Genomic DNA, 136728 nt, shown 5'->3' with positions numbered 1-136728 from the left:
GGGTCATTGACGCAAGGACTGTAGAAATCCATGGAAGGATAAGAGAGAGAGAATGTTCGCCCGAGCCCAAGCCCAGACCGTTGCCCCAGCACCAGTCCAGAACCCAACTGTAGCCCCTGCCCCAACAACAGGAGGTGGTGCGGTTGTGGATCCCGCTACAATTGAGTCAATCTTGGAGACTATGCGGTCTCTGATGACCTCGCAGGGGAAGGTAGCGGTCGCCAACAGCCCTATCGCTCCCGAGACCCCAACCGAAGCACCTAAATGACTGACGCCTGCGCAGCCCGTCTACTTGTGTCCGCTCCGCTATGACGCCTGGAGAAGACCTGTGGTGGAAATGGAGGTGGAAAGGGAAAAGGGTAGTTACCTGTTGGATACGGGAGCTTCGTGTACCGTGATCCACACAGCTAGACCTTTTGCCTCACCTCTGTCCACCCAGGCTCCATTCTTAGTAGCGGGTTTCACAGGCAGAGAACAGGCTGGCGCGTACTCCATCCCGCTCTCCATTCATTTGGGAGCACTCCACACCACATGGACGTGTATCCTATTGAAGTGGAGTGAGGGGGGTGGAAAAGGCATCCTCGGGGCTGATTTCTTGGTGGAACACGGGATCCTCGTGGACCTGAGAAATCACTGTCTCTGGGGAGCCGAGAGCGGTTTAGGTAAGGTAGTCGTAATCCCAGGGAGGGAAGAAAAGGGGGCCCTGTGCACCATGAAGCCGTCAGGAGGTTACGATCTCGAGCTCATGGTAGCGAACGTCCCAACGGACTTGCAGGCGTGTGTGTCGGAAAATCTGACCGCGTTTGCCACCCACAAGCACGACTGTGGGAGAGTCACTGGGTTTGAAGTCGGCGTAGACGGGGACCCCATGATCCGACCCCAAAAGCAGTATAATTTCCCCAAGGAGGCAGAACCCGACATGGAGACCGCAATATCTTCATTGGTGCAGCAGGGCGTATTGAGACCAATAGCCACTCGCGTGAACTCCCCCTTATGGCCGGTAAAGAAGCCGGACAATTCGTGGAGAGCCACGGTGGACTACAGAGTCCTCAATAGTAACATCCCAGCCTGCGCGCCCACGGTAGCAGCAGTTGCAGACCTAATAGGGAGTATTCCAGCATCGGCGACCACGTTCACGGTGCTGGACATCTCGAACGGTTTCTGGTCCATTCCGCTGCGGCGGGAGGATCAGTACAAGTTTGCCTTTACTTTCAAAGGGCAACAGTACACTTGGAACTGCTTGCCACAGGGTTTTCACAACAGCCCCAGCATTTTCCATCAATGCATGGCGGGGAGTTTAAAAGAGTTTAGCCAGCCCAACCAGATAGTACAGTATGTGGACGACCTACTCCTGTTCACGGACACAAGGGAGGAGCACGGCCCACTATTAGCCGAATTATTGGAACTGTTAGAAAGGAAGGGTTTCAAAGTAAACCCAAAGAAAGCACAGATTGGCCAGCAGGAAGTCAAATTCCTGGGTCTGGCCATCCGCGCTGGAGAAAGAGCCATAGATAAGGCCAGAAGGGAATCAGTACAAGATCTGCCGATCCCCAACACAGTAACGGGTGTAAGGTCCTTTTTGGGATTGACCGGGTACTGCAGAGATTTCATTGAGGACTATGCTGCCACAGCAGCCCCGCTACTCCGACTCTTACACAAGGGAATCGAGTGGTCTTGGGATGAGGGGTGCCAGGCAGCATTCGAGAAGTTGAAAAGAGATCTGCAGACCGCGCCAGCCCTAGGGGCCATAGATGGGGGAGAGGAGTTCTTCCTGGAGGTAGCCGCTAGTGGGGACAGCCTGAGCGCCGTGTTGCTCCAGGAGCGGCACGGCAAGCTGAGACTGGTAGTTTATTCCTCCAGGGTGCTCACGGATGTAGAGAGGAGTTTCTCCAATTGCGAACGGCATCTCCTGGCCACGCATTGGGCTGTGAACAGATCAGTGATCTTCACAGGAACCTCTCCCATCACGCTCCTCACCCATCACACCCCCACAAAGATGCTTCTGGATGGAAGGATTAAGGATGGGACCGTAAGCAGCACTCGGATTGCGCGCTGGACCCTCCTCCTTTCCCAGATGGATCTCAAAGTTAAAGGCCTCTGCGAGCCAAAGCTCGCAGCCAACATGGTATATCCCGGAACAGCCCATCGGTGTTCCGTAGAAGGGGTATGGGAGGTCAACATAGGTTTACGGGCTGGGATACACCCCACAGGCCGCGAAATCTACGTAGACGGTTCTAGCACTGTATCTGCGAACGACTCTCAGGGTGTGGAGTTTATGACCCTGCGGCAAACATTGCCCTGGCAATTAAGCTCCCCAGCACTATGAGCGCACAGCAGGCTGAACTGTCCGCGGTGGCGTACGTGGTTACCCACCCCGAGATTTTCCCAACCCCATACACGATTTGCTCAGACAGCATGTTCACATGCAAGTCGTGTACGGAGTACCTCGCCATCTGGTCCCGCCGCGGATATACCTCTGCGGACGGGCGGCCTTTAACAGTTAAGCCCTTGCTGGAAAAGATCCTGGCAGCTGTGGGAGAGGAAGGGGAGGTGTTCATCCATAAGGTGAAGGCTCATTCCACCACAGAACCCCGCAGTCAGGGCAACCAGCAGGCGGATGCGCTAGCCAGGGAGGGTGCCCGCAACGGCATTCTCTGGGACCCCTATGGACCCGGACCCGTGGCGGCGATCCAAGGCAGGGAGGGAATTCCAGGGAACACAGGGGTGACACCGCCCCCAGACCTAAAGACCGTCCATACCCTGGATCCCGCCCTAAAAACAGTCCTAAAAGCCATCACAGAAGGCAAACAGGTAGAGGGTCCGTACAGTACGGCAGTCCTCTCAGTCAAAGAAGGCATGCTGTTCCGAGAGGAGCAGTGGGTTGTGCCGCAGCAGCACCGGAGGGAATTCCTGCAACTGGCCCACGAGGGTCCAGGGGCGGGACACCCCGGGCCTGAGGTTACCTGGCAGTGGGTAGAGCAGGCGGGATGGTGGCCGGGACTTCGGGACGATGTCCGCGAATTCTGCACAAGCTGTCTTGTGTGCGCTGCAAACAACCCAGACCCCCACAAAAGGAAGGTGCCCATGGGGCACATCAGGAGGGTAGAGGGACCATGGCAGTCGATTCAGGTCGACTACATCGGGCCCCTGCCCGCCGCCCAGGGAGGATATAAGTACTGCCTTGTCCTGGTAGATGTGTTCACCAAATGGGTAGAAGCTTTCCCGTGCAGAACAGCTACGGCACTGGGCACTGCTAAGATCTTGATTCGGGAAGTGTTCTCACGGTGGGGACTCCCCCGTTTTGTAGAGTCCGACCAAGGGAGTCAGTTCACCGGTCAAGTAATGCAGAACGCCCTCATGCTCTTGGGCATTGAGGGGAAGTGGCACGTAGCATACAATCCCCAGTCATCCGGGATTGTTGAACGCATGAATCGGACCCTCAAAGAAAAGCTGAGGAAAGAGACAATGGGCTCGCCCCAGAAATGCGCCATCAATTACTCAAAAGACTGAAGTTGAGCGAGTAACAATCAGGCTTTTATTAACTAAAGAATGAAGGTCTTGTCTCGAGTGGTCGACCCGTCCAGAATACTAAGGGACTGGGAGGTAGTCACTTATATACCTGGAATAGTGGGAGGAGTCAGCCGAGGCATGTCCAGACCTGTACCTAGTGGAATACACATACAGACACAGACAGGTATGACAGTGGTTTACCACATTCACCCCTTGTTTAAAAATGAGTCCGGCGGGGTGAAGTGTATTTAAAAGTTCGTGTATTGGAGTCTCTCCGGAGGTCTTGTCTGCCGCTGTGATCGACGTGGCGACGGCAGGGGTGGTGGAGCTTCCGGCGTCGCGTCCCGTGTAGGCTGGGGCCCTGGAGTGTAGTCCTCATGGGTGACGGTCCAAGGCGAGCCGGCTGCTGGGGTTGGATATCGGGTCGTGGGGGGGGGTGGTAATGGGTAGTGGGTTACAGCGGTCCCCGAGGGTGCGAGGTCTCGTATGGAGACTGTGTCCTCCCGCCCGTCCGGGTACGCAATGTAAGCGTACTGGGGGTTGGCGTGGAGGAGGTCGACCCTCTCGACCAGGGGGTCCGTTTTATTGGCCCTCACGTGTCTTCTCAGTAGTACCGGCCCTGGGGACGTCAGCCATGGCGGTAACGATGTCCCCGATGTGGACTTCCTTGGGAAGACAAACATTTTCTCGTGAGGGGTGGCATTGGTGGCAGTGCAGAGAAGTGACCGAATCGAGTGGAGCGCATCGGGGAGCACCTCCTGCCAGCGGGAGGTCGGAAGGCCCCTAGACTTTAAGGCTAGTAGGGCAGCCTTCCAAACAGTTGCATTCTCTCTTTCCACCTGTCCGTTCCCCCGGGGGTTGTAACTGGTGGTCCTGCTTGTGGCAATACCCCTAGCGAGCAGGTACTGGCGGAGTTCGTCGCTCATAAACGATGAGCCCCGGTCGCTATGGATATAGCTGGGGAAACCGAACAGGGTGAAGAGGCTGTTCAGACATTTAATGACCGTGGCACTGGTCATGTCCGGGCAGGGGAAAGCGAACGGGAACCGGGAGTACTCGTCAATGATGTTGAGGAAGTACACATTGCGGTCGGAGGAGGGGAGAGGCCCTTTAAAATCGACGCTCAGGCGTTCGAAAGGGCGAGTGGCTTTTATCAGGTGGGCTCTGTCTGGTCTATAAAAGTGCGGTTTGCACTCAGCGCAGACTTGGCAGTTCTTGGTCATGGTCCTGACCTCCTCAATGGAGTAAGGCAGGTTGCGGGCCTTGATGAAGTGGAAGAACCTGGTGACCCCCGGGTGGCAGAGGTCATTGTGGAGGGCCCTCAGCCTATCGATCTGCGCGCTGGCGCAGGTGCCACGCGATAGGGCATCTGGGGGTTCATTGAGCTTCCCAGGCCGGTACAAGATCTCGTAATTGTAGGTGGAAAGTTCGATTCTCCACCTCAAGATCTTGTCATTTTTGATTTTGCCCCTCTGCTTGTTGTTGAACATAAAAGCAACTGAACGCTGGTCAGTGAGCAGGGTAAATCGTTTTCCGGCCAGGTAGTGCCTCCAATGACGCACAGCCTCCACGATAGCCTGGGCCTCCTTCTCGACCGCGGAGTGTCTGGTCTCCGGGCCCTGGAGGGTTCGTGAGAAGAATGCCACAGGTCTCCCCGCCTGATTAAGGGTGGCGGCCAGAGCGAAGTCGGACGCATCGCTTTCCACCTGGAAGGGGATGGATTCGTCCACTGCGTGCATGGTGGCTTTGGCAATGTCTTCCTTGATACGGTGGAAGGCTAAGCGGGCCTCTGCCGTCACGGGAAAAGAGGTGGACTTGATCAGCGGACGGGCTTTGTCTGCATAGTAGGGGACCCACTGAGCGTAGTAGGAAAAAAACCCTAGGCACCTCTTCAGAGCTTTTAGGCAGTGGGGCAGTGGGAGTTCCATAAGGGGACGCATCCGGTCCGGGTCGGGACCGATGACCCCGTGTTCTACAACACAGCCAAGGATGGCGAGGCGGTCTGTGCGGAATATGCACTTCTCCTTGTTATATGTCAGGTTCAGGAGTTGGGCGGTGCGGAGGAATTTCTCGAGGTTTGCGTCATGGTCCTGCAAGTCATGGCCGCAGATGGTCACATTATCTAGGTAAGGGAAAGTGGCCTGCAGCTCGTTTTGATCGACCATCCGGTCCATCTCCCTTTGGAAGACGGAGACCCCGTTGGTAACGCCGAAGGGAACCCTAAGGAAGTGATAGAGGCGGCCGTTTGCCTCAAAAGCAGTATACTGGCGGTCTTCAGGGCTGATGGGGAGCTGGTGGTACGCTGATTTCAGGTCAATGGTCGAAAAGACGCGGTACTGCGCGATCTGGTTGACCATGTCAGCTATGCGGGGGAGTGGGTAGGCGTCCAGCAGGGTGTAGCGGTTTATTGTTTGGCTGTAGTCGATGACCAGGCGTTGTTTCTCGCCGGTCTTAACGACTACAACCTGGGCTCGCCAGGGGCTGGAGCTGCCCTCAATAATCCCCTCCTTCAGGAGCCGTTCCACTTCGGTTTTGATGAAAACCCTGTCCCCGGCACTGTATCGCCTGCTCTTTGTGGCGATGGGCTTACAGTCAGGGGTGAGGTTAGCAAACAGTGGGGGGGGTGGGACTCTGAGTGTGGAGAGGTTGCATCTAGTGCGCGGCGGGCAATTTGGAGGCTGCTGGCTGCGGACTGTGAGTGGGGGGAGGGGGCCACCGTACGCCATCGTAACGCTTTTGAGGTGGCACTGGAAATCCAACCCCAGTAGAACGGCAGCGCAGAGGTCGGGCAGGACCAGGAGTTTAAAATTATTGAACACAGTCCCGTCTACTACTAGTGTCACCACGCAGTAGCCGCCAATGTCCGCTGACTGGGACTCGGAGGCCATAGAAATCCGCTGGTGCGCAGGCAGGACTGGGAGAGAGCAACGCCGCACCGTGTCGGGGTGGATGAAGCTCTCTGTGCTCCCGGAGTCAAAAAGGCAGTTTATTGCATGGCCGTTTACCTTAACGTCCATTTTGGACCGAGCTAACTGGTGCGGTCTCGTTTGGTCCAGCGTCACAGAGGCCAGCGTAGGGGTCGGTGTGTCGCTGCGAGTATCAGATGGGTGGGGGTTGGCGGTCTGCTGCGTCCCGGCTGGTGTCCAAGATGGCGGCGCCCATGATTCCCATGTGGCTGGAGTCGTCCAAGATGGCTGCTGCTGCGGTGGTTCGCACATGGCTGGGGAGGCCCAAGATGGCGGCTCGCACGGCCCACACGCGGCGCTGCTGGCGTTCGGGGTGGCTTTGGCCTTGCAGACGCTGGCGTAGTGTCCCTTTTTCCCGCAGCCCGAGCAGGTTGCATTCTTCGCCGGGCAGCGCGCTCTGGGGTGTTTGGCCTGGCCACAGAAGTAGCATTTCTGGCCTTGGGATACTGCTGTCTGGCTTTGGGACACTGCTGCGGTAGTTGGGCCGTTGTTGGGCTGTGGCTGGGGTGGCACGGTGCTATGGGGCTGTCCTACCGTGTCCCAGGTTGTCGTTCCCCGCGGCGTCCACGGTGCAGAGGAGTAGGCATCCATGCCCCGGAAGGCTGCGTCCAGCGTTAGTGCGATGTCGGAGGCTTTGTCGAGGGTGAGGTCACTCTGCTCCAGCAGTCGCTGTCGGGTGTAGTTGGACCTGTGGCCCGCTACGAAGGCATCCCGGATCAGTTCCTCCGTGTACTTAGCGGGCGTTACCGCCTTACACCCACAGGCCCGGCCAAGCACGGACAGTGCTTGGAGGTATTCCTCAGTCGATTCCCCAGGTTGTTGCTTGCGACTCCCCAGAAGGTGCCGAGCGTATACTTCGTTCACAGGGCGCGTGTACTGGGTCTTGAGGAGCTGGAGGGCGGCTGTGTACGAGGTCGCATCCCGGATGACTGAGTACACTCGGTGGTTCACCTTGGAGATCAGGACAGACAGTTTGTCCGCATCCGTTTCGACCGCAGTGGAGGCAGTCAGGAATGTCTCGAAGCACGTAAGCCAGTGAGCAAACTTGGTGGAAGCGTCCGCTTCCCGACTGTCCAGGTCCAGGCATGCTGGTGTGAGGATCTTCTCCATTATAAAAAATTTAGTTAATAAAATTGATGCGCCATCAATTACTCAAAAGACTGAAGTTGAGCGAGTAACAATCAGGCTTTTATTAACTAAAGAATGAAGGTCTTGTCTCGAGTGGTCGACCCGTCCAGAATACTAAGGGACTGGGAGGTAGTCACTTATATACCTGGAATAGTGGGAGGAGTCAGCCGAGGCATGTCCAGACCTGTACCTAGTGGAATACACATACAGACACAGACAGGTATGACAGTGGTTTACCACAACTACATCGGGCCCCTGCCCGCCGCCCAGGGAGGATATAAGTACTGCCTTGTCCTGGTAGATGTGTTCACCAAATGGGTAGAAGCTTTCCCGTGCAGAACAGCTACGGCACTGGGCACTGCTAAGATCTTGATTCGGGAAGTGTTCTCACGGTGGGGACTCCCCCGTTTTGTAGAGTCCGACCAAGGGAGTCAGTTCACCGGTCAAGTAATGCAGAACGCCCTCATGCTCTTGGGCATTGAGGGGAAGTGGCACGTAGCATACAATCCCCAGTCATCCGGGATTGTTGAACGCATGAATCGGACCCTCAAAGAAAAGCTGAGGAAAGAGACAATGGGCTCGCCCCAGAAATGGGCGGAGGTCCTGCCTTTAGTCCTCATGGGGATCCGAGCCAGCCAGTCCAAAAGTACGGGGTATTCCCCGCACGAATTAATGACTGGAAGGATCATGCGAACACCCACCCATGTACTAGCCCCGGTGCTCACTGAGGGCCAGCTCCGAGAGGTGAAGCGAAACAAATTCGTCCAAACCCTTTTGGAGCGCCTGAAACAGATTTATGGGCAGGCGGCTGGGAACATGGGAAGACAGCACCAGGGAAATCGACTGTTACTGGAACCTCGTAAGCAACAAGAGTGGGTAGTCGGAGACCAGGTCATGGTCCGAAACTACGCCAGGGTAGGGAGTTTTGAACCATTGTACATGGGGCCTTACAGCATTGTAGACAAGGCCAGCCCCATGGTTTATGCAGTGAAGGTGCCCCGACGTACCAAATGGTTTCACATTAACCAGTGTAAACTGTTTAAATCGGGTGCACAAGGGCCAACAAAAGGGACCAGGTCTGAGAACAAAAATCCTCAGCCTGTAACAGAGTCACAGACCACACAGGCTGGAACAGTAGCCTGCGTGAAGGGAGGGGCCACCCCATCGGAGTGGGAGGTCTCCCCTCTAATTTGGGATTCGGACGAGGAAGAGCCCGAACAGCTCGACCTCGCCTTAGACCCAATCACGGAGGAGGAAGAGTCAGAGGACGACGATCCCGCCCTCGACTCAAGCTTGGGGGAGGTAGGGAATGGGGGCGGAGACTCGCTACCTGTAGGGACAGGTGAGGTGGAGTCGGAAGCCACAAATCCCGGCCCCGGGGGGGCGGAGCCTGAGGGAGGGGAGCTGGAGCCGGCAGCTGTGGTGGAACCACAGGCGGTGACGGTCCCAACCCCCGGTCCATCAGCCCCGGGAGCCTCACCCAAAGCAGCCCCTCGTAGGTCAACTCGAGCGCCCCAGCCCAGAAAGTTTTGGCCAGATTCTCCCCATTTTTCCCAACCTCGGTTTAGAGCAGCCCCAGAAAGGCATGGTTCCCGTTCAACAGCGACAGGCTGTGGGGGATCAAAGCCGAAGGCCAGTGCAGCCCCACCGCAGGGTGTGGCACGCTGCAGCCCTCACAGGAATTCAGTAGGCCGCCCGGCGGAGGGCGGCGCTGTACATAAGTTAAGTTAGGTAATTATGATAGTTTAAGGAATATAAAGTTTACGGTGTTAAGAAATGTTAAGAGTACAATTTTGAAGTCTGCCCGGTATGTGTGCTTGTTTGGGAGCGGGGTCCAGGAACCCGCGCGTCCATTTAATTAGGCCAGCACCTATTGGGAGCCTGGCTACATCATTTTATTGGTTACAGAAACCTGGGATATGATGAAAAAAATTCTCATCGTGTTCGTGGCGATCGGGTGCGGGTGGGCCTACCGAGGCCGCACCAAGGACGTCATCATCTTCGGGTGTTCCGTGGACACGGCCCCCATCGCAACGGATGGGACAGGGGAGCGAGAGGCTGAGGAAACCGCCACCTACTTCCACCAGGGGAGATGGCCAGGTTGGCTGGGGACGAATTCTACGGAATACTCCAGCAATTTCGGTTTTGCCTACCAAGAGACTTCGTTAACGTGCCCTCGGGTGAGGATCCTTGCACCCAGAGTCAGCGTTACCGTGGGAAAGAGGATCTGTCTGGTGTGTAATGGGAACGTACCACTAAGGCGATGGTGGTGGCTGCGAAAGCTGGGAAAGGACATGAAGAACTCTACGGTCGAGTGGGAGCGACTGGGTAATAATACCCATCGGACTATTGCGGGGACTCACGGACAATTACGTGTGTGTTGGGACAAATGGTGGGAACCAGATGAAGGAATATATGTCTGTATGTGGGGTTCAAAACGCGTTTGCCCCAAGGGCGTATCCATCTTCTTCCAGAGGCAGTGGCAGGATGAAGGAAAGGGGATGAGATGGGATGTCAGCACTCGAGCGTGCGGAGCCCCATACTCCCCTATTCCGGTAAACGCCACTGAACTCATCACCCGCCCATGCAAGCCCCTGCCCACGCTTCCGGTAGCAAAAGCCCAGAAAGAAGGGTGCCCAACCACCACCAAGGGACCCGGGAACGGTTTAGTATTGGTACCCACCGGTCAGGTGCTGTACCAAGGGGTACACTACGCGGTGGCCTCAGTGATTTTAAACCTCACTGAGGTACGATTGCCGGAGTGGTGTCCCAAAGAAACGGAACAATTATACCAGGTCCTGTTAACCCGAATGTTTAGACAGTTTTACGAGTTTGACTTTGCCGACATCGACAAAGACAAATTATACACCACACCACCAGAAGTTTTGGATCGAGTCGGGAGGCAAAGAAGGGGTACAGTAAATTACATATTCACTGCTTTTAATACCGGGACATCTGTCGTCAACGCTCTAGATAACGTGGAGCTGCAGACACAGATCAACAGTTTAAAAGCCCAGTTAAGGAACATACTGACAGACGAAAATAAGGTAGTGGGTTCTGAGTTACATGAGGACCAGGCCATGACACTGCACTTTAAGGAAATAATAGCTGAGCTGGAGAAACACGCGAGAACGGTAAATGCACTCATTAAGGAGGATCGGAATGCGTCTGATCAAGCTGCGCAAAACGAGGCCTGTGTGCTATACGGGGCGTGGTTACTGGGCGAGGGCCGCAGTAATCTTGAGGATTTAAAACAGGGTTTGGTCCCGTCCTGGATCAGCAACAAGCACTTGCAAGCGCTCCACCCTTTTGAGAATGCATTAAGCCCGTGCCAGCTCAGACTAGCTGCAGAAGCGTACCCAGTCCCAGTGGACTGCGGATGTTCGAATCATACTATCATGGGAATAGTGGTAAGAATGCCGGTGTTGGGCCCCGCAGCAAAGCCCGCCCCGGTATACAGGGTGGAGAACATTGGAGTCATTCAGGGGGGCGCCCACATTCGTTACGCAGTGGTCCCGCCTTATGTCATCAGATGGGAGCGTACGATGACAGGCACCGACCTCTCGGGGTGTCGGAGCCGGGGAGCACACATCCTGTGCCCCCAGCACTTGAATGCCTTTTTGAAACCACAGTGCGGGTTCAGAACCGCTAGCGCGAAGCCGATAAATTGCACCATGGAGGCAATGGCAGAGGACCATGTGCCCCCGCAGGTAGCATATATCGGGGGTGGGACATACTGCGTCACCACTGCAGTGCCTCACTACCGCTACGGACAACGCGAGTGGTGTTCGATCAGTGATAGCAGTTTCTGTTTCAAACCCAGGGCCGAGGTTCAAGTGGCACAACAATGAATTGTCCCCATTCCTGCACCCTCCACCGTTCACCTCACTGTCAAAGAGAATTTCATGGACTTGCAATGATTCGTCGCGCATTTTGGTTATGTCATTCCCCCTCTTCCCGAACACCTCACCAAGATTTTAAAAGCCGTTATAGTTTCACAGAAACATTTTTACACACTGGAGCAGAAGACTTTAGAGATAGGAAAAGACATATTGGACATAGTCATCCCACCATGGTGGGACTTGTTCACTAACATAGAGGTCCTGGCCTGGATTAGAATAGCATCCCACATCCTAGTAGTGTGTCAGGTTTTAATCGTGATATTTTTGCTATTCGTGCATTGCAAAAGAGGCAAACGCCTCCAGAGGCACGAGAACACAGGAGAATGGAGAGAACGCTATGTGCGAATGGGGGAAGAAGACACCCCACTTTAAGTTGCTAGTATTGAAGGTTAAGCGTCCCTCCATTTTTAGATTTTGGCCATTTGCGTGTTTTTGTTTTAAGCATATGAATATTGTTATGTTATTAGTCGTTCTTAAGTTTTTGGATTAATAAAAGGTGTATGCAGGTGGTGCAAGAGGGTATCAACCCCTGCACATAGAGTCATAGAGTCATAGAGTAATACAGCACAGATAGAGGCCCATCGTGTCCATGCCGGCCATCAAGCCCTGTCTAATCTAATCCCATATTCCAGCATTTGGCCCGTAGCCTTGTATGCTATGGCATTTCAAATGCTCATCCAAATGCTTCTTAAATGTTGTGAGGGTTTCTGCCTCCACAACCCTTTCAGGCAGTGAGTTCCAGACTCCAACCACCCTCTGGGTGAAAAAGTTCTTTCTCAAATCCCCTCTAAACCTCCCTCCCTTTACCTTGAATCTATGCCCCCTAGTTATTGACCCCTCTACTAAGGGGAAAAGCTCCTCAGCATCCATCCTATCTATGCCCCTCACAATTTTGTACACCTCAATCATGTCCCCCCTCAGCCTCCTCTGCTCCAAGGAAAACAAACCCAATCTGCCCAGTCTCTCTTCATAGCTGAAGCGCTCCAGCCCTGGTAACATCCTGGTGAACCTCCTCTGCACCCTCTCTAACGCGATCACATCTTTCCTGTAGTGTGGCGACCAGAACTGCACACAGTATTCCAGCTGTGGCCTAACCAGTGTTTTATACAGCTCCATCATAACCTCCTTGCTCTTATATTCTATGCCTCGGCTAATGAAGGCAAGTATCCCATATGCCTTTTTTACCACCTTATCCACCTGTTCCGCCGCCTTCAGGGATCTGTGTACCTGCACACCCAGATCCCTCTGACCCTCCGTCTTGCCTAGGGTCTTACCATTCATTGTGTATTCCCTTGCCTTGTTAGACCCCCCAAAGTGCATCACCTCGCACTTTTCCGGGTTAAATTCCATTTGCCACTGTTCCGCCCATCTGACCAACCCATCTATATCGTTCTGCAGACTGAGGCTACCCTCCTCGCTATTTACCACCCTACCAATTTTAGTATCATCCGCGAATTTACTGATCATACCCTTTACATTCATATCCAAGTCATTAATGTAGACCACAAACAGCAAGGGACCCAGCACCGATCCCTGTGGTACCCCACTGGCCACAGGTTTCCAGTCACAAAAACAACCTTCGACCATCACCCTCTGCCTTCTGCCACTAAGCCAGTTTTGTATCCAATGTGCCAAGGCACCCTGGATTCCATGGGCTCTTACCTTCTTGACCAGTCTCCTGTGCGGGACTTTATCGAAGGCCTTACTGAAATCCATGTATACCACATCCACTGCGTTACCCTCATCCACACACCTAGTCACCCCCTCAAAAAATTCAATCAAATTAGTCAGACATGATCTTCCCTTGACAAAGCCATGTTGACTATCCCTGATTAATCCTTGCCTCTCCAAGTGGAGACAAATTTTGTCCCTCAGGATTTTTTCCAGTAATTTTCCTACCACTGATGTTAGGCTCACTGGCCTGTAGTTCCCCGGTTTTTCCCTACTACCCTTCTTGAATAATGGTACTACATTAGCGGTTCTCCAGTCCTCTGGCACATCCCCTGTGGCCAGAGAGGTCCTGAATATATGTGTTAGAGCCCCCGCAATCTCCTCCTTTGCCTCACACAGCAGCCTAGGGTACATTTCATCGGGGCCTGGGGATTTATCCATTTTTAGGCCAGCTAAAACCGCCAATACCTCCTCCCTCTCGATGTTAATATGTTCGAGCATATCACAGTCCCCCCGCCCTATTTCTATGTCTACATCGTCCTTCTCCATAGTGAAAACAGATGCAAAAAATTCATTTAGAACCCCTCCTACATCTTCCGGCTCCACACACATTGCCACTTTTGTCCCTAATGGGCCCTATTTTTTCCCTAGTTATCCTTTTACCCTTAATATACTTATAAAACATCTTCGGATTTTCCTTTATTTTGCTCGCCAGTGTTATTTCATGGCCCCTCCTTGATCTCCTAATTTCTTTTTTAAGTATCCCCCTGCACTTTTTGTACTCCTCTAGGGCTTCCTCCGTCTTTAGCCTTTTGTATCTACCAAAAGCCCTCCTTTTTTTCCTAATCCATTCCCGTATATCCCCTGACATCCACGGTTCCCTGTGGTTTTTGGAACCACTCTTGACCTTTATGGGAACATGTTGCCCTTGTATGATCTCAATCTCCCTTCTGAAAGCCTCCCATTGCTCCGATGCGGATTTTCCTACAAGTAGCTGATCCCAGTCCATTTTGGCCAGATCCTGCCTTATCCTATTAAAATCGGCCTTCCCCCAATTTAGAACCTTTATTTCCGGCCCATCCCTGTCCTTTTCCATGACCACCTTAAATCTTACCATATTATGGTCACTATCACCAAAGTGCTCACCTACTAGCACTTTTTCCACTTGGCCGGCCACATTCCCTAGAATTAGGTCCAGTACCGCCCCCTCTCTTGTAGGACTTTCTACATGCTGGCTCAAAAAGCTCTCCTGGATGCACTCTGACAGATGAATGTGTTATAGTTTAAGAAGTGCTACCTATGATTGTCCAAATGTGCACAAAGTAATTTTCGTTTTTTTTCGGAAATGGGAACTGCATGTGTCGTGAGGGTCATATAGTTAAGTGCCAGGAATGTTTGGATGTGGGGAATCAGGGAAAATTTGCTCACCAAGGATCATTGATACCTCTAGCAAGCTATCAGTATCACAGGGGGGCCTGTAAGATTCGAAATTTTCAGCAATAATCACGCAAGAAAACAGGATAAAATAAGACAGTTTATTGACCAAAGTAAGCTTGCACAGAAAAACCTTTGCTAAAAGGGCATACAAAATGGCCGCCGGGCCTCGTGATCAGTTTCTGGACCATTTGATTTCTGTTACTGCAAGCCAGACAGGCTTGTGGATTGAAAACAGTAAGCCCGCGAAAGCCAGTATCGGGAAACCGAAACTCAGGGAAACAGCATACATATTCAATGGATTCTAAGTACAGGACGGTTTCAGGCAAACAGGATGGGGCCCATCAAGATATGGGCGGACAATGCATGAACACTTATACCCATTTAATGTACAAAGGAGAAACCATTTAACAGCCATCAAGGGAAATCTCCAGACCGATCAATATGCAAACCGAGTCACGGTGACAATGTAAAAGACATTAAAAGACATTATCGGCCAGGAAGGCCAGTTAAGTTATCACCGGCTTCCATTACAAGACAAAGCGCCCCTGCAGAGATTTCTGCCCGCCAAAATTAATACAAAGACAGGACTATGATTTGGCGGGAGATAAGACTGTCCCAAAAGGGTATAAATATGGATTTTGAAAAGTCCATCAGCGCCACTTCTACCTCGGCAGCTTCGGAATTCGATCAGGAAGTTTCGGACGGACATTTCGGAAGGGACAACGTGGTCGGTGTTCAGCCAGACAAGGCTCGGCCGCGACAAGAAGACGACGAGGGTGGCCCGGGTACCGTTGTCGGGAGATCATCGACGACCCAGGCCGAAGAAGAAGACACCCTCAGGAAAACCGACGATCCAGGCCGGAGAGAAAGGACATTCCGGGCCTGACACTTCCGTGCCTCAACATCCCATTGAGGTGTTATTCTGTTCCATGAACCCAAATCCACAACAGATCTAGTGGATCTCAACCTTGACGAGCGCTCATCGAGGCTGTGTCTACCCCGCCGCCTCGAGAGAGAGAGAATATCAACTGCGCCAGAAGTTTCCAGATCCACGTGACGACGGAAAGCTGTGCTAAAAGATTGCGAACCCCTTTTTGCGATTCTGATAGTGGTGAGCATGATCCCGAGTTCCTCAAATCGAAACTTAGTTTAGGTATTTAGGGGAGGGAGTAAGGTTAAATCGTAATGTGTTTCCCCTTTTATGACGTGCCGTGTGTTCCCCATTTCCATAGAGTCAAGTTCATAAATTTGTGCATGATTGTAGTTACTTTAATCTGTGCCTATGACATGTATTTTGTAATGCTTCAAACTGTTTAAAAATAAAAGCATCCATTTCGTGCTATTCAACCTGGTCTATTGAGTCCTTTCTCTGCACTACAGTTCTCTGCATCTAAGTCCAAGGTCTAGAACCGTAGGGGAGAGTGGGTCGAACCACTCAAGGGTAATTATTGCACAAAGCCTGGCAGGAGACCAGAACGAGCAAGAGAAACCCCCTACAGAGGATACTTCTCCTCCACTTTGTGCGGTCTTGGGCCAAGGATTCCCAGGTGTCGGTGGAGATGTTATACTTTTTCTAGGAGGCTTTGCGGGTGTCCTTGAAGCATTTCCTCTGCCCACCTGGGGCTCTCTTGCCGTGCCGGAGCTCCGAGTAGAGCGCTAGTTTTGGGAGTCTCGTATCGGGCATGCGGACAATGTCACCCGTCCATCGGAGCTGTTCGAGTGTGGTCAAAGCTTCGATGCTGGGGATGTTGGCCTGAGCAAGAACACTGACGTTGGTGCGCCTATCCTGCCAATGGATTTGCAGGATCTTGCAGAGGCAGCGTTGGTGGTACCTCTCCAGTGCTTTAGGTGCCTGCTGTACATGGTCCATGTCTCTGAGGCATACAGCAGGGCGGGAATCACTGCTACTCTGTAGACCATGAGCTTAGTGCCGGGTTCGAGGTCCTGGTCTTCAAACACTCTCTTCCTCAGGCAACTGAAGGCTGCACTGGCACACTGAAGGTGGTGTTGGACTTCAGCGTCGACGTCTGCCCTTGTTGACAGTAGGCTCCCGAGGTATGGAAAGTGGTCCGCGTTGTCCAAGGCCTTGTCATGGATTTTGATAATCGGGGGGCAGTACTGTGTGGCGGGGGCAGGTTGGTAGTGCCTTACGGATGTTTAGTGTAAGGCCTATGCTCTCGTATGCTTCGGTGAAGGTGTTGACGGTGGTTTGGAGTTCGACCTCTGAGTGAGCGCAGATGTAAGCATCGTCTGCATACTGTAATTCGACGACAGAGGAAGGGACGACCTTGGATCTGGACTGGAGGCGATGGAGGTTAAACAGTTTCCCTTTTGTTCTGTAAATTAGCTCCACTCCAGCGGGGAGCTTACTGAGGGTGAGATGGAGCATTGCAGCAAGGGAGATTGAGAAGAGCATTGGTGCGATGAACCAGCCTTGCTTGACCCCGGTTCATAAGTGAATTGGGTCTGTGGTGGAACTGTTGGTCAGGATCACGGCTTGCATGTTGTCGTGAAGCAGGCGGAGGATGTTGACAAACTTTTGAGGGCAGCCGAATTTGAGGAGGGCGCTCCATAATCCCTCATGGTTGACAGTGTCGAAGGCCTTTGTGAGATCAAAGAAGACCATGTACCATGTTGGTGCTGTTCCCTGCATTTCTCTTGTAATTGACGTGCGGTGAAGATCATGTTCATTGTGCCCCTTAGTGGGCGGAATCCGCATTGCGACTCTGGAAGGAGCTCTTTGGCCACTGGGAGAAGGCGATTGAGGAGGATTCTTTCGATGACTTTCCCTGTGGCAGACAGCAGGGAAACTCCTCTGTAATTATCGCAATCGGACTTGTCACCTTTCTTGAAGATGGTCACAATTACGGCATCTCTGAGATCCCCTGGCATGCTCTCCTCCTTCCAGATAAGAGAAATGAGTTTATGAATTTTCGCCAGTAGTGCTTCTCTGCTATGCTTTAGTGCCTCGGCGGGGATTGCATCTGCTTCTGAGGCCTTGTTCTTCAGTTGTTGGATGGCCTTTTCAACCTCATGCCAGGCTGGGGTTGTGCTGAGATGTTGGCGGGTAGCATGCTGCGGAATGGAGTTGAGGACACTCGTGTCGAAGACAGAGTCGCGGTTAAGGAGATCTTTGAAGTGCTCCTTCCAGCGGGCACTGACTGCCTCTCTGTCCTTGATGAGTGCCTCTCTGTTCTTGGCCCGCAGTGGGGTAGGGCCTTGGGTGCTTGGGCCGTAGATGGTCTTGACTGCGCTAAAGAATTCACGCACGTCGTGGTTGTTGGCTAGCTGCTGGATCTCCTGCGCTTTCTCCACCCACCATCTGTTCTTTAGGTCGCGAGTTTTTTGTTGGACCTCGGCCTTCAGGTGTCTGTAGAGCTGCTTTCTTACTCTCGAGTTCTGTTGCTGTTTCCAGACCAGGAATGTCTTGTGCTTGCGGATTATTAGCTCCTGGATCTCCTGGTTGTTCTCGTCGAACTAGTCTTGGTGTTTCCTGGTCGAGTGACCGAGCTTCTCTTCACAGGTGCTGATTATGGAGGCCTTGAGTGCAGACCAGGTGTTGTGGGCACTCTGTGTGTCTCTGCATCACTGGGAGTCGTCAGGTTGTTTGTGAGGCACAGACTGAATAGGGCTTTCTTAGCGGGGTCTTTGAGTGCTCCAGTGTTAATTTTCCTGCGGCATTTTTTCTGTTGCTGCCACTGTTTTGGGGCTACATTGATGGAGATGACAGAGAGAATTAGGCGGTGCTCTGTCCAGCAGTCGTCCGCTCCTGTCATGGCGCGGGTGATGCGGACGATGACGTAGTCCAGCAGATGCCAGTGCTTGGAGTGAGGGTGCTGCCATGAAGCCTTGTACTTGTCTCTCTGACGGAACAAGGTGTTGGTTATGACGACCATGTTCTAAGCATTTCGACAGGAGGAGGGTACCATTGGAGCTGGCTTTCCCTACCCCCTCTTTGCCGATCACACCTCCCCAGAGGTCCGTGTTCTTTCCAACTCTGGCGTTAAAGTCTCAAAGGAGGATCAGCTTGTCACCCGTTGGGACTCGGGACAGTGATTGTTCGAGGCTGGAATAGAATTCCTCTTTGGTCTCATCTGTGGCTTCCAGTGTTGGGGCGTACACACTGATGACCGTAGCGCACTGGTTCCGGGCTAGGGTGAGCCAAAGAGTCATGAGGCGCTCGTTTATACCGCTAGGGGAGTCTCTGAGACACCCAACTAGTTCATTTTTTATGGCGAAGCCTACCCCATGGAGGCAGCGTTCTTTTTCAGGTTTGCCTTTCCAGAAGAAGGTGTAGCCACTGCCTTGCTCCTTAAGCAGGCCTTCCCCTGCCTGCCGGGTCTCACTTAGGGCGGTGATGTCGAAATGTCTGAGCTCCCTGGCAACGATAGCAGTATGGCATTCCGGTCTGTCACTGTTGGGGTTGTCCATGAGGGTCCTGATGTTCCAAGTCCCAAACTTCATTTTTAAAGGTGGAAGATGCCTGTGCGTGAATTCTTTTAATGCGGGGTGGCCGTTGTACACCAGCTACCACACGGGCTTGACTGAGCAAGGTCTTGGTCCAGTGGCAAGGGGATCCAAGACGATTGTAGACCAGGCTCTGCTACAACGGCCTAGCACACACACACACAAACATAATGCTACTGTCCTCCTCCCTCCTTCCCGCAGGTCCTCTCTGCCTGGGTTTCGTAGGATGCATTGTGGTCCTCCCGATCTCGCTGTTGGCCCATGCCGCACCTTCCCTGGACCCCAACCCCGCTGCTGGTCCACGCTGGGCCACTCCTGGGCTTTGACCTCGCTGCTGGGCTCATCCTCACTCCTGGGTCCCGGCCTCGGACATGAATGATGTTGTCTCTCACAGGATCAAATTAGCACTGATATTCTCGCGATCCCTGGCCCCGAACTCCACTCGCGATCCACTAGTCACTAGATCACTAGTCTAGTGGAGAAGCGTAGTCCCTAACTGCAAGTTCAAGCTGCAAGTTTAAAGTTACCTGAGCCCACTGCCCATCCCCCAACTATGCCTGTTCTTTGTTCTCCGTGAGCACTGGCTCTTCACTTAAACTTAGCTCCCAAATTCCCAGACCTCTCTGCCATCAAGACTACCACCAATTACACTATAATAAAATGATATGCTCAAGGGCCCTTGTTTACTAGCACTCCCCGCTACACAACAGAGACCTTACAAACTATAACCACAAAAATTAAGACCTTCTAAACTTTATAAACTATTAACCTTAACTGTCAAACTATAGAGTAGTATAAATACTCACCTGGCCGTACTCACCCAATCAGCTGCTTCCTCTTGCCCGCATCACTTTTTGAATCATGACGTGGCTCTAGAATGCCGCCGCCAGTCTGAGAGATTGGTAAGCCTCTGAAAAAAGCTCGCAAAATTGAGTTAAACATAGAAACATAGAAGATAGGAGCAGGAGAAGGCCATTCGGCCCCTCGAGCCTGCTCCGCCATTTAATGAGATCATGGCTGATCATCCAAATTCAGTACCCTGTCCCTGCTTTCTCCCCATATCCCTTGATCCCTTTAGCCTTAAGAAATATATCTAACTCCTTCTTGAATATATTTAATGAATTGGCCTCAACTGCCTTTTGTGGTAGAGAATTCCACAGGTTCACCACTCTCTGGGTGAAGAAATTCCTCCTCATCTCTGTCTTAAATGGCTTACCCCTTATCCTTAGACTGTGTCCCCTGGTTCTGGACTCCCCTGCCATCGGGAACATCCTTCCTGCATCTAGTCTGTCTAGTCCTGTTAGAATTTTCTAAGTTTCAATGAGATCCCCTCTCATTCTTCTAAACTCCAGCGAATATAAGCCCAATTGACCCAATGTCTTCTCATACGTCATCCCTGCTATCCCAGGTATCAGTCTGGTGAATCTTTGCTTCACTTCCTCCATGGCAAGAACATCCTTCCTCAGATAAGGCGACTAAAACTACACACAATACTCAAGGTGTGGTCTCACCAAGGCCCTGTACAACTGCAGCAAGACATCCTTGCTCCTGTACTCGAATCCTCTTGCTATGAAGGCCAACATACCATTTGCCTTCTTAACCGCCTGCTGCACCTGCATGCTCACATCAGCGACTGGTGCACAAGGACGCCCAGGTCTCATTGCACTTCCCCTTCACCCAATCTATTGCCGTTCAGATAATAATCTGCCTTCCTGTTTTTGCCACCAAAGTGGATAACCTTGCATTTATCCACATATGGCAGATGCAGTATAATCACCCAACCTGTCCAAATCATACTGGAGTTTCTCGGCATCCTCCTCACAGTGCACACGCCCACCCAGCTTTGTGTCATCTGCAAACTTGGAGATATTACATCTAGTTCCCTCGTCTAGATCATTAATATATATTGTGAATAGCTGGGGTCCTAGCACCGATCCCTGCGGTACCCCACTAGTCACTGTCTGCCACTCGGAAAAAGACCCATTTATTCCAACTCTTTGCTTCCTGTCTGCCAACCAGTTCTCTATCCAAGGTCAGTACCTTACCCCCAATCCCATGTGCTTTAACTTTGCATGCTAATCTCTTATGCGGGACCTTCTCGAAAGCCGGCTTCTCCCGACACTGGGCCTCTGTAAAAAAAAGCCCACAAAGGAACAGGGAGTGGCAATATACACTTAATGGTGCAGTTTTAAAGAGTGTGCAGGGACAGAGGGACCTGGGAGTTAATGTGCATAGGTCCTTGAAGGTGGCAGGGCATATTGAGTGGTTAACAAAGCATATGGGATCTTGAGCTTCATAAATAGAGGTAATGGGCCAGTAATTCCGGTCCCAACGCGTGAGTACGGACGGTGTACTCGCACGTGGGCCCGATGGAAGTGCCAGTTTTCAGGATGCACAGCGCATGCGCTGAAAACCGGCATTTCCTGTCCTCTGAACCAAGGGGTTAAGAGGCGGAACGCGTACGACGTATCAGGCAGCGCGTGCGCGCTGAATTTCATTTTTTTGTAGAGTTGCCCGTGCGTAAAAGCCTCTGGTTTTTACGCTTGAAAATACCAGACGTAAGTACTTAGTTTTACAGGTAAGTGGTCTATTAATACAATTTAGAATTTTTTTTCCACAGGTTTATTATTTTTAAAGAATTTACAGTAAGGTAAGTGTATTTTTAGACCCTATTTGTTAAAAAATTATTTTTTTTTAAAATTTGATTAATTGTTTAAAATAGTTTTTTAGTTATTCATTGTTCATTTATTTAGTGGGATGTTTTTTTAACTTTTATTTGTAGTTTAAGTGCTGTTTTGGGTGCCCTGAGTTTTGCAACCTCCCATTGGTTGCCCAGTGCCCACGTGATCCCAGCCGGCTCATCAAAATAACTACGCTTTAATTCTGTTTAAAACTACTTTACATTCTTCAAAATAATTTAAAAGTATTTAAAACTTTATAAAAGTTACCTAAAGATTAATAAAAATACAAAAAATTTCTTTAAAATGCTGCTCTGCATGTAAAATTGCTTTGCAGCTTGTGTTAAAAATTGGGGACGTGGCCTATGTTAAGGAGACCTCAAGGGGCGTGTCTAACTTAGACTCCACGCTCGAGGCTTCGCGCTGGCTGCACGCCTGGGCGGCGTGACATCAGACGCTGCCCGGGAGTAATCAACTGGAAACAGGAATTGCAAGCATCCCGGGAGCCGAACGGCAGGCGCGCCGGGTAAGGACAGGTTGGAGAAACTGGATTTTTTTTCAGTAGAGCAAAGGAGGTTGAGGGGTTATTTGATAGAGGTGTACAAGTTTATGGTGGGTTTGGATAGGCTGGACGGGGAAAGGCTGTTCCCACTAGTTGATGGTACAAGGACTAGGGGACACAGATTTAAGGTTTTGGGCAAGAGATACAGGGGGGAAAGTGAGGAAAAACTTTTTTATGCAGCGAGTGGTGATGACCTGGAATTCGCTGCCGACAGAAGTGGTGGAAGTTGACACACTCAGTGTTTTCAAGGGGAGACTGGATAGGCACTTGAGGGAAATAAACTTGCAGGGTTACGGGGATAGAGCAGGGGAATGGAACTGACTGGATTGCTCTGTAGAGAGCTGGCACAGACTCGATGGGCCGAATGGCCTCTTTCTGTGCCATTATGACTCTCGGAGGCCACTGCCTGTACTCCATTGATTTAACAATTTCAGTTTTAACACCTCCACTACACCAGCACAGAAAGGAATTGTTACATGTTGCAGTATTGCAGGAAGTCTATGGATTAACTGCCCATTCATCTTACTGCTGTTTGTGGGACCTTGCTGTGCAAATTGAGTGCTGCATTTGCCCACTTAGGTTGGACCAATAAGATTGTCACCAGGACGGAAGTCCGCAGTGCTGTTACGCTTACTTACGCAACAATAGTGGCAACTCTTCAAAAGTAATTCATTGGCTGAGCTGAGCCCCGCCCCCCGTGCGCCACCTGCTGGCCGAGGCCCCGCCCCTGTGCGTGCAGCCGCGCAGGCGCAGTGGCAGTGCTGATGTGGTCTGCGGTGACAGCGCTGGGTGGGTGAGCCGGGGCTAGCGGGATGGCGCTGTGCCTGTGAGCCCGATCGCACTCCCGCCAGAGCGCAGGCCGATGTCTGTCCATTCGGTGTCCTGATGCGGTGGGCGGGCTTCGGTCCCTCGCTCCCGATGTCTGGTGTTGAGCCTCAGTGAAGGCGGCCGCCCGGCTCTTGGTTTCGCTGTTTACGGCCGGCTCCCCCCCACCCCCGCCTCCACTCACCATGTCCGGCAAACATTTCAAAGGACCCGAAGTTAGCTGTTGCGTTAAATATGTTTTGTTCGGCTTCAACATCGTGTTTTGGGTAAGTGCTGGTGGCGGCGCGGTGTGTTTGTGCCGAGTGATCGGCCACTCGGGACGGCAGTCTTTTGTCTGACTCCGGCCCTTGCTCGCTGCTTGTCCTTGTCTGCAGGACCGTGTCCGGCCGGAGAGAACAAAAACTTCTCCTTCAAATCGCTTAAAACTCATTTGTGCTGTAACTCCGGCCTTCGCAGCTGCTGTTGGGTATTTTACAATCGGTGCCAGCAGGGTCCAGGCGGCGTCTTCCGATAGCTTTAGTGCAGAAACATGACAAAAGCCGAACGTGATTCCCAGTTTAAGAGGTACCGTTATTACCAATGTGGTCGTCTGAGTTTGTTTCCCTGTTTTATCAGTTGCTCGAAGCTGCCTGCCCATTGATTGCTCACTGCTGCTTCTCCTTTGGTTTGATTTAACATAGAAGGGCAACCGGTCAGAAGGAGCATAATTTGTGTGTTTTTACTCCATAACTACTGTGTATAGATTTCAACAGCCACCATTTCTAAAATAGCAGTTTTTACATTAAGATCATCTGGTCGGTGATTGAAATAGTAAGGACAGCGAAGTGTCTCCTCTTCACTTTGGAAATAACTGCTTTTAGTCACTTAAAGGTGTGGCACTGCCCGATTTTGAGCTATTGGGTACAAGTTAATGGTTTTAAAATAACATAAAAAATCAAGCTTTATAATAGTTTTTTAAAAGGTTAAAAATATAAGTATGGACAGACTAATAAAAAAGGATGTTTTTAACAATAGGCTGAATTGTTGTGTATTCTAAGCTTTCTTTGGTTGTGACTAGGATACATGTTTGTGTCCTGTCTATTTTAATTAAAATGAATTGCCAAGAAGTGGTGCTGTTTGATCATTTACATAAGGTACTTAATGGATCTGAATTTATATGATCTAAACTATTTTTTAAAAATACAAATGATTAAAAATAGTTATGGTGCAAGTAACAAACAAGCTTTTGTATTGAGGTTGTTATAGCAGTGCCTTAGCACTACTTGCCTTGTGTTGCAATGATTTGTAAAACTATATGCACCTTTTTGGTCTTTGTTTAACTATATAATACAAAAGGGTAAGGAGGACAGCCATATCTCCAGTATTACTTTAATCTATAACCTTTGATCAATTTGCTAATTTTATATAGTTGGAAATTTGCGAGAGTGTAACTTCACTGCCAAGTGCTGACAGGAAGTAATTTATGTGTTATCTTGATAAGTGTATAGGTGCAAATACATATATTTAGATGGCAAGCAGCAGATAAGGAAAAGAAGGAAGTCATCTGGTTGGTGATTAATTGTAGGGACAGCAAAGTGATAGTCCATTTTCTTTCATTTTGGAAATAACAGTATGCTTTTAGTTACCTAAAGATGTTGTACTGCCCAATCTTGAGCTCTTGGGTACAAGCTAATGTTTTAGATAGTATATATAAAAAATGTTTTAAAAAGTTTTTTTTCAAAAAAAAGTATAAGGTTTAAAAATAAGTATGAACGGACTAATAAAAAGGACAGCACACAGAATTTGACTCAGATCCTTGTTGAATTAATTGTGGGGTCTCTGATCCATGGTGTCACAGTGAGCATGGATCAATATTTGGATCTGACTAGTTTGTGGTGTCATGTGGTTTGTGGTCTTTTGCAGTTATCATGAACCAACAGATGCTGTGAACTTTACAATCTGCAAAAAGTACAGTGTAACAATCACACATTAAATTATTAATAGAGATATAGATTCTCCACTCTTGCAGCTAGTTGTTCTTGATGCTGTTTAAAATTGTGCAATTGTGAATTGTACTTATTGGAATATGGACAAATAACTTCAGAAACTTCCAGGATACCTGAGCCTGTGGTGAAGTAATAAAGGTACATAGTCATTTCCAACAGGAAGACCTGGTGACAGTGGGCCACTGAGCCTGATCAGCTTTGAAAGAATACAGAGGGAATGGAGATAGTAATCCTGAATCTGGAGTAAGAGGGGGGGTCAGTGAGGTACTTGTTCAGAATTGAAAGACTTCATGTTCTAATGTCCTTTTTGGGTTTAGACTGGGAAGACAATAGTAATGGCTGTCTCTGTATTTGATGAGAAGTGGTTTGACAATTCTTTACTTATTTCAATTTCTTTATACTTTCTGCTGGATAATTCAATACAGTGTCACTGAGGCGTTCATATTTATGTTGTGTAGAATTTAAAAAGTACACTATTCCATTTGAATTTATAATACATTTTATGCCACATCAGACTGATTATGGTATTCCTTACAAAAGTCTCGACAGTTATTAATGTCATCAGCTACTGCTGTGCTGCTTGTTTCTGAAAAAATAATCAATACAGATAGGTGTAAAAAAAAAATGGGCAACATACGTAAACCATAAAATGGTGTCAAAATAGCTAAGGGTGTAGTTGAAAAAGATCAACCACATTAGTATACACTGCTTTACATGCTAAGACACTATGGAGCAGCAATCAATAAAGCAAATAATATGTTGAACTATATAGGGAATACGGTACAAATCCGAGGACATATGTGTTTAACATAATGCTAAAACTGTACAGTATTTCGGTCAGACTGCATGTTGAGTACTGTTCATTTTTGGCCATTGAGGAACAAGGGAGACATTCAGGCCCTGGAGGAGAGCCATGAAGCTGATCCCTAACGTCAAAGGACTGATTGTTGTTTTGTATCTGCACATTCTTCCCTTGGAGAATAGTGTTAAGTAGTAGAAGGATTCACAGGCTGACTACCTACCAGTCTAACAGGTCTCGATGTGAATGCTCCTTCCATGGCTGTAACCATCTTTATACCAACTGATAGGATGGTTAGTCCTATAGGGGCTCCCTCAACACACTGCAATGACTTGTATTTATATAGTGCCTTTAACATAGCAAAATGTGCCACGGCGTGCTTTACAGGAGCATTATCAAATAAAAATTGACACCAAGCCACATAAGAAATTAGGGCAGATGACAAAAAGCTTGGTCAGAGGTAGGTTTTAAGGAGTGCCTTAAAGGAGGAAAGCCAGGTAGAGAGGCGGAGAGGATTAGGGAGGGAATTCCAGAGCTTAGAGCCTCAGCAGCTGAAGGCGCGGCCACCAGTGGTGGAACGATTAAAATCGGGATTTGCAAGAGGCCAGAATTGGAGGAGTGCATATATCTTGGAGGGTTGTGGGGCTGGAGGAGGTTACAGAGATGGGGAGGGGCAACGCCATGGAGGGATTTGAAAACGAGGATGATAATTTTGAAATCAAACCGTTGCTTAACTGGGAGCCAATGTAGATCAGCAAGCACAGGGGTGATGGGTGAATGTAACTTGTGCGAGTTAGGACACGGGCAGCAGAGTTTCGGATGACCTTAAGTTTATGGAGCGTGGAAGATGGGAGGCCAGCCAGGAGTGCGTTGGAATAGTCAAGTCTAGAGGTAACAAACTCTCAGGGGCAGGGGTGCATCCACACCCATCGGACGCAAGTGTCCCGCTGGATGTCAATCCAGAATTCAGAGCCGGAGCTTAGGTTTCTGCTCACCAGGACAAAGGACTAATTTATGAGGAAATCCTTGAAAAACTTGGCCTTTAGAGTCTTGAAAGGAGGTCATTGGGAGGGGACTTGATGGAAGAATGCAGGGTCGTTTTCCTTCAGAGTAACTTTCTTTTATCTCGGATGGATCCGAGATAGTAAAAGGATTTTCTAGGTGGTTGAACCAGGATGCTGTCCTATCCTGTATCCAACTTGTTAACTGGTTTGTCAAGAAATACTCTGTTTAGATGAAGGTGTGACTCTAGTGATAGATATGACAGATGGTTTCCATTGCTTTCAATAGAAATCCTGTCATTTATACTGGCTGTGGTTGCAATACTGTCGACTGGCAATATATGCTACAATGAAATGTACCCAAATTATTTATACCACTTCTGGAAAAGGTGATGCTGTGATTGTGATGCAGGTGGATCTGTGGATTCAGATATGCCACTGCAAGAATTCTAAATGAGTATTAACAGAGCAGTTTTAAAGCAGAAGGACAATGCCTAAATTGTTTATTTTCATTAGAAATAATGAACAGTGAATTTCTAAGGGGTGTAGTGCTTTGGGGAAAAAAAATCCAAACTTCAAAAATATTACTACAATTACATTAGGAAAACATTTTATTTCACACTGAAGTCATTAGTATTAGCACTGAAATATTAAAATGATAGTTTGAGCATGTTAGGAAAACAGTATTGCATTTTTCATTCTGAAATATTCAATGTTTTATCGAACAGCATGTAATATAAACCATGCATGCAGGCTTAACTCATGGTGACTGAAATAAGATGTATGATAGAAACAGAAACCTAGAAGATAGGAGCAGGAGTAGGCCATTCGGCCCCTCAAGCCTGCTCCGCCATTCAATGAGATCATGGCTGATCATCCAATCTCTGGATTTTTACTGGTGTTTTGGCGATTGAATTCCAGGATTCTGTCCATTTTTCTGTGAAAACCATGTATTTGGTCTTGATCATCATAAGTAATTTATTTCAAATACTTTACAGGAAACTTTGGTTTATCCGGAGGCTAACTGTCCGGAATGCTCGAGCCAGCGGCAAAAATCAGGAGCCGTTTCGTTAGGTTTTTTTTCACCAGTCAGGCTCTGCACGGTCTCTCTGAAGCTGTTGCTAAGCTACAGAGACGCTTGCAAGGTATGGCCGACTGTTTAGAAGCTGGGGTTTGTTGCCAGATATGGAGCTCAAAATCTCTATGTTTCAACATTAGCGCTGGTTTGTCCGGCAGTTTTGATGGGACGGCAACAGCTCGGTCCCGTCGGTGCCGGATAGCACAAAGTTTCCTGTACTTTGCAAAATTATTTATAGCTCATCCTATTGGAGCAAGAGCAAATGGAAAGTTGACAATGGAAAATGGTCATTCTTGTGTCTTAAACCTGTTGCATCTGTCTGAGGTTGAACCAGACTGTTCGCAACCTTGGTGTCATATTTGACCCTGAACTGAGCTTCCAACTACATATCCGTGGCATAACTAAGATCGCCTATTTCCACCTCCGTAACATTACCCGTCTCTGCCCCTGCCTCAGCTCATCTGCTGCTGAAACCCTCATCCATGCCTTTGTTACCTCTAGACTTGATTATATCAACACGCTCCTGGCTGGCCTCCCACATTCTATGTAAACTTGCGGTCATCCAAAACTTGGCTGCCCGTGTCCTAAATCGCACCAAGTCCCGTTCACCCATCACCCCTGTGCTCGCTGACCTACATTGGCTCCTGGTTAAGCAATGCCTTGATTTCAAAATTCTCATCCTTGTTTTCAAATCCCTCCATGGCCTCTCCTCTCCCTACCTCTGTAATCTCCTCCAGCCCCACAACCCTCCAAGATATCTATGGTCCTCAAATTCTGCCCTCGTGAGCATCCCTGATTATAATCAATCGCTCAGCCATCAGTGGCCATGCCTTCAACTGCCTAGGTTTTAAGCTCTGGAACTCCCTCCCTAAACCTCTCCACCTCACTACCTTGCTTTCCTCCTTAAGTCGCTCCTTAAAACCTACCTCTTTGACCAAGCTTTTGGTCATCTGCCCTAATTTTTTGTGGCTCGGTATTCCATTTTTGTCTTATAACACTCCTATGAAGTGTCTTGGGACATTTTAGTACATTAAAGGTGCTATATTAATACAAGTTGTTGTTGTTGCCTCTGAGGGTTACACTCTAATTTTGAACAGTAAAAATTTATAGAATCATAGAAATTTACAGCACAGAAGGAGGCCATTTGGCCCATCATGTCTGTGCCGGCTGAAATAGAGCTATCCAAACTAATCCCACTTTCTAGCTCTTGGTCCATAGCCCTGTAGGTTATGGCACTTCAGGTACATACCCAAATACTTTTTAAGCGTGATGAGAGTTTCTGCCTCTACCACCCATTCAGGCAGTGAGTTCCAGACCCCCACCACTCTCTGGGTGAAACTAGTTCTTCTCAACTCCCCTCTAATCTTTCTACCAATTACTTTAAATCTATGCCTCCTGGTTATTGACCTCTCTCTAAGGGAAATAGGTCCTTCCTATCCACTCTATCTAGGTCCCTCATAATTTTATACACCTCAATTAAGTCTCCCCTCAGCCTCCTCTGTTCCAAAGAAAATAACCCCAGCCTATCCAATCTTTCCTCATAACTAAAATTCTCCAGTCCTGGCAACATCCTCCTAAATTTGAAATAAAAACAAAATGCTGGAGAAACTCAGCAGGTCAGGCAGCATCTGTGAAGAGAGAAACAGAGTTAACGTTTCAGGTCGATGACCCTTCGTCAGAACTGGAAAAAAGCAGGAAATGGAACAGATCCTCATAAATCTCCTCTGTACCCTCTCCAGTGTAATCACATCCTTCCTGTAATGTGGTGACAAGAACTGTACGCAGTACTCTAGCTGTGGCCTAACTAGTGATTTATACAGTTCAAGCATAACCTCCCTGCTCTTATATTCTATGCCTCGACTAATAAAGGGAAGTATCCCGTATGCCTTCTTAACCACCTTATCTACTTGCGCTGCTACCTTCAGGTATCTGTGGACATGAACTCCAAGGTCCCTCTGTTCCACTGCACTTCAGCGTCCTACCATTTATAGTGTATTCCCTTGCCTTGTTAGTCCTCCTCAAATACATTAGCTCACACTTCTCCAGATTGAATTCCATTTGCCACTCTTCGGCCCACCTGACCAGTCCATTGATATCTTCCTGCAGTTGACAGCTTTCTTCTTCACTGTCAACCACACAGCCAATTTTTGTATCATCTGCAAACTTCTTAATCATGCCCTCTACATTGCAGTTTAAATCATTGATATATACCACAAAAAGCAAGGGACCTAGTACTGAGCCCTGCGGAACCCTATTGGAAACCAGCCTGCCAGTTACAAAATCACCCGTCAACCATTACCCTTTGCTTCCTGCCACGAAAACAATTTTGGTTTCCCTTGGGCTTTTATTTTTCTGACCAACCTGCATGTGGGACCTTGTCAAAAATCTATGTAGACAACATCAAACATGCTACCCTCATTGACCCTCCTTGTTACCTCCTCAAAATTCAATCAAGTTGGTCAGACACAACAGAAAATGCTGGAAAAACTCAGCAGGCCAGGCAACATCTGTGGAGAGAGAAATAGTCAACGTTTCAGGTCGAAACCCTTCGTCAAGACTGAAAAAGCACAGGAAATGAAACGGATTAAAAGGCCAGTTTGGGAGCTGGGAAATGGGGATGACAGAACAAAAGAGAAGTGAAGAGACATTAAGAGGTATTCAAAACGAGACGAGATGGTGATAGGACTAGTGGAGAGACAAAAGACGGCTCTAGATTAGGTGTGAAATGCGCTGGCAGAATGAGACAGCTGCCATCTGGGGGAGGAAAAAAAGGGGAAAGGGCCAAAACAAAGGTGTGGATAAAAAGTATATGTAAAAATGTAATAGGGGCCGAGGTTATGATCTGAAATTGTTGAACTCGATATTGAGTCCGGAAGGCTGTAAAGTGCCTAATCGGAAGATGAGGTGCTGTTCCTCGAGCTTACGCTGGGTTTCCGTGGAACAATGCAAGAGCCCGAGTACGGTGAGGTCTGAGTGGGAATGGGGCGGTGAATTAAAATGACAGGCGGCCGGAAGCTCGGGGTCACCCTTACGGACTGAACGGAGGTGTTCCGCAAAGTGGTCACCCAATCTGCGTTTGGCCTCCCCAATGTAGAGGAGACCACATCGTGATCAGCAAATACAGTATACTACATTGCAAGAAGTACAAGTATATCGCTGTTTCACCTGGAAGGGGTGTTTGGGGCCCTGGACAGTGGGAAGGGGGGAGGTATAAGGGCAGGTGTTGCATCTCCTGTGCTTGCACGGGAAGGTGCCAGGGGAAGATAGAGGAGTGGACTAGGGTGTCTCAGAGGGAGCGGTCCCTACGGAATGCTGAAAGGGGAGGGGAAGATGTGTTTAGTGGTGGGATCACGTTGGAGCTGGCAGAAATGGCGGAGGATGATCCGTTGAATGTGGAGGCTGGTGGGGTGAAAGGTGAGGACAAGGGGAACCCTATTGTGGTTCCGGGAGGGAGGGGCAGGGGTGAGGGCAGAAGTGCGGGAGATAGAACGGACATGGTCGAGGGCCGTGTCAACCACGGAAGAGGAATCTTCGGTTGAGGAAAAAGGAAGACATGTCGGAAGCACTGGTGTGGAAAGTGGTATCGTCGAAGCAGATGTGACGGAGAAACTGGGAGAATGGAATAGAGTCCTTACAGAAGGCGGGGTGGGAGGAAGTGTAGCCCAGGTAGCTGTGGGAGTCAGTGGGCTTGTAGTGTTGGTCAATAACCTATCCCCAGAGATGGAGACGGAAAAGTTGAGGAAGGGAAGGGAAAAGTGGGAAATGGACCATGTGAAGGTGAGGGAAGGGTGGAAATTGGAGGCAAAGTGAATGAAATTGTCTAGTTCAGGGCGAGAGCAGGAAACGGCACCGATACAGTCATCAATGTACCGGAAAAAGAGGTGAGGGAGGGGACCCGAGTAGGACTGGAACAAAGAGTGTTCCACATATCACACGAAAAGGCAGGCATAGCTAGGACCCATGCGGGTACCCATAGCAACACCTTTGATTTGGAGGAAATGAGTGGAGTCAAAGGAGAAATTATTCAATGTGAGAACAAGTTCAGCCAGGTGGAGGAGGGTGGTGGTGGATGGGGACTGGTCGGGCCTCTGTTCAAGGAAGAAGCGGAGTGCCCTCAGGCCATCCTGGTGGAGGATGGAGGTGTAGAGGGATTGTACGTCCATGGTGAAAAGGAGGCGGTTTGGGGCCTGGAAACTTAAAGTGGCGGAGGTCATCAGAAGAGTCGCGGATGTAGGTGGGAAGAGACTGGACAAGGGGAGAAAAGATAGAGTCGAGATAGGAAGAGATAAGTTCCGTGGGGCAAGAACAGGCTGAAACGATGGGTCTACCAGGGCAGTCCTGTTTGTGGATCTTTGGCAGGAGGTAGAAGCGGGCTGCGCAGGGTTGGGGAACTGAGTTTGGTGGTCATGGCGGGAAGATCTCCAGGGGAGATGAGGTCAGTGACAGTCTTGGAAACGATGGTTTGATGTTAGGTAGTGGGGTCATGGTCCAGGTGGAGGTGGGAGGAGGTGTCGGAGAGTTGGTGTTCAGCTTCTGCTAGGTAGAGGTCGGTTCGCCAAACAACAACAGCACCACCCTTGTCAGCAGGTTTAATGACAATGTCGGGATTGGATCTGAGAGAATGGAGTGCTGCAAGTTCAGAGGGAGGTAGGTTGGAGTGAGTGAGTGGAGCAGAGAACGACCTTCCATTAACAAATCCATGTTGACTGCCGTTGATTAATCTGTGTCTTTCTACATGACGATTAATACTGTCCCTCAGAATTTTTCCCAGTAATTTGCCCACCACCGAGGTTAGGCTGACTGGCCTGTAATTACTCAGTCTCTCTTTCTCCCTTTTTAAATAATGTTACAACGTTAGCAGTCCTCCAGTCGTCTGGCACCACGCCTGGAGCCAGAGAGGATTGGAAAATGATAGTCCGAGCCTCCGTTAATTCCTCCCTTGCACGGGGGCTGGCGATTTATCTACTTTCAAAGATGCTAAATCCCTTAATATTTCCTCTTTCACTGTTTATCTCATCTAATATTTCACACTCCTCTTCCTTAACTACAATGTCTGCAGCGACCCTATCTTTTGTGAAGACAGATGCAAAGTATTCATTAAGAACCATACCCATGTCTTCTGCCTCAACACACAGGTTACCTTTTTGGTCTCTAATAGGCCACACTCTTTAGTTATATTCTTGCTCTTTATGTATTTGTAATACATCTTTGGGTTTTCCTTGATTTTATTTGCCAATATTGTTTCATGCCCTCTCTGTGCATTCCTAATTTCCTTTTTAATTTCACCCCAATTGAATTTTGATATTTCAGAAAGAAGCCTGCCTGAATTGCTACAAGTAGTCCATTATTTCTGCCTTTTCTGAATGTCTGCAAGCTATTGAGATAAAAACCCTGCTAAAGTTTTGTTTCATATCTGCAACAGCATCTGGAATATGCTTTCCCTGCAACTGTTAGTCAAGGATTTTCTATTTCAAGGCCAATTAGGGATGGGCAATAAATGTTGGTTTTGCCAGCGACACCCAGATTCCATGAACGAATATTTAAAAAAAAGTCATCAGCGTCCATTGTTGATTCTGCTTGTGCCTCATTCCATACAACATACAATGACAATTGTAAGTTTCCATGTGCTTCATGTTGACCAAGCTCAATTTGGCTGCCATGCCATGTGCAATTAACTGATGAAATTGCCATCCAGTTAGCAAGACAGAAACATTTTCTAAACAGCAGTTTGGTGTAGTAGTTGATCTTTGACCGAATATGCTATAATGTGATATTTACTTTTAAATAATGTTTTAAAAAGCAATGTATTTGCCAGCACTTGCTGTCTAGGTTTATACATGAATTATTGCTACTTGTGTAAGGTACTATAGGACCCCTGTCACATGGAACTGTATGTCCTTGTCAGTCACTGCCTCCAGGAAGATGTATTTATCTAACGCTGGAACTATACTTATACTAGTGACTACTGCTTTTATGTTATGTAGTTCTGTTGATTACATACCTATGTATCTATATATTAACTGCACAGTAGCAGGTATTTATGTAGTGTTCATAGCAATAATAATGAATGAATGTAGTAAAACATGGTAGCACCCGAATGAGTTGGCAAACTGGTTTAGAACGTTTACTGGGATTAAAGGTCCCAGGCTTGATCCTTGTTCTGTGTTGTTAGCCAATCTCCAATTTGGAGGTTAGGTTGCGACAATTGGTCTCACTACTGTGGAGTTAGTGTAGGTGAAGTTGGACATCGTTCTAACTCCTGAGCAATCTGTGGGGAAAATTGGGTCGTATTCAGACTTTAGAAAAATAAATAGCAGGATTTTGGACAGTTTTCCTGCTTGCTTTAAAAATGACCACATTTAAGATTTACTGAAGAATTTTAGTCTTTTTTTCTCTTTCTACCTTCAAAGACATGCCGCAGTATGTTTCAGGATACAACACTGAGAATATATGATTACCTTTATGGTTTTGCTTTCATCTGCCCTGAGTTTTATAGTTCTAATAAAAACAGAAAATGCTGGAAATACTCAGCAAGTCAGGCAACATCTGTGGCGAGAGAAACAGAGTTAACGTTTCAGGTCGCTAACCTTTCATCAGAACTGGAAAAAGTTAGAGATGTAACAGCTTTTAAGCAAGTACGGAGGCAGGGAATGAAAGAACAAATGGGAAAGTCTGCGATAGGGTGGAATGCAGGAGAGATTAAATGACAAAAGGGATGATGGTGCAAGGCAAAAGGGGGTGGTAATGGGATAAGTAAAGACACAAAAGATGAGTAGAGGTTTAAATGGCATTAGCAGAATCATTACCAACAGCTGCTGTCTGGAAAAAATGGGAGCCGTGGTAATGATCGGAAATTGTTGAACTCCATGGCCCGGATTTTGCGGTCAGCAGCGAAGTGATGGCGCTCGCCGCTGACCTCGAAGAAAACTGCCCACAAAGATATAGCGATCTCTGGCGTTGATTTCACCTCTCCTGAAGTTAATTTGATTCTGGCACCAAGTTCAGGGGATCTCCAGTAACAGTGATGTCATCAAGCTGGCTTAAAAAAGAAAGACTTGCATTTATATAGCATCTTACATGACCTCGGGACATCCCAAAGCACTTTACAGCCAATGCAGTAGTTTAAGTGTAGCAACTGTTGTAATGTAGGAAACGCGGCAGCCAATTTGCACATGGCAAGCTCCCACAAACAGCAATGGGATAATGACCAGATGATCTGTTTTTAGTGATGTTGATTGAGGGATAAATATTGGTCAGGATACTGGGAATAACTTCCCCTGCTCTTCAAAATAGTGCCATGGAATCTTTTACATCCACCTGAGAGAGCAGATGGGGCCTCGGTTCAACGTCTCATCCGAAAGATGGTACCTCTGACCATGCAGCATCCCTCAGTATTGCACTGGTATCAGCCTAGATTTTTGTGCTCAAGTCTCTGGAGTGGGACTGAACCCACACCCTTCTGACTCAGAGGTGAGGGTGCTACCCCTTGAGCCACAGCTGACACTCGGCCAATCACATTGAAAAATTTGCTTAGATAACAAACCAGGAAGTAAAATGCACTGATTTTCCTTCACTTTTTAATAATTTTACAGAGAGCGAAATAAAGATTGGGATATACACATGGGATTAAGGTAGAGGCTGAAATATCATAAACAAACTTTAAAAAAAATTGTTAAAATCCATGGAATTTTTATCATAATGGAAAAATTCAACATTCCACAAATATAAAATTAATTTTTCAGGGCCAGAACGGTTGTTCAGCAGTAGTTATGACTCAGTACGTCGTTAAAAAACCCAGTTACATCTCATTGAACAAAGCTTAACTTTTTTGAACAGCGATATTAGAGTAAAAGGGGAAGTTCTCGTCAATTCAGTGACTTCAATTGATTACTCCTCTGCGAAGTTTAACAGCGCTGTGGAGGAGCAGGGAATGACTGACTAACTTCTGGATTTCTGTGTTTAACTACATGTGTGGATGCCAGAAGTTGCTGTCAGTTTCACAGTTGTAATGATGTCGAACGCTGACATTTTTGCCACCATTACAACTGCAAATTCTGGTCCACAGTTGAGTCTGGAAGGCTGTAAAGTGCCTAATCAAACAATGAGGTGCTGATCCTTGAGCTTCACAGAATCCCCACAGTGCAGATAGAGGCCATTTCGGCCCATCGAGCCTGCACCGACACATATCCCACCCTATCCCCGTAACCCCACGTATTTAATCCCCTAACACTAAGAGTCAATTTATCATAGCCAAATCAACCTAACCCGCACATCTTTGGACTGTGGGAGGAAACCGGAGCACCCGGAGGAAACCCACACAGACACAGGGAGAATGTACAAACTCCACACAGACAGTTGCCCGAGGCCAGATTTGAACCCGGGTCCCTGGCGCTGTGAGGCAACAGTGCTAACCACTATGCCACCGTGCCCCCAGCTTCCGTTGAGTTTTATTAGAACAGTGTAGGAGACCAAGGACAGAGTGGGAGTGGGGTGGAGAATTAAAATGACAATCGACTGGAAGCTTAAGGTCACGCTTGCGGATTGAGCAGAGGTGTTCCACAAAGTGAACACCCAAACTGCGTTTGGTCTCCCCAGTGTAAAGGAGACCGCATAATGAGTAGCAAATATACTGCACTAAATTGAAAGAAGTATAAGTAAATGGCTTTGTCACCTGGAAGGAGTGTTTGGGGCCCTGTTGGCTTTCTTATTCAGTTGCCTTTTGGATAACAGAATGAGGACAAAAACATGCAATTAAATAAAGGCATCCCAAAGGAAAGAATCTTCCATATAGAAGTGTGTTTGATTGGTTCTCAGGGAATTACTATTATTTGTTCTTGGGATGTGACGACACTGCCAAAGGTGCATTTATTGCCTGTCTCTCGTTGCTTTGTGAAGGTGGTGGCCTGTGGCCTTGAACCATTGTGAGGATGGTGCTCCCATGCTGGTGTTAGGTAGGCAATTCTAGGATTAACTTCGCATTGCTGAAGCAACAGCAGTATGCATTCCAAGTCGGTGTGTTGAGTTGAATTTACCTTAGAGCTGGTGTTCTGAAGACATTGTTGTTTACCTTTGCGGTGGTAGAGCTCATGGATCTGGGAGGTGTTGTCTGTGGGTTGCTGCAGTGCATTCTGTAGAGAATCCATGTCAGTGGCAGAAGCACAAAGCAAATAAACTCTCTCCTGGTTTATCTTCAGCTGCTCGAGTGTCGGTGAAAGCTGCACCCATCCAGGTGAGTGGTGCGTATTCCACCATGCTTCCAACTTGAGTCTTGTAGAGAGTTTTCTCCTCCCATTAGTTTACAAATTGAGGGGTCAGGAGCCAAGCCATTCTTCAGAATATGTAGCCTCTGCGCTGCTCTTGTAGCTGTGATGTTGATATAACTGGACCAATTAAGCTTCTGATCAAAGGTAATCCTCAAGACGTTGATGGATGACTCAGCAATGGTGGTGGCTTTGAAAATCAGGGAGAGGTGATCATTGTCTAGCACTTAAGTGGTGTGAATACCACTTGTCAGCCTAAACCTGGACGTTGTCCAAATCCTGTTTTAGGCTGGCAACAGCTGCTTCATTATTGGAAGGGAGCTAAACATTATGCAGTTGGCAGCAAATAGCCCCTCGCTTGACGTTATAACGGAGGGAAGATCATTGATGCAGCTGAAAATGTTTGAGCCAATTATGCTGTCCTGAGGAACACCTGCAGCAGTGTCCTGTGGCTGCAATGATTGGCCTCCATCCAACACAATCCTGCTGTGCGTCAGGTACAACTTCCAGCCGTGGAAGGGTTTTCCCATTGACTCCTATTGACCTCACGTAGAGCTTATTTGTGCAATACTTGGTCAATGCTACCTTCATGTTGATGGCAGATACTCTCCTCTCTCCCAGCATTCAGCTCTTTCATCATGTCTTTGATCAGGTCAGGATCCAAGTGGTTCTGGTGGAATCTGAACTAAGCATCAGTGAGGTAGGCACTGCTTGATGGCACTATTGATAACTACATCCACCACTTGATTATTGGGAGCAGGCAGAGTGGTAATTGTTAGGGTTCATTTTTTCCTGTTTTTTGTGAATAGTGTATATCAGGACAAATTTTAACATTGGCAGGTACATGATTGACAAGGCTGCACAGAACAATTTTTTTTCAAAAATTGTTCTCTGAATGTGGCAGTGCTGGCAAGGTCACATTTATTGCCCATCCCTAGTTGCTCTGAAAAGGTGGTGGTGGGCTGCCTTCTTGAACCGCTGCAATCCTTGTGGTAATCATGCTCTCACAATAATGTTAGGATATTTACCCAGTGGCAATGAGGGAACGGTAATATATGTCCAAGTCAAGATGATATGTCACAGAGGGGAATTTGGGGCTGATAGTTTTCCCTTCTTGGTAGAGGTTGCAGAGGAGGGAGGTGCTGTCTGAGTAACCTTGGTGAGTTGCTTCAAGTGTATCCAATAGATAGTACATACTGTTGCCATATTGCGCCAGTGGTGGAAAGTGTGGATTCCATTGGCAATGTTGATCAAGCAAACTGCTCTGTCCTGGATGATGATGATGAGTTTCTTGAGTGTTGTTGCGACCACACCTGTCCAGATGAGTGGTGAGTATTCCATCACACTTCTGACTTGAGTCTTCTAGATGGTGGAGAGGCTTTGAGAGGCCAGCAGCTGAGCCAGACGACATGGAGTATCCAACCTGTGCCTTGCTCTTGTAGCTGTGGTGTTGATCTGGCTGGTCCAGTTCAGCTTCTGGTCAGTTGTGACTCCCAAAGATGTTAATTGTCGGGGTTATAACGATGGTGGTGTCATTAAAGATGAAGGTGAGATGGCTGGGATTTCTCTTGTTGGAGATGGTCATTACCTGGCATCAATGTGGCTCAAGTGTTGCCTGCCATTTGTCAGCCCAAGGCTAGATGCTCTGTAGACTGACGTGCTTAAGAACGTAAGAAATAGGAGCAGGAGTAAGCCATACGGCTCCCCTGGCTGAAGTTCTACATCAACGTTCCCGCCCTATTCCCATATCCCTTGACTCCCTTAGTGCCCAAGAATCTATCGATCTCGGTCTTGAATATATGTACCCACAGCCCTCTGGTGTAGAAAATTCCAAAGATTCACAACCCTCTGAATGAAGAAATTTCTCCTCATCTCAGTCCTAAATGTTCAACCCCTTATTCTGAGACTGTGACCCCTAGTTTTAGACTCTTCTGCCAGGGGAAACAACCTCTCCGCATCTACCGTGTCAAGCCCTCTCAGAATGTTATATGTTTCAATGAGATCACCTCTCATTCTTCTAAACTCCAGAGAATATAGGCCCATTCTACTCAATCTTTCCGCATAGGACAACTCTCTCATCCCAAGAATCAATCTAGTGAACCTTTATTGCACCCCCTCGAAGGCAAGTATATCCTTCCTTAGGTAAGGAGACCAAAACTGTGTACACAACTCCAGGTGTGGTCTCATCAAAGCCCTATATAATTGCAGCAAGACTTCCTTACTCTTATACTGCAACCCCCTTGCAATAAAGGCTAACATACCATTTGCCTTCCTAATTGCTTGCTGTACCTGCATGTCAACTGCCTGTGATTCGTGTACAAGGACACCCAGGTCCCTCTGAATATCAACGTTTCCCAGTCTCCTTTTAAAAAATATTCTGCTTTTCCATTCTTCCTACCAAAGTTGATGATTTTACATTCCTTACATTATACTCCATCTGCCACCATCTTACCCAGTCACTTAACCGGTCTATATCCCATTGCAACCTCTTTACATCCTCCTCACAGCTTACATTCCCACCTAGCTTTGTATTGTCAACAAACTTGGATAGATTACACGTGGTCCCCTCATCTAAGTCATTGATATAGATTGTAAATAGCTGAGGCCCAAACACTGATCTTTGCGGTACCCCACTAGTTACACCCTGCCATCCCGAAAATTACCCATTTATTCCTGCACTCTGTTTTCTGTCCGTTATCCAATCCTCAATCCTTGCTAATATATTACCTCCAATTCCATGAGCGCCAATCTTGTGTAACAACCTCTTGTGTGGCACCTTATCGAATGCCTTCTGAAAATCCAAATATACTACTGTGGTAAACCACTGTTAACCCTGTACATGTCTGTGGTAAACCACTGTTAACTCTGTACAAGTCCGGGCATGTCTCCACCCCTAAGCCCGGGTATAAAGGTGACTCACCACCCTTCCCCCGGGAGCTCTTAGGATGGATCCACTAGCAGAGGCAGGCTCCAGTTCTTAGTCAATAAAAGCCTACTTCGTATAAGTTCAACTCGTAGTCTTTGGTGTTGTTCATAGTGCATCAATTTTATTGACTAATTTTCGACATGGAGCAAATCTTGAAGCCGGAACGTTTAGACCTGGATCCTCAAGCAGCAGATGCAGCCAATAACTTTGAACACTGGCTGAGCTGTTTCGAAGCCTTCCTGGAGGCCTCCAGCACTACCGTCACTACAGATGACACGAAACGGCTTGTCTTGAACTCACGGGTGAGCCACCGAGTCTACTCGATCATCCGAGATGCCACAACTTATGCGGCCGCCATCGCGACGCTAAAGGAACAATACGTGAGGCCTGTTAACGAGGTCTACGCCAGACACCACCTGGCTACTCGAAAACAGCGCCCCGGGGAATCGGGCGCCGAATATTTACTGGCACTGAGAGTCCTCGGCCGGGACTGTAATTGCAAAGCGGTGACGGCCAAGGAATGCACGGAAGACCTGATCCGAGACGCCTACGTAGCCGGCATCAGGTCCAACTATACTCGGCAGAGGCTGCTGGAACAGAGGAGGCTCGACCTGCAGAAGACGGTGGCCCTCGCTAACTCGTTAGACGTGGCCCTCCAGAACATGGACACCTACCCCCCTGACCGGATGGCCACGTGGATGCCACAGGAGCAGCCATCTTGGGACCCGGTAAGGCCACAAGCCGCCAGCAGCCCAACTACAGCTGCAATGACCAGAGGCCAGAAATGCTACTTCTGCGGCCAGGCCAAGCACCCCAGACAGCAATGCCCAGCAAAGGACGCGACCTGCTCCAAATGCGGCAAGAAAGGCCACTACGCGAGAGTGTGCAGGGTGAAATCGACCCCCAATTCCAGCAGCGCCGCGTGTGAACCGTCCAGGCCGCCATTTTGGACCCCACCAACCACGTGTGAGCCATGCGGGCCGCCATTTTGGGCACCACCAGCCGAGGGGGAGCCGCCATCTTGGACACCATTTCGGGACCAGGCCCCCGGTGCGGGCGAATACTACAGCGACCCACCGACCTCGATGATGGCCTCCATCACCCTGGACCAATCTAGGCCCCATCAACTAGCCAGGTCCATGATGAACGTAAAGGTAAATGGCCATGCCACAAATTGCCTTTTCGACTGCGGAAGCATGGAGAACTTCATCCACCCCGACACGGTGCGACGCTACTCCCTATCGGTTATGCACACACGCCACCAGGTCTTTATGGCCTCAAAGTCCCATACGGCGGATGTCGGCGGCTACTGTGTAGCGACTCTGACAGTGAACGGCGTGGAGTACAGAGATTTTAAATTCCTCGTCCTGCCAGAGCTCTGCGCTCCCGTACTGCTAGGATTAGACTTCCAGTGCCATCTGGAGAGCGTCACGATGGCATATGGCGGGCCCCTGCCCCCACTTACAGTCTGCAGCTGGCAGAATTTAAACACGGCGCCGCGCAAAGTATGCAGCCTGTCCACCCTGAAGGTCAAACCCCCCCCCCCCCCCCCTGTTGTTCGCTAACCTCGCCAAAGACTGCAAGCCAATTGCTACTAAAAGCAGGCGGTACAGTGCCGGGGATAGGAGCTTTATTAAATCAGAAGTAGAAAGACTCCTGAGGGAAGATATTATCGAGGGCAGCACCAGCCCATGGCGAGCCCAAGTGGTGGTAGTAAAGACCGGCGAAAAACAGCGCCTGGTTATTGATTACAGCCAGACGATCAATCGATACACGCAATTAGACGCATACCCACTTCCCCGCATATCTGACATGGTCAACCAGATAGCACAATACCGGGTATTCTCGACAATTGATCTGAAGTCGGCATACCACCAGCTCCCCATCAGGCCTGAGGACCGGCAGTACACGGCCTTCGAGGCTGCCGGTCGCCTCTACCACTTCCTCCGAGTCACCAACGGGGTCTCGGTCTTCCAAAGGGAGATGGACTGGATGGTTGACCAGAACGCGCTGCAGGCCACCTTCCCCTATCTAGACAACGTCACCATCTGCGGCCATGACCGGCAGGACCATGACGCCAACCTAGAAAAATTCCTCCGTATGGCCCAACGGCTGAATCTGACATACAACAGAGAAAAATGTATGTTCCGCACCGCGCGCCTCGCTATTCTTGGCTGCGTGGTGGAAAACGGAGTCATCGGCCCCGGCCCCGACCGAATGCGCCCCCTCCTGGAACTACTCCTCTTCCCCCCCCCCCCCCCCCCCCACTGCCTAAAAGCCCTGAAGAGATGCCTAGGGTTCTTCTCTTACTACGCCCAGTGGGTGCCCAACTATGCGGACAAAGCCCGGCCCCTCATCAAGTCAACCTCCTTCCCCCTGACGGCAGAGGCCCGTGCGGCCTTCACCCTCATAAAAGAGGACATTGCGAAGGCCACAATGCACGCAGTAGATGAGTCCATCCCTTTCCAAGTGGAGAGCGATGCATCCGACTTCGCCCTAGCCGCAACCCTTAACCAGGCGGGGAGACCCGTGGCCGCCTTTTCACGGACCCTCCAGGGCCCCGAAATTCGACACTCCTCAGTCGAGAAGGAGGCCCAGGCGATAGTGGAGGCTGTACGGCACTGGAGGCATTACCTGGCCGGTAAACGTTTCACCCTGCTCACTGACCAATGGTCAGTAGCATTTATGTTTAACAACAGACCAAGGGGGAAAATCAAAAATGATAAGATATTGCGGTGGAGGATCGAGTTATCCACCTACAACTACGATATCTTATACCGGCCCGGGAAACTTAATGAGCCCCCAGACGCCCTATCCCATGGGACATGTGCCAATGCACAAGTCGATAGGCTACGGACCCTCCACAATGATCTCTGCCACCCGGGTGTCACCAGGTTCTTCCACTTTATTAAAGCTCGCAACCTGCCTTACTCCATCGAGGAGGTCAGGACCATGACCAGGAACTGCCAGGTCTGCGCCGAATGCAAACCGCATTTTTATAGGCCAGACAGGGCACACCTGATTAAAGCCACCCGCCCCTTCAAACGTCTCAGCGTCGATTTCAAGGGGCCCCTTCCCTCCTCTGACCGCAACACGTACTTCCTCAATATTATTGACGAGTACTCCCGTTTCCCCTTCGCCATCCCCTGCCTGGACATGACCAGCGCCACAGTCATCAGGTGCCTCAACGACCTGTTCGCCATATTTGGCTTCCCCAATTACATCCACAGCGACAGGGGCTCGTCGTTCATGAGCGACGAGCTGCGCCAGTACCTGCTCAAGGGGCATAGTCACGAGCAGGACTACCAGCTACAACCCCCGGGGTAACGGACAGGTAGAGAGGGAGAACGCAACGGTGTGGAAGACCGCCATGCTCGGCCTAAAATCCAAGGGCCTCCCAATCTCCCGCTGGCAAGATGTCCTCCCCGATGCGCTCCACTCCATACGATCTCTGTACTGCCACAAACGCCACCCCCCACGAGAAGATGTTCGTCTTCCCCAGGAAATCCACCTCGGGGACATCACTACCGCCATGGCTGACGTCTCCGGGACCCGTCCTGCTCAGGAAACACGTGAGGAGCCATAAGACGGACCCCCTGGTCGAAAAGGTTCACCTCCTCCACGCCAACCCACAGTACGCCTACGTGGCATATCCTGACGGGCGGGAGGACACAGTCTCAATTCGAGACCTCGCACCCTCAGGTACCACCCGAAACACCATCGATCACCATCCACCACCTCCACCCACCACCACTACCCACGACGCACCACCGGGGTGTCTACCACGAACTGACGACATGCCGGTGCCATCCCTACCCCGAGAGGATGACACGCCAGTGCTCCGTCCCACGCAAGAAGCGGCCGCGGGCAAAGAACCGCCGCAACCGGCACCACAAAGATCATTACGGCAGACAAGACCCCTGGAGAGACTTTCGTATACGAACTTTTGAAACACTTCACCCCGCCGGACTCTTTTTTAAACGAGGGGTGAATGTGGTAAACCACTGTTAACCCTGTACATGTCTGTGTGGTAAACCACTGTTAACTCTGTACAAGTCCGGGCATGTCTCCACCCCTGGCTCCACCCCTAAGCCCGGGTATAAAGGTGACTCACCACCCTTCCCCCGGGAGCTCTTAGGATGGATCCACTAGCAGAGGCAGGCTCCAGTTCTTAGTCAATAAAAGCCTACTTAGTATAAGTTCAACTTGTAGTCTTTGGTGTTGTTGATAGTGCATCAACTACATCCACTGGTTCCCCTTTATCTACCCTGCTAGTTACACCTTCAAAAAAACTCTGATTTGTAAAACGGTTCTCTTTCATAAAACCGCGTTGACTCTGGCTAATCATATTGTGATTTTCCAAGTGCCCTGTTACTACGTCCTCAATAATAGATTCTAGCATTTTCGCTACAACTGTCAGGCTAACTGGCCTATAGTTCCCTGTTTTCTCTCTCCCACCTTTCTGAACAGCAGGGTTATATTTGCTAACTTCCAACCCACAGAGACCATTCTAAAATCTAGGGAATTCTGGAAGATCAAAACCAATGCATCCACTATCTGTGCAGCCACCTATTTTAAAACCCTAGGATGTAGGCCATTGAGTCCAGGGGATTTGTTGGCTTTTAGTCCCATTAATTTCTCTAGTACTTTTTCTTTACTATTGTTAATTACTTTAAGTTCCTCACTCTCATTGGACCCTTGGTTCCCCACAATTTTCAATATGATGTTTGTGTCTTCTACTTTGAAGACAGACAACATATTTATTTAATGTCCCTGCCATTTCATTATTCCCCATTATAATTTCTCCTGTCTCTGCCTCTGGCTCTAAGGGACCCACATTTCCTTTTGCTAATCTCTTCCTTTTTGCATACTTGTAAAAGCTCTTACAATCTGTTTTTATATATTTTTTTCATTCATGGGATGTGCGCATCGCTGGCAAGGCCAGCATTTATTGCCCATCCTTAATTGCCCTTTAGAAGGTGGTGGTGAGCTGCCTTCTTGAACCGCTGCAGTCGTGTGGTGAAGGCACTACCACAGTGCTGTTCGGTAGGGAGTTCCAAGATTGTGACCCAGCGACGATGAAGGAACAGCGATATATTTCCAAGTCAGGATGGTGGGGAACTTGGAGGTGACGGTGTTTTTGTGCGCCTACTGCCCTTGTCCTTCGAGGTGTTAGAGGTCGCGGGTTTGGTAGGTGCTGTCGAAGAAGCCTTGGTGAGTTGCTGCAGTGCATCTTGTAGAGTACTGAGGAACGCTGAGCACGTTATTGATGAGTAAATGCCACTTAATAGCACTGTCAATGACACCTTCCATCACTTGGCTGATAATTGAGAGTAGGTTGGTGGGGCGGTAATTGGCCAGATTGGATTTGTCCTGCTTTTTGTGGACAGGACATACTTTTTTACTTTGTCAGGTAGATGCCTGTGTTGTAGCTGTACTAGAACAGCTTTGCTAGAGGAGCAACTAGTTCTGGAGCGCAAGTCTTCAGCATTACAGTTGGGATGTTGTCAGGGTCCATAGCCTTTGCTGCATCCCGTGCCCTCAGCCATTTCTTGATATTACGTGGAGTGAATCGTATTGGCTGAAGACTGGCATATGTGATGGTGGGGACCTCGGGAGGAGGCCGAGATGGATCATCCACTCGGCACTTCTGGCTGAAGATACAGGAAACTCTCTTTTAACCAGCACCTAAATATCTGGAAATCTCTCTTAACCGACAAAATTCAGGAGTAGGTTCAAGTAAATTTTACTATATATTAATGGCCGTGTAATGAGGGTTCCTGGATCTGTGGCCGTGTAACCAGGGTTCCTGCACCTGTGGCCGTGCAACAGGGACTCCTGGATCTGTGGCTGTGTAATTGGGACTCCTGCACAAGTGCCGTGTAACCGGGGCTCCTGCACCTGTGGCCGTGTACGGGGCTCTTGTATCTTGGTAAGTATACCTCTCTGTAATCTGGACTTTTTGTTCAAATGGCACCACGCCGGTCCCGTCGGTGCCAGATAAAAAAGAGTTTCCTGTTGTTGCAAATGTTTGCTAGTTTACACTCGTATTCTATTTTCTCCCTCTTTATCAATTTCTTGGTCATCCTTTGCTGATTTTTAAAACCCTCCCAATCCTCAGGCTTAGTATTTTTGGCAGTATTGTAAGCCTCTTTTAATCTAATACTATCCTTAACTTCTCTAGTTAGCCATGGTTGTACCACATTTCCAGTGGAGTTTTTATTCCTCAAGGGAATGTATATTCATTGAGAGATATGAATTATTTCTTTAAATATTTGGCATTGCCGATCTACCGTCATATCTTTAAAAATAATTTCCCAAACTACCTCAGCCCTCCGTAATTGGCTTTTGTTTAAATTTAAAACCCTAGTTTCAGACTTAACCACTTTTAAACTTAATATGATCATATGATCACTCTTCCCCAGAGGGTCCTTTACTATTAGATTACTAATTAACCCTGTCTCATTACACAATACTAGATCTAAAATAGCCTGTTTCCCAGTTGGTTCCTTGACATATTGTTCCAGAAAACTGTCTTGAATACATTTCATGAACTCGTCCTCCAAAATACTTTTGCCACTTTGGCTTGCCCAGTCTATATAAAGTCCCCCAGAATTATTGCATTACCCTTGTTACGTGCTCCTCTAATTTCCTGATTTTATACTCTGTCCAATGCTCTGATTACTGTTAGGGGCCTGTAAACTGCTCCCACCAGTGTTTTCTGCCATTTGTTATTTCCTACCTCCACCCATGCATCTTGATTGTTTGAGCTAAGACCCTTTCTCACTACTGCCTTTGTTTCATCCTTTATTATCAGGGTTACCCCACCTCCTTTTCCATTTTGCCTATTTTTTCTAAAAGTAAAGAGGATCTCACTAGGAGTTCAGGTAGGATTGTCCCCTTGGCACTTTGGCTGAAGATGCTTTCAAATACTTGAGCCTTGTATCTTGCAGTCAGGTGATAGGCTCTGCCGTGGTTGGGAATGGGCATGTTCGCAGAGTCTTCTCCAGTTAGTCTGCTGATTGTCCACCACCGTTCTCTACTGGATGTGGTAGGGCTGCAGAGCTTTGCTCTGATTCATTGCTGGGACTGCTTAGATCTGTCTGTAGCATGCTACTATTGGTGTTTAACACGCAGGTAGCTTATGTAAATGTTGAGGACTACATGATGCAGATAGGTGGTGCTGCATGTGGTCTTCTACTATGTTGTATGAAAGACCAGGACTGCTGTTTCATTTTCTCTGGCTTCCACTATCAAATTTGACCCCAGAATGCTTCTGCTCTCGCCCCCTTTTCTCACTCAACTCCTCAACTTCCTGGTTCATGTCTCGCAGACTACCAATGACTTGCTACAGAAGATCTAGTTTGTAAAATATTTTTTTATGACTCAAAGCATACAAGTGAAAGACAGAAATAATTTGCATTCATATAGTGCTTTTTGCCAGCTCAGGACGTCCCAAAATGCTAAACAGCCAATTAAATGCTTTTGAAGTGTAGTCACTGTTGTAATGTAGCGAAACATGGCAGCCAAAATTGTGCACAGCAAAGTCCTATGAGTAATGGGGTAAATGACCAATTAAACTGTTCTGGTGGTGTGTGTTGGTTGAGGGATAAATGTCAGCCAGGAAGAACTCTGCTCTTTTTCGAATACTGTCCTGGGATCTTTTATATCCTCCTTAGAGGGCAGTTGGGACCAACATCTTATCCAAAAGTCGGCGCTTATGACCGTAGTGTCAGCCTAGATTATGCGCTTAAGTCTCTGGAGTAGGGGTGGAACCTACAACCTTCTGCCTGGGAGATTAGTATGTTACCAGTGAGCCAAGGCTGATGTTACAGTGACTGCACTTCAGAAGTAATCTATTGGTTGTAAAATGCTTTGGGACATGTGTACAAGCTTTTTTTATACAAAAATTTGGAACAGGTATTTTCAGTACCTTGGCATCCATTACACAATATTGTGATGCTTTAGCTAAGAGTGTTGTTTTGTGTATGAAACATTTAGGACAGGTATTACTTAGTTGGGGCAAGTTGTTTTTTTCTATTGGCATATATCCCAGGGAAGAACCATTACTTTCTAAAACTCATGCCAAAATATTGCACAATACATGTATTTACTGTAAAAGTGAAACAAAAATGTTCAATATAAATGCAATTTTGTTGTAATTCAAGGAGAATGCAATTATGTAAAGTAATACCAGCTAACTTCATCTCCCAAACACATGTTTTGAAGTATATTAAAAGTGCTGCCTATACTTGTCATAAATTTTCTGTTTGAAATGGGAATGGAAAATTTAATATTGGGAAGACCGAAGCCATTGTTTTCGGTCCCCGCCACAAACTCCATTCCCTAGCCATTGACTCCAACCCTCTCCCTAACATCTGTGAGGCTGAACCACACTGTTTGCAACCTTGGTGTCATATTTCACCCTGAAATGAGCTTCCAACCGCATATCCATAGCATAACTAAGACCGCCTATTTCCACCTCCATAACATTGCCTGTCTCCGACTTTGCCTCAGCTCACCTGCTGCTGAAACCCTGATCCATGCCTTTGTTACCTCAAGACTTGACTATTCCAGTGCACTCTTGGTCATCCAACGCTGCTGCCCTAATGTCTCCTTATGAACATAAGAACATAAGAACATAAGAAATAGGAGCAGGAGTAGGCCAATCGGCCCCTCGAGCCTGCTCCGCCATTCAATAAGATCATGGCTGATCTGATCCTAACCGCCAATCTACTATCACAGAACCATCTCCTGAATCTAACAGAATTAGACACACGAAATAGGAGCAGGATCATGCTACACGGCCCCTGGGCCTGCTCCGCTACCCACAGGGCCATGTCCGATCCGAACCTAAACTTATGTCCAAATTCCTGCCTGCTCCCCGTAACCCTTAATTCCCTTTACTTCTAGGAAACTGTCTATTTCTGTTTAAAATTTATGTAATGATGTAGCTTCTACAGCTTTTTGGGGCAGCATATTCCATGGACCTACCACCCTCTGAGTGAAGTAGTTCCTCCTCATCTCAGTTTTGAAAGAGCAGCCCCTTATTCTAAGACTATGCCCCCTAGTTCTAGTTTCACCCATCATCGGGAACATCCTCCCCGCATCCGCCCGATCCAACCCCTTCACAATTTTATGTTTCAATAAGATCGCCTCTCATTCTTCTGAACTCCAATGAGTAGAGTCCCAATCTACTCAACCTCTCCTCATATGTCCATTCCCTCATCCCCGGGGTTAACCGAGTGAACCTTCTTTGTACTGACTCGAGAGCAAGTATGTCTTTTCTTAAGTATGGACACCAAAACTGTATGCAGTATTCCAGGTGCGGTCTCACCAATACCTTGTACAACTGAAGCAATACCTCCCTATTTTTATATTCTATCCCCCTGGCAATGAAAGCCAACATTCCATTGGCCTTCTTAATCACTTGCTGCACCTGCATACTAACCTTTTGAGTTTCGTGCACCAGGACCCCCAGATCCCTTTGTACTTCAGTACTTTCCAGTTTCTTGCCATTAAGATAATAACTTGCTCTACGATTTTTCCTGCCAACGTGCATAACCTCACACTTTCCAGTATTGTATTCCATCTGCCAAATCTCTGCCCACTTACTTAGCCTGTCTATGTCCCCTTGCAGGTTTTTTATGTCCTCCTCACTCACTACTTTCCCTCCCATCTTAGTATCATCTGCAAACTTTGATATGTTACACTCGGTCCCCTCCTCCAAATCGTTAATATAGATTGTAAAGAGTTGGGGACCCAGCACTGACCCCTGCGGAACACCACTAGTTACTGATTGCCAGTCTGAGAATGAACCATTTATCCCAACTCTCTGCCTTCTGTTAGATAGCCAATCCTCTATCCATGCCAGAATATTACCCCCAATCCCGTGATTTTCTATCTTAAGCAATAATCTTGTGTGGCACCTTGTCAAATGCCTTTTGGAAGTCTAAATACACTACGTCCACTGGTTCCCCTTTATCCACCCTATATGTTACTTCCTCAAAGAGCGCCAGCAAATTTGTCAAATATGACTTCCCCTTCATAAAACCATGCTGACTTTGTCCTATTAAATTATGATTATCCAAATGTCCTGTTACTGTCTCCTTAATAATGGACTCCAAAGTTTTACCTACCACAGATGTTAGGCTAACCGGTCTATAGTTTCCAGCCTTCTGTCTACTGCCCTTTTTAAATAAGGGTGTTACATTAGCAGTTTTCCAGTCTGCCGGGACCTTTGCTGAGTCCAGGGTGTTTTGGAAAATTACCAATGCATCCACAATCCCTACCGCCACTTCCCTCAAGACCCTAGGATGTAAGCCATCAGGTCCAGGTGATTTATCCGCCTTGAGTCCCATTATTTTACCGAGTACCACTTCCTTAGTGATTTTGATCGTGTTTAGCTCCTCCCCCCCCCCCTATAGCCCCCTGTTTGTCCAGTGTTGGGATATTCTTAGTGTCCTCTACTGTAAAGACTGATACAAAATATTCATTGTGTTTTTGCCATCTCCATATTTCCCACCATTAATTTCCCGGTCTCATCCTCTAAGGGACCAACATTTACTTTAGCCACCCTTTTTCTTTTTATATAACTATAAAAACTCTTACTATCTGTTTTTATATTTTTTGCTAATTTACTTTCATAATCTATCTTCCCTTTCTTAATCAATCTTTTTGTTATTTTTTGCTGCCTTTTAAAGTTTCCCCAATCCTCTATCCTCCCACTAGATTTGGCTACCTTATATTCCCTTGTTTTTAGTCGAATACAATCCTTAATTTCTTTACTTAGCCACGGATGGCTGTCTTTTCTTTTACATCCTTTTCTTCTCAGTGGAAAATATTTTTTTTGGAAGTTGTAAAATAACTCCTTAAATGTACACCACTGATCATGTATCGTCTTACCCTTTAATCTATTTTCCCAATCCACTCTACTCAACTCCGCTCTCATACCTTCATAGTCTCCTTTATTCAAGCTTAGCATGCTTGTTTGAGATCCAACCTTCTCACCCTCTAATTGAATATGGAATTCAACCATGTTATGGTCACTCATTCCAAGGGGATCCTTTACTAGGACATTTTTAATTAATCCTGTCTCGTTACACAGGACCAGATCTAAGGTTGCTTGCCCCCTGGTCGGTTCAGTTACATACTGCTCAAGAAACCCATCCCTAATACACTCAATGAACTCATCCTCAAGGCAGCCCTGCCCAATTTGATTTGTCCAATTAATATGATAGTTAAAATCCCCCATAATTATAGATGTTCCCTTATTACAAGCCTCAACTATTTCCTGATTGATACTCCGTCCAACAGAGTTGCAACTGTTCGGAGGCCTATAGACTACGCCCACTCGTGTTTTTTTCCCCTTATTATTCCTTACCTCCACCCAAACTGTTTCATTATCCTGATCTTTTGACCCAATATCATTTCTCTGTATTACAGTGATTCCTTCCTTTATTGACATAGCCACCCCACCTCCCCTTCCCTCCTGCCTGCCCTTCCTGATCGTTAAATAACCTGGTATGTTTAATTCCCAGGCATTGTCACCCTGCAGCCATGTTTCTGTAATGGCCACAAGATCATAGTCACTGGCAAGGCTTGGAAGCTAAGCAGAGCCAGGCCTGGTTAGTACCTGGAGGGGTGACCATCAGGGAAGGCCAGGTGCAGGAGGTCACGGAAGGAGCCCCGAGGAGGGGCGGTTGGTGAGAAGGTCATGGAAGGAGGAGCGGCTGGTGAGCAGGCCCGGGTGTTGGGCTGAAGATTGTCGGACAGGAGGAATGGTGGAAATGGAATGACGGCGCGCACCGACGCAGCGGCTTTGCTTCTCCCAGTCATGGGAGCTTGCAAGATCACATTTCGTTGTTCATGTACTTGTGCAATGACAATAAAGTTGAATTATTATTATTATACCCATATGTAGTTATTTGTGCCATTAACTCGTCTATTTTGTTACGAATGCTACGTGCATTCAGATAGAGAACTTTCAAAGATGTTTTGTGACACTTAGTTCCTGCTTTTGCCCTTTTTATTACTTTACCTTTTACTCCATACCTTCTGCCCCTTCCTGACACGCTCTGGTTTTTAATTTCCCCACTGCTACCTAAGTCTATGACCTTCTCTGTTGTCATTTTTATTATTTGCTCTCTAGGAACCTCCCCCCCCACTAGTTAGTTTAAAGCCCTCTCTACAGCCCTAGTTATATGATCCGCCAGGACTCTAGTCCCAGCACTGGCCAAGTGAAGCCCGTCCCAACGGAACAGCTCCCTCCTGCCCCAGTACTGGTGCAAGTGTCCCAGGAAGCAAAACCCATTTCTCCCACACCAGTCTTTGAGCCACGCATTTAACTCTCTAATTTTATTTGTCCTAGCCAAATTCACTCGTGGCTCAGGTAATCAGAGATTATTACCCTTGAGGTTCTGTTTTTTAATTTGACCCCTAGCTGCTCATACTCCTTTAACAGAACCGGCTTCCTAGTCCTATCTACTTCATTTGTACCAACATGGACCACGACAACTGGATCCACCCCCTCCCACTGCAAGTTTCTTTCCAGCCCAGGGGAGATGTCCTTAACCCTGGCACCAGGTAGGCAACACAGCCTTCGGGACTGTCGCTCTCGACTGCAGAGAACTCTATCTATCCCCCTAATAATTCTATTCCCTACCACTACAACATTTCTATTTACTCCCCCCTCTTGAATGGCCCCCCGTTCCACGTTGCTGTGGCCAGGTTGCTCATCCTCCCTGCAGTCCCTGCTCCTGTCCCCACAGGGAGTAAGAACCTCGAACCTGTTGGACAAGAACAAGGGCTGCGGCTCCTCCAGCTCTACCTCCTGGATCCCCGTACCTGCCTCACTCGTAGTCACACCGTCCTGTCCCTGACCATGGGCTACATCTGAATTAATTAACTTCACAGGTGTGACCACCTCCTGATACACAGAGTCCAGGTACTTCTCCCCCTCCCTGATGTGTCGCAGTGTCTGAAGCTCAGACTCCAGCTCATCAACACGGAGCTGGAGTTCCTGTAGCAGCAGACACTTGTCACAGACGTAATCACCGTGAGCCTCAATGGGGTTCACCGGCTCCCACATCTCGCAACAATAACACATCACCTGCTCCATTCTATGTAATTAATTAAATTTTTTATTATTAGTTATGGACACCCTCTGCTCGATTTTAGATGCTAGTAACCCCTTTAATTAATTGAATTTAAATTAAATCAATCCCTCTAGTTACACCAGTTAAATGGTTTACCAACAGTCACTCTGCACCAGAAAGGCCTTATTAACTACAACCCACAGAGTTAAAGTTTGAAAAGAGCACCTAACACCCCACTTACCCTAACTCACACTTACCCAAACTCAGAGCACTCTTTGATGACTCGCACTCGGTGCTTGCTCGCACTAGGACTGGTCATTTTATACTGTTTGTTTGTTTACAGCCAAATGAGTCACCCCTGCTGATTGGTTAGAAAACTGGTGGCTTGGTGTAAAATTTTTTGTCTTCTAATACTCCTGTGAAGCGCCTTGGGACGTTTTACTACGTTAAAGGCGTTATATAAATACAAATTATTGTTACAATACTCACTTTAAACTTGGATAAATGCTGTGTACTGATAACACTAGTACAATTGCTGCTGTTAACTCTTCACCTAATAGAAAGCAAATGGTTTTATTCTGGAGATCCTTACTACCTTCTTGTCAAAATATTGAGACTGTAAGACAAAAACCAGGCATGCTTGGGCCCTGCATGCTTAGTAAATGGTCTTTGTTTTGGCAACTTACTGTTGATATTTTTTTGTAACGTTTTATATTTAAGATAAAAGCATTTTATATAGATATGATATTTCCAAGTACAAGTAAAATAAATTGCAATCTCACATTTGATTAAATCACATGATATAATACATATCTGATCAAATTGTATTGACAAGCTGAGCTGATAATCTGCTGCTGTCCGCATGACAATCAAGTAGCAATTTTTTTTTTAAAGATATGTTGTTCAGTGAATGATGAATGTAACATTCACAGGGAGGGCAAACTATATCCAAGACTTTTGATGTGTTAGTTTTGGCGCTGCTTACAGTGAGTCAACAGAGTGTCTCTCTTGCCTGTTCCTGTCATATTCACTCTATCTCCTCTTCCTTTTGTATCTGTCATTTTTATTTTTATCTATCCTTTTTCTGTCATTTTAGGCGAGACATAGTGTGCCATTGGTATTGGGTGGGGGGGGGGGGTGGGTTGTAGGTAAAGTATTTGCAATGTATTTTGTCATTCACTCACTACTTGTCCCAGACTGGTTCATATTCTTTAGTTTTTTTTTTGTTACCCATACTTCAAGGTTCCATCCTCAAGGGATAGAAAGAAAGAACTTGCATTTACATAGTGCCGTTTGTGTCCTCAGGATGTCCCAAAGCCTGTCACAGCCAGTGAAGTTCTTCTGAAATGAAGTCGCTGTTTTAATGTAGGCAAATGTAGCAGCCAAAGATCCACTCCAATTCTCAATGGATTCTGAAAATTCAATTTCGAACCCTTGCATGTTTGGGCAGCCTGATTTCCTTTGCAAACAATTGACTGGGAAAACCAATGATGCACTTCATTGACTGATGGAAAAATATAGCAGAGCACGAGGTTGACTGAAGAGAAAGGGCAGGTTTTTACCAGAAGCTGGGAAGTGGCATTTCCAGTTCATGAATGCTGGCTTTTATCTGACAATGATAATGCATTGGCCCGGATTTTGTGGTCCACGGTGAAGGGACGGCCCTCGCCGCTGACCTCGAATAAAGCTACCTACAAAGACTTAGCAGGCTCTAGAGCATCGATTTCCCCTATTGTGATGTGACTTTCAATCTTGCGCCATCTATAGGGGATCTATCATGGAATGGAGGGAATGACACTCCACAAAATTACAATTAGTTTTTCAGGGCCAGAGAGGTTGTTCAGTATTTATGACTTAGTATGTCATTTAAAAACTCAGTTACATCTCATTCAGCTAGACTTAACATTTTCAATGGTTTTTACAGCAAGAATAGTGCATAAAAAGTTGAATTTCGCATCAAATCACATTCTCTGTTGATTGCATCTGCGAAGACAAGTAATCAAAAAGGCAAATGGTATGTTGGAGTATAAAAGCTGGGAAGTCCTGCTACAACGGTACAGGGTATTGGTGAGACCACACCTTGAGTACTGCGTACAATTTTGGTCTCCTTATTTAAGGAAGGATATACTTGCATTAGAGACAGTTCAGAGATGATTCACTAGGTTAATTCCAGAGATGAGGAGGTTGACTTATGAGGAAAGGTTGAGCAGGCTGGGCCTATACTCATTGGAATTTAGAAGAATGAGAGGTGATCTTATTGAAACATATAAGATACTGAGGGGGCTCGACAAGGTAGATGCAGAGAGGATGTTTCTCCTCGTGGGGAAATCTAGAACTCGGGGGCATAGTTTTAGAATAAAAGGTCGCCCTTTTAGAACTGAGATGAGGAATTTCTTCTCTGAGGATCGTAAATCTGTGGAATTCTCTGCCCCAGAGAGCTGTGGAGGCTGGGTCATTAAATACGTTTAAGGTGGATATAGACGGATTTTTGCAAGATAAGGGAGTGAAGGGTTATGGGGAGTGGGCGGGGGAAGTGGCTTTGAGCCCAAGATCAGCCATGATCTTACTGAATGGCGGAGCAGGCTCAAGGGGCCAAGTGGCCTATTCCTGCTCCTATTTCTTATGTAGCAGCGCACCCTGTGGAGGAGCAGGGTTTCACTGACGGCGACTTCCGGATTTCCGTGTTTAACTGCGCATGTGTGGACGCCAGAAGTTGCTGTCAGTTTTACACGGTGATGATAGCGAGCGCAAATTCCAGGCTAATATTTAAAGGAAACGTGGAACGGGGGGGGGAGGGGGGTGGGGAGGTGGTCTACACAATGTTCCCGCAATTTATTTTTGGGTGCGCGGTCCCTTTAAAGGGCTATGCGGCCAATTCAAAATACCACGCATTTGCAGTTTTTCCCCTTGAAAAGCTGACAAGCCGGCTGTGCGGGAGGTGCAGTGCGTAGCCGCGCAGCTTAAAGGGAACATTGGGTGTGAGGGTAGTTTTTTTTTTAGCTACATTGCTAAAAATTGAAAGTGTAGAGATCTTAAGTACAAAGAATAACATGCTCTATAATTGGAGTATTGTGAAATCCTGTAACTCACTGGTTTTGCTATATGTACCCAGCGACTGCTCCAAAGGCTGGGCACCGTTGCTCAGAACTGATAACACTCAGATTGTTTGTTATTATTCGTATATACAGCAGATGTTCATATACATACCTAATGTGTTGTTGTATCCTGTTTTGTTTTGCAGTTGCTGGGAGCGGCTTTTCTAGGAATAGGCCTCTGGGCATGGGCTGAGAAGGTATTTTGAATAAGCATGGCCTTTGTACATGACTCACTTGACGCTGATGTATATAACGTGTGTGTGTATTCTCTAGAAAACAAAGTGCATGATCTGTTGTAAGAGTTAGTCAAAGATGAAGGTGAAAACATCATTTGTTGAAGTCCATATACTGTCATTTGGATTCAGTTCCTGTTACTTAAGCATTTTCACTTGAGTACTGTAAAAAGCAAGAATTAATCAGGATATAGAATCTATGCTGCACAGAATCATTTATTAAAACATTGTGTCCCCTATGAGGTCATTTTTGAAAGAAAGCAAAGAATAGTATAGTGTAGTGTATGTGCCTTTAAGTCAGAACTACTTTTTACAGCTTCTGTATACTGTAGTGCCGGCAGTGACCACACCGGTATATAAGCTGTGCGCATGCCTCTGTACCCCAGTCTAGAGATTACCCTCCTCCAGTAAAGACCTGTTATTTGTTAATGTACAGCATCCATGTGATTATTTATCCCCTGAACCACGGATCTAACAGTGGCGACGAGTGTCGATTTGAATCTACCTGCAACATTAAAAAAAAAATAGTCGAGGCCAGGGACACGGGCGTCGACCACGAGCAACCGCCCAGCAGTCAGGCAGAGATCCAACTTCGCTGGGGAGGCTGTGGAGAGCCGGGCTTGGTTCCCCAGCCACAACGAGCAGTAAGAGACCGACGACAGGTCCAGAGCAGACCCTTCCCGAGCAGCGGCGGCTGGAGCCGACCGACGGCAGAGAGAGAGCCGAGCAGGGTTGACGGGGTAAGAAAGAGGGTGAAGAGCGCAGGGCGCAGCCGGGCGTTGAACACCGAGCGGCGTCGAGGAAAAATACTGCAAACCGGAGAGAGAGGGTAAGAAACAGCCGGGTTCTAGACTGAGCAGCGTCGACAAATATCAAGAGAAGAACGCGCGGAGCACAGCCAGGGATCACGGGCTGATCAGGGTCCGCGGGGCGAAGAAAGGGGAGGCGCCATTGAGCCACGGAGAAGAAGGAAGAGCGCGGGAGACGCCATTTTGAGAAGCCGCAGCAGAGAAGAAGGGCGAGCGCGGGAAGGAAGGAAAGCGCAGGAGATGCCATTTTGTGCCAGCGGAGAAGAAGGAGAAGCGCGGGAGGTGCCATTGGTGATAGTTAACGCACAACCAAGGATGCCGAAGAGTGGCAGTATCTCTACGTTCGACAATGAAGTCGACGATTGGGCGACATATGTGGAACGTATTGAGGTGTACTGCAGGGCGAATGAAGTGCCAGATGCTAATAAAGCACTGGTTCTGTTAAATTCCATGGGTGCAAAAACTTATGGGTTAATGCGAAATCTAATAACCCCAGAGAAGCCGGTAAACAAGAATTTTGAAAGCATAGTAGAAATCCTACAGGACCACTTAAACCCCACACCGCTGCTGATAGCAGAAAGATTTAAGTTCCATAAAAGGAACCAATACAAAGACGAAAGCAATGCTGAGTACCTAACGGAACTGCGCAAGCTATCGAAATACTGCCAGTTTGGAGCGGGACTAGCAGACACGTTAAGGGACAAGTTTCTGTGTGGGCTACAAAGTGAAAGAAGCCATTTCTGGGTTCCATCAGAAAAGGACCTTACGCTGGACAAAGCTTTCAGTATGGCAGTATCACACGAAGCAGCCGCAAGGGGCGCTGCAGAGATACAACGGAGACCGCAAGAATATGGCACCAATGAAATGACCTATGGAACAGGGAAGTGCTATCGCTGTGGCAGAACAACACATGACCAGAAAGATTGTTGGTTCAAGGACCAAGTGTGCAGACACTGTGGGAAAGCAGGACACATAGCAAGAGTCTGCAGGTCTGGGAAGAAAATCAACAGTAAGAAATCTCCACAGGAGAAGTACAAAAAGGTACACCAGGTGATGGACAGTGGTTCAGACGAACAGAAAAGTGACAGACTCCGGAAGCAAGGAGCTGGGTTGTCTGAAACTACATAATGTAACCGAAATGGAGGATCACCAGACGATCTGGGTTACACTCAAGATAGACGGAGTCCAAGTGGAAATGGAATTGGACACAGGGTCAGCTCTAACAGTCATAAATCAAAGAGACTACAAGCGGCTATTTTCACACATACCCTTGAAAGCTACAGAAATTGTCTTGAAGACGTATACGGGGCAAAAAGTCTACCCCAAAGGAAAAATAAGGGTGAAAGTGACATATAAAGGCCAGGAAACACCTAAAATGGAGATATATGTATTGCCAAATGGAGGACCACCACTGCTAGGACGTGAATGGATCCGGAAGATACAATTAGATTGGCATTCCATACAGGCACTGAAGGTTGAGGCCAAAAAGGATGATGACGTCACACCTGGACGACTGTCAAAAATGCTAACTGACGCAAAAGAAATGTTCCAGGAGGGACTAGGAACACTAAAAGGAATAACAGCAACGATTAAAATAGAGGATAATGCAAGCCCAAAGTTTCTGAAGGCCAGACCAGTGCCTTATGCGATCAGACCAGCTGTTGAAGCAGAGCTGGAAGGGTTGGAACGTTCAGGAGTACTGTCCAAAGTGGACTGGAGCGAGTGGGCTACACCCATCGTTCCTGTAATGAAGAGGTCGTTGAGTAATACGCCTGGGGAACCAAAGAAGGTCCGCATCTGTGGGGATTTTAAGGTGACAGTGAACCCAGTCCTTCACACGGTACAATATCCGCTTCCACGAATTGAGGATATTTTCGCCTCGTTATCTGGAGGTAAACGCTTCACCAAAATTGATCTAGCCCAGGCGTACTTGCAGATGGAGGTAGAAGAAGCTTCGAAATATGACCTTACGATCAACACCCATAAAGGTCTCTATCAATACAACCGGCTGGTGTTTGGAGTAGCCTCAGCTCCGGCTATCTGGCAAAGGGCGATGGATCAGGTCCTGCAAGGGATTCCAGGGACCCAGTGTTATTTGGACGACATCTTGATCACGGGCGAAAATGACGGTGATCACCTCGCCAACTTGGAGAAGGTGCTCACCAGATTAAAGGAGCATGGGATACGAGGTAATCGCCACAAGTGCGAGTTTTTCCAGAATCAGATCTTGTATTGTGGCCACGTTATCGATGCAGAGGGGTTACATAAGTCCCCTGACAAGATTGAGGCAGTAGTCAAGGCTCCAGCACCGGAAAATGTGTCACAACTGAGGTCGTTCCTCAGGCTGGTAAACTATTACCACAAGTTCTTGCCAAATTTGTCTACGGTATTACACCCGCTGAACACCCTACTGCAAACAGGGGTACCATGGAAGTGGGATGACGAACGTAGACGAGCTTTCCAGAAGTGTAAAGAATTGATCACATCAAAAGAGGTGTTGGCCCATTTCAACCCAGCACTACCAATTCGTTTGGCATGTGATGCATCACCCTACGGTATTGGAGCGGTGCTGTCGCACAAATTCCCAGACTGGTTGGAGAGGCCAGTAGCCTTTGCGTCTCGGTCACTAACCTCAGCCGAGCGCAACAAGGCCAGATCGACAAGGAGGCCCTCAGCCTAGTATGGGGAGTAAAAAAATTCAACCACTATCTGCATGGGCAGAAGTTCACCTTGCTGACTGACCACCAACCACTTGTCTCCATCTTTAATCCTAAGAAGGGCGTGCCAGTAATGACTGCACAGCGGTTGCAAAGATGGTCCCTGTTTCTAGGGGCGAATCAAAATGAAATAGAATATAAAGGCACGAAACAGCATGGGAACGCTGATGGGCTATCGTGCCTGCCACTGCCTACTGTGGAGGAAGCACCAGCAGTGGACCCTATCGAGATATTTTATTCGTCGATAATTGAACGATTGCCAGTAACAATCGCGGATATAGAGAAGGAGACCCGCAATGATCCGACGCTGTCACGGGTATATGAATTGACGGTGAGGGGATGGCCAACACATGGCGACTCACTGTTGCCAGCATTCTCATCCAGAAGAGAACAGCTGTCAGTATGCCAGGGGACAGTGATGTGTGGATCCAGAGTGGCGATTCCACCCAAGTTAAGGGAGAGAGTGCTAAATGAGCTACATGAAGGTAATCTGGGGGGGAGTGAAAATGAAAAGCCTTGCTAGGGCTTATGTGTGGTGGCAGGGAATCGATCAACAAATCGAAGACCTAACTAAGAGCTGCTTAGGATGCCAGAAGGTCCAAAATGCACCACCACATGCCGCTCTACACCCATGGGAGTGGCCCCCCTCTCCATGGCAACGGGTGCACATTGATTTTGCTGGTCCATTCATGGACTCAATGTTCTTAATAGCAGTGGATGCTCATTCAAAGTGGCCTGAGGTGATAAAAATGTCTTCAACCACTACAGAGAAAACGATTGCAGTCCTACGGACCATATTTTCCAGAAACGGGTTGCCAGAGCAGATTTGCTCTGATAATGGACCACAGTTTGTGTCCGACTAGTTCCAAAAATTCATGAAAAGGAATGGGGTAAGGCATTACACATCCGCCCCGTATCATCCAGCCACGTTTGGATTGGCTGGGAGGTTCGTACAAACCTTTAAGAAGGCGATGAAGGCCATGTGCGACGATGAAATTCCACTACAGCATAAGATGGACAATTTCTTATTAGCCTACCGAAACGCGACACATGCAGTTACCAACCAGACCCCGGCCATGATGTTCTTTAACCGAAGGTAGAGATCTCGTCTGGACTTGCTCAGACCAAATGTGCGAAGAAATGTTGAGGACAAACAATTCCAGCACATCAACGAGAAGCCGACAAGGAGCTTCAATGTAGGGCAACCAGTCTTGGCCCGTGACTATCGAACAGAGAAGTGGCACCCCGGAACGATATGTACAAGGCAGGGGCCATTAATGTATACAGTGGATGTCGGGGAGAACATTGTGAGACGCCACGTCGATCAGATCTTAGCGTCACAGGAACGCGTCAACCCCATGTCTCGAGTACCTGGGGATGAACCCAACATACCGGCAGCATCTACTTCAGACCCAGTAGCAGTGTAACCCGATGAACTACCCGATGAAAAGCGGGTTAGAATCGCCTCTGCACCAAGAACAAGAACCTCTGGAAAGGCGCTATCCCGAAAGGGTCAGGAAGCCGCCCCAAAGACTGAATCTATAAATGGACTTTTGTTATTTAATGTACATGTAAAAATGTTAATTGTTATTTGAATATTCGGGGGTATTAATCTAAAAGGGGAGGAATTGTAGTGTATGTGCCTTTAAGTCAGAACTACTTTTACAGCTCCTGTATACTGTAGTACCGGCCGTGACCACACCGGTATATTAGCTTTGCGCATGCCTCTGTACCCCCAGTCTAGAGATTACCCTCCTCCAGTAAAGACCTGTTATTTGTTAATGTACAGCATCCGTGTGATTATTTATACATTGAACCACGGATCCAACATATAGTATCATGTTTTACAGTACCTTGACGAGTACTAAAAATGTCATAATATTGAAAATGTTAATTTGTAAGCATAGGTCAGAATTTTAAAGCAAACAGCTATCCCTTTAATAATGTAAGAAGTCACACAACACCAGGTTATAGTCTAACAGCTTTATTTGAAATCACAAGCTTTCGGAGCGCTGCTCCTTCGTCAGGTGAAGTGGAGAAATGCATAAAGACACAGCTTATATAGTCAGAGAATAATGTCAGATGGTTACAGGTAATCTTTCCAACTGCCATTTATCACACCTCGGCAGAGAGATAATCACAGCAATCAAAGGTGTGAATGGTGTCCAAACAGGTCAGTCAGGAAAACATTACATCAAAGAACAATGAGGTGGGGTCACAAGGGGTCAAATATTGCAGATGCTGGGGTCTGTATGAAAAACAAAAAAACAGGCAAAAAACTTTTTTTTTGCTGGAAATCACAGCAGGTCCGGCCGCATCTGTGTAAGGAGAACGAGCCAATGTCGACTCGAGTCAGGATGACCCTGCGTCAGGTGGGGTTGCATGTAGCGTGACATGAACCCAAGATCTCGGTTGAGGCCGTCCTCATTCCGCAACCATGAGGACGGCCTCAACCGAAATCTTGGGTTCATGTCACGCTACATGTAACACCACCTGACGCAGGGTCATCCAGACTCGAGTCGACATTGGCTCATTCTCCCTACACAGATGCGGCCGGACCTGCTGTGATTTCCAGCAAAAAAAATGTTTTTTGTCTTTTTTTGTTTTTCATACAGACCCCAGACCCCTTGTGACCCTACCTCATTGTTCTTTGATGTAATGTTTTCCTGACTGACCTGTTTGGACACCATTCACACCTTTGATTGCTGTGATTATCTCTCTGCCGCGGTGTGATAAATGGCAGTTGGAAAGATTACCTGTAACCATCTGACATTATTCTGACTATATAAGCTGTGTCTTTATGCATTTCTCCACTTCACCTGACGAAGGAGCAGCGCTCCGAAAGCTTGTGATTTCAAATAAAGCTGTTGGTCTATAACCTGGTGTTGTGTGACTTCTTACATTTGTCCACCCCAGTCCAACTCTGGCATCTCCACACCATGGCCTTTAATAATGAGTTAATAACTTGGACTTTTTTGAACCATGTGCCAATCCAGACTTTGCTTCAGTTGACACGAAGCAATTGGAATGTCACAATTTTGATTGTTTATCTCCAATATGTCTCATTTCCACATTTCAACACAAACATGTCTTTTAGATTTGTACAGATTTTTGCATCCCCCCAAACTAAATGTGTGCTAAATTCATGATCCTCTGCCCCCCTCCCCACCTGCTCCCTCCTGTGTCTGAACCGTTAAAGACTCATGCAGTACAATATTTAAGTCTCTTTCCTGCTTAACAGACTTTAGTTTGGTGCCCTCCATGATGTTTACATGACGGGCATTTATCAACATTATATGTCATCTGCCAGACACAGGCACATTTCCCCATCGCATCTAGAATTGATCGCAGTCTTTTTTACTCATCCAAGCTTCTAACACTAGCATATAAATCTTTGTTGTCTGTGAACTTGCAAACAGTTCCCCTAATGCCTTCATCCAGATTATTAATATAGATTGTGTGGAGTAACGGTCCTAACATCAATCCCTGCGGGACTCTATTAGTAGCAGGTTTTCATGCAGAACCACTACCATTAATAACAATTTTTTGTCTTGAGAATGCAACCAATTCTTTATCCAGCCCAGGATATTTCCAGCAATCCCTCAGGTCCCTATGTAATAAAGCAGCCAATTGTGTTTGGCATGTTGTCAAAAGGTTTTTGAAAATCCAAGCATACAATGCCAACAGGGCTCGCTTCATCCACCAACCTGGCAACTTCCTTAAATGCTCAGCCAGGTTGGTGAGACATGACCTTTTTCAAAAGCCATGCTGAGAGTCTCTAATAATCCCTTCTCTGTCCAGGTGGTCATACAGATTATCTCTTGATCCCTTCTAGCAATTTTCCTATAACTGAAGTCAAGCTAATGGGCCTATAGCTTCCTGGTTCTGACTTCTAGGCCATTCAGCCCCTCAAGCCTGTTCTGCCATTCAGTGAGATCATGGCTGATCTGCGACCTAACTCCATATACCCGCCTTTGGCCCATATCCCTTAATAACTTTGGTTAACAAAAAGCTATCAATCTCCGATTTAAAATTAACAATTGATCTAGCATCAATTGCCGTTTGTAGAAGAGAGTTCCAAACTTCTACCACCCTTTGTGTGTAGAAGTGTTTCCTAATTTCACTCCTGAAAGGTCTGGCTCTAATTTTTAGACCATGCCCCCCTACTCTTAGAATACCCAACCAGCGGAAATAGTTTCTCACTATCTACCTTAATATTTTGAAACCTTCGATCAAATCACTCCTTAACCTTCTAAATTCTAGGGAATACAGCCCTAATTTGTGTAATCTTGCCTCGTAAATTAACCCTTGGAGTCCGGGTATCATTCTGGTAAACCTACGCTGCATTCCCTCCAAGGACAATATATCCTTCCTAAGGTGTGGTGCTCTAACCACAGTGCTGCTCACAATACTCCAGGTGTGCTCTAACCAGGGTTTTGTGGAGCTGCAACATAACTTCTACCCCCTTGTATTCTAGTCCTTTAGATATAAAGGCCAGCATTCCATTAGCTTTTTGATTTTTTTTTTGTACCTGTTCATGACATTTTAATGATCTATGTACCTGGACCCCCAAATCTCTTTGGACCTCCACTGTTTTTAGCTTTTCACCATTTAGAAAGTACCCTGTTCTATCCTTTTAGGTCCACAGATGACCTCACATTTGCTTACATTGAAATCCATTTGCCACAGTTTTGCTCATTCACTTAATCTGTTGATATCCCTTTGTAATTTTATGCTTTCATCTACACTGCCTACAATGCCGCCTATCTTTGTGTCATTGGTAGATTTGGATGTATGCCTTTCGATGCCATCATCTAAGTCGTTAGTAAATATTGTGAATAGTTGAGGCCGCAACACAGATCCCTGCGGAATACCACTAGTCACATCTTGCCAATTTGAGTACCTACCCATTATCCCTACTCTCTGTCTCCTGCCTCTCAGCCAATTTTCTAACCAAGTCAATAATTTGCCCTCAATTCCGTGGGCTTCTACCTTAGTTAATAGTCTCTTATGTGAGACTTTATCAAATGCCTTCTGGAAGTCCATATAAATAACATCCATAGACATTCCCCTGATTACTGCTTTAGTCATCTCTTCAAAAAATTCAATCAGGTTTGTCAGGCATGACCTATCTTTCACAAATACATACAGGTGCTCTCTGATCAACTGAAAATTTTCGAGGTGTTCAGTCACCTATCCTTAATTATAGACTCTAGCAATTTCCTGCCAACAGATGTTAGGCTAACTGGTCTATAATTCCCTGGTTTCCCTCTCGCCATTCTTAAATAGCGGAGTGACATATGCAATTTTCCAATCTAAGGGAACAGATCCTGAATCGAGAGAACTTTGGAAGATTATAGTTCGGGCATCTGCAATGTGCGCCTTTAAAACCCTGGGATGGAAGCCATCTGGTCCTGGGGATTTGTCACTCTTTTTAGTGCCATTATCTTTTTAAATTACTGTTATTTTACTTACGTTAATTTTATTGAGTCCCTGTCCCTGATTCAATATTGGTTTCCTTGGGATTTCTGGCTTGTTATCCTCTTCTACTGTAAATACTGACGCAAAGTAATTATTCAACATGTCCACCATTTCCTTATTATCATTGACAATATCATTTCTTTCAGTTTTTAAGGGGCCAACTTGCTCCTGACGACCCTCGGTTTTTCCTAATGTAATTGTAAAAATTCTTTTTATTGATTTTTGATATTCCTTGCAAGTTTCTTTTCATACTCCCTTTTTGTAGCTCTTACTATCCGTTTTGTGACCCTTTGCTGTTCTTTGAAACAACATTAGCCTCCTTCCAGTCCATGGGAACAATTCCTGACTCTAGCAAGTGGTTAAATATATAATCAAGGATCCCATTTCTTTGAGCATCCTTGGTTGAATGCTGTCAGAACTAGCAGCCCAATCTGCTTTGAGACACCTTGCTCTCTCAACGAAGTGCAACAAAGGTTCACCAGACTGATTCCTGGGATGGGGGGGGGGGGGATTCCTGGGATGGGGGGGGGATTGTCCTATGAGGAGGCCTATATTCTCTGGAATTTAGAAGAATGAGAGGTGTGATCTCTGTAAGATCTTAATGATCTCTGAGTTCTTGGACAAGACACCAGTAGGCAGCAGCCAGTATGTTTGAGCAATAGATCAAGATTTATTAAGCATACAGCGTAATATACTTAATATTAGGCGATAGTTTTAACGAGTAGCTCGCAGCCCTTGGTCTCTGGAACCTCTCGGACACAGATGCCATTGTCTTAAGTCTGTTCCTTTGTCCTCACAGTACGTCTGTGTGAAGTAGTTCTTTGAGTTTAGAGGTTTTAACCCTTTTCTTATCAACAGTTCATTTGGCCAGTGTCCATATATGGTCTTTAACAAAATCACCTTTTATAATTGGTTCTAATGGTCAAAATACCATTGTCACTCAGACTAAGGTAGCATCCTGCCTTTCCAGTATTTTTCCACCAACTTTGCCATGCTCAGTGTTATCTTGTTTATAGTTTTTCACCCCATTGGAATTTACTTTATCTCTTTTATTTCTAGCTTCCCTGGTACAAGGCCTTTATACCAAGGGCCCATATCAGCGCTGTTTCACTAGTCTTGAGGTATCCAGACTATCTCACTTTAATAGACCAGATAAATACTTTATCTCCATGATTTCTTTCATTTTATGTCCTTATACTAATTATTTTTTAAATATCATTGTAATTAGTTTTGTTGAATTCTAAGTTCTATACAGCATTATAATATGATATTTAATGATTTAACCTTCACTTGCAGTCTGTGGCTGTTTGTTATCAAAATTTAGTCAAAACTGCTTTTGACTGCAGCTACATTTTGAACAAGTCTTAGCTTTTTTAGTTACCCAGGAGTAATTATGGGTAATATTATTTGGTCAATGGCTACACTTGAAGTTATACATATGATTCTCATCTACTAAATATCTTTAAATATCAGCCTTTCGTACATCTCATTGAAACATGCAAAATTCTTGCAGGGCTTGACAGGGTAGATGCAGGGAGGATGTTTCCCCTGGCTCAGGAGTTTAGAACCAGGGGTCACAGTCTCAGAATAAGGGGTCGGCCATTCAGGATGGAGATGAGGAGAAATTTCTTCACTCAGAGGGTAGTGAATCTTTGGAATTCTCTACCCCAGTGTGCTGCGGAGGCTCAGTCGTTGAGTATTTTCAAGACAGAGATCGATAGATTTTTATATATTAAGGGAATCAAGGGATATGGGGATAGTTCAGGAAAGTGGAGGAGGTAGAAGATCAGCCATGATCTTATCGAATGGCAGAGCAGGCTTGAAGGGCCAAATGGCCCACTCCTCCTATTCCTTATGTTCTTTCCAGAATTACTTTGCCATCCACTTTGACATTTACAACTTCTGTGTCAACTGTACATTTCTTTAATGGTAACTAATCATAGTCTGGTGTGAAGACTGATACAAATTAGCCAGTTAAGATCTTTTGTCATGCCTTGGGAGTTCACCTAAATTTGCCTTGAGGAATCCTTCAATGGCGGTTGTTTATTGTCATCTGACTGCTAACATAACTAAAAAGGATTTTACTATTGCTACTACCGTTATCCGCTACCACCTTCTCCAGTGACCTTTTGACACTCTGATTTCAGCTTAGGGGCAAGGTTCTTGGGCACATGTTTCATCAAAAACTTCCACAAGTGCTGAATTTAATATATAGTAAATAGATATACAGGTACAACACCGGTAATCCGGCACCCGACGGTCTGGCACCTTCAGTGGTCCGGCACGAGGAAGGTCCTGCTGTCACATTCCTTCCCTGGGATGGGTCCCGGGACCGCCGCCGGGTCAGGACCGCGCAGCATCACCGATGGCTCGGCAGAGCCCGAGCAGCCCGTGGGCGGCAGGGTCGGCGGCAGCACAGGGAGGGCAGCAGCAGGTGTTTGTGGTGACTTTCGACACCTTCAGTGGTTCGGAATTTTCAGTGGTCCAGCACCGGCCTGGTCCCGAGGGTGCCGGATTACCGGTGTTGTACCTGTATTTAAAATGTATTTTTGTGCCGTATCTGTGAACTTGTAATGGTGGCTTAATTTCCACTAGTTGTACTTTCAGATAATTGAAGAGTTGTGGCGGATGCAAATACACTGTAATATTAACAATAAAGAAATATCATTGGACTTGCATTTAAAAAATGTTCTCGTCACTTTTATCTCCTACCCTCTCTGGCTATCATGTAGCCTGTTGACTCCGTGGCCACTAGTTGCCCACTGGTATCTAACCCGAGTGACCAATATTCATATGTGAGCCTTAATTGTTAATACAGGTTGAGCGTCCTGAATCCGGCAACCTCGGGACCGAGGCCGAGACGGTTTTCATGTTTCTCCGGACTTCGGAATGTGTTTGACTTCGGAACGTGTTTCTGATGTTCGAAGTCCGGAAATATCGCAACCTGGGCTTGGGCGTTTCCGGAATTTGGACATCAGAAACACTTTCAGAGTCCGGAAATGCCTGGGCCCAGGTTGCGGTTTGACAGGGTGTCCGGATTCCGGAACATTTTACGGATTCCGGACGACCCTGCCACCAATCATCCCAGAGTCCAGATTCCGGAACTCTGGATTTTGGACACTCAACCTGTATCAGCTCTTTTGTGGATAATTGAGTTTATTGATTTTTGAAATGAGAAATTCAGGGTAAATAGTGGCATAATACAAAGCTAGTTAAGATGATTAGAGTAACGATAATGGTATTTAATGCTCTTTTTCAGGGTGTACTTTCCAACATCTCTTCTATCACAGACCTGGGAGGGTTTGACCCAGTCTGGTTGTTCATTGTGGTGGGTGGAGTGATGTTCATTCTCGGATTTGCTGGCTGTATTGGTGCACTTCGTGAGAACACATTCCTGCTGAAGTTTGTAAGTATGTTTACATTACTGTTAATGTATTAGAAAATTACAAAATAGGTGGTTTCTTAAGTTTTTATAAAGTTATAAGTAAGTTCTTCAATAGTTCTTGAAAGAACAATTGTGTTTTAAGCAGTTTCTCAATTTTAAACAAATTTGATGTTTTTAATTTAATTTTTTTCTATAAATTTAGTAAGTTAGAAAACCAACCAAATACTGCATGTTTGAGTTCCTCCAAATGTTTATTAAATGATTTATAAACTTTGACCCACCCACCTTTGAACATATTTGAAACATTGTTTGGAATTGTGTGCAGTAGGATTATGAACAACATTTGGTTTAAAAGCGAACTGCTTTGAACAAGACATGCGTACATTGATTGACTCTTCTGGTTGTGAATGTTAAAATCGAATGCAGCAAGGAGCAGTCCAGCAGTGCTCGCTTTGGCTCCCTGTGCTGTAGAAATCACCCTGTTTACTATTTCCAGTTAAACTGCTTTTGACAAAAATGAGGTATTTTTTAAATACAGTTTTGATTTTAATAGCTGTTCGTTTAAATCTATTCAGAGCACATAAACAATTAAAAACTAACTGCAGTTCAAATTCCTGTATCAAGCTTATATTTTGATAGTGTGGCAAGTTTTATCAGAGGTGAATAATTCAAACATCAACAATGCTGTATAATTGGTTAATTGCGTATATGACTAATAGTTCCTTTTTTAAATTTGAGTGGTGGGGAAATTCAAAATCCAGGAAATTATAGCAACACTTAGAAAAGACTGATTTTGTCTGAGTTGGAGTCTGGTGCAATTTAAAATCCATGAAGGAACTGGTCAATTTGGTAAGAAATTCAAGGAAAGGCAGAACAATTATTTCAAAGTTATTTACAAATGGTTAGCTTAATTTTTAGAGTTGAAGTCGTTTTGTAATTTTGGCCACTTGAGTTAGGTGGAAGAATGTCTACTGCAAATATGTAACTACATGACTGTTGTTTATTTGCTCGTTCTGCTGTGATGCTCTACTGCTTTTAAATACTGGAGATTTTATAGAGGCATAGGATAAGTCCAGCAGCTAAAAGCTACATGGTTACGAGACATGATTTGCTGTTTGTTTCCTGGCCGTGTTACTGAAAGCTCTCAAGACGAGCATAGACACTCTTGGAGATATGGGAAATACACGAGTAGCCCATGATAAAATCTAGAATAGGAAGGTTAGAAAAGGCTTTACCAGCTTTCACGGGTGTTAGCACTTCAACCACCCAGGTAGTGCAGTCAAAAGGCATGACAACCTTCGGTTCCAACAGAAGACATTATGTTGCTATAGGAAATGCAGGCCAATATCTCTTGTACTGTGCACTGTGTGATTTACTTAGTGTGGTTTACTGCTGATTTCAGGCTGCTGTCTGCAATAAACTAGCAAAGTAGATGAGATATAAAGAAACTTTGGCCCTAACTTTGCTTTAAAGGAAGGGTGCCAGTTTATTGTTAAGACAAAGGGTTATACCTGAAACATTAGCTTTTTTTATTCTCCACAGATGCTGCCTGCCTGAGTGTTTGCAGTACTGTCTATTTTTGTTGATTTCCAGCATTTGCAGTATTTTATTTTTTGCCAGTTTATGGTGTATGTTTGTGGGAAAAATAATGTAAAAAAAATCATTGATCTCTTATTTTATGCACTTTCCATTTTTTTTTTCTGTTTTTGGTTTTATTTTCTACCAGCAGCAGGTGTTTGATGATGCTGGTGGTTATGTTCCACATCCTTGACTTGTGATGATTGCAATGTTATTCTTGCAAATTTCATGAGAAATAATCTTTGAATATGTTATTTCTAGGAAACACAGTTTGCAGTATGTTACAAAGCAGCAGTGCATTAAAGAGGTTAAGATGACATTATGAACCAAGTGTGAGAAGCTAAAACAGTTTATCAATGCCATATTACTGCTTTGGAACACAAAGCCTGTTGTACCTCAGTGTATCAATGCGCTGTTCATCACGAGTGAGGGTGTTACGAGAGAAAAATAATGAACAGATGGCTTTTCCAATTTGCGATCTTGTATTGCAAAATTTAACAGATATCAGGATTTATTTAACTTGGTGGTACAGTTGCCTATGTATTATAGTATTCCTTGCCTTCAAAAATTATCTACACAGGTAGGAAGTTTATCCCATTAGTCCTGTTTAGGTAGCTGCAGACAATAATGTTTGGTGTATACTAATTTTGTAATTAGGGGGAAAAAATTCAGATTTAAGAGAGAATTGAAGGAACTATTGCAGCTTACTCTTATTCAAAAATCACTTGGGAGAGAAAATTATATATATTTTTTAAATTGTCTAATTTGTATTTCTGGATAATTCAAAGTTTTGTGCAAAAAAACTAGTTTCAATTACCAAGAAAGAACTTGCATTTATACAGCACCTTTCATGTTCTCTGGACTCCACAAGCACATCACAGCCAATTAAGTAATTTTGAAGTGTAGTCGCTGTTGTAATGTAGGCAGACGTGGCAGCCAATTTGCGCTCAGCAAAGAGCAATGAGATCAGTAACCAGATAATCTGTTTTAGTGGTAAGCAAAATACTGCAGATGCTGGAAATCCGAAATAACAACAGAAAATGCTGGAAAAACTCAGCAGGCCAGGCAACATCTGTGGAGAGAAATTGGAGTCGACGTTTCGGGTCTAACCCTTTTTCAAAACTGGAAAGGAAATGAAATAGATCAAAAGGCAGGGCTGGGGAGGGAACAAAAGAAGTGAATAGACATTAAAAGGTATTCAAAACGAGACGAGATGGTGATAGGACTAGAAAAGAGACAAAAGACAGCTCAGATTAGGTGTGAAATGTACTAGCAGAATGAGAGACAGCTGCCATGTTAAAAAATAAGAGGAAAGGGGGGGGTGGAGGGAAAACCCAAAACAAAGGGGTGGAAATAAAATAAATAAATAAAAGTAAAAATGTAATAGGGGCTGAGGTTATGATCTGAAATTGTTGAACTCGATATTGAGTCCGGAAGGCTGCAAAGTGCCTAATCGGAAGATGAGGTGATGTTCCTTAAGTTTACGTTGAGCTTCCGTGGAACAATGCAAGAGGCCAAGGATGGTGAGGTCTGAGTGGGAATGGAGCGGTGAATTAAAATGACAGGCGACCGGAAGCTCGGGGTCAACCTTACGGACTGAACGGAGGTGTTCAACAAAGTGGTCACTGTTAAATCCGTGAATCTTGATGTATGGTGTCCTTCAAGAAATAGACAGAGACTGCAGAGGAACAATCAACAGGTGTTTACTGGATGAGGGTTACTCTAAAACTAACAGTACAGATCCCTACTCAGGGTTTATATACAGGTGTGGTCACTGCCGGTACTACAGTATACAGGAGCTGTAAAAAGTAGTTCTCCCCTTAAAGGTACATACACTACAATTCCTCCCCTTTTAGATTAACAGTACCATAACATTCATTCAACAATTAACACTTTTAACATGCAACATTAACTGAAAATAGTCCATTTATAAATTCAGTCTTTGGGGCGGCTTCCTGATCCTTTCTGGATAACGCCTTTCCTGAGTGTCTTGCTCTTGGTGCGGAGGCGATTCTGGCCCCCTGTCGTCGGTTGGTTCATCAGCTTCCGATGCTACTGTTTCTGGGGTAGATGCTACCTGTATATCGGGTTCATCACCAGGTACGCGAGACATGGGGTTGACTCGTTCCTGTGACTCTAGGATCTGGTCGACATGGCGTCTCACAATGTTCTCCCCAACATCCACTGTGTACATTAGTGGCCCCTGCCGTGTGCATATCGTTCCTGGTTGCCATTTCTCTGTTCGGTAGTCGCGGGCCAAGACTGGTTGCCCTACATTGAAGCTCCTTGTCGGCTTCTCATTGATGTGCTGGAATTGCTTATTCTCAACATCTCTTCGTACATTTGGTCTGAGCAAATCCAGATGAGATCTCAACCTTCGGTTAAAGAACATCATGGCCGGGGTCCGGTTGGTGACTGCATGTGTCGCATTTCTGTAGGCTAACAGGAAATTGTCCACCTTATGCTGCAGTGGAATGTCGTCATCGCACATGGCCCTTACTGCCTTTTTAAAGGTTTGTACGAACCTCTCAGCCAATCCATTTGTGGCTGGATGATGCGGGGCGGATGTGTAATGCCTTACCCCATTCCTTTTCATAAATTTCCGAAAATCTTCAGACACAAACTGTGGTCTGTTATCAGAGCAAATCTGCTCTGGCAAGCCGTTCCTGGCAAATATGGTCCATAGACTGCAATCGTTTTCTCCGTGGTGGTGGAGGACATTTTGATCACCTCGGGCCATTTCGAGTGCGCATCCACGGCTATTAAAAACATTGAGTCCATGAATGGACCAGCAAAATCATTATGCACCCGCTGCCATGGAGAGGAGGGCCACTCCCATGGGTGTAGAGGGGCATGTGGTGGTGCAATTTGGACCTTCTGGCATCCTGAGCAGCTCTTTGTCAGGTCCTCGATTTGCTGATCGATCCCCGGCCACCACACATAAGCCCTAGCAAGGATTTTCATTTTCACCCCTCCCAGATGGCCTTCGTGAAGCTCATTGAGCACTCTCTCCCTTAACTTGGGTGGAATTACCACTCGGGATCCACACATCAAGGTCCCCTGGCATACTGACAGCTGTTCTCTTCTGGATGAGAATGCTGGCAACAGTGAGTCGCCATGTGTTGGCCATCCCTTCACCATCAAGTCATATACCCGAGACAGTGTCGGGTCATTTCGGGTCTCCTTCTCTATATCCGCGTTAGTTACTGGCAGGCGTTCAATTATAGCCGAATAAAATATTTCGACAGGGTCCACTGCTGGTGCTTCCTCCGCCGTAGGCAGTGGCAGGCGTGATAGCCCATCAGCGTTTCCATGCTGTTTCGTGCCCTTATACTCTATTTCATATTGGTTCGCCCCTAGAAAAAGGGACCATCTTTGTAGCCGTTGCGCAGTCATCACCGGAACGCCCTTCTTTGGATTAAAGATGGAGACAAGTGGTTGGTGGTCAGTCAGCAAGGTGAACTTCTGCCCGTGCAGATAGTGGTTGAACTTTTTCACTCTCCACACTAGGCTGAGGGCCTCCCTGTCAATCTGGACGTAGTTACGCTCGGCTGAGGTTAGTGACCGAGACGCAAAGGCTACTGGCCTCTCCGAGCCATCCGGGAATTTGTGTGACAGCACCGCTCCAATACCATAGGGTGATGCATCACACGCCAACCGAATTGGTCGTGCTGGGTTGAAATGAGCCAACACCTCTTTTGATGTGATCAATTCTTTGCACTTCTGGAATGCTCGTTTACATTCGTCATTCCACTTCCATGGTACCCCCGTTTGCAGTAGGGTGTTCAGTGGGTGTAGTACTGTAGACAAATTCGGCAAGAACTTATGGTAGTGGTTCACCAGCCCGAGGAACGACCTCAGTTGTGACACATTTTCCGGTGCTGGAGCCTTGACTACTGCCTCAATCTTTTCAGGGGACTTATGTAACCCCTTTAATTGTTATTTCTCTTTAAATCATTCTTGATAAGATTACTTAAGCAGTTTAAGTAAAGGGGAAAAGTTAAATATTTGGGATTCTGTTGGTTTAAGAAGAATAAAACAAGGTTACACTGCAGTAGGAGTAAATTGGCACAGCAGGCAGTGGAAACCAGTTTTCTAACCAATCGGCAGGGGTGACTCATTTGGCTGTAAACAAACAAACAGTATAAAATGACCAGTCCTAGTGCGAGCACGCACTGAGTGCGAGTCATCAAAGAGTGCTCTGAGTTTGGGTAAGTGTGAGTTAGGGTAACTGGGGTGTTAGGTGCTCTTTTCAAACTTTAACTCTGTGGGTTGTAGTTAATAAGGCCTTTCTGGTGCAGAGTGACTGTTGGTAAACCATTTAACTGGTGTAACTAGAGGGATTGATTTAATTTAAATCCAATTAATTAAAGGGGTTACTGGCATCTAAAATCGGGCAGAGGGTGCCCATAACTAACAATAAAAAATTTAATTAATTACTTAGAATGGAGCAGGTGATGTGTTACTGTTGCGAGATGTGGGAGCCAGTGAACCCCATTGAGGCTCACGGTGATTACGTCTGTGACAAGTGTCTGCTGCTACAGGAACTCCAGCTCCGTGTTGATGAGCTGGAGTCTGAGCTTCAGACACTGCGACACATCAGGGAGGGGGAGAAGTACCTGGACTCTGTGTATCAGGAGGTGGTCACACCTGTGAAGTTAATTAATTCAGATGTAGCCCATGGTCAGGGACAGGACGGTGTGACTACGAGTGAGGCAGGTACGGGGATCCAGGAGGTAGAGCTGGAGGAGCCGCAGCCCTTGTTCTTGTCCAACAGGTTCGAGGTTCTTACTCCCTGTGGGGACAGGAGCAGGGACTGCAGGGAGGATCAGCAACCTGGCCACAGCACCGTGGAATGGGGGGCCATTCAAGAGGGGGGAGTAAATAGAAATGTTGTAGTGGTAGGGGATAGTATTATTAGGGGGATAGATAGAGTTCTCTGCAGCCGAGAGCGAGAGTCCCGAAGGCTGTGTTGCCTACCCGGTGCCAGGGTTAAGAACATCTCCTCTGGGCTGGAAAGAAACTTGCAGTGGGAGGGGGTGGATCCAGTTGTCGTGGTCCATGTTGGTACAAATGAAGTAGATAGGACTAGGAAGCCGGTTCTGTTAAAGGAGTATGAGCAGCTAGGGGTCAAATTAAAAAACAGAACCTCAAGGGTAATAATCTCTGGATTATTACCTGAGCCACGAGCGAATTTGGCTAGGACAAAGAAAATGAGAGAGTTAAATGCGTGGCTCAAAGACTGGTGTGGGAGAAATGGGTTTTGCTTCCTGGGACACTGGCACCAGTACTGGGGCAGGAGGGAGCTGTTCCGTTGGGACGGGCTTCACTTGGCCAGTGCTGGGACTAGAGTCCTGGCGGATCATTTAACTAGGGCTGTAGAGAGGGCTTTAAACTAACTAGTGGGGGGGAGGTTCCTAGAGAGCAAATGATAAAAATGACAACAGAGAAGGTCATAGACTTAGGTAGCAGTGGGGAAGTTAAAAACCAGAGCGTGTCAGGAAGGGGCAGAAGGTAAGGAGTAAAAGGTAAAGTAATAAAAAGGGCAAAAGCAGGAACTAAGTGTCAGAAAACATATTTGAAAGTTCTCTATCTGAATGCACGTAGCATTCGTAACAAAATAGACGAGTTAATGGCACAAATAACTACATATGGGTATGATCTTGTGGCCATTACAGAAACATGGCTGCAGGGTGACAATGCCTGGGAATTAAACATACCAGGTTATTTAATGATCAGGAAGGACAGGCAGGAAGGAAGGGGAGGTGGGGTGGCTATGTCAATAAAGGAAGGAATCACTGTAATACAGAGAAATGATATTGGGTCAAAAGATCAGGATAATGAAACAGTTTGGGTGGAGGTAAGGAATAATAAGGGGAAAAAAACACGAGTGGGCGTAGTCTATAGGCCTCCGAACAGTTGCAACTCTGTTGGACGAAGTATCAATCAGGAAATAGCTGAGGCTTGTAATAAGGGAACATCTGTAATTATGGGGGATTTTAACTATCATATTAATTGGACAAATCAAATTGGGCAGGGCTGCCTTGAGGATGAGTTCATTGAGTGTATTAGGGATGGGTTTCTTGAGCAGTATGTAACTGAACCGACCAGGGGGCAAGCAACCTTAGATCTGGTCCTGTGTAACGAGACAGGATTAATTAAAAATGTCCTAGTAAAGGATCCCCTTGGAATGAGTGACCATAACATGGTTGAATTCCATATTCAATTAGAGGGTGAGAAGGTTGGATCTCAAACAAGCATGCTAAGCTTGAATAAAGGAGACTATGAAGGTATGAGAGCGGAGTTGAGTAGAGTGGATTGGGAAAATAGATTAAAGGGTAAGACGATACATGATCAGTGGTGTACATTTAAGGAGTTATTTTACAACTTCCAAAAAAAATATTTTCCACTGAGAAGAAAAGGATGTAAAAGAAAAGACAGCCATCCGTGGCTAAGTAAAGAAATTAAGGATAGTATTCGACTAAAAACAAGGGCATATAAGGTAGCCAAATCTAGTGGGAGGATAGAGGATTGGGAAAACTTTAAAAGACAGCAAAAAATAACAAAAAGATTGATTAAGAAAGGGAAGATAGATTATGAAAGTAAATTAGCAAAAAATAAAGAAAGAGATAGTAAGAGTTTTTATAGTTATATAAAAAGAAAAAGGGTGGCTAAAGTAAATGTTGGTCCCTTAGAGGATGAGACCGGGAAATTAATGGTGGGAAATATGGAGATGGCAAAAACACAATGAATATTTTGTATCAGTCTTTACAGTAGAGGACACTAAGAATATCCCAACACTGGACAAACAGGGGGCTATAGGGGGGGAGGAGCTAAACACGATCAAAATCACTAAGGAAGTGGTACTCGGTAAAATAATGGGACTCAAGGCGGATAAATCACCTGGACCTGATGGCTTACATCCTAGGGTCTTGAGGGAAGTGGCGGTCGGGATTGTGGATGCATTGGTAATTTTCCAAAGGTCCCGGCAGACTGGAAAACTGCTAATGTAACACCCTTATTTAAAAAGGGCAGTAGACAGAAGGCTGGAAACTATAGACCGGTTAGCCTAACATCTGTGGTAGGTAACATTTTGGAGTCCATTATTAAGGAGACAGTAACAGGACATTTGGATAATCATAATTTAATAGGACAAAGTCAGCATGGTTTTATGAAGGGGAAGTCATATTTGACAAATTTGCTGGCGTTCTTTGAGGAAGTAACGTATAGGGTGGATAAAGGGGAACCAGTGGACGTAGTGTATTTAGACTTCCAAAAGGCATTTGACAAGGTGCCACAAAAGATTATTGCTTAAGATAGAAAATCACGGGATTGGGGGTAATATTCTGGCATGGATAGAGGATTGGCTATCTAACAGAAGGCAGAGAGTTGGGATAAATGGTTCATTCTCAGACTGGCAATCAGTAACTAGTGGTGTTCCGCAGGGGTCAGTGCTGGGTCCCCAACTCTTTACAATCTATATTAACGATTTGGAGGAGGGGACCGAGTGTAACATATCAAAGTTTGCAGATGATACTAAGATGGGAGGGAAAGTAGTGAGTGAGGAGGACATAAAAAACCTGCAAGGGGACATAGACAGGCTAAGTAAGTGGGCAGAGATTTGGCAGATGGAATACAATACTGGAAAGTGTGAGGTTATGCACTTTGGCAGGAAAAATCATAGAGCAAGTTATTATCTTAATGGCAAGAAACTGGAAAGTACTGAAGTACAAAGGGATCTGGGGGTCCTGGTGCACGAAACTCAAAAGGTTAGTATGCAGGTGCAGCAAGTGATTAAGAAGGCCAATGGAATGTTGGCTTTCATTGCTAGGGGGATAGAATATAAAAATAGGGAGGTATTGCTTCAGTTGTACAAGGTATTGGTGAGACCGCACCTGGAATACTGCGTACAGTTTTGGTGTCCATACTTAAGAAAGGACATACTTGCTCTCGAGTCAGTACAAAGAAGGTTCACTCGGTTAATCCCGGGGATGAGGGGATGGACATATGAGGAGAGGTTGAGTAGATTGGGACTCTACTCATTGGAGTTCAGAAGAATGAGAGGCGATCTTATTGAAACATATAAGATTGTGAAGGGGTTGGATCGGGTGGATGCGGGGAGGATGTTCCCGATGATGGGTGAAACTAGAACTAGGGGACATAGTCTTAGAATAAGGGGCTGCTCTTTCAAAACTGAGATGAGGAGGAACTACTTCACTCAGAGGGTGGTAGGTCCATGGAATATGCTGCCCCAAAAAGCTGTAGAAGCTACATCATTACATAAATTTTAAACAGAAATAGACAGTTTCCTAGAAGTAAAGGGAATTAAGGGTTACGGGGAGCGGGCAGGAATTTGGACATGAGTCTAGGTTCGGATCGGACATGGCCCTGTGGGTAGCGGAGCGGGCCCAGGGGCCGTGTAGCCTGATCCTGCTATTTCGTGTGTCTAATTCTGTTAGATTCAGGAGATGGTTCTGTGATAGTAGATTGGCGGTTAGGATCAGATCAGCCATGATCTGATTGAATGGCGGAGCAGGCTCGAGGGGCCGATTGGCCTAGTCCTGCTCCTATTTCTTATGTTCTTATGTTCATCAATAACGTGGCCACAATACGAGATCTGCTTCTGGAAAAACTCGCATTCGTGGCAATTAGCTCGGAGCCCATATTCCTTCAATCTAGTGAGCACCTGCTCCAGGATGGCGAGGTGATCACTGTCATTTTCGCCCGTGACCAGGATGTCGTCCAAATAACACTGGGTCCCTGGAATCCCTTGCAGGACTTGATCCATTGCCCTTTGCCAAATAGCCGGAGCTGATACTACTCTGAACACCAGCCGGTTGTATTGGTAGGCCTTTATGAGTGTTGATCGTGTGGTACTGTTTCGAGGCTGCTTCTACCTCCATTTGCAGGTACGCCTGGGCCAGATCAATCTTATTGAAGCGTTTTCCTCCAGATAGCGAGGCGAAAATATCTTCAATCCGCGGAAGCGGATATTGTAACATGTGAAGGACTGGGTTCACTGTCACCTTAAAGTCCCCACAGATGCGAACCTTCTTTGGTTCCCCAGGCGTATTACTCAATGACCTCTTCATTACAGGAACGATGGGTGTAGCCCACTCGCTCCAGTCCACTTTGGACAGTACTCCAGAACGTTCCAAACCTTCCAGCTCTGCTTCGACGGCTGGGCGGATTGCATAAGGCACCGGTCTGGCCTTAAAAATCTTTGGGCTTGCATTTTCCTCTATTTTGATCATCGCTGTTATGCCTTTTAGTGTTCCGAGTCCCTCCTGGAACACTTCTTGTGCATCAGTTAGCATTTTTGACAGTAGTCCAGGTGTGATGTCGTCATCCTTTTTGGCATCTACAGTCAGTGCTTGTATGGAATGCCAATCTAGCTGTATCTTCCGAATCCATTCAAGACCTAGTAGTGGTGGTTCTCCATCTGGCAATACATATAGGTCCATTTTTGGTGTTTCCTTGCCGTTATATATAACGTTCACCCTTATTTTTCCTTTGGGGTAGACTTTTTGCCCCGTGTACGTCTTCAAGACAATCTCTGTATCTCTCAAGGGTATATGTGAGAATAGCCGCTTGTAGTCCCTTCGGTTTATGACTGTTAGGGCTGATCCTGTGTCCAATTCCATTTTCACTTGGACTCCGTCTATCTTGAGCGTGACCCAGATAGTTTGGTGATCCTCCATTTTGATCACATTATGTAGTTTCAGACAACCCAGCTCCTTGCTTCCGGAGTCTGTATCACTTTTCTGTTCGTCTGAACTACTCTCCGTCACCTTATGTACCTTTTTGTACTTCTCCTGTGGAGATTTCTTGCTGCTGGTTTCCTTTCCCGACCTGCAGACTCTTGCTATGTGTCCTACTTTTCCACACTGTCTGCACACTTGGTCCTTGAACCAACAATCCTTATGGTCGTGTGTTGTTCTGCCGCAGCGATAACACTTCACTGCTCCATATGACATTTCATTTGTGCCATATTCTTGCGGTCTCCGTTGTATCTCTGCAGCGCCCCGTGTGGCTGCTTCGTGTGATACTGCCATGCTGAAAGCCTTGTCCAGCGTAAGATCCTTTTCTGATAGAAGCCGTTTCTGGGTTCCTTCACTTTGAAGCCCACACACAAACTAGTCCCTTAAAGTATCTGCTAGTCCCGTTCCAAACTGGCAGTGTTTCGATAGCTTGCGCAGTTCTGTTAAATACTCAGCATTACTTTCGTCTTTATGCTGGTTCCTTTTGTGAAACTTAAATCTTTTTGCTATCAGCAGCGGTGTGGGGTTTGAGTGGTCCTGTAGGATTGCCACTATGCTTTCAAAATCCTTTTCCACTGGCTTCTCTGGGGTTACTAGGTTTCGCAGTAAGCCATATGTTTTTGCACCCATGGAATTCAACAATACCAGTGCTTTCCTGGCATCTGGCACTTCATTCGCCTTGCAGTACACTTCTATGCGTTCTACATATGTCGCCCAATCTTCGACTTCATTGTCGAACGCTGTGACACTGCCACTCTTCGGCATCCCTGGGTGTGGTTAGACTGGCTAAAAATGGCGTCTCCCGCGCTCTCCCTTCTCCGCTGCAGCTCAAAAATGGCGTCTCCCGCGCTCTCCCTTCTTCTCTGCTGCGGCTCAAATGGCATCTCCCGCGCTTTCCTTTCTTCCCCCGCGGACGCTGCTCAGCCCTTGAACACCGGCCGCGCTCTGCACATTTTCCTGCACGCCTCTCTCATTGACGCCGCTCGGTCCTGAACCCTGGCTGCGCCCTGTGCGCTTTACCCTCTCTCTCTGCTCCCGTCGACGCTGCTCGGCCTTTTCCTGTGCCGTCGGTCGGCTGTAGCCGCCACTGTGCGGGAAGGGTCTGTGCCGTACCTGTTGCCAGCCTGCCTCGCTGGAGTCTCCGCCGGATGGTCAACGCCCGTGCCTCTGGAATCGGCATTCCTCTGCAGAGTTGCAGGTAGGTTCGAATCGCCTCGTCGCCAATGTTAAATCCGTGAATCTTGATGTATGGTGTCCTTCAAGAAATAGACAGAGACTGCAGAGGAACAATCAACAGGTGTTTTCTGGATGAGGGTTACTCTAAAACTAACAGTGCAGATCCCTACTCAGGGTTTATATACAGGTGTGGTCACTGCCGGTACTACAGTATACAGGAGCTGTAAAAAGTGGTTCTCCCCTTAAAGGTACATACACTACAGTCACCCAATCTGCGTTTGGTCTCCCCAATGTAGAGGAGACTGCATCGTGAGCAGTGAATACAGTATACTAGATTGCAAGAAGTACAAGTAAATTGCTGTTTCACCTGGAAGGGGTGTTTGGGGCCCTGGACAGTGGGAAGCGGGGAGGTATAGGGGCAGGTGTTAAATCTCCTGCGCTTGCATGGGAAGTTGCCAGGGGAAGGGGTGCTGGGTGTGATAGAGGAGTGGACTAGGGTGTCTTGGAGGGAGCGGTCCCTACGGAATGCTGAAAGGGGAGGGGAGGAGAAGATGCGTTTGGTGGTGGGATCACTTTGGAGGTAGCAGAAATGGTGGATGATGATCCTTTGAATGTGGAGGCTGGTGGGGTGAAAGGTGAGGACAAGGGGAATCCTATCGTGGTTCCGGGAGGGGCTGGGGCGAGGGCAGAAGTGCGGGAGATAGAACGGACACGGTCGAGGGCCGTGTCAACCACGGTAGAGGGGAATCCTCGGTTGAGGAAAAAGGAAGACATGTCGGAAGCACTGGTGTGGAAGATGGCATCATCGGAGTAGATGCGGCGGAGACGGAGAAACTGGGAGAATGGAATAGAGTCCTTACAGGAGGTGGGGTGGGAGGAAGTGTAGTCCAGGTAGTTGTGGGAGTCAGTGGGCTTGTAATGAATATTGGTGAATAACCTATCCCCAGAGATGGAGACGGAGAAGTTGAGGAAGGGAAGGGAAGAGTCAGAGATGGACCATGTGAAGGTGAGGGAAGGGTGGAAATTGGAGGCAAAGTGAATGAAATTATCTAGTTCGGGGCGAGAGCAGGAAACGGCACCGATACAGTCATCAATGTATCGGAAAAAGAGGTGAGGGAGGGTACCAGAGTAGGACTGGAACAAAGAGTGTTCCACATATCCCACGAAAAGGCAGGCATAGCTAGGACCCATGCGGGTACCCATAGCAACACCTTTGATTTGGAGGAAATGAGTGGAGTTAAAGGAGAAGTTGTTCAATGTGAGAACAAGTTCAGCCAGGCGGAGGAGGGTAGTGGTGGATGGGGACTGGTCGGACCTCTGATCAAGGAAGAAGCAGAGCGCCCTCAGGCCATCCTGGTGGGGGATGGAGGTGTAGAGGGATTGTACGTCCATGGTGAAAAGGAAGCGGTTGGGGCCTGGAAACTGTTAAAGTGGCGGAGGGCGTCCGAAGAGTCGCGGATGTAGGTGGGAAGAGACTGGACAAGTGGAGAAAAGATAGAGTCGCGATAGGAAGAGAGAAGTTCCGTGGGGCAAGAACAGGCTGAAACGATGGGTCTACCAGGACAGTCCTGTTTGTGGATCTTGGGAAGGAGGTAGAAGCGGGGTTGGGGAACTATGAGGTTGGCGGCCATGGGGGGAAGATCTCCAGAGGAAATGAGGTCAGTGACAGTCTTGGAAACGGTGGTTTGATGTTCGGTAGTGGGGTCATGATCCAGGTGGAGGTAGGAGGAGGTGTCGGAGAGTTGGCGTTCAGCTTCTGCTAGGTAGAGGTCAGTTCGCCAAACAACAACAGCACCACCCTTGTCAGCAGGTTTAATGACGATCTGTTCTAGTGGTGTTGGTTGAGGGATAAACATTGGTCAGGACAGCATTAGAACTATCCTACTCTTCAGATTGTGTCATAGGATCTTTTGTGTATACCCATGCAGGCAGAGGTGCTGGGGAAGAATGTGCTAAACCCAAGACTCACACAGTCTACTACTCAAACTCGGTGTGGATTAGGGAGGAGGAAGAGCTTGGAGCTTCTAATATTTTGAATACAAGGAACAAAAAAGAAAAGTTCAGACAAGCGCTGACCATAGTATATAAAATGGAGAAAGACAAGAAAGGTTATATTGGTGGGGAGAAAGAAAGAGTGAGAGGTTAGAGGCTACATGCAAGACATGGATTGCCCATCTGGTGACTAGGTTCTTATATTCTGTCCAGGAGCGCGAGAAAGGTGCTCCAAGAGGCTCTGCAGATTTGCTAGTAAAATTCATGTCTTGGTATGAACTTGGATACTAGAGAAAGTTATAAAGTGATGAGAAGCAATTAATTATTTGTGGTAAAGGGGAAAGCAAGGTCTTTGGAGGAAGCTTTAACAATTGAAGTCATAAGAAATGGTGAGTCCAAGAATGTTAATGTGAAGAACACCCAAGGGTGGCGACATGAAAGGTAATGGTTGGTAGCTGTTGGTTAGACGTCAGAGACATTAAGAAGCACGACTTTCATTGCCCCATTAGAAGAGATTGAGAGAGTACTGGGAATAGTGAGCACTGCGGGTATCCAGTCTGAAGGAGGTTGATGGAATATAGAGTGGAATTATTAAGAAAAGAGTAGATATGGATGGAAGATGTTACATAAACTTGGTTTGTATGCCCTTGAATTTAGAAGTTTAAGGGATCAATTTGAGGTATTTAAAATGATTAAGGGATTTGATAGGGTAGGTACAAAGAATCTATTTCCTCCAGTGGGGGAATGCAGAACAAGGGGGCACTATTTTAAAATTAGAATCAGACATTTATGACACAGGAGGAGGCCATTTGGCCCATTGTGTCTGTGCCGGCCGAAAAAGAGCTATCCAGCCAAATCCCACTTTCCAACTCTTGATCCGTAGCTTTGCAAGTTACGGCACTTCAAGTGCACTTGTTAAATGCGATGAGGGTTTCTGCCTCTACCAGTCTTACAGGCAGCGAGTTCCAGACCCCCACCACCCTCTGGGTGAAAAAACTTCTCAAACCCCCTCTAATCCTTCTAACAGTTACTTTAAATCTGTGCTCTCTGCTAAGGGAAATAGGTCTTTCCTAACCACTCTCTAGGCCCCTCACAATTTTATACACCTTAATTAAGTCTCCCCTCAGCCTCCTCTGTTCCAAAGAAAACAACCCCAGTCTATCCAATCTTTCCTCATAACTAAAATTCTCCAGCCCTGGCAACATCCTCATAAATCTCCTCTGTATCCTCTCCAGTGTAATCACATCTTTCCTGTAATGTGGTGACCAGAACTGTACAATGTACTCTAGCTGTGGCCAACTAGGTCAAGCATAACCTCCCTGCTCTTCTATGCATAGGCTAAAAAAGGAAAGTATCTCGTATGCCTTCTTAACCATCTTATCTACCTGTCCTGCTACCTTAAGGAATCTGTGGACATGCACTCCAAGGTCTCACTGTTCCTCTACACTTCTCAGTATCCTACCATTTATTGTGAATTCCCTTGCTTTGTTAGCCCTCCCCACTTTCCCGGATTGAATTCCATTTGCCACTTTTTTGCCCACCTGACCAGTCCCTTGATAGCTTCTTGCAGTCGACCGCTTTCTTCCTCACTATCAACCACACAACCAATTTTTGCATCATCTGCAAACTTCTTAATCATGCCCCCAACATTGCAGTCTAACTCATTGATATATACCACAAAAAGCAAGAGATCTAGTTTCCTGGATCACTGGGTCTGCTTCTGGGAAAGGTGGGACTTGTACAAGTCGGACGGTTTACACCTGAACCAGAGGGGAACCAATATCCTTGCGGGGAGGTTTGCTAGCACTGCTGGGGGGGGTTTAAACTAACTTGGCAGGGGGATGGGGTACAGAGTGGAGCTATAGTAGGGGGTGATTTACAGCCAAATACAGAGGGAAAAACAAGTCAGCTGGGAAGGCAAGGCAAAAGAGAATATGGCAGGGCTGGAAGGCATTTATTTTAATGCAAGGAGTCTTGCAAATAAGGTGGATGAACTGAAGTTGTTGTTGAACACATGGGAGTATGATATTGTTGCTATCACGGAGACATGGTTGAGGGAGGGTCAGGACTGGCAGCTCAATATTCCGGGGTATAGAATCTTCAGGCGAGACAGAGGGGGGTGTAAAAGGGGAGGGGGTGTTGCAATATTAATTAAGGAGTCAATTACTGCTGTAAGGAGGGATGATATATTAGCGGGTTCCTCTAATGAGGCCATATGGGTAGAACTTAAAAACAAAAAGGGGGCAAGCACTTTGCTGGGAGTGTACTATAGGCCCCCAAACAGTCAGGGGGAGATAGAGGAACAGATATGTAGGCAAATCTCAGAAAAGTGCGAAAATAATAGGGTAATAATAGTGGGGGATTTCAACTTCCCCAATATAAATTGGGATAGTCAGAGTGTGAAAGGCTTAGAGGGTGCAGAATTCTTAAAGTGCATCCAGGAGAGCTTTTTGAGCCAACAATGTAGCCAGGCAAGTGGTGGAAGTGTCAGTAGGAGAGCATTTTGGCGACAGTGACCACAATTCAGTGAGATTTAAGGTGGTCATGGAAAAAGACAAAGACGGCCCGGAAATAAGGGTTCTAAATTGGGGGAAGGCCGATTTTAATATGATAAGGCAGGATCTGGCCAAATTGGACTGGGAGCAGCTACTTCTAGGAAAATCCGCATCAAAACAGTGGGAGACTTTCAGAAGGGAAATAGAGAGAGTACAACGCCAACATGTTCCTGTAAAGGTCAAGGGTGGGACCAACAAGCAAAGGGAACCTTGGATGACAAGGGATATACAAAAATGCATTAGAAATAAAAGGGGGGCTTTTGGCAGTTACAAAAGACTAAAGACGGAAGAAGCCCTAGAGGAGTATAAAAAGTGCAGGGGCATACTTAAAAAAGAAATTAGGAGGGCGAGGAGGGGCCATGAAATAACACTGGCGAGCAAAATAAAGGAAAATCCTAAGATGTTTTATAAGTATATTAAGGGCAAGAGGATAACCAGGGAAAGGGTAGGGCCCATTAGGGACCAAAGTGGCAATCTGTGTGTAGAGCCAGATGATGTAGGCGGGGTTTTAAATGAATTTTTTGCATCTGTGTTCACTATGGAGAAAGACGATGCAGACATAGAAATCGGGCAAGGGGGCTGTGACATACTTGAACATATTAGCATCGAGAGGGAGGAGGTGCTAGCGGTTTTAGCAGGCCAAAAAGTGGATAAATCCCCAGGCCCGGACGAGATGTATCCCAGGCTGCTGTGGGAGGCAAAGGAGGAGATTGCAGGGGCTCTGACACAAATTTTCAGAACCTCTCTGGCCACAGGGGATGTACCAGAGGACTGGAGAACAGCTAACGTAGTACCATTATTCAAGAAGGGTAGCAGGGATAAACCAGGGAATTACAGGCCAGTGAGCCTAACATCTGTGGTAGGGAAATTATTGGAAAAAATTCTGAGGGACAAAATTAGCCTCCACTTGGAGAGGCAAGGATTAATCGGGGATAGTCAGCATGGCTTTGTCTAGGGTAAATCATGTCTGACAAATCTGATTGAATTTTTCGAGGGGGTGACTAGGGGGGTGGATGAGGGAAATGCTGTGGATGTGGTTTACATGGACTTCAGTAAAGCTTTTGACAAAAGCCCCGCATAGGAGACTGGTCAAGAAGGTAAGAGCCCATGGGATCCAGGGTGCCTTGGCGCGTTGGATCCTAAACTGGCTGAGTGGCAGGAGGCAGAGGGTGATGGTCGAAGGTTGCTTTTGTGACTGGAAGCCTGTGTCCAGTGGGGTACCTCGGGGATCGGTGCTGGGTCCCTTGTTTGTGATCTACATAAATGATTTGGATGAGAATGTAAAAGGTATGATCAGTAAGTTCGCAGATGACACAAAAATTGGTGGGGTGGTAAATTGCGAGGAGGAAAGCCTCAGGCTACAGGACGATATAAACGGGTTGGTCAGATGGGCGGAAAAGTGGCAAATGGAATTTAACCCTGAAAAGTGTGAGGTGATGCATTTTGGACGGACAAATAAGGCAAGGGAATACACAATGAGTGGTAGGACCCTAGGAAGTACAGAGGATCAGAGGGACCTTGGTGTACATGTACATAGATCCCTGAAGGCAGCGGAACAGGTAGATAAGGTGGTTAAAAAGGCATATGGGATACTTGCCTTCATTAGCCGAGGCATAGAATATAAGAGCAGGGAGGTTATGATGGAGCTGTACAAAACGCTGGTGAGGCCACAGCTGGAGTACTGTGTGCAGTTCTGGTCGCCTCACTATAGGAAGGATGTGATTGCTTTGGAGAGGGTGCAGAGAAGATTCACCAGGATGTTACCTGGGATGGAGCGCCTCAGCTATGAAGAGAGGCTGGACAGGCTGGGGTTGTTTTCCTTGGAGCAAAGGAGGCTGAGGGGGGACCTGATTGAGGTGTACAAAATGATGAGGGGCATAGATAGGGTAGATAAAGAGGAACTTTTCCCCTTAGTAGGGGGGTCAATAACAAGGGGGCATAGATTCAGGGTAAGGGGCAGGAGATTTAGAGGGGATTTGAGGAGGAACTTTTTCACCCAGAGGGTGGTTGGAATGTGGAACTCAATGCCTGAAAGGGTGGTAGAGGCAGGAACCCTCACAACATTCAAGAAGCATTTGGATGAGCACTTGAAATGCCATTGCATACAAGGCTATGGACCAAATGCTGGAAAATGGGATTAGACTGGACAGGGATGGATGGGCGGCGCAGACACGATGGGCCGAAGGGCCTCTTTCTGTGCTGTAAAACTCTATGACTCTCTATGACTCTACTGAGCCCTACGGAATCCATGTGTCTATCTGCCCTCAGCTCATTTGCCTTATTGAATGGACTCCTTGCATTGAAGTATATACCATTAAGCAGTGCCAAACTCTCTCGTCTATTTTCTAGCCTTTGTTTCATTTGCATTCCAAACTCACTTACTAATTTTCTGCCTTCCATTTCCAGCTTTGCTTCTCTCCCTTCTGAATCTGTGCTCAGGTTTCCATCCCCCTGCCAAGCTAGTTTAAACTCTCCACAACAGCACTAGCAAAACCCCCAAAGAGGATACTGGCCCTGGCCCTGTTGAGGTGCAACCTGTCCGGCTTGTTCAGGTCCCACCTCCCCCAGAATGGGTCCCAATGCCTCAGGAATATAAAGCCCTCCCTCCTGCTCCAGCTCTCCAGCCACGCATTCATCTACTCTATCCTCCTATTTCTGTACTCACTAGCGTGTGGTATTGGGAGTAATCCAGAGATTACCACCTTTGAGGTCCTGCTTTTTAATCTCTTTCCTAGCTCTAAAATCTGGCTGCAGGATCTCATCCCTCTTTCTACCTATGTCATTGGTACCAATATGGACGGCCTACTCCTGAGTACCCACCATCACAGAAGCCAGTCTTCAGCTAATTCGATTCACTCCACGTGATATCAAGAAATGGCTGAGCGCACTGGATACAGCAAAGGCTATGAGCCCTGACAACATCCTGGCTATTATGCTCCAGAACTAGCCGCGCCTCTAGCCAAGCTGTTCCAGTGCAGCTACAACACTGGCATCTATCCGACAATGTGGAAAACTGCCCATGTATGTCCTGTCCACAAAAAGCAGGACAAATCCAATCCGGCCAATTATCACCCCATCAGTTTACTCTCAATCATCAGCAAAGTGATGGAAGGTGTCGTCAACAATGCTATCAAGCGGCACTTGCTCACCAATAACCTGCTCACTGATGCCCATTTTGGGTTCCGCCAAGGCTACTCGGCTCCCGACCTCATTACAGCCTTGGTCCAAACATGGACAAAGGAACTGAATTCCAGAGATGAGGTGAGAGTGACTGCCCTTGACATCAAGGCAGCATTTGACCGAGTGTGGCATCAAATAGCCCGAGTAAAACTGAAGTCAGTGGGAACCGGGGGGGGGGGGGAGAAACTCTTCACTGGCTGGAGTCATACCCAGCACAAAGGAAGATGGTTGTGGTGGTTAAAGGTCAATCATCACAGCCTCAGGACATAGTTGCAGGAGTTCCTTAGGGCAGTGTCCTAGGCCCACCTTCAGCTGCTTCATCAATGACCTTCCCTCCAACTTAAGGTCAGAAATGGGGACGTTTGCTGATGACTACACAGTGTTCAGCGCCATTCACAACTCCTCAGATAATGAAGTAGTCCATGCCCTCGTGCAACAAGGCCTGGATGACATTCCAGCTTGGGCTGATAAGTGGCAGGTAACATTTGCGCCACAGAAGTGCCAGGCAATGACTATCTCCAACAAGCTGCACATGTGGTTATCCAGGACATGAGAAGAATTCTGGACTTCCCACATGGCACAGAATGTGCATTCGATGAGACTGAGGTGCCCTGCCATGCCTCTATTTATTGGACTACTAACTAAACTTCTTTGTTTAACCCACTGCCCTAACTTGGAGAGAAAAAAGACAATTCTTTTACTGAAGGTCAACAAGACCCACTGAGATACTAAACATGAAAAACCTTAATATTAGATATCTAGATACTTAATTTAGAATACTCCACTCCTTTTTCCCCTCTTGACCCTGGCACCAGGGAGGCAACATATCATCCTGGAGTCACTTCTACGGCCGCAGAAACGCCTGTCTGTTCCCCGAACTATTGAATCCCCTATCTGAAACATGAGAAACTGCCTTCCTCCTCATCACCAAATTCCTATTAATACCAAATTCTTCTACTCTGTTTTGCAATTCACTGATTGCGATTCACCCAGCTCTGCCTCCAAGCTCTGAGCTAGGTCATTCAGGCGTTCAATCAGGAACACTTTTACACCAAAGGGTAGTGGGGATCTGGAACCCTCTTCCCCTAAAAAGGTTGTCAGTTGAAATTTTCAAGGCAGATCGATCGATTCTTGTTAACTAAGTGTATCAAGGGATATGGAGCAAAGGCAGGTAAATGAAGTTGAGGTACAGGTCTGCCATGATCTAATTGAATGGTGAATAGGATCAAGGGGCTGAATAGGCTACTCCTGTTCCTATATCATTGATGTAAAGAATGAAAGGGGGGAGCCTTTGAGGGGTCAGTGGGCACGTTCGGTGGCGGGTCGGGTGGGAACATTTTTTTTTGACCGCTTCGGGACACTGCTGTCAACCCGCTGCCACGCGACTTTCCCAGATGTCGGGGCTGAACAGACCCAACATGCAGCGGCGGGGGGAGGCAATTCAGGTCATTATGACGTTTGTAACAGCCCATTAAAAAGTATTTTGAGCTCACCGTACCATTTTATGAGGTCACCCACGGGGTCCACGCTGCTCGGGGATCACGTCAGGTAAGGAGGTCGGGAGTTGTATGACCATGGGATCATCTCATTACTTGACAACTGCAAATGTGCTATAAAAGCTCCCATCTCACAGCTGTTCACTTTCCAAGCTCAGAAGCTGTTGCTTACTGCATTTGGAAGACAGATTGAGCTTTTATGCAGGTTGCAAGTGTTTGGAGCAAACTCTCTATCCAGTGTCACCTCATTGGAACAACTTCTCTCACCACTGACAGATCGCTTCTGTCATCTCAAGTTCACCTGCCATCTATTACATCAACATCGATGCCCTTGAAACTATCTCTCACCTTGGTCCTCAGAATCCCATCATGATCAGCACCAACAACAACCTTCTCCACAATCAACTGATGCTGCACAGGACAGAGGGCATCAGCACTCGACCACATTGCTGCCAGGGATGGCCTCACCATGGCTAGATTTACTTCACTTGATGCTGTACACCCTGGCTGCTATATGATGCGCCAGGTTGGCACCACCCCACACCAACACCATAAAGCATCCCTACAATGCCCAAGCCATTCCTTTCACACTCATGAACATTGCATAAGCATATGGAGGGAGTCATGGGAGAGCCTGGGTGCAGCCGTGCACTTCTGTGAAGTGCTTGTCGGTGCAGTACCTCAATGTTCTCACTGACAGCACAACTGTCAAAATAAATTTGTGCATGGTCCCTTTAAGGAAATCGGCTGATGATGCATCATCAAATGACGTCATCAGATCTGCTGCCTTCAATTGGCCGGGAACCCCTCGGCGGGCTTAACAAGCCCAATCAGGGGAAAGTCATTTTGGACAGCGGGCTGGAGCCAGCAGCAAGGCCAGGACCCGCCACCGACATCGCCCGCCACGGATACGCCGAGGTAGGGGAAATCGCGGCCAAAAAATTGAGAGAGGGGATAGACCTATGAAATCCCTGAGGTTATGGAAAAAATATGTGGATGATCCATCAAGTACAGCATTAAAGATTTAAGAGGAACCTAGATGGTCATGAATATAACTTTGGTGGAAGGCCATATAATTGTAACTTGTTTAGAAATGCGTAGTGGCAAACAAGACTGACCATTCACCAAAGTGTTAAGGAGCAGAGTTCAAAAGTTGTGTGACTTGGGGAACTAGATCACAAGGGAAATAAAAAGAAAAATATTGCAAATGTTGAAAATGTGAACAAAAACAGAAAAAGCTAGAAACACACAGGGCTGAATTTTGCCGGCGCTCAGTGTGCAGGTTTGGAGGCGGGTCTGCTGTCAAAATAGCAAAGATTGACGGTGGGTAGGAAATCCTCTGTCAATCTGCCTCCACATGAGTCTCCCAGCTGTTGGGTCTGTCTGCGCAGAGCTGACCCGGAGGCGGGAGACAATTTAGATCTTTAAATGGCTTGTTAACAGCCAATTTAATGCAATTTTGAACCTACCTTGTAATTTTACGTGCTCCCCCACGGGTTACCCGCTGCTCGAGGAGCATGCCAGGTCACTCTGGCATGTGTTGAGTCTGCTTTGAATTATCGGATAACCTGACCGCTTCAGAAGTGGTATAAAGGATACCATGTTGCAGCTGTTCAGTTTCAGAGCTCAGAAACTGTTGGTTACTGCATTTGTAAGACATATAGAGATTTCTTTAGCTTGCAAGTGTTTAGAGCCAACCCTATATCCAGTGACCCCTCATTGGAACAACCTCTCACCAGTGACAGATCGCTTCTGTCATCTCAACTGCAGCTGCCATCTATTGCAGCAACAGCAGTGCCCTTGAAAAAATCAGACCTTGGTCCTCTGAATACTTCCACGACCAGCCCCAGCACCAACATCACCAGGCACACCAACATCACCAACAACAACACCAACCTTCTCCGCCATCACCTGATGCTGCACAGGACACACGGCATCAGCACCTGACAACATTGCTGCCCGGGAGGCCAGCGGTTGCATCACCATGGCCAGATTTACTTCACTTGACGCTGTACACCCTGGCTGCCACATGATGTGCCAGGTTTACACCATTCCACTCCAGGACCATAAAGCATCCCTATAATGTCCAAGCCATTCCATGCACATTCATCACTATAGCGAGGGGAGGGGGAGTTGTGTCTGAACATTCACTGGAACTCACTAAGACACTTCTCAAGGTGAGCATGGATCTGTCCAATAAGGTGAAGTGTTGAAAATATAGATTTCAATGTTTGACAACACATTAACAGGAACTTCACGGGAACATTGGCTAAACCTCTCAAGTACCTACCCTTGTGTGTTGTTAATTGGTATGCTTGCAGTAGGATGAGGGTGAGTGTGAGGGGTGGCTAGTGAGATGGGGAAGTGAAAATGTAGATGGCGAGGGAGGGGTGGAGGTGCAAGGTAAGTTGGTGTGAGTAAGGCTGTGCAGGAGTAGGGTATGAAAGGCAGAGTGATGGGGATGTGATGAGTGGCACAGCAGGGTGAGTTTGAGTGTGGCTTTGCAGTAACATTTCGTGATTTATTAAGATCATCGAAAGGTTGGTGCCACTGCAGCCAGGGACTCCTGATGACATCCCTGCTTGTGTCCTCCTGTGCAATGTGCAACCAGACTGCGTTGATCTCCTGGGGAGGTCTCTTCCGCCCATGGGAAGGTAAGAGGGAAGGCATCTCCCTGCGTGCTGTGACTCCCTCCATAAGCATATGGAGGGAGTCATGTGTGAGCCTGGGTGCAAACATGCACCTTTGTGCAATGCTTGTCGGTGTTTGCAGCACCTCAATGCTGTAGAACACTGATAGCACAACTGTCAATCAATGTGGCTGTGGTCCCTTTAAGGAAATGGCTGGTGACGCATCATCAAATGACGTCATCAGACCTGCTTCCTATTAATTAGCCAGGAACCCTGCAGAGGCCAATCTATGGAAAATCATTTTCAGAGAGCGGCTCCGGAACCTGCCATCTTGCCTCTGCAGGGAAAATCTAGCCCACTGAGTCAGTTAGAATTTGTGGGAAGAATAGACAGCTGTGTTTTGGGTTTATACTCTTCAGAACTGAAAAGTAAGAGACAGACAGGCATATCAATAGGATCAGAAAAAGGGACAATGGGAGGGGGGAAAAGACCAATACTGAAGGGGTATCAGTTGAATGATTGCTGGTTGATCTAACCGATCACCACAGTCAAGTGATAATGAAGCATTAAAGAAATACAAGATGTTAAAGATACAAATGTATTACAGCTAAGGTAGTGGGAGATCTCTGGAAAAAAATGAGATGAAAAACATAGAAAATCTCGATCAGGTGATCAAGACCAGCAGTGGACTAGTCATGTTGAAAATCATACTGCTGATTGTGGTTTCAGAACATACCACTGTAAAGGCAGTAGGATGTAGTTAGAAGGGTGAGGGATCACATACTCAGGGTGAACAAGATCAAATTTCCAAGAAGACAAGTTGGACTGGGAATAAGTGAAATTGAAAAGACGACATAAGGCAGGGCATACATCCTGAGAATGATGGAAAATGCATCATTGGAAGCAGAGATCGAAGTATCGGACATACATGGTGAGATGGAAAGGAACACCAGGCAGAACTTCTTTGGAGATTTGAGTTTGAGGAAAAATAAGTCACTTTCCTCTATAGAACTATCAACTGCACCATCAAGATTGGAGAAAGTTGGACAGGAGAATTGAAAGAAGCTCTGAGAAGCAGATTTCGAAAGGCCAGCAAAAGAGCAGCAGCTGGTTGAGCAGGAAGGAGGAGCTGCCATTTCTTTTAGGTAAAGTTTTGATTGGCAGCGGTAATAGTGGGATTGTAGAAATGACTAGCAGCAATAAATTTGACTCGGGAGTCTTCAGACTGTTGAAAGCACCAAATATAAGTCAGAATTTGCACAGGAGACAGCAGAACGACAGATGTAATGCGAACTAAGCTGTAGCACTAAATCTGATAAAAGTGTAGTGTCCGTGTGTAGATAAAGACACTGAAGACAGGAGTTGGTTCATAGGTATTTACTAAGCAAGTCTGGGGGGGGGGGGGGGGGGGGTTTCTAAAGGATATACACAATACACAGGCTTATATAGCCCAAGTGGCAATTACCTGCATTACGCACACCTGGGGCTCTTAAAGGCACATACACCATAATTGCTCTTAAAGGCACATACACCACAATTCCTCCCCTTCTAGCTAACTAGTACATCATATTTTAAGTAATTATTAATTACATGTTATATGCAAAATAATATACATTGCTGTATTAATTAATTATAAGTTAGTCTCTCAGGAGGCTTCCTGACTCGGTCCGGATAACGCCTCGGGGGTGTAGTAGTTTCTGGTGGTGTAGTAGGTTCTTCTGGCAAGGCTGATTCGGCTTGAAGGCCAGTGTTGGGTTCATCGGGCTCCAGTATCACCGGATTGGAGGTAGATATGGGTATCTCTACTTCATTGTTAGATGTATAGAGTGGTGGTGTAGGTTGTCCCTTTTCGGATGACTTGATGATTTGGTCAGCATGGCGCCTTATTATGCTGTCTCCGATGTCCACGGTATACATCAGTGGTCCTAATCGTGTGCAGATAGTTCCAGGCTGCCATTTCTCGGTACGGTAGTCCCGGGCCAAAACCGGTTGGCCTATCTGGAAGGCCCTAGTTGGCCTTTCATTCATGCCCTGAAACTGCCGGTTCTCCACGTCCCTTCGGATGTTGGGCTTGACCAAATCCAGCCGGCATCTTAGGTTCCTATTGTAGAACATCATGGCGGGAGTTTGGTTAGTAACCATATGCGTTGCATTCCTATATGCAAATAAGAAGTTATCCACCTTGTGCTGAAGTTTTATGTCTTCATTACCCATGGCCTTGATGGCCTTCTTGAAGGTCTGGACAAACCTTTCAGCCAATCCATTGGTGGCGGGATGGTATGGGGCGGACATGTAGTGCTTTAGCGCCTTGTTCTTTAAGAACTTTCTGAATTCTTAGGACACAAATTGCGGTCCATTATCAGAACATATCTGCTCCGGCAGCCCATTCCTGGCAAATATGGTCCTTAATACTGTGATGGTTTTTTCCGTGGTGGTGGAGGACATCTTTATTACCTCCGGCCACTTGGCGTGTGCATCAACTGCGATTAAGAACATTGAGTCCATAAATGGACCAGCAAAGTCGATGTGCACCCTTTGCCAGGGAGATGAGGGCCACTCCCATGGATGTAGAGGGGCCTGTGGCGGAGCATTTTGGACCTTCTGGCATCCTAGGCAGCTCTTGGTCATGTCTTCGATGTCTCCATCGATACCTGGCCACCATACAAACGCCCTAGCTAGGTTCTTCATTTTCACTCCACCCAGATGCCCCTCGTGAAGCTCCTTTAGCACTTTATCCTGGAGTTTGGGTGGAATCACCACTCTGGATCCACACATCAAGGTTCCTCGGCACACTGACAGCTGTTCTCTTCTTTGCGAGAATGCTGGCAACAGTGGTTCGCCATGTGCTGGCCATCCCTTCACTGTTAAATCGTAGACCCGTGAGAGAGTAGGGTCATTTCTTGTCTCCCTTTCAATGGCAGAATTTGTCACCGGTAGACATTCCACTGGTAGAGTGGAATATCTCTACTGGGTCTACTGTAGGTGCCTCTTCTATCGTTGGCAACGGTAGGCGTGATAAACCGTCAGCATTCCCATGCTGTTTTGACCCTTTGTATTCAATGTTGTATTGGTGTGCCCCTAGAAAAAGGGACCACCTCTAGTCTTTGTGCCGTCATAATGGGGACACCTTTTTTTAGGGTTGAATATGGAGATGAGGGGTTGATGGTCAGTCAGCAAGGTAAATTTTTGTCCGTGTAGGTAATGGTTGAATTTCTTCACTCCCCATACCAGGCTGAGTGCTTCCCTGTCTATCTGGGCATAGTTACGCTCAGCTGAGTTCAATGAGCGTGCGCAAAAGCTATCGGCCGTTCCGAGCCATCAGGGAATCTATGGGACAATATCGCTCCTATGCCGTAAGGGGATGCATCGCACGCCAGTCTGATTGGTAGTGATGGGTTGTAATGAGCCAAAATTTTCTCGGATGTGATTAAGTCTTTACATTTATGGAAGGCACGTTTACAGTCTTCGTTCCATTTCCAAATCACTCCTGTCTGTAGAAGATCATTAAGAGGGTGTAGAATAGTTGATAAGTTCAGTAAAAATTTATGATAGTAATTTATTAATCCCAGGAATGACCTTAATTGTGAAACATTTTCAGGTGCTGGGGCTTTTATAACTGCTTCAATTTTTTCAGGTGACTTATGCAACCCTTCCTTATTAATTATGTGGCCACAATATGATATCTGATTTTGGAAAAATTCGCACTTGGGGCGATTTGCTCGTAGGCCCCGTTCTTTCAGCCTAGTGAGCACCCGCTCCAAATTGGCAAGGTGCTCGTTGTCGTTTTCTCCTGTTATAAGGATGTCGTCTAGGTAGCATTGAGTCTCCGGAATCCCTTGCAGGACTTGCTCCATAGCTCTTTGCCAGATAGCTGGAGCTGATGCTATTCCAAAAACCAGTCGATTGTACTGGTACAGGCCTTTGTGTGTGTTTATTGTGAGATACTTTTTAGAGGTCTCCTCAACCTCCATCTGTAGATATGCCTGTGCCAAGTCAATTTTTGTGAAACGTTTCCCTCCGGATAGTGAGGCGAAAATATCTTCTATCCTCGGAAGAGGATACTGTACCGTGTGAAGGACCGGGTTTACAGTCACCTTAAAGTCCCCACAGATGCGAATTTTTTTCTGTTCCTCAGAGTTATTTTTCAATGTTTTTTTCATGACTGGAACGATGGGTGTTGCCCATTCGCTCCAATCTATTTTGGATAATACGCCTGCCTTTTCCAAATTCTTCAGCTCTGCCTCGACTGCCGGACGTATTGCGTATGGCACCGGTCTTGCCTTAAAAAATTTTGGAATTGCTGTATCTTCCACTTTTATTGAGGCGGTGATGCCTTTCAAGGTTCCTAGTTTCTCTTGGCCAACGCCAAAGAAGTGTTTCAAGATGTCTTTTAATCATTCAGGTATGATGTCATCATTGTTTTTTTCCTTACTGGTCACCGTCAGTGTCTGAATGGAGTGCCAGTCTAAACGTATCTTCCTTATCCATTCACGTCCCAACAACGGTGGACCACCATCTTGTAGAATGTATAAATACAACTTTTGTATTTCTTTGCCGTTGTATACCACAGGCACCCTTATTTTTCCTTTGGGGTAGACTTTCTGCCCCGTATATGTTTTTAAGATAATGGATGTGTCTTTTAGAGGTATATGCGAAAATAGCCTCTCGTAATCTCGTCGATTTATTACGGTTAGAGCTGATCCTGTATCTAGCTCCATTTTAACTGGGGACCCTGCTATTGTGAGGGTAACCCAAATGGTTTGGTAATCCTCTTTGGCAAGTACATTATGTAATTTGAGACAGCTTAGTCTCTTGTTTCCGGAGTCGCTATCGCTATTCTGGTCTTCGGAGCTATTGTCCGTCATCATTTGTACCTTCCTGTACTTTTCTTTATTGATTTTTTGTTTTCTGTCAGTGGATTTATTTTGTCCAGATTGGCATACCCGTGCAATGTGTCCAATCTTACCACATTGCCTGCATGCTTTGCCCTTGAACCAGCAGTTCCTCTGGTTATGGGTGGATCTGCCGCAGCGATAACATCTTCCGAACTCCTGTGTCATTTTATGGGTGCCGAAGTCCTGTGTCTCTTGTTGTATCTCTGCAGCTCCTTTTGCTGCTGCTTCGTATGATACAGCCATACTGAAAGCTTTGTCCAATGTTAAATCTTTTTCAGAAAGCAGTCTTTTTTGTGTTCCTTCACTTAAGAGACCGCAAACAAATTTGTCTCGAAGATAATCCGATAGTCCTGCTCCGAATTGGCAGTACTTTGATAGCTTTCTTAATTCGGTTAGGTAATCAGCGTTACTTTCATTCTTGTGTTGATTTCTCTTGAAGAACTTGAATCGTTCCGCTATCAGCAGCGGTGTTGGGTTTAAATGCTCCTGCAGGGTATCAACAATTTCTTTAAAAGTCTTGTCCTTTGGTTTGGCTGGAGTGATTAAATTTCGTAACAGCCCGTATGTCTTCGCGCCCATTAAGTTCAGAAGTACTGAAGCTTTTTTTTTCAATCTGTTATTCCATTTGCAGTGCAATAAACCTCTATTCTTTCCACGTATGTGGTCCAATCTTCTATTTCGCCATCAAAAGCCTCAATATTACCAGATTTAGGCATTTCAGAAAAGATATGGCGCTTCCCGCGCTTTTTTTTTCTCTCTGTAGCCACGATATGGCGCTTCCCGCGCTTTCCCGCCGCTGCTACCGATAACAACGCTGTTTTACTGTGGTTTCCGTTTATTCACTGTTGGAGACTCGTTCCCGACGGAGGTCTAAACGCTGACGTGCTTGCCGCGCCGGCCGTCTCTCGAGTGCACCCTCCCAGTCCGTTATTGCTTGCCTCCGATTTCGCTGCCTGTCTCAGCTGTAGAGCCCGCCGCTGGAGCTCCAGCCTGATGCCCAGGAAGGATTAGCGCAGTACCTGTCACCAGCTTGGCCAGCTGGTGAAACCACAGTTTCTCTTACTTCCTTGAGTCTTCTGGACGCTGGAGGAATCGATGTCCTTGAGGTGCTGCCGAATTGCAGGTAAGTCCGTTTCCACCTCGTCGCCACTGTAGTGTCCGTGTGTAGATAAAGACACTGAAGACAGGAGTTGGTTCATAGGTATTTACTAAGCAAGTCTGGGGGGGGGGGGGGGGGGGGGGGGGGGGTTTCTAAAGGATATACACAATACACAGGCTTATATAGCCCAAGTGGCAATTACCGGCATTACGCACACCTGGGGCTCTTAAAGGCACATACACCATAATTGCTCTTAAAGGCACATACACCACAAAAAGGTGTGCGGTACAAAACCTTCCATGCCAGCTAGAATAACACTAGTTACTTTGATGGCACAGATGGAAGAATCAGAAGACTAAAAGCAACGTTTGGACCTGGGAAGAAAGAAAAGTCGTAGTCAGAGAATCACCTACAGTGGCTTCTCTTCCTACTACCGCATCTTTACATCTGGTGTCCCCCAGGAATCTATCCTTGGTCCCCTCTTATTTTTCATCTACATGCTGTCGCTCAGCAACATCATCCGAAAACACAGCGTCAGTTTCCACATGCACGCTGACGACACCCAGTTCTACCTCACCACCACCTCTTTCGACTCCTGCACAGTCACTAGATTGTTAAACTGCTTGTCTGACTGGATTTGCAGAAATTTCCTCAACTAAATATTGGGAAGACCGAAGCCATTGTCTTCGGTCCCCGCCACAAACTCCATTCCTTAGCCACCGACTCATCCCTCTCCCTGGCTGAACCAGATTGTTCACAATCTTGGTGTCATGTTTGACCCTGAGATGAGCTTCCAACCACATATCTGTGCCATTACTAAGAACGCATATTTCCACCTCAGCAACACCACTCAACTCTGCCCACCTCAGCTCATCTGCTGCTGAAACCCTCATCCATGCCTTTGTTACCTCTAGACTTGACTATTCCAATGCACTGTTGGCTGGCCTCTCACATTCTATCCTCCGTAAACGTGAGGTCATCCAAAACTCTGCTGCCCGTGTCCTAACTCTCACCAAGTCCCGTTCACCCATCATCCCTTTGCTCCCGGTTAAGCAACGACTCTATTTTAAAATCCTCCTCCTTGTTTTCAAATCCCTCGATGGCGCCGTCCCTCCCTCTATCTGTAATCTGCTCCAGCTCTACAACCCTCCAAGATATCTGCATTCCTCCAGTTCTGGCCTCTTGCGCACCCCCGATTTTAATCGCTCCACCATTTGTGGCCATGCCTTCAGCTGTCAAGTCCCTAAGCTATGGAATTCCCACCCTGTCTGCCTCTCTACCTCTCTTTCCTCCTTTTAAGATGCTCCTTAAAACCTACCTCTTTGACCAAGCTTTTGGTCATCTGCCCTAATATCTCCTTATGTGACTTGGTGTCAAATTTTGTTTGACAGCTCTCCTGTGAAGCACTTCGGGATGTTTTACTACATTAAAGGCACCATATAAATACAAGTGGTTGTTATTTTTGTTCTAAAAAAAAATTCTCAAAGGCCTTCCTAGTTGGCTGACCTATATTTGGCTAATTTACTATGATTTGTTACAGGGTTTTCTGCAAGCGGTATGTAAGAGACAGTGATCAAAAAAGCCCAGCAATGACATGGCACATACAGCGGTAGAATTTCTGAGTCCTCGCCTGTGGTGAGATACCTGACCTGCCTTGAGTGTAAATTGGAAAGCTGCAGGTGCACTGCTGCGATTTTCTGATTCATACTCCTGGTAAGCCAGGTACCTTGCCATTTGCGAGAATTACTTGGGCTGAATGATCTGTTTCTATACTGTATATCCCAACAAGTCCATGCCGGTGTTTATGCTCCACTCGAGCCTCCTCCATTCTTTCTTCATCTAACTCTATTCCCTTCTCCCTTATATACTTATCTAGCCTCCCCTTAAATGCATCTATACTATTCGTTTCAACCGCTTCCTGTGTTAGCGAGTTCCATGTTCTCACCACTCTGGGTAACGAAGTTTCGTCGTAATTCCCTATTTGATTTTTTGGTGACTATCTTGTATTGATAGGTGGATTTGTAAGGAATTAGCCACACACTCATGCTAGCGGGGCTGGGGTTATTTGTCTCTGGCCAGTCAGAAGCCTCTGAGCTGCTCCAGGGACCCCCTTGTGGTTTCGAAGCACTCCCCTATTCCTGAGTTCTGACCCCCGGACTTATTCGGTGGCGATGTAGACAGAAAACAATGTGACTCGTGGTTTGGGTGCAAAACAGACCAGTATTTATTGAAAACAAAAGAAAGAAAAATCGATATGGCTCTTATGCCTGGTACAGCACTTTTGCTTAAATCAGTACACTTAGTGTCCACTAGAGGGCTCCCTGCTCAGTGCAACACTACTTTACTTTAAATACAGTACTTTTTACTTAAAAACCCTTTGTGCACTACAGCACCTTAGCTTAGTGGCTTTTACTTAAAAACAGCACTTTAATACAGTTACTTTAAAAACAGCTAACAGCGCTTACCACAGCACTACAGCTTGATGCAACACTCCTTTTAAATACAGTTTCAAATACAGTACTTTGAAACAGCTACTCCTTTAATACAGTTTTAAATACCGATTTCAGTGTTCCCTATAGCACTTCTCTGCTAGGTGCAACACTGTCTTGCTTAAATAGGGGAGGAGAAACGGACACAACGAAGGGAATCGACTAAAATCACAATTCTAATGAAATTCCCACTTTACTCCCACCCCTATACCTATTCTAAGTTGCCTTGTGGAAGGCCAGAAAAATATATGCTCACCACTGGAAATGCCTGCTTCGTGTCCTGCGAACTTAGATCTTCACTGCCCCGAAGTGAAAAACACCTGTGTTTTAAAAGTAAACTGCTGGCGTTTTGCTTCTACAGGCAGACTCCCACGCTGTAGAGGGACACGGAGGCGAGGCCAGAGAGTGAGAGCTTCTGGGAAGCTATCTTTTATACCCCCATTTGGGGCCCGCCCAGATCCGGAGGTTTCTGGGCTAAAACAAAAGGGATCCAACTGCCCCATTGTCCAGTAATGGGTTTGGATGTGTTCTCCCATTCATTTAAACGGTTTCTCCTCAGTTTGGATGTGTCCACTTGATATACAAACAAATGCTAATAGCATTCAATTTCTTTGTAAACAAAGCATTGTCCTGTGGTCACCTGGAACTGCAATTGATTGACAGCCTTGAGTGCTTAGCAAACAAAGTTCCTTTGTTCATGCTGGCAGTTTCAAGCACTTGATCTTCGAGTCAACATTGTATAACATTCTGTAAACAGGCATCGATTGTCCTGCTGCAGGGTGGGGGGAAACTCCCCTTTGATTGACAGATTTGACTGCCCTTGAACCTTTCTTCACAGACACAGAAAGCTGTTTTCCAAGTCCTTTGTCTTCGGCCATGTGGTCTGACGGCCATTTTTGATCCCTGAAATTTTTAAAGGTGTATCACCCAGGGATTCTTTAATCAAAGAAATTAATCTTCGGAGCTGTAAATTATTGCGAATTCTTACATTTTGATTTTGCTTTGCAAAAATTGGAAAGTTCCTCGGCTATCAAGATTAGGACAGTGATAGGGACATGACATAGAATGCACAGAAACAGGCCATTCGGCCCAACTAGTCATTGCTGATGTTTGTACTTCATACGCGTCTCCACCCATTCTATCTACCTCATCTCAGCCTTTCAGCATAGCTTTCTATCCTCTCATGTACTTGTATAATTTCCTTTTGAAAGCATCTGAGCTATTTGCCTCAACCATTCCTGTTCCACATTCTAACCATTCTGAGTAAAGACATTTCTCCTTATTTTGCTCTTTGATTTATTAGTAACTATCTTGTATTTATGACCCCTAGTTTGCATTCTCCCACAAGTGGAAACATTCTCTTCACATCTACCCTGTCCAACCAAGTCATAATTTTAAAGACCTCTATATCAGGTCTCCTCTAAGTCTTTTTTCTAAAGAAAAATGCTCCAACCTGTTCAATCTTTCCCAATAGCTGTATCTCTCGGTTCTGGTACCATCTTTGTAAATCTTTTTTGCACGTTGTCCAGTGCTTCTATGTTCTTTTTATAGTATGGAGACCAGAACTGTGCACAGTATGCTAAATGTGGCTTGACCATGGTCCTATACAAGTTTAACATAACTTCACTACTTTTGAATTCTGTACTCTTAGAAATAAATCCTAGTGCTTTGTTAGCATTTTTAATTGTTTTGCTGACCTGCGATGCTGCTTTTAATGATTTCTTCACCTGTATCCCTAGATCCCTTTGCTCTTCTACCCCATTCAGCTTCTTATTTTCTAAGGTGTAGGTGATATTTCCATTTTCCTACCAAAGTGCATCACCTCACATTTATCGATGTTAAAGTTAATTTGCCATTTAACTGCCCAGTCTTCAAGATGAATTTAGTGGGGTGTGGTAGAGATATTTTTACCAAAGGAGATCAAAATTGGATAATTAAAGGAAGCTGAGCTTAGGAAGCAGCAGGAATAACAGGATGAACATAATCCATTCTACTTTTAGATCAGAAATGGAAATTGTAATGAGAAAAGCAGAAGGAGGAAGAATTAGAGAAGTGAAATTTCGGTGTCGATAAGAATCAAAAGATGGAAATGGACATGGACTGAATTGAGATTGGAGGAGATGTCAAAAAGTTGCAGGTTAAATCAAGAAGGGGAAACCCCTTCAACATCCTAATCTTGACTATTGTAGATAGTGCTTTTTGAAGCACTTAACCATTCATTGCCTTGACCCTGAACACATTTTGAAGGGAATTTTTTTGTAGCCCAAGAAAATTGTCATCTTGTCATTCTGCTGCCATTTCTGGTTACATTGGCATGGTTACTAGGGTCCAATAGGTCATAGTTACATTGCTGATTTTTTTCCCTCCATCACCTGTTTTGCTTTTACTAACTTTTGTTCAGTGCCCCATTAGTCCAACGTGGAATGACCTGGTCGGTTGCATGCTATTGGCAACCAATTAAGTTGCTGGAAAGTGACACAAACAAAACTGTCACATAATCTCTATTGACCAATGAGATTGTCAAAAAGTGTCTGTAGCATTTTAAAGGTCACTCATTATTTTGGGTAATGAAATTTTCAAACACCAACTCTAACGATGCAAAAGGTCACATAATTACTATTGGCCAAAGAAATTGCTCAAAAGAGATAACACCATTTCCCCCCTTCCTGCTGATAAAATTGAGTTACGATGTATGCCAGGTGGTTTTATTAGCAGGGGCCTGAAACTGCTATCAGTTCTATAGATTGGATAAGTTACCCTTTTAACATGTGGAAATGCCAACAAGATGAATACAGCATCAATTTATAATTAAAAGAAAAGCATTTTAAAAGTATGGGGGCTAATATTTGAAATAGATTATACTATTTTTTAGTTTACATTTATATTTACAATTCAGTAAATACTTTTTAATTAGATTTAGAATAATTTGACAATTTCCAAAATTAGCTCTTTGAACACATGGGAAAGGAGGAGGGGAAAGGGAGGCAGGCAAGGAGGATTTTTGTGAACTTTGTTAATTATCCTAATTTTGGGGACTAATTACAGCATGTGTTTATTTTCTCTTTCAGTAATATATCAAATACATTAAAAAAAATTGTTGGTTATAAAAAAAAATCCAGATATTCGGACATTTTGAAAATTTAATTGTGAAAATGATGTGCCAGCTGAGAAAACATGCCACACTTCTGAATTTACATTATATTTTGGTGTAAGGTGCAATGTATTAAAAGTTTTATTTTTCAGTTTTCAGTATTTTTGGGTCTAATTTTCTTCTTGGAGTTGACGACGGGGATACTAGCATTTGTCTTCAAGGACTGGATCAAGGACCAGCTCAATTTATTTATCAACAAAAATGTTCAAGCTTATAGGGATGACATAGATCTTCAAAACCTTATTGATTTTGCACAGGAATATGTAAGTAAATTGAATCATCTGTGTCTTAACAGGGTAAAATTGCTAAATAATTTCAACTAAACCTTAGAAGTGGGCAGTTGAAATAACATGGTTACATATAGGAGGCAGCAATTCCACCATAATGAAGAGTTTTTATTTATACAGTGCTTCACAGCATGTATGGAGACAACATAGGAATTATCTTAAAATTGGTTTGACTACTCTCTTTCCCTTCCCACTTGTATATGCAGCTACTGTAATAAAAAAAAAAGTTGTTGGAGATGAATTAACAGGGTTTTATCTCAATATTTTCAATTTTATATTACTTAACTTTCCTCGCATTTATAATTATTTGTACATTGGAGGAAGTAGGTGTTCCTGTGTACAATTGGCCTTTCACTTACATTTCACACATGGGATTACAGACAAAACTGATGGTAAAAATCTATTGGCTGTGGGAGCACAAAGTTGAGTGATTTGGAACAGGTTCAACCTAATTCCTAGTAGGTAGTTTAGACCTGTCCAGTTGTGAGTATATATTCCTACCCTCATTTGGAGAGGCTTGAGGATGTTCTGCATAGAAAATGGATAAATAAATCACACTGGTAAAGTGCAGGTGCTCTTCTGGGATTGGGTTAAGGCAAGTTGCTGGAATAGAGCAGAGGAAGCTTTGCTGTGCTTCTGATCCATGTTATTCCTGATCTGGGAATGCATGATGCTAACACTTGCTATACAGAGTACCTAGCACTGATTTATGCCAAAGAAAAAAATGTAATGCATATCAATCTGCAAAAAAATGTAGTAATTGTATTTATATATACCAACTGTTTTTCAAAACCTAAAGCAAGACATTTTCTTGATGGCCACATAAGTAAAGGCACTACTTGGTCTAGTATTAAACTATACAAGCTAGAAGGTCCCAGATTCAATTCAATGGCCAATAATAGTGAATAGTATAGTCTGACAAGAGAAGGTAAATATTACAATGTAGTGGTGGTGTTGGTTGAAGGTTAGTGTGTTTAACTTTTCAGGTGCCCTTTATATCAATTTGCAAGTCCATACAGTGTCAGATTATAATAATTTTTCTGGTCTATTTTGTTTTATGTTTGCCGTAAGCACTGTATCAAGAGATTTTCATACCTGGACCTTATGGAGTATGGATAAGTGTTAATGTTGTGCAGTTCTAATTTAATCTGAAATTGTCAAATGTGCTAGAGTCTCTGAAGCTTCTATAAATAGGCACACTGGGATATGTTTTTTATATAATAATGTACTTTAGCTATTTGGTTTCCTTTCACAGTTAACCATCTTCTCAAATCACTCTGGTAGTTTATTGCTGACATTTCCGCCCATGTTCTTGGGGTCTCTCTGCTTCTCACTATACCTTATTCATATCAACGACCTCCTTCACTCATCCAACTCTATTCACCCTTTTACTGATGATTCCATTCTCCATAGATTGCACATTTCCAGTCCTCTTGTAGTACAATGATTGAATCACACTACATCTAGCTCTAGCTCTGCATGCCCCTCAGTGGAGCATTGACAATCTTGATCCTTTGTTATTCAAAGACAGTTTCTTCATGTTTATTGATTAATTCACAGCTTTTATGTTTGGCTCCATCCTTCGTCTTTCTTCATTCATTGACAATCTTGCTTATACTATTTACACTCAAATGGAACTCCCATATCTGCTCCAAGAAGCTCAGTTTCCATTTTCATTACAGGTAGACTATCCTTTATCCGAAAACCTCGACCAGCCGTGTTTCGGTTTTCGGAAAATTTCGGATTTCAGAAGGTATTTGATAAGACTGGGAAATTTGTCGGGGGTGGGGGTCGGCCGGGGGGTCGGGGTCGGGGTCGGCGGGGGGTCGGGGGTGGGGGTCGGGGTCGTGCGCACGACTTACGCTGAACGAAACCTTTCGGTTTTCAGAGGATTTCGGTTTTCGGAAGTGCGGATAAAGGATACACTATCCCTTATCCGAAAGGGCGGGGGGTCGGGGTCGTGCGCACGACTTACGCTGAACGAAAAAACCTTCGGTTTTTAGAGGGTTTCGGTTTTCGGAAGTTCGGATAAAGGGTAGTCTACCTGTACAAGTATTTACTTTTCCTCAATAACTCTGACTCTCTCTAAAGCCCAAGTCTAAGCTTTGAACACTGCTCTCCTATCTGGGAGGCTTTTCTAGCACCTCTCTCACTCCTGGGCCAGATACAAGGAAAAGATTGTTTGTCGCTCGCCTTTATCTTCCACCCTCACTCTAGTCTTTATTTTATCATTACTGCTATGGTCAGTGATCTTGAACTTTTGTTATTTATAAGCTCCAAATAAACCATCTTATGAGCTCCTGCTCCTCTTCCCTCGATCCTTACTTAAAAATCAGCATTCATCAAGCAGTCTCCTCTAACTTTCCCTGGACTGCACAACTCTACTTTCAGTCTGTCTTTCCTTCTTTCTGCAATCTTCAAGCTTTTTAAAATTCAAGATTGACATTGTATAATCACTACTTTCTGGTTGGCCCAATCTCTCTTATTCTGGTGATGTTCTATACCATGGGTCTTGGTCTTTTGTTGCCTCTTATTAAACTGAAGAAGAAACAAAATTTCCTAAATTTTTAATGCAAACCCTGGTTAGACTGCCTATTCAGACTTTGGGGGTCCATATAAACTGTTAGCTTTGGCTCACTCCGTTTAAGGTAGGAGGCTTCCACAGCCGAGATTGTCATCTGCTCTCTTTATTTCAGGATTAGTACACAGTGCAGTAGACCAGAGGAGAAGAAAAAGGGGGAAAAAAACTGCACACTTATTCTGGCTGTAATTTGAGAATAATAGTTTTTTTTTCTCTCCCTAATCAGGATGAGCATTAACTTGTATACTCAATTGAATTTGATTATTTCAGTGTTGTGATATTAACCATTAGCAATGAATAGCCCTAGGACACACCTTGAAACTAGATTTTAGACCACACAGTGTCCTAGTTATCACCTAGAAGTTTCAACTGAGCAAGCTCACATGGGAGTCGGTTGTTTTTAAATTTGTGAAACTGAAAGATTAGCATTTGAAAAATGCTATACTGTTGCTTACTTTTCCTGATATAATTCAGTGATCCAAACTATTATGAGATATAGCAACTGTTGCACCTGTTTCTTTATACATTTTGAAACCCTCAGTAAAAGATTTCCTAGTCACTTGCACTTCATATTCAAGACATACAATTTCTTACCTGTGTTTTATCTTGTAATGGTTTAATTCTGAAGTAATGAAATCGTCATGCAATGTTCCTAACCAAAAAAAGTAGTAGCTAAAGAATTGGTCCTTATTTTGAAAGGTTTTCACAAGTTATCCAGTGTAGTGTATGTGCTTTAAGTCAGAACTACTTTTTACAGCTCCTGTATACTGTAGTACCGGCAGTAACCACACCGGTATATAAGCTGTGTGCATGCCTCTGTATTCCAGTCTAGAGATGACCCTCCTCCAGTAAAGACCTGTTGTTTGTTTATGTACAGCATCCGTGTAATTCTTTATCCACTGAACCACGGATCTAACAGTGGCGACGAGGGTTGATGCGAATCTACCTGCAACATTAAAAAAAAAAATAGTCGAGTCCAGGAACACGGGCGTCGACCGCGAGCAACCGCCCAGCAGTCAGGCAGAGATCCAACTTCGCTGGGGAGGCTGTGGAGAGCTGGGCTTGGTTCCCCAGCCACAACGAGCAGTAAGAGACCAACAACCGGTCCAGAGCAGACCCTTCCCGAGCAGCGGCGGCTGGAGCTGACCGACGGCAGAGAGAGAGAGAGAGAGCCGGGCAACGTCGACGGGGTAAGAGAAAGGGTGAAGAGAGCAGGGCGCAGCCGGGGGTTGATCACCAAGCGGCGTCGAGGAAAAATACTGCAAACCGGAGAGAGAGAGGGTAAGAAACTGCCGGGTTCTAGACTGAGCGGCGTCGACAAATATCAAGAGAAGAACGCGCAGAGCACAGCTAAGGATCACGGGCTGATCAGGGTCCGCGGGGCGAAGGAAGGGGAGACGCCATTGAGAAGCGGGGAGAGTGCGGGAGGCGCCATTGAGCCGCGGAGAAGAAGGAAGAGAGCGGGAGACGCCATTTTGCGAAGCCGCAGCAGAAAAGACGGGCGAGCGCGGGAAGGAAGGAAAGCACGGGAGAAGCCATTTTGTGCCAGCGGAGAAGAAGGGGAAGCGCGGGAGGCGCCATTGGGGATAGTTAACGCACAACCAAGGATGCCGAAGAGTGGCAGTATCTCTACGTTCGACAATGAAGTCGAAGATTGGGCGACATATGTGGAACGTGTTGAGGTGTACTGCAGGGCGAATGAAGTGCCAGATGCTAATAAAGCACTGGTTCTGTTAAATTCCATGGGTGCAAAAACTTATGGGTTACTGCGAAATCTAATAACCCCAGAGAAGCCGGTAAACAAGGATTTTGGAAGCATAGTAGAAATCCTACAGGACCACTTAAGCCTCACACCGCTGCTGATAGCAGAACGATTTAAGTTCCATAAAAGGAACCAATACAAAGACGAAAGCAATGCCGAGTACCTAACGGAACTGCGCAAGCTATCGAAACACTGCCAGTTTGGAGCGGGACTAGCAGACACGTTAAGGGACAAGTTTGTGTGTGGGCTACAAAGTGAAGGAACCCAGAAACGGCTTCTATCAGAAAAGGACCTTACGCTGGACAAAGCTTTCAATATGGCAGTATCACACGAAGCAGCCGCAAGGGGCGCTGCAGAGATACAACGGAGACCGCAAGAATACGGCACCAACGAAATGACCTATGGAACAGGGAAGTGCTATCGCTGCGGCAGAACAACACATGACCAGAAAGATTGTTGCTTCAAGGACCAAGTGTGCAGACAGTGTGGGAAAGCAGGACACATAGCAAGAGTCTGCAGGTCTGGGAAGAAAACCAACAGTAAGAAATCTCCACAGTAGAAGTACAAAAAGGTACACCAGGTGATGGACAGTAGTTCAGATGAACAGAAAAGTGACACAGACTCCAGAAGCAAGGAGCTGGGTTGTCTGAAACTACATAATGTAACCGAAATAGAAGATCACCAGACTATCTGGGTTACACTCAAGATAGACGGAGTCCAAGTGGAAATGGAATTGGAATTGGACACAGGGTCAGCTCCAACAGTTATAAATCAAAGAGACTACAAGCGGCTATTTTCACACATACCCTTGAAAGCTACAGAGGTTGTCTGGAAGACGTATACGGGGCAAAAAGTCTACCCCAAAGGAAAAATAAGGGTGAAAGTGACATATAAAGGCCAGGAAATACCTAAAATGGATATATATGTATTGCCAAATGGAGGACCACCACTGCTAGGACGTGAGTGGATCCGGAAGATACATTTAGATTGGCATTCCATACAGGCACTGAAGGTGGAGGCCAAAAAGGATGACTATGTCACACCTGGACGACTGTCAAAAATCCAGGAGGGACTAGGAACACTAAAAGGAATAACAGCAACAATTAAAATAGAGGATAATGCAAGCCCAAAGTTTCTGAAGGCCAGACCAGTGCCTTATGTGATCAGATCAGCGGTTGAAGCAGAGCTGGAAGGGTTGGAACGTTCAGGAGTACTGTCCAAAGTGGACTGGAGCGAGTGGGCTACACCCATCGTCCCTGTAATGAAGAGGTCGTTGAGTAATATGCCTGGGGCACCAAAGAAGGTCCGCATCTGTGGGGATTTTAAGGTGACAGTGAACCCGGTCCTTCACATGGTGCAATATCTGCTTCCACGAATTGAGGATATTTTCGCCTCGCTATCTGGTGGTAAACGCTTCACCAAAATTGATCTAGCCCAGGCGTACTTGCAAATGGAGGTAGAAGAAGCTTTGAAACATTACCTTACAATCAACACCCATAAAGGTCTCTATCAATACAACCGGCTGGTGTTTGGAGTAGCCTCGACTCCGGCTATCTGGCAAAGGGCGATGGATCAGGTCCTGCAAGGGATTCCAGGGACCCAGTGTTATTTGGACGACATCTTGGTCACGGGCGAAAATGACGGTGATCACCTCGCTAACTTGGAGAAGGTGCTCGCCAGATTAAAGGAATATGGGCTACGAGCTAATCGCCACAAGTGCGAGTTTTTCCAGAAACAGATCTCGTATTGCGGCCACGTCATCGATGAAGAGGGGGTTACATAAGTCCCCTGACAAGATTGAGGCAGTAGTCAAGGCTCCAGCACCGGAAAATGTGTCACAACTGAGGTCGTTCCTCGGGCTGGTAAACTATTACCAGAAGTTCTTACCAAATTTGTCTACGGTACTACACCCGCTGAACACCCTACTGCAAACGGGTACCATGGGAGTGGGATGATGAACGTAGACGAGCTTTCCAGAAGTGTAAAGAATTGATCACATCAAAAGAGGTGTTGGCCCATTTCAACCCAGCACTACCAATTCATTTGGCATGTGATGCATCACCCTACGGCATTGGAGCGGTGCTGTTGCACAAATTCCCAGACGGGTTGGAGAGGCCAGTGGACTTTGCGTCTCGGTCACTAACCTCTGCCGAGCGCAACTACGCCCAGATTGACAGGGAGGCCCTCAGCCTAGTATGGGGAGTAAAAAAATTCAACCATTATCTGCATGGGCAGAAGTTCACCTTGCAGACTGACCACCAACCACTTGCCTCCATTTTTAATCCTAAGAAGGGCGTGCCAGTAATGACTGCACAGCGGTTACAAAGATGGTCCCTGTTTCTAGGGGCGAATCAATATGAAATAGAATATAAAGGCACGAAACAGCATGGGAACGCTGATGAGCTATCGCGCCTGCCACTGCCTACGGTGGAGGAAGCACCAGCAGTGGACCCTATCGAGATATTTTATTCGTCGAAAATTGAACGATTGCCAGTAACAAACGTGGATATAGAGAAGGAGACCCGCAATGATCCGACGCTGTCACGGGTATATGAATTGACGATGAGGGGATGGCCAACACATGGCGACTCACTGTTGCCAGCATTCTCATCCAGAAGAGAACAGCTGTCAGTATGCCAGGGGATAGTGATGTGTGGATCCAGAGTGGTGATTCCACCCAAGTTAAGGGAGAGAGTGCTAAAGGAGCTACATGAAGGTCATCTGGGGGGAGTGAAAATGAAAAGCCTTGCTAGGGCTTATGTGTGGTGGCCGGGAATCGATCAACAAATCGAAGACCTAACTAAGAGCTGCTTAGGATGCCAGAAGGTCCAAAATGCACCACCACATGCCCCTCTACACCCATGGGAGCGGCCCTCCTCTCCATGGCAACAGGTGCACATTGATTTCGCTGGTCCATTCATGGACCCAATGTTCTTAATAGCAGTGGATGCTCATTCAAAGTGGCCTGAGGTGATAAAGATGTCTTCAGCCACTACAGAGAAAACGATTGCAGTCCTACGGACCATATTTGCCAGAAACGGTTTGCCAGAGCAGATCTGCTCTGATAATGGACCACAGTTTGTGTCCGACGAGTTCCAAAAATTCATGAAAAGGAATGGGGTAAGGCATTACACATCCGCCCCGTATCATCCAGCCACCAATGGATTGGCTGAGAGGTTCGTACAAACCTTTAAGAAGGCGATAAAGGCCATGTGTGACGAGGAAATTCCACTACAGCATAAGATGGACAATTCCTTATTAGCCTACCGAAACGTGACACATGCAGCTACCAACCAGACCCCGGCCACGATGTTCTTTAACCGAAGGTCGAGATCTCGTCTGGACTTGCTCAGACCAAATGTGCGAAGAAATGTTGAAGACAAACAATTCCAGCACATCAACGAGAAGCCGACGAGGAGCTTCAATGTAGGGCAACCAGTCGTGGCCCGTGACTATCGAACAGAGAAGTGGCAACCCGGAACGATATGTACAAGGCAGGGGCCATTAATGTACACAGTGGATGTCGGGGAGAACATTGTGAGACGCCACGTCGATCAGATCTTAGCGTCACAGGAAGGCGTCAATCCCATGTCTCGAGTACCTGGGGATGAACCTGACATACCGGTAGCATCTACTTCAGACCCAGTAGCAGTGGAACCCGATGAACTACCCGATGAAAAGGGGTCAGAATCGCCTCTGCACCAAGAACAAGAACCTCCGGAAAGGTGCTATCCCGAAAGGGTCAGGAAGCCGCCCCGAAGACTGAATCTATAAATGGACTTTTTGTTGTTTAATGTACATGTAAAAATGTAATTGTTATTTGAATATTAAGGGGATATTATTAATCTAAAAAGGGAGGAATTGTAGTGTATGTGCTTTAAGTCAGAACTACTTTTTACAGCTCCTGTATACTGTAGTACCGGCAGTAACCACACCGCATGCCTCTGTACTCCAGTCTAGAGGTGACCCTCCTCCAGTAAAGACCTGTTGTTTGTTTATGTACAGCATCCGTGTAATTCTTTATCCACTGAACCACGGATCTAACATCCAGTCCATCCAAATACCAAGTATATGATACAAACTTAATTAGAGCTAAAGGTCACAGTGCAAATGTGAATGGAGATTTACTCCTGAGCAAGTTACGAATTGGCAGCAGCATTGCTACAAAAAGGGATAATGCATATTTGTTACAAGCAAAATTTCTCAAGAAACCTATGCAAATATAAATATTAAGCAATATGCAGGAAGACATCTAAAATGTTTGGCAGTTGTGCTGAACTTTGATACAGTATGTCAGTCAATTGTAAGAAATATGCCAGATTAGGCAAGCAACATTTGAGTTCATTACAAACAAATGTCCTTTTGCGTTGAATCTAAAATGTTTGATGGGTTCTAACACCGATTGCATGCTTCAATAAAAAATGGAGCAGTCTACGTGTGGAAGAATATGTGGGTTGCATTGGTAGTTCAATTTGCTGATGAAGTAAACTGAGTTTAGAATAAAATAAGTCAACTTCGATGTGTAAATATGTACAGGATGTTAGTGAGGGCTGGAAAATGCTTTGACTTTATTCATTGTCAATGTTTTCATAAATTTGCTGATATCGCCTGTCCTTGGTTGGTCTCCTTTTTAAAAAAATCACAAAGACTACACTGTTCTTGTCCTTTCCTGATAAAAGCCTTGATGGAATTTCCTGTTGGGGATACAAATGCCTAGGCACAGATAGTTATATTACACTGAGATGAAATGTTACACAAGTCATGCAGTAGTGCCTGTGATTTGTAGTTTAAGATGTTCCTGTTACTCGGTTAGTAAATTGAAATGACTCGGGTAGAGGGGAGATGATGGAGTGTTAAAGTCACAATGTCGTGTACTACTAAAAATAAAAATTGCATTGTGAATTTCCACATACAGTACTGTGTTACTAATTACAGCTATGCGATTGTGGAGAAGTTATTGAACAAAATCGAGACATCCCTTCACAATGGTAGTTTAAAGTGACAGTAGTGGAGACTTGGAAGTAGGTTCCCTTGTTTGCCTTATGGGTTGGGGATGGTGCATAGCATGGGAAGACCCAAGAAAGTGGAAAAGGAGGGAAGACTTTGTAAGAGTGCTGCCTGCAGCAAAACTGATTTGTGGGGGGAGAGGAATGGTTTAAGTGCTATCAGGAGTTCGGGCTACTAGATAGGTTTTTTTAATGTTGCTTTTAGTTTCTCATGCTACAAGAAATATTATTTTTTTCCTTAGTGAGAGTACCTTACATGTGGCACTACGTCCTTCATGATAAACAGCTTGCTACATCAGCAACTCTGACATAAGCTTCATCAGATTTTTGCTAATTTACTTATTAGAAGATGAAGAGAATTGAAAGAAACGGACTCTTTAAACACTAGAGTACTGTGGAGATAATGTACAAATTTCTAGCAGTACCTTTTGTCTGAATCAGGCTTTATGTTTGACAGAATTCAGGCCAGCTGTATTTATCGTGTATCTGTACTGCACTTCAGTGCCATCATATTTCAAGGATGGCATTGCAGTCTGATGTTTACATGGAGCTAACATTTCATTTTTATTTTGTCTTTTATTATTTTAGTGGTTGTGCTGTGGTGCTCGAGGACCCATCGACTGGGACCTAAATATTTACTTTAACTGTACAGATTTCAACCCAAGCAGAGAGCGATGTGGTGTTCCATTTTCTTGCTGTATCAAAGACCCTGCGGTATGAATACTTTATAAATTTGAGGTTAATTGTATTGTAAGTAGATTATAGCTAAGCTTGGTGGAACAGACACTGCTTCCTTGAAGTGGAAAATGAACTGGGGATTAAAAGTCTTTACAAGATCCAAGTTCTTGAACTTTCAACCTTGATAGTTGATCATGGCATTCTGAGTCTTTGCATGCGTGTTGCTCAAAGAAAAAGGAATGCTGTAATACAGGCAGCTGTTGTAGGTACTTTCAATTTTTAGTCTTCCAGTATAGTAAATTGTCCTGTTCCACTAGACTAAAAGTTAGAAATCACTGCTACAAATGACATAATTCAAAAAATAAAAGCACTTTGACATGGAAGAAGAAATTACATAGAAACATAGAAGATAGGAGCAGGAGTAGGCCATTCGGCCCCTCGAGCCTGCTCCGCCATTCAATGTGATCATGGCTGATCATCCAAATTCAGTACCCGGTCCCTGCTTTCTCCCCACACCCCTTGATCCCTTTAGCCTTAAGAAATATATCCAACTCCTTCTTGAATATATTTAATGAATTGGCCTCTACTGCCTTCTGTGGTAGAGAATTCCACAGGTTCACCACTCTGGGTGAAGAAATTCCTCCTCATTTCTGTCCTAAATGGCTTACCCCTTATCCTTAGACTGTGTCCCCTGGTTCTGGACTCCCCGACCATCGGAAACATCCTTCCTGCATCTAGTCTGTCCAGTCCTGTTAGAATTTTATAAGTTTCAATGAGATCCCCTCTCATTCTTCTAAACTCCAGCGAGTACAAGCCCAATCGACCCAATCTCTCCTCATACGTCATACCTGCCATCCCAGGTATCAGCCTTACTTTATTGGACGCTGTGACACCATTTTTGATTGATGTCTACTCTGAAATTTTGCAGTGGTCATGTACTTAAGATAGCATGTTAGTCTTTTGCTGCTTTCAACATTGAGTTCAAACAAATGGTCTTTAAATCCTGATGAGGAACAAAAAGTGAAATTTGGAAATTGCAGAAACTTTAACTGGGGCATAGTGTTCATCATCCAACATTTAAGTTCTGTCTGTACTTGATAGAATTGTGTTTTCTTTACTATGGTAAAGCCTGTACTGGCTATTTTATACAATGGCACAAATCCTTGATTTGTTTGATGGAATCGGTTTATCTCCTAACATGCTTTCATGTTAGACAGAAATAGCATTGTAAGGTGTGCTTGTGGCTATGTATCAATCAAAAGATGGGATATATTGCAAAGGTTGTGACCAATGTTCCCTGTAATTTTTTTCGGCGCCACATGGCCCCTTCAAAATACCTTGCATGCCTGGTTTTTGCATTGAAAAGCTGGCTGCATGAGATCCCTGGAGCGCCGCGTGGCCACGCAGCTTAAAGGAAACATTGGTTGTGACCTGTGCAAATACTGCCTGAAAGATTCCTCAATCTTTTATGCTGATTCTGCAAAACCTCCTTCCAAAATCCTCTGCCGTTCATTGGCCCGGATTTTGCGGTGGGTAATGACGGCAAACTGTCAGAGTTAGCCATCATTATCCCTCTGAAATTGACAACTTCAGGAAAATCCTGAAGCTGCGGTCAGTCATTCACTGCTCCGACGCTGGCTGCGCTGTGGACCCTCCTCCCTCCACCGCCCCCCGCCCCCCCCCCCCCACCCCCACCCCCCACAGCCGGCAATCCATGAAAACAGTGGAACTGACAAAACCTTGAGCTTTTCCGCACTAATATCGCTGTTAAATACCGCATTAAATGTTGAGCTTTGTTGGAATAGGTGTAACGGGTTTTAACAGCATATTGACCGCTTTAAAAAAAAAAAAAAAGTGCTCTGGTCCTGAAAAAATAATTTTTATTTGTGGAGTTTGATTTCTCCATTATGATAAAAAATTACAATTTTTTAAAAGCTTGCTCATGATATTTCAACTACTTTAACACCATGTGCCTGTCCCAATCTTTATTTTGATGCCTAACATTTTTAAAAAGTGGATAATCAGTACTGTTTCATTTCCTGGTTTGCGGTATGTGCGAATTCTTCAGTGTGATTTGCTGCTTAGACAGCTTGATGCATCGCTGCTGCACTACGCTCAGAATGCCCTATTGACAGCACTACAATCAATTACACGTTGAGAAAGCTAAAGTTTTTGCCAGAGATCGTGAGATCTCTGTGGGCAGCTTTCTTCGAGGTCAGCAACGAGCTGACCGCAAATTACAGACCACTAACATAGCCTTGCCCTCCCCCATGAAAAATTGCAGATCATATGAATTTCTTGAATTTACAGCAATTCTGAACGGGTTGTAAATTTACGCATAAAATTTTAGGTGCAACAGGACCCAGTCATATTTCTGGTGCTTTATGGCAATTTTTATTTATCAAGGCACTTTCCTTAGGGCTCTAATTGTTTGCATTGATTTCCACTTGTTTTATGCTTTTTTTTATGTTCCAGTGTATGTTAATGAGATTCAGGAAATTCTGGCATAACTCGTGAACCGGAAGATCGCTGTAAATTTCGGCATAACTTACTGGTTATGTCATTTCAGGAAATTGCGGGCCGAAGTGTTTAAAAATGACTTCTTCTTTAATGCTACCTGAGAGTTCTTAAACATATGTACCAAACTAAGTCGTTTTCAGAATTATACCTGCTAAATATTTTACTGTGACTATGAAACATTGCCAATAAATTTTATTTTCTGCAGGAGGATGTCATTAACACCCAGTGTGGATATGATGTTAGGTTGAAAATGGTAAGTGTGTACAATTCATTTCTTGTTGAAGGAAGGGACAAAGGTTACAATTTGATCTTTTTGTGATTGAGGTCGAATAAACATCATTTTTTGTTATCTTGGGAAACAGATGTCCACATTGTTTTAGCTTTACAGGAAAAATGTGGGTCATCGTGTATATATTAGATACTCTTATAAATAGTTTCGGGTTTCAACCTATCTGCAGTTTTTCATTTCCTTTCTCAGCATTGTTGAAAGATAGTAACATCAAATTAGCCGACACTTTCCACCTTTCTGAAAAACATGGGCATTACTTTGTAGTGAAGCACCAAGTCCGAAGATGCAATGAGTGTTTTATTTGTGATGAAACAGTAAAGTTCAGTGAATTCACTTGTTTGCATTTTGTTCCACTTTATTCATAAAAACAATACAAAATAATTGACTCCAAAGCCCGAATTGGGGAAAGTGCAGTTTTTCTTTTGCTCATCAATAAGCTGCTTGTAATAGAACAGTTTTCAGTTTGCACATCCAGTGTTAGTGTTGCACATGGGCTAGATGAAAGTTTCAAAATACCTTCTACACTGCTTTAATCCAAAATCTGAAGAACACCCTGCGCCTATACCATTTCTCAAGCCAGCCATCCGCCAACCTAGTGCTGAGTTCCAAGCACTTTTATGTTATAGACCCGTGTCACCTAGGAATTGGATTGACACTGACCAAACTTTTTTTACTGGACCCTTGCAGCCTGTAGAGAGAAGAGATTTTCTTCATAATTCCCTGAAAGTGTGAGCGCAAGTAGATAAAGCCATTTAAAAAAGAAAACAAATACCAACTGTGTTTTGGGTTTTTGAATAGAGTACAAGAATAAAGTAATAAGAACATAAGAACATAAGAAATAGGAGCAGGAGTAGGCCAATCGGCCCCTCGAGCCTGCTCCGCCATTCAATAAGTTCATGGCTGATCTGATCCTAACCGCCAATCCACTATCACAGAACCATCTCCTGAATCTAACAGAATTAGACACCCGAAATAGGAGCAGGATCAGGCTACACGGCCCCTGGGCCCGCTCCGCTACCCACAGGGCCATGACCGATCCGAACCTAGACTCATGTCCAAATTCCTGCCCGCTCCCCGTAACCCTTAATTCCCTTTACTTCTAGGAAACTGTCTATTTCTGTTTAAAATTTATGTAATGATGTAGCTTCTACAGCTTTTTGGGGCAGCATATTCCATGGACCTACCACCCTCTGAGTGAAGTAGTTCCTCCTCATCTCAGTTTTGAAAGAGCAGCCCCTTATTCTAAGACTATGCCCCCTAGTTCAAGTTTCACCCATCATCGGGAACATCCGCCCCGCATCCATCCGATCCAACCCCTTCACAATCTTATATGTTTCAATAAGATCGCCTCTCATTCTTCTGAACTCCAATGAGTAGAGTCCCAATCTACTCAACCTCTCCTCATATGTCCATCCCCTCATCCCCGGGATTAACCGAGTGAACCTTCTTTGTACTGACTCGAGAGCAAGTATGTCCTTTCTTAAGTATGGACACCAAAACTGTACGCAGTATTCCAGGTGCGGTCTCACCAATACCTTGTACAACTGAAGCAATACCTCCCTATTTTTATATTCTATCCCCCTAACAATGAAAGCCAACATTCCATTGGCCTTCTTAATCACTTGCTGCACCTGCATACTAACCTTTTGAGTTTCGTGCACCAGGACCCCCAGATCCCTTTGTACTTCAGTACTTTCCAGTTTCTTGCCATTAAGATAATAACTTGCTCTACGATTTTTCCTGCCAAAGTGCATAACCTCACACTTTCCAGTATTGTATTCCATCTGCCAAATCTCTGCCTACTTACTTAGCCTGTCTATGTCCCCTTGCAGGTTTTTTATGTCCTCCTCACTCACTACTTTCCCTCCCATCTTAGTATCATCTGCAAACTTTGATATGTTACACTCGGTCCCCTCCTCCAAATCGTTAATATAGATTGTAAAGAGTTGGGGACCCAGCACTGACCCCTGCGGAACACCACTAGTTACTGATTGCCAGTCTGAGAATGAACCATTTATCCCAACTCTCTGCCTTCTGTTAGATAGCCAATCCTCTATCCATGCCAGAATATTACCCCCAATCCTGTGATTTTTTTTATCTTAAGCAATAATCTTTTGTGTGGCACCTTGTCAAATGCCTTTTGGAAGTCTAAATACACTACGTCCACTGGTTCCCCTTTATCCACCCTATATGTTACTTCCTCAAAGAACTCCAGCAAATTTGTCAAACATGACTTCCCCTTCATAAAACCATGCTGACTTTGTCCTATTAAATTATGATTATCCAAATGTCCTGTTACTGTCTCCTTAATAATGGACTCCAAAATGTTACCTACCACAGATGTTAGGCTAACCGGTCTATAGTTTCCAGCCTTCTGTCTACTGCCCTTTTTAAATAAGGGTGTTACATTAGCAGTTTTCCAGTCTGCCGGGACCTTTGCCGAGTCCAGGGAGTTTTGGAAAATTATTACCAATGCATCCACAATCCCTACCGCCACTTCCCTCAAGACCCTAGGATGTAAGCCATCAGGTCCAGGTGATTTATCCGCCTTGAGTCCCATTATTTTACCGAGTACCACTTCCTTAGTGATTTTGATCGTGTTTAGCTCCTCCCCCCCTTTAGCCCCCTGTTTGTCCAGTGTTGGGATATTCTTAGTGTCTTCTACTGTAAAGACTGATATAAAATATTCATTCAGTGTTTTTGCCATCTCCATATTTCCCACCATTAATTTCCCGGTCTCATCCTCTAAGGGACCAACATTTACTTTAGCCACCCTTTTTCTTTTTATATAACTATAAAAACTCTTACTATCTGTTTTTATATTTTTTGCTAATTTACTTTCATAATCTATCTTCCCTTTCTTAATCAAACTTTGTTATTTTTTGCTGTCTTTTAAAGTTTTCCCTATCCTCCCACTAGATTTGGCTACCTTATATGCCCTTGTTTTTAGTCAAATACTATCCTTAATTTCTTTACTTAGCCACGGATGGCTGTCTTTTCTTTTACACCCTTTTCTTCTCAGTGGAATATATTTTTTTGGGAAGTTGTAAAATAACTCCTTAAATGTACACCACTGATCATGTATCGTCTTACCCTTTAATCTATTTTCCCAATCCACTCTACTCAATTCCGCTCTCATACCTTCATAGTCTCCTTTATTCAAGCTTAGCACGCTTGTTTGAGATCCAACCTTCTCACCCTCTAATTGAATATGGAATTCAACCATGTTATGGTCACTCATTCCAAGGGGATCCTTTACTAGGACATTTTTAATTAATCCTGTCTCGTTACACAGGACCAGATCTAAGGTTGCTTGCCCCCTGGTCGGTTCAGTTACATACTGCTCAAGAAACCCATCCCTAATACACTCAATGAACTCATCCTCAAGGCAGCCCTGCCCAATTTGATTTGTCCAATTAATATGATAGTTAAAATCCCCCATAATTATAGATGTTCCCTTATTACAAGCCTCAACTATTTCCTGATTGATACTCCATCCAACAGAGTTGCCACTGTTCGGAGGCCTATAGACTACGCCCACTAGTGTTTTTTTCCCCTTATTATTCCTTACCTCCACCCAAACTGTTTCATTATCCTGATCTTTTGACCCAATATCATTTCTCTGTATTACAGTGATTCCTTCCTTTATTAACATAGCCACCCCACCTCCCCTTCCTTCCTGCCTGTCCTTCCTGATCGTTAAATAACCTAGTATGTTTAATTCCCAGGCATTGCCACCCTGCAGCCATGTTTCTGTAATGGCCACAAGATCATACCCATATGTAGTTATTTGTGCCATTAACTCGTCTATTTTGTTATGAATGCTACGTGCATTCAGATAGAGAACGTTCAAATATGTTTTGTGACACTTAGTTCCTGCTTTTGCCCTTTTTATTACTTTACCTTTTACTCCATACCTTCTGCCATACAAAACATTAATTAGGCCACTGTTTTGGGCATCCCACTACATAAAGGACATTAATACCATAGAGAGCACACAATGATGATTCACTAGGATTATTCCAGAGATGGAAGTTTAAAGTTCAAAAAGACTGGAACAGAGAGGAGATTTAATAAGGTTTTTTAAAACTATGAAAAGTTTTGATAGTGAATAGGTAAAAACAACTTCTGGTTGGAGAGCCAGTGATTAGCAGTTAAGAGAAATTTCTTTATACAAAGAGTTTTTGGAGAATGGCATCCTTTGACACAGGGATTGATCGAAGCAGAGACCATTACATCTCTTGAGGGAAAATTGGATACATAGTTGAAGCAAAAGATGCTCCAGGGCTGTGGGGAGAAAGTGGCAGTGGGATTAGTTTTGCAAAGAGCCAGCACAGACTTGGCGGGCTGAATGGCCGCCTTCAGTGCTGCCAACTTCTGTGGTTCTCTCTCAAGCCCAGGCCCAATGTTCTCGCTAATTTTGTTTGGGTGTGCGGTTTTTCCATTTAAAAGCCGCTGAGCGGCCTGTACAGGACCTCCCCTCGCGGCCACGCAGCTTAATGGGCACATTGCCCAGGCCCCAGAAATAGAGAACACAATGTAATAATATTCTACACCATCCACTCCTATACTGAAGAGAATTTTTAAATAATGGGTTTACACTTTTGCAAAGGCCGTTCTAACTTTTTCTAACCATTAGAGAAAGCTAATTATAGCAGTACCATGAATATTGAGTTATATTCTCTTGTTTAATAGTGAATATCTTGTTGGAAATAGCCAAGATTAACAGAACCATAACTACGTGGACGTTCAGTGATTGAAAGGTCATGGAACTATCCTGATTTTTACTTGATCAATTTCTGATAGAGAAAATTGTCTCCAGTTTATATTTTTCCCAAATTTTTGAAATAATTTTTCTCTCTTTATTATCTTGACCTTCTTTCTTCCAGGCCTCCTTGTCTCCTGCTGTAGCTACCCTGTATGAGGATGCATGGGTGGCCAATTTTCCCTCCTGCGTGGAGAAGTGCCTGGTCTCAGTTGAGACCCTCCTAAAACCAAATAAGAACTGGAAATATTTACGAACCTCAAGTCCTGCTAGTCTGTAGTGCTGCAAACATAGATTTACCAGCTGTGCACAACTGGCTCACTAAACCAGTATATTTTGTATTTTCAATGAAGGAACTGATCAAGGGGGAGAAATTCTCCTCCTTTGCGCCCCCTGTGGAGGGCGCTAACGGGGCGCAAAGATTTTTTTGCCCGGGTGTGGTGCTGACCTCTCCTCCTACCAAATTCGGTGGGAGGTTAACGGCAGCGCTACAGGGCTGCACCCCGATCTCCTGCGCCCGGAGATCATGACATCATCTCCGGGTGTAGTGCCCCGGCACACACATTCCCCTTTGCCCCCTGCAGCAGCGCTGGACGATGGTAGCGACTGATGCAGGGGACGTGAGCAGGGCTGCCGGCCGCTAGTGGGGTGCCATTTAAAGGTGAGGTCGCCAGCCACCTTGGAAAAAAATGTCGGATTTTTAAAAACTTGTTTTGTGCCTCTGGACACGGGGTCCGTGCCGTGATTGGTCAGCCCGGCTCTCTGTGCCAGGCTGATCGCGTGGCACCCCCGCTCCCCGGTGGTCCAAGTAACTTTTAAAACAAAACTGCAGAGTTTACAGCCTGGGGCCCTTCCCTTTAATTCAGTGAAGAGCCCCTGCACTGCGGCTGTGCTACACGTTCCCAGTGCGTGGCGCTGCTGAGCTGTGCGCCCCGTGTCATGAAACCCCCCCTTGCGCTCCAAGAAAGAAGTGGAGCGCTTGATTTAGCGCTCCACTTCCTTCTTGGAGCACAAAATGGGAATTTCAGAGAGGCTGGAAGAGGTTAACACCTGGCGCTAACGTTTCCAGCTTTTCTGATTTAGCGCCCCAAACGGGGCTCGAGGGGAATTTCTAGCCCCAAGTTCCTTTTAATGAGATTTGCATACAGTGAAATTCATTTGTACTGGTACTGAATATGTCAGCAACAGGGCATGGAATAAAAGAAATTGTAACTGCATCAGACGCACATAAAAGTAGATTACAATGTTGTAACGTCACATTTTTGATTTGGGGCGTGTAAAGGAAGTGCAAAAGCCATACTGAAGGGTTTAAAACAAATACAAACCACAACAATAATTTGGTGAATTTATTGTATTGTGGTTCAAGTTTGAGACTTTCAGCTACTTTCAGTCTGCCCTTCACTTCTCATTGTATATGATTTATGTTGGTGACTTTCTAGTGTCTCCTCTTGTGTAAAATTATGGATATCCCACAAACTGCTCAGAAAAATCCCCTTAATTGATTTAGCTTATTTACTCGAACTTAGTCAAGGGTGACTAGCTTGAAGTAATTGAAGGAAGCAACTGCCCAATTTGTGACAAAGCACCAATTAATATTCTTTTCCATGCCCCATAATTTGCAGCTCAGTACAAGATGTGCTTCCCAGTGAACATTCATAGCTACTAAAAATCAACAATATATCTTGCATGTTTACCAGTGTCATCCCTGTCCCATTGATAGTGGCTACATTTCTTTGGTATCATGGGAGAAAAGAGCTACAACTATTCAGAACCTTGAAAAACTGTAAATTAAGAGAAAAATATTTAAGTGGAACATTACATTTAAAAAGACAAATGACTTAAATCTCGTTACAAGGCTGTGACTCTGGTGTATATCTCCTATCCACAAACCTTACTTCTCAGTCATGATTTTGAGTTATGTTAACACTTGACATTGAAAATTAGTACAAAAATGTTGATATTGACAAAGCCTAATCTAAATAATATATTTGACATATATATTTATAATGAACAAGGCTCACAAAAACCAGCAGGGAACGCTGTGATCCAGCTTATTCATCCCATCCCTTCCCTTCCATCGCACTCTTGTCTGATCCATGGTGGGAGTATATTGTAAGGACTGCAAGAAGAAAATTGACAGATGTTCAGTACAGGTCATTTCCTACAGACACAGAACATGTATACAAGTAAACAATCTGCGTTTTGTATAATTTACAGATTTTTGATTTATAAAGTATCTGAAGTTTTGTTCAAATTTTGACATTCAGATTCAGATTATCCATTACCATTACCAACTTTTCCTTGCTGTTGTCATGATGTGGAATGTCATGACGTGGCCATTAGACCAAGGCTTCAATCATATTTGTTGATAGAAAAGGGGGGATTTTATTGAAACATAATGCACTGTTTTTACAGCATCTTCTAACATGTTCTATGCCAGCTGGCTAAATCTTAACTATAGAAAATAGTGTTATTTCTAACTACTTAGAAACTGAGGAATATAGTAATTTATGCATTAATTCTACTGAATTCTGTTCTAATTACCTGGCAGGTGGACTGTTACCAAAGATGATGAATTGAGATTGAGCTTGTGCTGCACTGTAAAAGTCACAATCAAATCAAGTACAATTTTTTGTTGTTGCAGGAAATGGATCAACAAGATTATATTTATACCAAAGGATGTGTTGGGCAGTTTGAGAAATGGCTGCAGGAAAACCTGATAGTGGTTGCTGGAATCTTTATTGCTATTGCTTTACTGCAGGTAAGCGATTTATACAGAAAATACAGACTCCAAAAGAAAAATGTATTAATCTACAAAAATGAAAAGAAAAGGTGAAACAGAACAGGTTATTCAGTATCTTAAAAAAAGGCAGCTTAATGTTTTGTCAGGGGGAGGGAGGCTGTCGGCATTTGTTTTTTTCTTTTCATCTTGATATACAGAAACTGGTATATGTTTATGTATATCATAATATAGTGGTCGTCTCTGTTTACTTTTCTTACTAGACTTGTAGTAGTGGTTAACGTTTATATATTTATTTGTTTTGCTTTTTTCAGATATTTGGAATTTGCCTGGCGCAGAATCTGGTGACTGACATTAAAGCTGTCAAAGCCAACTGGTAAAATTTCACTGAAAATTATCAAGTCCAGTAGCAAACTTTGACAAAACTGTGGAAAGCACATTTGTAAAAGCACAGTGGATGAAAGTCACCTATATAGCACTGGTTAATCTCTAATGCTATGAGACCTGTGGATATAAACCATGAGGCTGCTGTACAGCAATTAGATTGTTTACAATAACAGCAAGAAAAACCTTAAATTTTGTTGATAATGGTTTTAAAGGGACTTTTAGCAATTTGTAGTTAATGGATATGTGTGTAGACTACCACAAATGTATTAAGTTTGTTACTGTTAAAGATATTGTGGTTTAGATGTTTTCTAAGGGGAGGGGGAGTGATTAGCTAAATTGTTACAACTGCTGACTCATTTGTAGTTAACAATACTTTTTGGGCTATTAAATAGTCCAATCCTGTCGATATTGCGGAAATTTTGCAAGCTGTGTTACATTAATTATAAATATAAAAAATATTCAGTGGCAGAATAATTAGCCTATGCAGGTTTAAAGGTTTAGATCCATGTTGTACAAATTGACAATACTTTTTATGTAATTCAAACAGTGAACTTAAATGAATATTGTTTTAAACTACACTTTTTTAACTCTGCTTCTTTGTTATATTATAGAAAAGATGAGTGGTGTTTTACCATGCCGACTCTTCAGCATTAACTTAGGTTATTGCAGATGGTTTTTATTCCAACGAGCACTGACAGGATTTACATATTAGGACGAAGGACTGTAAGAAGGTCAACAGTGTCAGATGCTTATTAAAATAGATTTACAGATGGTAAATATGTAAGTGTTACTTGTTTGTTTCTTTTTAAATAACGTTGTTTGCACTAAAATGTCCTTTAAACTGGTAGTGCAAACTTGTCTACTCAGGAAGTTTACCTTATTATTCTACATGGTATTAAATGCTACACTGTTGTGTTTAGTCTCCCAAGACTGCAAAGTGAGGAATACACAAACACCTATATGTCTGCTGCTACTTTTAAACAACTCAACTTTAAACTGTGGGATTTGCATGAATATTTCTTGTTGCCGTCACTACAAGTTTTCAATTTTGATATGTAGGCCTGCAATTTGGTTATGCCAACATTTACACCGTTTTTTACGCCGATGTTGCCGACCAGTACTTGATAATTTCCTGAGACTCTCACTAGCGTATGCTGGAACATAAAAGTCATTGTAAACAAGCAAAGTCAGCACAGATAATTGGGACCCGAGGAAAACGTTTATCTTTGGCTATATTCCTTCTTTATGCATGCAAATTAAAGTTTGTAGCCATTAAACCATCATTAATGCACATTAACTACAGCATTTTTAAGATGACTTTGGGCTCTGCTGTACCTAAAATTGTGGGTGTAAATTTATATCCCGGTCAGATCTGGTGTTAATGCAGGAAACTTGCCTACTCTGGTCTTTTGCATTGGGGCGGGGGGGGGGGGGGGGGTGAGGGTGGATTCATGTTAATGAGCAGGAGCAGACGGAGGTTTTGCTGAATCGGTGCAAGAAATTGAGCAAACTTAGGCGTATCTTAAAAACTGGTGTAAGTCACTTGTGCGTGAATTTCCTCAATCTTTAGTGCTGAAAATTAGCATTATGCTATACTAACTGCTGTTTCAGTGTAAGTTATGGGGAAATTTCAGACAGTAGTATTTGTATTTCATGTTTAACATTTTGCTTTCACAGCATCCTTCCTATTCTTTTAAGCTAAAAGCATGGTAAGGACATACGGTTAAAGCAAATTATGTTTATCAATCTAGGGTATTAACTTTCTGGCTGAAAAATTACTACACTGGTTTAGTGATTTATATTTGTCATCATGCAAGTCCAGTAAAGAAATTAGACCCTGTTAATAAGTCGGTTTGAATGTAAATAAAATCTTTCTAAAACATTTTTATTCAATAAATGAATTTACGTTGTGAAATAAATTACTATTATACTGATATGGGGCTTGTCTGCATTGACGCGATGTAAAAAATGAATTGTCACACCTACTGCACATTTCCTGTTAATATGCAAGGTTTGCTTAATAAAGATTGTTACAGCTACTGTCTACAATTAGTCATATAAATCCATATTCATCTCCTTTCAAAGATAAGTGACACTAAGCAGTGTATTAAGTTGAAAATTTCTTTTTGCCAACCCGTTTCACTTTTTGACCTGAATCGTACCATTTTTAAAATACATTTGTAAACTACAGCCATGTTTTAAAAGGCTTTTTATGATTGTAAATGTTCAATTTTATATGCATCACAGCAATATTGCAAGAAATCTGTGGTGCTGGTCTACCACAATATCACACCAAAAACATTCTCGCTTGATATTCTGCTGTGGCAAATACCACCAGTACTATCTTTCACAAGATCAGTTCATATACTTGCACTTTTCAGAATCATTGTAGAATGTAACTTGAGTAGCTGTTAGTAGTTTTAATGCAGTTTGGTAGAGCTGCCTCAGAGTTCCTTTGGAATATTGCGTAGCTGCATTTCTAAGTGACAGAAATTGATTCCTGATCACGACTGCCATATGGAATCTTAATTTTTTTTTTACAAATGTGTTCATTGCACATTCTAATTAGTAGTTGAGTCAGAAAATTGCTAGTCATAGTGAACCCAGCTTACCTGCTTACATTAGTGCTTTTTTTTTTTGTAAGCCACTTTGGAGTAATGACATGTTTGTCGTAGCTAGCTGAAGACCTTTAGAAACTCAAACTCAATTACTGTATAACTTAAAACAGAATACAAAGGAATCTAGTGCAGCTCTAAAGTCTCTTTGCGGTTGTTTAGTTTGGATTTTCTACTTGATGTATAATAATTAAAAGTTATGCTCAAAGTGATAGCTTCATTTTGAAGCTTTTAGAAAATTGTTAATTTTACTATTGTATTAGAAGATTTTGGCCTGGTCTCCCACACAAAAATTAATGATGTAACTAACCCTTATTTTGTACAGAATATCTAGATAATTGTTATGAAGTTTATTGTCTGGTTTGAGTAGCTCCCAAAGTATAAAAAAGGCTGTGTTACATCCTTTTTGCACAGTATTAAAGTTTTAGAAAACCATCATAGTTGTTAACATGTTGTGTACATTCTTTGTGTGATTACTGAGGTTTCAGGATTACAATAAAACTGTATATTATTTACTTTGTGTCCTACTGATAGCCAACCTATTGGTTTCTGTTGATGTGATTGAGTTAACTGTTACAATATGGGCATAAGGATGATTGCCTTATGCACTATGTTTTAGAATTATGATACAAACAAAAGGATTTTCAGTTGAATGTGGATTTACTTTTGTATCTGTCCCAAGTTAGACAACAATAAAAACTTGTATTTCTCAGTCAATTTGTAATGTTTCTATATCACTGCAAGTGTTTCTATCTTAAGGGCTTCTGTTCCCCATTTATGTACTAATTTCAATTCCAATTGCTTTTGACAAGTCCATTTAACAAATAGTTTGATTTGAATTTACAAACTTTGTTTCTTTAACACTACTATCAAATCCATGCCTTTGTATGAACCGGTAACATGGAGAAAAGCGAAGGCCATAACAAACAAGTTAGTCATTTGTCAATAAGTGTGTATGAACAATCTTGGGCATTCACTGCTGAAGACCATCAAGAAAGAGGAACCGTGGTGCAAAAAAAACTGTCCACTTCGAATTAACTGCCCTCCTGGTTTGGTAGCCTTTGCAAATTCGATTTGAGTTTCTGAAACCATAGGGGTCCCAGTGCTATTCCATGGGGCACCCCAATCTCCTCTATACCATATATATATATATATATATATATATATATATAATATGTTTCTGTCTGTGTGGGAAGGAAAGAGAGAGAGAGACTGCTGGATTTAGTTCAGGATTAGCCTGGAGAGAAGGGGGGAAGGAGTGCCTCAGGCCTGGCCCGATGGACCCCTAAGAAGGAAGGAAGAAGGCGAGCTCTCCCTCCCTCTCCCACCCCCTCACTCTTTTTCCCTCCCTCACCCTCTGTCTCTCCCTCCGCCTGTCTCTCCCTGCTTTACTCACTCTCCCTCCCTCCCCTCTCCTCTCCCTCCCTCCCCTCTGCTATCCCTCCCTCCCCCTCTCCTCTCCCTCCCTCACCCACTCCTCTCCCTCCCTCCCTCCCCCTCTCCTCACCCTCCCTCCCACCCTCCCCCACTCCTCACTCCCCCTCCCTCTCCTCTCCCTCCTCCCCCTCTCCTCACCCTCGCTCCCCCTCTCACCCTCCCCGCTCTCTCTCCCTCCCCCTGTCCCTGCTTTACTCTCCCTCCCTCCCCCCTCTCCCCTCCCTCCCTCCCTCTCCCCCCTCTCCTCTCCTCTCCCTCCTTCTCTCCTCTCCCCCCTCTCCCTCCCTTCCCCCCCCCCCTCTCTCCCTCCCCCCCCCCCCCTCTCTCCCTCCCCCTCTGTCTTTCCCTCCCTCTCCCTCTGTCCCTTTCCTGAGAGCCCGGACACGGTGACCCGAAACCCCCGTGTGCGGATCAGCGCCTCATGCCCGGCCTGTGCGCGGCCTAGCATGTGAGGCCCGGCCCGACTCACCTTAGCTCCGGTCCCGTTCCGGGCCGCCGCCGACGTTCACGCGCTCGCTGTCTCCTGCCCCACCAGCCTTTACCATGATGGCTACGCTCGGCTCCGCCCCGCCCCGCCCCGGAAGCCTTTACCAAGATGGCGGCGAGCGCAGGCCGCTGGTTTGGAATCGGGCGCAGCGGGGTGGGCGGTGCCTAGTCGGACGTGGCTGGCGAGGAGAGGCTGAGGCCTGCAGGCAGCTCATCCACCGCTGAGGGGGGGAAAGCCCGAGTCCCCTTTGCAAATGGATTTTTTTTTTTTTTTTTCTTTCAAAGCCAACTTTTTTTTTTGCTGGAAATCTATATTTCATATCATTTAATCCCCATTACCACACACGCAAAGTGGGAAAAATAAATCAATAGTTTCGGAATCAAGAGGGCCACTACTCACCTCAGCTCAGAAGGATTAGGCCCGCCCACACACGCAATGAAACGCCCCTCGTGACGCACTGATTGGTCAACCATCAGGTCACTCAACTAGGATTGGTCAACCATCACGTCACTCAATGCTATCCCCTGTACGATTGGTCAACCATCACATCACTCAATGCTAATGAGCGGAGTTGTCCGTTTTTTGAACGTTTTTTGTATACTGTCCAAACAATTTTTGTCTGACCAAAAAGTAAATACGCCTATGACACTTGCATAATCATAAGCTTTCTTTTGATATAACATATGTGTAGGTACGCTCTATAACTTTTGAGAGTATAGAGGACATATAGACAGATCAACCGCTTTATATATATACTAGCTGGGGAGCCCCGCGTTGCGAGGGCAATTTTGGGGCGCTTGGTCTCCCTGCCCCTGTGTGTCCCCCCTCTCCCTGTCATGTCCTCTCCCTGTCCTATCCCTCCCTCCCCTCCTCTCCCTCCCCTCCTCTCCCTCCCTCCCTCCCTCCCTCCCCTCCCCTCCTCTCCCTTCCCCCCCCTCCTCTCCCTCCCTCCCCTCGCCCGCTCCCCCACTCCCCTCTGTCTCTCTCTCCGGCCCCTCCCCCTGCCTAGCGCCTGAGGTCCGGAGCTGAGGACCGCCGCGTATCGCGCGGCTGATGGATGGCCGCGGCGGGCGGGCGGCGCATGCGTGGTCAGTGCGGGCGGCGCATGCGCGGTCAGTGCGGGCGGCGCGAGCCCCCCGTGATTTCCTGAGGCTCGCCCCCCCCCCCCCCGCGATTTCCCGAGGCTCTCACCACCCCCCCCCCACGATTTCCCGAGGCTCCCCCCCCCCCCACCCCCCCCCCCCCCCCGCGATTTCCCGAGGCTTTTCCCCCCCCCGCGATTTCCCGAGGCTCTTTTTCCCCCCCCCCCCCCCCATTAAATTGTTATTTAATTCCCTAACATCATTAAAATATTTACCTTAGTTCCCTAACACAGAAAGTGTGGGGGAAAAAATTGTGAAAAATCAAGATGGCGGCCACTCACCTCGGTTCAGAAGGATAAGGCCCGCCCACACACGCACCGATTGGTCGACCGGTCAGGTCACCGAAGCGTAGGATTGGTCAATCGTCGAGTCACTCGACACTCAACTGTAGGAAGGAACCCGCCGTCCGATTGGTGGACCTCGACGTCACACGGTCGCTAATGAGATGCTAATGAGCGGAACGCTGAAGGTTTTTGGGATACCGCGGGCGGGATTTTTGTCCGGCCAAAACGTAAATACGCCTATGACCGGTCTGGAATCGCAAGCGTTCTTTTGAGGTGACGCGCGCGTCGGTACGCTTTGTAACTTTCAAACGTATAGAGAACGGACAGACAGACAGACATCGGGACAGACAGAAGAGCCGCTTTATATATATAGATACTAGCTGGAGTGCCCGGCGGTGCCGAGGCTATTTCGAGGGCATGTTGTTGGAAGAGAGAGCGACTGGGGGGGAAGAGAGAGAGCGACTGGGGGGAAGAGAGCGAGCGACTGGGGGTAAGAGAGCGAGCGACTGGGGGGTAAGAGAGCGAGCGACTGGGGGGTAAGAGAGCGAGCGACTGGGGGGTAAGAGAGCGAGCGACTGGGGGGTAAGAGCGAGCGACTGGGGGGTAAGAGAGCGAGCGACTGGGGGGGGAAGGTGGCCAGATGGACCCCTGCGAAGGAAGGAAGAAGGTAAGCTCTCCCTCCCTGTCCCACCCCCTCACTCTTTCCCTCCCTGTCCCACCCCCTCACTCTTTCCCTCCCTCACCCTCTCCCTCCCTCCCCCGTCTCTCCTGCTTTACTCTCCCTCCCGCTCTCCTCACGCTCTCCCTCCCTCACCCTCTCTCTCTCTCCTCCTGTCTCTCCCTGCTTTACTCTCTCTCCCTCCCCTCCCCCCACCCTCTCTCTCTCCCCTCCCCCCCCACCCTCTCTCTCTCTCTCTCTCACTCCCTCCCCTCCCCCCACCCTCTCTCCTCCCCTCCCCCCCACCCTCTCACCCCTCCCCCCCACCTCTCTCTCTCCCCTCCCCCCCACCCTCTCTCTCTCTCTCTCTCCCTCCCCTCCCCCCACCCTCTCTCTCTCCCCTCCCCCCACCCTCTCTCACCCCTCCCCCCCACCCTCTCTCTCTCCCCTCCCCCCCACCCTCTCTCACCCCTCCCCCCCACCTCTCTCTCCCCTCCCCCCACCCTCTCTCCCCTCCCCCCACCCTCTCTCCCCTCCCCCCCACCCTCTCTCTCTATCTCCCATCCCCCCACCCTCTCTCTATCTCTCTCTCCCCCCTCCCCCCCACCCTCTCTCTCTCCCCTTCCCCCCACCCTCTCTCTCCCCTCCCCCACCCTCTCTCCCCCCTCCCCCACCCTTCTCTCTCCCCCTCCCCCCATCCTCTCTCTCTCCCTCCCCCCACCCTCTCTCCCCCCACCCCCTCTCTCTCTCCCCCACCCTCTCTCTCCCCCCCACCCTCTCTCTCTCTCCCCCACCCTCTCTCTCTCCCCCCACCCTCTCTCTCTCCCCCCACCCTCTCTCTCTCCCCCCCAACCTCTCTCTCTCTCCCCCCCTCTCTCCCCCACCCTCTCTCTCTCCCCCACCCTCTCTCTCTCCCCCCACCCTCTCTCCCTCCCCCCACCCTCTCTCCCCCACCCTCTCTCTCTCCCCTCTCCCCCCACCCTCCCTCTCTCTCTCCCCCACCCTCTCTCTCTCCCCTCTCCCCCCACCCTCCCTCTCTCTCTCCCCACCCTCTCTCCCCCCACCCTCCCTCTCTCCCCCCACCCTCTCTCTCTCCCCCCACCCTCTCTCTCCCCCACCCTCTCTCTCCCCCACCCTCTCTCTCCCCCCACCCTCTCTCTCCCCCCACCCTCACTCTCCCCCCACCCTCTCTCTCCCCCACCCTCTCTCTCCCCCCACCCTCTCTCTCCCCCCACCCTCACTCTCCCCCCACCCTCTCTCTCTCCCCCCACCCTCTCTCTCCCCCCACCCTCTCTCTCTCCCCCCCACCCTCTCTCCCCCCCACCCTCTCTCCCCCCCCACCCTCTCTTCCCCCACCCTCTCTCTCTCCCCCACCCTCTCTCTCTCTCTCCCCCTCCCCCCACCCTCTCCCCCCTCCCCCCACCCTCTATCCCTTCCCCCACCCTCTCTCCCTCCCCCCACCCCCTCTCCCTCCCCCCACCCTCCCTCTCTCCCCCACCCTCTCTCCCCACCCTCTCTCCCCCCACTCTCTCCCCCCACCCTCTCTCTCCCCCCACCCTCTCTCTCCCCCCACCCTCTCTCTCCCCCCACCCTCTCTCTCCCCCCACCCTCTCTCCCCCCCACCCTCTCTCCCCCCCACCCTCTCTCCCCCCCCCACCCTCTCTCTCTCTCTCCCCCCACCCTCTCTCTCCCCCTCCCCCCACCCTCCCTCTCTCTCTCCCCCCACCCTCTCTCTCTCCCCCCACCCTCTCTCTCTCCCCTCACCCTCTCTCTCTCCCCCCACCCTCTCTCTCTCTCCCCCCACCCTCTCTCTCTCCCCCTCCCCCCACTCTCTCTCCCCCCTCCCCCACCCTCTCTCCCCCACCCTCTCTCTCTCCCCTCTCTCTCCCCACCCTCTCTCTCTCTCTCTCCCCACCCTCTCTCTCTCCCCCCACCCTCTCTCTCTCCCCCCACCCTCTCTCTCTCCCCCCACCCTCTCTCCCCCCACCCCTCTCTCTCTCCGCCCACCCTCTCTCTCTCCCCCCACCCCCTCTCTCTCCCCCACCCTCTCTCCCCCACCCCCTCTCTCCCCCTCCCCCCACTCTCTCTCTCTCCCCTCCCCCCACCCTCTCCCCTCCCCCCACCCTCTCTCGATCTTCCCTCCCCCCACCCTCTCTCTATCTTCCCCCCACCCTCTCTTTCTTTTTCCCCCTCCCTCTCTCTCTTCCCTCTCCCTCCTGCCCCTCTCCCTTTCCTCCCTCCCTATTTCTCTGTCTCTCTGGCGTCTGTTCCCCTCTGTCGGTCTCAGTTTTTCTTCTGCCGTGGTGCCCGATTTGCTACTCCAGGCCCCGGCGTCTGCCTGCTCTCCGGGGCAAGGTAAGAGCCGGGCTCCGGCCCCACACCGCCAGGGATCCGCACCCGAGGAACCCGCTCGCCGCCCAACGTGAACTAAGACCCTCCTCACCTGTCACGGAGTTGAAGTCCCCGAAAGCGGCCACGGTGCGCCGGGCCTCTTCCCCCACGCATTCAGGAGGCGCGGGGAAGAGAGACAGACTGGGGGGGGGGGTGAGTTAGACGCCGCCATGCACCTGCTCCGCGGAGCTCCGTGCCGCCACCGCCGCACCAGCCTTTACTAAGATGGCGGCGCTCGGCTGAGGCCCGCCCCTCCAGCCTTCACAAAGATGGCGGCGATCGGGGGCCGCTTGTTGACTGGGGCCGGGAGGTGCCTAGCTCGGGCGTGGGTGCGGAGGAGAGGCCGAGGCTTCGAGGCCTACCTGGAAAAACAGGGAAAGGTAGGAAAATTAATGAGATTAGATAAAAGATTTAGAAAGTAATTAACTTTTTTAAAAAACAATGGCCTAGAAATTCAGTCTGGACACTTTTGGGGCGCTAAAGTTGGGCGCTCGCTAAAGTTAGCGCCCACTGGAAAGTGTAGGCCACATCGCCGAAATTCAGTAGAGTTGGCCCTAAGTTTGGCCGAGCGCTGAAACTGGCGTTGAAATGCTGTGTTCCGGCGCTAAGCCGGCGATGCGGCCTAATAACGCCGAAGCCGGGCGCAGCGCAGGTGCGGTCATGTTTTGATTGACAGCAGACACCCTGACGCCGGCCAGCTCTTAAAGGGGGATGGGTCAACTTTGACTGCTGCCACGCCCTGCATACTGGAGCCCTGCAGCTAGGCCTCAGCACTACTGGTGTGCCAAAATAGCGCCTGGAGCAATGGAGAGGGCCCGTGAGCGAGCGCAGTGCTTCTCAGAGCATGCTCTGAGTGTGCTCATTCATGGTGTGGAGAAGAGAAGAGAGATCCTGTGCCCGGACAGTGGCAGGAAGGCTCCCAGGAGCCAGTACAGGGGAGCCTGGGGCAAAATCGCCCGCAGGGTGTCATCCACCTGTGATGTCCCCAGGAGTGCGGACCAATGCCGCAAGAAGTTCAACGACCTCACTTGGATGGTCAAGGTGAGTACCCTTTCCAGTGTCCCCCTCATCCTTGCATGTGCACCTCACATTATGGGCAAAGGGACCTCAAAGGCCTAATGGGCAGCCCTCCTCCCGCAGCAATGGCACTTGCATGTTCATCAATAGCACTTTCTGCACTTAACACACTGGCCAAGCTATTCCACCATGGGAGGCAGTGCACACAGTGACAGGGCACCACACTGGCCAAGCTATTCCACCATGGGAGGCAGTGCACACAGCGACAGGGCACCACACTGTACTTAGAGGCCGTCCTTTCTCTTGCAGGCCAAGCTGGCGAGCAATGTAAGGAGCCAGGCTGTCACTGGTGGAGGCCGTCCCGAGTACCAGGCGCTCACTGATCTGGAGGAGAGCGTTGCACGACTCATGCGTGGCCGGGTGACTGGCCCTGTCACGATCGGCGAGGCGGACCCTGTACTGGTACCCACTGGTAAGGACATGACCGGTTGCACCTCTCTCGTTGCCCTCGCGCTTCAGATCTGCATCCTTTCCCACTGACTGACAAATGCGCATAATGCACCACTCAGGCCTCCCTCGCTGACGGCCTGTCCTCACTCTAAAGCTACTCTTGTGCCTTCCTGCTTTCAGCTGGTGAGGAGGAGGTGGTCCCTGAAGCGCAGAGAGCC

The 136728-nt window shown here is 46.2% G+C and overlaps 1 protein-coding gene across 2 annotated transcripts; it reads left to right on the top strand.

Moving 5' to 3' along the window:
• The first annotated feature begins 23062 nt into the window (after positions 1 to 23062).
• Positions 23063 to 129356, top strand: tspan17 (tetraspanin 17). Of its 2 annotated transcripts, XM_085995261.1 has the most exons (9): positions 23064 to 23412; positions 56534 to 56584; positions 68887 to 69033; positions 105107 to 105277; positions 115239 to 115364; positions 118054 to 118101; positions 125547 to 125663; positions 125957 to 126018; positions 126641 to 129356. In XM_085995261.1, coding segments are annotated over exons 1-9 (804 nt in total). In that variant the 5' UTR covers positions 23064 to 23331; the 3' UTR covers positions 126642 to 129356. The 2 variants fall into 2 exon arrangements, with proteins under 2 accessions (XP_085851386.1, XP_085851387.1); XM_085995260.1 differs by lacking the exon at positions 126641 to 129356 and having other exon boundaries at positions 23063 to 23412; positions 125957 to 126022.
• Positions 129357 to 136728: the final 7372 nt, after the last annotated feature.

Source organism: Somniosus microcephalus, chromosome 8 (assembly GCF_052327205.1).
Source record: "Somniosus microcephalus isolate GS21.2 chromosome 8, FLI_Smic_1.0, whole genome shotgun sequence".
In the NCBI taxonomy this organism is placed as follows: domain Eukaryota; kingdom Metazoa; phylum Chordata; class Chondrichthyes; order Squaliformes; family Somniosidae; genus Somniosus; species Somniosus microcephalus.
The sequence above is the reverse complement of the archived record's forward strand: the minus strand, read 5'-3'. Positions and strand labels throughout refer to the sequence as shown.

Bases quoted from the DNA above. Each gene is read 5' to 3' on its own strand.
- tspan17 (XM_085995260.1), top strand. From the start codon at position 23,332: ATGTCCGGCAAACATTTCAAAGGACCCGAAGTTAGCTGTTGCGTTAAA. The intron at 115,365-118,053 runs GTATGAATACTT...TATTTTCTGCAG, and splicing joins GCTGTATCAAAGACCCTGCG to GAGGATGTCATTAACACCCA. The intron at 125,664-125,956 runs GTAAGCGATTTA...TGCTTTTTTCAG, and splicing joins TTGCTATTGCTTTACTGCAG to ATATTTGGAATTTGCCTGGC.